Source organism: Pezoporus flaviventris, unplaced genomic scaffold (genome assembly GCF_033815535.1).
Source record: "Pezoporus flaviventris isolate CSIRO_AGI_PZ_B2104156 unplaced genomic scaffold, CSIRO_AGI_Pfla_v1 ptg000057l, whole genome shotgun sequence".
Lineage (NCBI taxonomy): Eukaryota > Metazoa > Chordata > Aves > Psittaciformes > Psittacidae > Pezoporus > Pezoporus flaviventris.
The window spans coordinates 1,709,349-1,823,293 of NW_026892605.1; the positions used below are offsets into that span (position 1 = coordinate 1,709,349).

General features: G+C 39.6%; 2 protein-coding genes across 4 annotated transcripts; one reads left to right on the forward strand and one right to left on the reverse strand.

Moving 5' to 3' along the window:
• The first annotated feature begins 30,951 nt into the window (after nt 1–30,951).
• IL6ST (interleukin 6 cytokine family signal transducer) lies at nt 30,952–68,894 on the forward strand. Of its 3 annotated transcripts, none has more exons than XM_061469381.1 (16): nt 30,952–30,996; nt 38,058–38,138; nt 39,175–39,486; nt 41,258–41,390; nt 42,635–42,795; nt 43,138–43,289; nt 45,073–45,232; nt 50,575–50,657; nt 51,830–52,049; nt 53,113–53,289; nt 53,955–54,056; nt 54,632–54,778; nt 55,708–55,848; nt 60,700–60,796; nt 62,141–62,222; nt 63,068–68,894. In XM_061469381.1, the coding sequence occupies exons 2-16, from the start codon at nt 38,072–38,074 to the stop codon at nt 63,791–63,793; spliced, it is 2,760 nt and encodes a 919-aa protein (XP_061325365.1). In that variant the 5' UTR covers nt 30,952–30,996; nt 38,058–38,071; the 3' UTR covers nt 63,794–68,894. The 3 variants fall into 3 exon arrangements, with proteins under 3 accessions (XP_061325365.1, XP_061325366.1, XP_061325364.1); XM_061469380.1 differs by lacking the exon at nt 30,952–30,996 and adding an exon at nt 31,472–31,600; XM_061469382.1 differs by lacking the exons at nt 30,952–30,996; nt 55,708–55,848; nt 60,700–60,796; nt 62,141–62,222; nt 63,068–68,894 and adding an exon at nt 31,467–31,600 and having other exon boundaries at nt 54,357–54,752.
• A 10,994-nt stretch (nt 68,895–79,888) lies between these two features.
• On the reverse strand, nt 79,889–111,179 carry IL31RA (interleukin 31 receptor A). The gene is made up of 16 exons (XM_061469383.1): nt 111,040–111,179; nt 102,088–102,169; nt 101,065–101,361; nt 99,586–99,706; nt 98,721–98,902; nt 97,954–98,105; nt 95,839–96,004; nt 95,159–95,241; nt 94,072–94,288; nt 92,407–92,589; nt 90,770–90,871; nt 89,288–89,434; nt 86,786–86,926; nt 85,384–85,477; nt 83,746–83,824; nt 79,889–82,930 (listed from the first exon to the last, which is right to left on the reverse strand). Exons 2-16 carry the CDS (start codon nt 102,137–102,139, stop codon nt 82,331–82,333), a joined length of 2,616 nt encoding a protein of 871 aa, XP_061325367.1. The 5' UTR covers nt 102,140–102,169; nt 111,040–111,179; the 3' UTR covers nt 79,889–82,330.
• Nucleotides 111,180–113,945: the final 2,766 nt, after the last annotated feature.

The following is a 113,945-nucleotide window of genomic DNA, read 5'->3' on the forward strand; positions in this document are numbered from 1 at the left end:
TGTGAGATGAAAGCTAGGCTAAGTAAAGACTCTTCTGCAGACAACATCAAAAATATGACACAGATTTTTGTGTCCTTTTGCTAGCAAAAACTAGAGAGAAGATTATTAGAACAAGAAACAGTCATTTTCTAAATGTTACATAGCTGAAAAGATTGTCTATCTCTCTCTGCCTTAAGCACAGCAGATAGAGCAGCTTTTACATGAGGATGGGAATCATTCATTTCTCTCATTCTAAAAGCAACAGTTAGGGTAGCTTCTATAACACAGGAACAACAATAAAGCAATCAAGAGAGCAGCAGCCTCTCTGTACTTTCAGCTAGCTCCTAATTCCCAAGGCAGTGAACCAAGGTCCCAAAGAGCATGGAAAGCTTCACCCTGCTCCCACAGACCTGGCAGTGTCAAGAATGAGTATCCCAGGCTGGATCCAGCCAGCAACTGGGGTGTTCTTCACATACAAACACTGGCCCTACTCACAGCAGTGTCCTGACCTCACATTCTTGCTCTCCACAAGGCACAAATCCCCCAGTGTACTTTGGATTAGGATTTCCAGTTTACTATTTGTCATCCTACATATCAGCCAGGTCCTGAAGCCCTCAGAGTTAAACTTAGGATTCATTGCCTCTTATGATATGAGTTTCAGAAGCAATTCTGCAGTTACAACAATACTACTAAAAAGGAAACAGCAGATAGTTTTATGGGGAACATCAGACTGGGTAGGGGAAATACAGACTCCTGCACTGCTGCTGCACAGTAAGAGAGGAAGAAGAAAGTAGAGATATGCGGAATACTGAGGTGGTATTCTCTGTCTGCTCAGAGGAAGGAAAATAATCTCACTGCTTTCAAATCCCCAGTTCCAAGACTCCTATTTTTAAGCTTTCTACTAATGTTATCTGTGTTTTCTAGTTAAAACATAGTTGTAAGTAAAATCCTAAAAAAAATTTAAAAAAAAAAAAAATTCATAATCACTGGTGTTCTTGCAGTAAATCATACAAATGGTTGGGATTTTAGATCTAGGCTCATGCAAAAATCCTGTGTTTTACAAATAAAATTCAGTTATCACAGTTAATAATCATGGTTTAATTGACTACCAAAGCACAGATACCAAGGTGCCCATTACTGCTTGAACATCAGTTTAAGCCAATAAAAAAATAAATTTAAAAAAAAAAAAGAAAAGAGAAAGTTATTTGGAAAATAGATTTACATTTTGTCTTTGTTAACACAAATGACACATTTGATCCTAAAGTTTTGCAAATATGTGCTTCAGAGCCAAGATTTTCCTCATCCTCCATGCAGCCTTAAAAATATTACTGATTTGGACACAGGCGAAATGATTTGGACATCCAGGCAAATGGCTCCAGCAAGGAAGTTTAAATATAAACATTTTTCTAACGGTTTCATTACAGAAGATGTGTGTTAAAAGCATGTAACAAAGCCAGTGGAAAACAAAAGCAACCAGGGAGTTAGAACAATAACGTAAGCATAAATCAGAAAGAGAACTGAAACTGCTTAGAGAGTAACAGAAAGCAGAAACATCTCCCAAGAAAGGAAGGGCAATGAAAAAAAAAAAAAAAAAGGAAGAGATATTTTAATCTCTAAGCAAAAACATTTAAAAATAAAAGTTAGAAAGAGGATAAAAGTAATTAAACAGTAGCCTAGGAAAAGAATATTTGAGTGACTTTAAACCACACTTTATAAACTTCCACCCTCCAGACACTCCCAAGGCCTAAAAGGTCCCTCAAGGGCTTCCTGAGTAGCCTCAGCAGTCTGGCATCTCTGTTATACTCTGCATGCTGCTGCTCCATCCCCTGCACACACTTTCTATCTCACCACATGATTCCCCCAAGGACACCTGGAAAACAGACTTACAACAATCACACACTGCTCACACAACACCAGAATCATTTTCCAAACAAATATGGGACTTCTAGAGAACTCTGCTGCTCTCATTTCTTCATGTAGCTTTCTAAGCCTGGTCTAAAGTTTGAAGCCATAATGCGGATATTACTTGTTGGGGAAAAAAGAAAAAATCTATTTCTGCAGGTCATTTAACAATATTTTGGGTTGATCAGTGGTTGGTTTTCTTGTTATTTGTCATGATTTGAAGTTTCTTCTTTCCCAACTCAAAAGCAAAGGACTCCACAAAGCACCATCCTCTCTGCACAGGGTCTACCATGGCCTACCATGGTCCACTGCTTGCAAAAGTAAGAGAGTCTAAGAACCATTCCTTCTGCTGAAGTACATAGTCCTTGGGCAATGACTCCCTGACTCCCATATTATTACCTCTGCAGTTTGTAATAGTAACTACTCAAGAGTCACTACTGAGTGGAAAAGGTTCCCTGAATTAGTAGCTCTTCTTGTATCACTAGGTCTTTGGTGGTTAACTCTGCCCTCTGTGAATAATTACTGGTGCTTTTGCTCTATACAGCTTCTGAATGTATAGTAACCAGTCTTAAGGGCTGTGTCTCTCACATCCCAGTGCTGGGTCCAGGCTCCTGTGTTTCAATACATATATTAAAACTAGTCACTATATACATTATTTCAAAGCCATCCAGTCCTGATATCCTCATAGTATACCTTAAACTGAGCACAGTAGGTAAGACCACGTAGAAAGACTTGATATTTGGATGCTGTTTTTTACTCCTTTGAATGAGCATGGGTTTGTGATGGCTATCTGGTCATGTGAATGAAGTTAAACTACCCTACATTTGCCCTACTTAAACGCATTGTTGAAGGTTTATCTGGTACAGAAAGTGTTCTGGAGATAATTTACACAGCTGTAAACTTTAATCCACAAACATATGCCTGTGCTCCAAAGAGGGAAACATGTGAGCCTCTCCGTATGTATTTGGTTTACACACCAAAGTTTCAATGAACTCAAAGCATTCTATAATGTGCCAGAAAACAAATGAACTCATTTATTGTATTTAACCATGCCCAATTCACAGAAATTCAATACGAAATAAAGCAAAGTATTTATTGGGGGGAGGGGTGTTGTTGCTTTTTTGTTGTTTTGGTTTGGTTTTCTTTTTCATGGAAAAGAGAACTAAGTGATTTCCTGAAATTTTGAACATGAATGAACTTTGAATATGACCCACAAATTACACTACATTGCCAAAGTTCTAGTAAATGTCACCTGCTCAGGCCATCACAACTTGAATTGTACTGAAATTAGCATGAAAAGAAAAAAGAAACAAAACCAAAAACAAAACCTACCTTATTTTTTATGAAAATTTGTGAAAAAGTTAATAACCCTTCCTTATTAAAACTACATAATTTCTCACTTCTGCATCCACTCCACCAGTATCCCAGTTATTCTTTTTGGTGTTGCTTGATGAGCAGTGAGAAGGCAGACTTCAGGTTAACTTCAGATGTTTCTCTGGAATTACAAAAGAATTTATGTGGGTTAAGAGAGAATACTCTTCTCGAGCCCTCATTTCTGTAGAAATTCCCTGAACCTGCACCAGAAAAATTTCTGTCCGACACTATGAAATTGGAATAATCAAAGGAGCTGCCAGGAAAAATGAAAATTAAGTCAAAATTAAGAGCCTCTCAGGTATTTGTCATAACAGATGCAGATGAAAGAAAATCACAGCTGGAATGAGAATGGAATCAAGGAAAAATCAGTGTGAAAAAATTCAAGGAAGATTCTGTGGTGTTAACTCCAGTAAGGAACTCTTCATATAGTTAAACTGAAAACCCCAAACTGTTTATTCCCAAGCTTGGGAATAAAATGGAGAATCAAATGAAAAGAAGCTAATGCAATTCACAGTAAATTCTCTTCCTGCAGAGAAAAGCAGGTCTGCAATTAAGGTTTTGAACTCTCCTTTTTAAAAAAAAACCAAAAGAAATTAGTTAGCAAGTTTCCTGAATGAAGGAAGTTGAGGATTTTGATTTAGAGAATATTCAGAAAAGATTCAGAACTATACTAAATTTAAAGCACAAACAATGTTACACTGCTGAGTGTGAGATGGAGATTAAGGATAATCAAAACCTACGGTTCCTTAAAAGATTTCTGACACATATGAGGCATACAACAGCTGTGGTTCTTCAGTTTCAGTGCAGGTTTTAGTGTGCTTCAGGGTAATGGTCTAGTTTTGTGGCCTGTGACTTGCAGAGCCTGTGTGGATCAATCTTCATGATTGACTGTGCCTAAAGCAACCTAAACAGTGTCCCATGTTAGAATCATAGAATCGTTAGGGTTCGAAAGGACCTTAAGATTATCTAGTTCCAACCCCCCTGCCGTGGGCAGGGACACCTCACATTAAACCATATCACCCAAGGCTTCGTCCAACCTGGTCTTGAACACAGCCAGGGATGGAGCATTCACAACCTCCCTGGGCAACCCATTCCAGTGCCTCACCGCCCTAGCAGGAAAGAATTTCCTCCTTAATGTTCTTCCATTTCATCTTCCCAAGAACTTACCCTGCGTAATAGAGCATCCTTACACACAGGTTTTGTTAAAATACTATATTTCCATGCAACATTTCTGTTTCTGTCAGCCTGTGGTTTTTGATGAAAAAAGTATCTTGTGTAAATCTGTTCAAACAGACCAAGTCTCCTTCAGACAAACTATGGATTCTCTGCTTATCAAAAGTAAACCTTTGAATTTATCAAGTCTTATTGATCATCAAACACAAAGTAAATCACTTAGATTTACTGGAACACTGGAATTGTTTTCTTCAGTTGAAGATTAGCTCTGCCAGGCTTTAGAGATCTTTTTAATCGTATTTTAATCACATTTTTCAGATGCAGGTTTGAGTACACACAAGACAAACAAATAATGTAGAAAATTCATTTGTTAAAATGTCATGCTTTTCACTTTCTGTCCACTCTTTCTCTCTTTTTCTTTTTCCTCTAGTTCAGCTGCAGGGTGGTAAGAATTTTAAGTCACTGCCTTTAAATTCCCCAAGGACTGGTGCAGTTATTCTCCCACCAGCCCCAGCCTCCAAATCCCATAAAAGGGGACATTCTGAGAATCATTTGCTCTATTCCATCTTGCCTGGTGTATCAGGAGAGCCTCTGAAACCAAGCTGTGTCCTACCTGCTATCCCAAGCCAGAAGAGATCTAACCCTGCAGAAGACCTTAAGAAATCTCTCACCAAACCAGATGCTGAAAATTAACTCATTACACTAGCCTCAATCAGTTGAAATATATCTAAGAGCTTGCTACAAGATAACCCTATAGTAAAATCTCATTAATTTGCACTGGAGTGTAAATGAACAAAACCCAAGAAAGGGTAGCACATCACAAAAGCTGCACTATGTATTTATATAGGCATTTTCATTGTAGTTTTCATTTATGAAAATTACTAAATCAATATTTAATGTGCTGTAAATCTATTTTGTGAATGGAATCCTCATAACATGCTGTCTTGTTGCAGCAATGTGCTGTTAAGTCTTTCATAGAAAACAGGATCAAAGAGTAAGATTTTCTGCATGACTTAAAAGCTGAAAGTAGGGAATCAAACTGTCGGGGTTCTCTGTAGTTTGTAAATGCAAAGGTGCTGATTCTGAGGCTGTGTGCCACCAAAAACATCTTTTTAACATTATAAGATCAAAATAAAATGCAGTCTTAAAAATAAGGGTGTTTGGCTCTTTGTTTTTCACATATTTTCTACATTGTAAGCTTGTGGGTTTTGAGAATTCAGCAATCTAAATAAGTACAATGAAATGCTAACCCCTTTGGGACAGACAGGGCTGTAGCACGCCCTTCATTGCACTGACAGATTTATGTCTCTTTCACTTGATTCTTCACATTCCTCAGTGACAAAAACGCAATTATGCACTGTTATTTTCATAAAACAAGGATTTCACAGTTCTGAGTTATTCGGCATTATTACATCCCTTTGATCACCGAACTGAAGAAGAAAATCTCTATCTAGACTGCTGTTCATTCAAGAGCCTTGGCAAGTGCTATAAGCCTTTGACTAAACATTTCACAAGACTGTCCTCTCCTAGAGGCCAACAAAGATGCCAACCTCTACTTGCTTCAGAATGCTTACCTAAATCTTGCTCCTACTACTCTGGAGACTTTCCCACTTCTTATTACAGAGGGGCTGTGGGCACTACTTTGGATGGGGGAAAAGGGAGGATCTTCCCGTTTCATAATACATTCTGTATCCCCATTTCTAGTACATCTGTCCTACATTAGGTCTCCAGCAGCAGCTCTTTCAACCAAGATATAACATTTCTGTTTATCTCTAGATAACTTTTTATTAGCTGTACATTTATTTTGCTGTGTCATAGCAAAAGACAAACCTGACATGAAAGAGAAGATAATCATGTATCAGTAGCTGAAGTTTCCAGTTTCCTTGTGGTAATGACTGTAAATAGAAGGATGGCTAGTAGCTGTTACAGACAGCTCCAGAAGGAAAAAAGCAGAGCACAACAACAGCTGCTCTGATGCAACACAGGGAAGAGGGAACTTTTGCACAAAAATGAAAGGATATTTTATTTTTAAACATCTAATCCAAATGTAAGGGTATAAAGCCCAAATTCAACAAGTGATGTAATCCTCTCGCTTTTTGCTGAAATCTGTGAGAGGAAAATGCTCACGTGCTTGGGCCTGACAGCCAACCTAGTCCCTAAGGCTGGACAGAAAAACTATTGCACAAAAGGAGCATTCTCTGCTAGGGAAAAATCAGTTCTGGCATGCTGTGTTTGTACCTGACCAGTCCTTCTCAGTCTAGTCTCACTGAAAAGTCCAGAACCCCTCCTACTGTGTAGCAGACTGGTATTTGTTCTACAGGTTCTACAGGCCCTCAAGCTCTCCAGAGCCCCTGAGCTTCTCTGGAACTTCACTTGCAACCCCCAGATTCTCTAATCTGACTCCAGCCCTTTTATACCTCTCTCTCCCTGCGGCCACACAAGAGGCAAGTGGTTTGTAAGTCAGTTCCTAGAAACATTCAAACTTCAGTGCAAATCTTAAGCCACTATCAGTATAGACCAGATGGTTCTGGTGCAGACTGCAGAGAGAAGAAAGAAAAACTAATTCATACATCTCTGACTGGCAGCAAATAATCTCTATGTTAACCCTAAGTGTCAGCGTAGACATCACGAGAACAAGGTTTATCTCCATAAAGTGAGAGCCCAGAGTATACACTCTGGCAGAGATTAATTTTCTGTAGTAGTTTCACACACTCTTGGAATGGATTCAGTGTATGGAAGGAAGAGAAGACCAAATGGCACAGCAAGAAAGTCCCAGTGAGTTCAAATGTTTGTATCATCTCCGTTGCCACTCTAGCCCTTTTGAGTGGGTTAGAAAACTGAGCTTTCTGCTATCAGCTGGAATGCATCAAATCTGCTGGAATGCATCAAAAGAGGTAGGCCATATGCTGCAACTCCATTTTTTCCTGAGTAGAAGAGGATCCTCATTGCTATGATTGGCTTTGAGAGACAGGATGAATCTCTCATCTCCTGTGTTACCCTGCCAGTCCAGGGATAAGGAAAGTCCTGGGCTGCCTAATAACAATCACGTAAAAGCTGTGGTAGGGCCATTTGTTTGCCAGCTGCAGTTCCATGATGGAGACAAAGATACAGGAGCAGTCTGTGTTGGCTTTCCACAGAAGCTTGAACAAATTTAAAATGTTTCCAGTATTACAGTAAGAGAGAAAGGGAGAGACATTCCCCCATGCCTTTGGCTAGACACTTCCATTCCCAGAAAGGAAGTAATCAGCTTTCTGGTTTTCCTATTCAGCAGTGCTTTGTTAATGCAGCATGGACAGATGAAGCAAAATAATGAAAAATAAAACACCATCAAAGATAACTCTGCCTTTCAAAAGAAATTCCTTCATAAATGCAGATTTTCAGGTGCCGTCATTTGAAGACAGACTCGTTACCACCACCTCCTCTCTATACAATCAGTTTGCATGACAGAAGATATCCACCAGCTGATTTTTTCCTATCATTGCCTTCTTATTCGCTCACCTTTTTCATAGAAGGAATGTTTTTATTTCCCTGGGTCTACAACCCACAAAATAGACTCTATGCTCAAAGGAAAGCATTGAATACAGTACTTAACAGAAATAGTCTTAAATGGTCGGTATTCTGAACTAAGATCCAGGTCACTTTTCTAATGTGTTTCTTCTGTACTGTCAATAAAGAAGTAGTCCACAATTTACCAAATACAGATCTTTTAAAAATTAATGCTCACAGAAAGCAATAAAAATTATTCTCAGAAATGTTCTCACCAAGAACTATTCTTATCTTTTGTATTGGACAGCAAATGTCTACAGTAAATAAACAAATCAAATTAAATTGAAGTCTTTCACCTTCAGAGGAGAGCAGACTGTTGACTGCAGCATACTGTATGAAAGATAACAAATGAACCAATACCTATTTAAGCTACACTGACCTCTTGTTCAGATCTTTCCTGGAAGATAATGGCAGGAGAGACAATAAAAGGCTAACACAGTTGATCAGCAATTGCCAAGAAATGTCTGGTCAGTAGGTCATGACAGAGATTTTTTTTCCTCTGTCTAGTAATTAAATATCTCTGGCATATTCTTCTGTGACACTAGTTGAGTGTTAACTCCTAGAGTGTTGCAGTACCCAGCTGTCTGGGGAGTTTGGCTTGGCACATAAAGCTAAGAAAATATATGTACATAGAGGATACGTTTTCTGACAAAAACACAATATACTTCCTCACTGGAACACACTCTACATTTCATATATCATTCTTATGAAGAGGATTTGAGAATGCTTTTAAAAATGGTGCAGCCTTTATTCCAGTGGACCATTTAATTATACATAGATACTGAATGGAGTGAGTGGTCTACTCTCCCAGTAAACTATGCAGGAGGTTAGCATTATTCATTTAAAACAGAGAAAAATGTAAACATATGTAAAACAAAGGATCATCCAGTATTATGGGGATCTTTCAAAGGCTATTCTATTGATGAGCAGAGTATCTGATGAGCCAGTTAATTTTCTGGTACAAATACCTAAAGAGGAAGCTATATCCTCTAAGATTCAGTCCTAGCAAAGAATTTTTAACACCCCTACCACTGCCAAAGGTGGAGATCTCTGTCTCTTCATCCCAAAGAGACCACCATCAAGGATAAGTCTGCACGACCTATATGCTTTTCCACTGCAGAACATCAGAAGCATCCTAGTTAACACTTAGGAATACAAAAGCACGCATCTTTTAAAACAATTCTAACAGGGTTGTAAGAGCTCATCTCTCACATCAATGCACTAACAAAAGGCTCAGAGCAGCTCTCCCAATGTATCTCTGTAATGATTATCATCACTACAGAAGACACCATAGTCATAGCATTCCCTATAAAAATTACATTAGGAAGATTAGCTTGGTAAGAGGACAAGTGAGGGAAAGGAGCAGGAGAGGAAGATCTCCTGCTTACACACTGTGCCAAAAACTTCAGCTATTAATTTCAGCCTGTCAACTGAGCTGAAAGTAGCTTAGCACATATACTGAAAACTATGAAGGAAGACATTCCCACAGTGCACTTACACGACTGAAAAGAAATGGGACTTTATCTTTCATACACAGAAGTTGAGGGTATCCAAGGTAATCCAAGAAAGGAAAAAATTTACAGTCTAACCAGAAAGTCTAGCCTTTACAGTTGTAAAGACTGCGTTTTCAGTTTCTAAAATCTGCCCATCCTGTCCTGTTTGTGAAGTGACTACTTGTAGTAGATGCTTGGAAATAAGGCAGAGATTTATTACTAAAAACAGCTAAACCAAACTGTTAAATGATGACTTAACCCAGAGGCTTTGGCTGCCATTCTGTTCAGCTCTTAGCATCAAACAGATGTACTTCTCTGATCTGGAGGTCTGGAGCTTCTTAAAGATTCATTCACTCTTCAGCTGTGGATCCACAGAGACAACAAATGTAGGGAAATTATCAAAAAGGGTTGAATGCTTTTGAAAATTCTAATACTTAAAACTCTAAAAATATCTTTGCACTTCGGCCTAGTTGCACTATTACACTGTCTGGTGTTTTTTCCACAGATCACTCTGTTGTGATCTTACGGAGATTTTCCTCCATTGTTGATTTGGGCTTTTTTTCAGTTTGTCCTAGAAACTACAGACTTAAGCCACTTGAAGCTTGTCACTGTCCCTGTGGTACTCCTCTCTCAGCTAGACATTTTTCAAAGATTGATTTTCCTGTAAATAAATTCTCATTGTGGATTCCAAGACGTATCTTTTGAAAGCCACTTCTGATTTGCCATTGCTTAGGTTTCTTCAGGAGACACAAAACATAGCCCACTGAAAGGGTTCATATTGATTAATATGCATGGAAATTTCCACTCAAAGATACATTGACTTGCCAGTAGCACAACCAAGGAGCCTTTGCTGCCATTCTACTTCCTTCTGTTCTGCTGGGTTTTTTAATGGCCAATGAATTTACATTGGGATTTTATTGTTTTCACTCTTACATACCTGCCTAATATACAGTTAACCAAATACTGTATTTATAGGCACTTTAAAGGCTCAGCTCAAGCCCTTCCTATAGTGTTATTGGTGCAGAGTTCATACATACTACTTAGTTTCAGAAAGACAAAAAATCAATGCGTCAGGGTTTTCAGCAATATTGCTCCTTTCTATGGAGCAGTCATGGAGAATTCAGACATCACCTTCTTAACCATGGTAATTGTGGTTCACAACAGCAATAATACTTTCCCAAATTCTTTTGTCATAAAGAAAATTTCATTTTACACCAATACTGTCATATCTATCAACATCAGTTTTCGATGTTATTTTTGTAAACGTAAGGTCAGCACATGCCAAACAAGTGTCAAAACCAGAATTTAAAGCTGTGGCAGGAACCAGGGTAAGCTCTTTATCTAAATAGAAAAAAGCAAGCACCAGTTTTTGCACACTTCTGGTGCTCTCTAGTAAGGTGGTAAACAGGAAAATAGTCTGTTTTCACACAGGTTTTATTGTCCTCTCAGTTTTTATGTGAGGACAGCACCTGGATGCTAAAACCCATGGAGACCTTACAGCAACTGGGTAATATTTTAATACATTCCAGTGAAATTTAGCACTTAACAAAAAGTACTCTCTCCATCAGTGAAACCTTCCCAGTAGACTAGTAAATAATATTATACTGATGTCATGTATGAAGAAACTAAGGTAGAAAAATTAGACACAAAAGTTCCAATAGTGGCTTCTGAGAACCAGGCTGGAGGGTAATCTTACATGTTCAGGATTTAACCCTCAAAACGTGGCTGCTGTTTTCCCTCCTTACAGGAACTTGCCTGTGATTGTTCAGTATTTATGACAACCAGATGGAGAAATGCAGCAAGCAAATTAAGGGCTGAAAAGGAAAGGTTATAAATGGCTCTCCTCAGGGCCCAGTGCAGAGTCAGAGTGTGACAGCAGATCCTGACCACTGGCCTATGCTTAGCTGCAAAGCTCCTGGTGGGCAGTGTCTAGTAGTCACAGCGCTATCAGACAGTCTGAAAAGCAACATTACCCATGGCTATGGACAGTTCACACAGGATGCTGAGGATCTTTGCCAGGAACTGCAACCCCAGAACAGTAGTAAAGGACTTTATCTTCACAAAAATTAAGCAGCAAACTTCTTCATGGCAATTACTTTGTGTGATTACTGTCTGGGCTAGGAAAGGTGTAGAGCTGCATCAGATAAATTATCTGACAGCTGAGATTAGCTCTTCCTTTGTCTCCTTGATCCTCCTTGTCCTCTTGTCTCCTCAATCTCTTCAGCTGATGGAAGAGAACAGACAGATTTTGGAATCACAGTACCACACTGCCACTCAAACAACAGAAAAGAGATTAAACAAGCTAATTATATAAAGAACATGTTCCAACTGCTCTCCCGATAGGTTTGAATTCTAGCTGAACTCATTATATAATACGTACAGCAGGTTTTCTCCAATAGTCACTGAACTAATACTGTTAGCACACAAGAGAGCTGCAGCCATTCTCACAAAGAACAGTTTTGTTTCGCATTCTCTAGATAATCCAAACCAAAATCTGCTGCCCTCTAGTACTGCCCATGGAGGGACACCAAATATGGTACATGAGGTCAGCACAACCTTTCCTGGTCAGCATTGCTTGGTAGGTACCTCAGCACATCATTTTCATCCAAACAAGATGGTGGGTGACCAGGACTTGGCAACACAGACCTACATTTACAGGTTAACCACAGGCGAGTCTCCTGGGGAGGCAGGGAGTTGTCGTGTTCTCTGCCTGTAACAAATGGGAAACTCTTGCAGTATAAACTAAATCACAAGTTTCTTTGTTCTTTTCTTTGACTTGCCTTTAAAATTTAAAAGGCCAGCGATAACAGTGCTTACAACTCTCTTTTGTGAGACAGCTCACTGTCTCTTGTGAGCTGCACCAAAATCACCAGCCCAAACCACAGGCCCCACTGGAAAGCTGTAAGATGAGTTTGGTTCTTACTGACACACTCTGTTTCAGCCAGAAGTCTACTCTGAAAAGTTTCTTGTATTACTGTGTTATCAAGGTACATGCAGCCATGGCAATAAAACCCACATTAGCATAATTCCTTTGTTTACTATTCTAAGCTCCAGAATTCCAGTTTAGTAACCCAAATGTTGGGCTAAGTTCAACAGTTGGGCCAGTTCAAACTAACAAAATTGTTTCAAGTGGTGACTGAAATTATCCCAGTTTAAAACACATATAGAGCCTGTAGACTTCCCTCTCTGTACTAACCTTCACTTGTTTATTGTTTTCTTTGAATATGCCATGACATGAGTAAAGGCTTTATTCATCTCCTGGCCCATCATCTCAAGTCTGACAGAACATCAAGCTAATTCCCACATCAATGTGCTTTTCTGCTTTTCTACAATCTGCAAGAGCGTGACAATTCTGCATTCCACACAACACAGTTTGGGGTTGTTTTTTTTTTCTGTTGGTTGCTATGCATAACCACATGTATTACACTGGCAGTTAAGTTTATTTTTCTATCCCAAACATTCTTCAAGAAAACTTTTTATTCCTTAGCTGCCTGAAGCTGAGAGATGTCAGAGATCTGTGTCAAATGTTCTCTATTTAATAGAGACCTTCAAAGAAATACCACCACAGGTGTGAACTTCTTCAAGTATATCCATCAACAATCTCCAACCCAGAGTTAGTCTGAGAAACCAATTCTCAAGCTATTTTTAAATCTAATTTCATAACAGAAATTGTATCTCACCTCAAGTGAGAATTTTTAGAGAGAAAAACATCCTAGTGAAGTGCCAAAGCCCAACTAGAACTTAATCTGGCTATTGCCATAAAGGACAAAAAAAATGTTTCTATAAATACATTAGCAACAAAAGGAGGGCTGAGAAGAATCCCCATCCTTTATTGGATGCAGGGGGAAACATAGTGACAAAGGATGAAGAAAAGGCTGGGATACTTCATGTCTTCTTTGCTTCAGTCTTTAACAGTAAGACCAGTAGTTCTCCCGTTAGTGCCCAGCCCTCTGAGCTGGAAGACAGATACAGGGAGCACAATGAAGCCCCCATAATCCAAGGGAAATGGCCATCAACCTGCCACACAACTTAGACACACAAGTCCATGGAGCCAGATGGGATCCACTGAAGGGGCACAGTCACAAGTGGTCTTCCCCAGGGCTCAGTACTACAGCTAGTTCTATTTAATGACTTTATCAATGACCTGGCAAGGGAATCAACTGCACCTATAGTGAATTTGCAGATGACACCAAGTGGGGTGGGAGCGTTGATCAGCTGGAGGATAGGGAGGGTCTGCAGAGGCACCTGGACAGGCTGGATCGATGGGTTGAGGCCAGCTGCATGAGGTTCAACGAGGCAAAGTGTCAGTCCTGCATTTGGGTCAGAACAACCCCACAAAGAGCTACAGGTGTGGGGAAGAGTGGCTGCAGAAAAAGGTCCTGGGGGTGTTGCTCAACAACCAGCTGAACATGATCCAGCTTGTGCCCAGGCAGTCAAGAAGGCCAACAGCATCCTGGCCTGTACCAGCACTAGTGTGGCCAGCAGGGCCATCCCCCTGTATTGGGCCCTGGTGAGGCTGCATCTTGAATCCTGTGTTCAGTTCTGGAGCCTTCACTACAAGAGAGACATTGAGGTGCTGGAGCAGGTCCAGAGAAGGGCAATGGAGCTGGTGAAGGGTCTGGAGCACAAGTGTGATGGGGAACAGCTGAAGGACCTGGGGGTGTTTAGTCTGGATAAGAGAAGGCTCAAGGGGGACCTTATCTCTCTCTACAACTACTGCAAGGAGGTTGTAGCAAGGTGGGTGTTGGTATCTTCTCCCAAGTAACAAGCAATAGGACAAGAGGAAATGGCCTCAAGTTGTACCGGGGAGGTTTAGATTGGATATTTAGGAAAATTTCTTCTCTGGAAGGCCTATCAAGCACTGGAGCAGGCTGCCCAGTGAAGTGTCAAGTCACCATTCTTGGAGGTATCTAAAGGACATGTGGATGCGGCACTTAGGGACATGATTTAGTGGTGGACTTGGCAGTGTTAGGTTTATGGTTGGACTCAACGATCTTAAAGGTCTTTTCCAAACTAAAAGATTCTATGATTCTATGACATTTTTTATTTGGCAGCCATCCATATTTCTTCAAGAGTCTGAACTCTGTCTTCTGTTTATGGCAGATCCCTGAAAGTAGCTAGCACTGACCCTCCAGCTGTTGAAATGCTGTCCATATGGTAGGATGAACAGTGTTAGCTACTCAATGCCATCAGCACACAGCAATTTGATGCATTATTGGAGATTATAACAGACCACACTACATAAACTCTCAAACAGCCATGTCATAATACTAAATTACTGTTATTAGTTCTAGTACATCAGGGTATGGTGTACCACCTCAGTATAATGATATGTATCTGTGCAGGCATTATTTTTTGGACTAAAACTGTTGATCTGTCATTTTAAGCTGATTACCCAATCTTCCCGGGCAGGTCTCCCAGAGTGCGTAGTCTTGAGTGTACAGTGAGTAAGATAACATTGAATACTTGGTGATGTGGGATGGTTGGATGGATTTTTGTTTTGTTTTTAATGGTAAAGGAGTGTCAGCTGAATGTTGAAATTCTCAGAAAAAGAAACCATCGATCTCTGATCATCAATTCATTTCTACCATGCACTCTGAAACAAATGTCACTTTATAATTCTTTTATAAAAAAATACAAAGGAATTTATAAAAACGATACATTACCTTCACTTATTTCAGTGGTGTTTTCAATCAATTAGTAATATACATTATTTTTAGGTCAGAACTTGCTTCCTGAAGCTTACACTTGCCACTCCAGTCCTCTGGAAAGAGGAAACTATAGGGCCTAGTTCAGCACAACAGAGCAGCATAGCAGCAAAATGAAAGGATAGATGACAGTGTGTTGAGCTCTGAGTCCCATCTGCCTATACAGAGGCACTCTGGGAAGCTGCTGCCAATGGAGAAGGAAGGAACCGAGGAACAACCACAAAGTGCCATGTTTCCAAGGTGAACATCACAATGTGATCTGAGCTAAATCAATAGCTTCAAGGAGATATATACAGCAGTTGTGAAAGCAACTATTCCCACTGGATCCTAGGTGACTAGCAAATAAATCAAAATAAGGTATTCAAGAGAGATAGCAGCATGGTCTCTGATTTGATTATTTTTCAAGAATATCTGCAGCATCTTGCTTCCTACATACAAAACAGAAACAAACAAAAAACAAAACAAACAAAAAAAAAAAAAAACCAAACCCAAACAAACAAATGCCAGAATACAGCTTCAGTTTCTGCATTCAAAAATGAGAACCTGTTTTCCAGGCAGCACAAGACGAGTTTATTCCTCTTCTTCCTATTGATATCCTAACAGTTGATTCTCCCTTTTCTTGTTAATTCCTGGCCACTTTCTGCTGTGAACATACACTGATTTTCACACCACCTGTTCATACTGGGCAGCATCAACACAGCTGGCTCAGGCACCTCAGAAATGTTTCCTATATATGTGCAAACCGTTTAGCATCATACAGCTGCGCCATATAGTGCCAGAACTGCGCTAACAGTGTTGACTTTCTGGAAATACTTATCCATTTTAAATTAAGACCTTACTGGCACGTACTCTTAATAGCCTATAGCAAGAGTTTAAGAAAGTAACCAATAAATATGCTTATGGGAGAGTGGAATGTCACTGAGCAGCAGGGCACGTGACAGTAAGCTGTACCGAGATTTATAAAAGAGAAACTAACTACTCGGTGTGATTTGTGTGGTTGGCTTTAACAGAGAAAAAAAAAAAGTAAATTCCATTATGCAAAATATTCTTTCACTTTGCAGTCTGGTGATACTGGAAGTACAGCTTGTGGCAGAAACCAGCGTTGCCTCAGATTGCATCAGTCTGCTCCCCAAGCTGCAGGCAAATCTTTTGCTATTCATTCTTGTTCCATTACACTCTAATTGCACTCAAGTTCATCTGTTATACATAAGATGTGACTACTTCTTTAACTGTTTGTAATAGATTTACTTTTATCAGAATAGCACCTGGACATTCCAGTGAAAATATAAATCTTATTGTGCTTCCTACTGTGCAAATACATGACAAGAAATAGACCCTGTAATCACAAAATTTAGAACTGAAGTAAGCAAGCTACACATAGAGTAGCAAGAATAACAGCAGCAGTGAAATTAAACAATTTGGTCAAAGTAATATAGCGAAGATGTCTTGGTTGGTTTCTTGATTCAGCTGTACTGTTAGTAGTTTTCTGAAATTGAAAACAGTTTGCAGTTAATGACTGATAATTGTTCTCATAATATCCAATTGTTCTGATGACTGACATCCATTAATATCAGTCACTATAGTTATCAAAAATGCTTAGCAGGCAATGAGCCTGACAAAGTAGCAGGGAGTGCTCTCTCCTCCAAGATGTTGTTTGGAGACAGGAAGACTATGTTATTAATTTCTGATATCCACAAATCAGACTGAAAATTTGCTGATCGCATGTGGTAAAATTCAGCTCTTTCTCCATAGAACCATGGTAAGAAAATCACAAAAGTCATTAATTTAATCCCCCCTTGTGGCTTTCTCTACATGAGCTCTATAAAACAACATTCAGGAATGAAATAAATGGTCCTTTAAAGGACACTTTGATGAAACCAGTCAGTGTGAAAGGTCTGCTTTCTCTTTCTTACACTTCTGTTGGTTGTTTTCCCTGGAGCACTACTCTCTTGGGGCCTTTTAATTCTCAAATAGACTGAAACCCTTCATATTGTCACTGCAATGCAATAGGGTCTTCCAACTAAGACTAATGCCCTTGCTATTTGATCTTTATAAGCTTGTACTGTCTTATCCTAATTTTATCTGAATGTGGGATTTTTTTTTTGGTGTTTTACAGACATTGCATACGCACTGCCTGTCCTTCCTAGTGATGTACAGTGCACACAGCTTCACCTTTCTCACTGTCAAATGACAGGATGGATCTATTAACACAGATACATACAAGCCTTGCTGATCAAACCCCTTTTAACAGTCATTGTGTACCATAGAAGGGTCCTGCATTTTAGTAGTGCATAAAATAGAAACATCACATAGGCATACTTCCTTTGGCTTCTGCGAAGCATTAGCTATTTTTAAATTAATGATAACAGCCTGTGCTCCTCCAAACATGTCAGCAATGTATACAAACTAAGGAATCCATGTTATTTCAACACACATCTTCATTCTTTTGAATGCTCTTTTACAGAGTGCTCTTTAATCCTCCTGCAGAGCATCTCTGACCCCTTACCTCATTCCCATTACTATTTTTAGCAGCCAGAGATTTAAACGTATTCTCTAAAACAGAAGATTGTGTTTGGTGTAGGATACAAGGCCAGCTGGAAAACACAGCTGCTTGAATTCTTGCATATGCTAGCGTGAAATCATGGTAGAGGCACATTAGGCCAATCAGAATCAAATAAGTGATTTAGCTTCAAATGGTCCAGTCAATTTTATAACATTTGTACAGCCATGGGATGCTATCGGACTGCAAAGCATACATACCAGCAGATAAGATCAGCAGGGCTTTCAGAACTGTTTTTGTCTCATGTCACAAAAGCCTCAAGATATATTTAGTATAAAACCTTGATGTTTTCTTTGTATTATAGAGCATTTTAAGCATTTTTCTAAATATTCGAGATTTTTAAATTTTAATTTTTTTTTGGCTTACTTACATTCATGAGGTGAAAAAAAAAATGGAAATATATGACAGATCCATTTGCAGCAACGCACAGGTAAGTATTTGAATAACAGCATTACAAAAAGAGGAAATACTACAGTCAGCACCCACAAGCTCTGAATGATCTAATGTAGAAAGTGATAATAGAAAGATGAATATCTTTTTCCCAAAATATTTCTCATCTTCTTTAGAACAAACTCCAACTTGCTATTGAACAATATTTCCAATGTAGTTCAAGTGTTTATATATTAAAAAAAAAAGCCCACAAAAAATATATTTTATGTTCCCTGGTGTTTTAAGGGAAAAAAATTTCTCTGTCACAGATTTTGAGGTGTAAGGCCAGCTAAGTGTGTGTGGCAGCTTCTCAGCAACTATTTGAAGTGAACTGTAGACAGAGGTACTTTTATACATGGAAATTCACCCCTCCCTTTTCAAACCAGAAAAACAGGCAAGATGCCAGGAGCTACAGGCTATGAGCATGTTTGTGAAGTGGGAACTCACCTGCCAAATCATGAGCTCCCTGAGGACTGGACGACCTTCCACATCCTCTCTTCCAGAATACACTCTGAAACAGCTTCTGCCTGTGTTGCAGCCTGGAAAGATCAGAAACAGTGACCTATTCCCATGGTCCTTCCCTGGACTTTCCCCACTAATGTTATTTGAGCCTATTCTGTGTCTGGCATAATAATTCTCCATGCACATACAGAGAGGCCTGTTGTGCAGCTATGCTACCCACAGCTTCTCTTACCATAAATTGAAAAGGTTCAGAAACCCCTAAACTACACTGACTTTAGTGTGTTCAGAACTGATGTAAGACCTGATCTGGATGAATCAGCTGATGAAAAAAATGGAAAAATTGTTCCAATAATTATTTAACCACAAAGTTTAGATTAATGTCTTTATTTTATTTCTTACCTGCACTTCCTAGGCTTAGAACAGAATTGCTTCACTGCAAATGTAGTAATCTGGCAGCTAAGAACACCTTGAAATAATCTTACCTAGGTACAATTTGCAAGTGGGCCAAAAAGTGTAGAGTGGAGAGCTGCAGTTTTTCCTCTTTCTGACATTATATTACCAAGGTGAAGTACAACATCACCTTCATCACCCTTAATAGCAAACCAATGTGAACATAACTTCAGCATGGCTTCACTGGTTTCACAACGCTGCTAAGTGCATGTAAAGCTTGTGTTTTCCACCCTTGCAATGGTATTGATTCATATACTTGGAATACAAATCCTGTTTGTTGTAGCAGAGGGAATGGAAGCCAGGTCACTGACACAAAGCACTATCAAAAACATAAGAGTTAGTCTTTATAATTTAAAGCTTCAACAAGCCCCCATAACATGCAAATTTGGCACTCTTCCAAACCAGGAAGAAAACTATAGATAACATTGTTTTAACAATTCTTATTAACTTGAAATTGAGCATTATTTTGCTTTTCCTGTAAGCTGGAGCAGTTGTTTGTTTTCTAAATTGTAATTGTCAGACATGGTTAGCAAGGTTTACATTAATTCAGAGCTTTAAGAAGTAGAGACAATTTAACAGTACTCTGTTAGAGCAGACTGGCTCTCCAGACTATGTTTCTGAATTTATGGCATAGTCAAAGCAACACAAGGTAAGATGATAAACACTGGCACCTAAGAGTTTTCTGGGAACATCAAGAAGTGCAACCATCAAAGAAACCCCTTATGAAACATATTATTCCAGGGGTATATTGTTCCATTATAGCCCCCCCCCCCCCCAATCTACTTTTTTTGGAAATGTGCTGAATGTGAGGAAAACGGAACATTCTTCCCCAGCTGCTGGAAATACTCTAAAGTAAATAAGGATGCTAAGTACTGGGCAGAAATACTGGAAGTAATTTTTAAAAATAACAAAAAAGCAGACGCCAGTGGAGGCCCCTAGTCGTTCTCCTAGGCTTAGCACTGGAAATAAATTATGGTTTGGGAAACTAAATCTACAGATAGCTGCCAGATGGTTAATCATGGTCAGTGGAGAACACAAAGAGCTTTACTTGATGATCAGGCTTAGGAAAATACCAGGCATCCCAAAAAAATGAAAATTTTACAGATTCTGAAAGATCCAGAGTCAGTAAATTTTTACAGTCTGGCTCACAAATTCAAACCCCTCATTTAAATGCGTGTCAGACACCCCTTATATGCTGATTGTTGTCTAGGAAATACAAGCTGCTAGGATAAGCCTTAACATGCTTGTGTCTGAGACAAACGGTGCAGGGTTTGACTATCTACTAGTATAACACCACAAATATGAAACTAAGATGATAAAACTATCAAATCTCATTACTGTGTTACTAGCTGCTGGGCTAGGAAGCATTTCCCATACCAACACTGGACAATACAACATTTGATGCAGCTACTTACAGCCACCTCAGGTCTTTAAATACTTTACTAAAGTAAGAAAATACTATAATTGGCAAGAATTCAAGTAAGTTACCTAGGAAATATAACACATTAATAATAACTAGAGAAGTACGTTTGTTTTTCAAAGGAGAGTGAGTTGTACCCCATTTTACAAATGTAATTAAAAACTGACAGAAAACGCAGAGGTTTTAGTGCAAGAAATAGGGTAGTCTGAAAATTGGTGGGGTTTTAAAGCAATTTATTGCATAAAGAACCTTATTTTAAGCCATTTTTAACATTATTTCTTTAAGTTAAAAGATTTTTTTTTTCTTGCAGAAGCTAAAATTTATACACAGTGTGCTCTGTATCTCTTCAATAATCTTGTTATTTGCCATTTCCTCCTTTCTACCTTGATAATTTGTGGCCCTTTTCAGACAACTTATTTGTTGTTATTATCCCTAGTCCTTTTTTTAGCACTAGGGTTTGACTTGAATAGGAAGTGGATTTGCTGTGTTTCCTTTCCTTTCAAGCTGTGTGTATGTCAGTCAGTCAAGCAGTAAGCATCCTGTTCTTGTTTTCTTGCTTTTCCATTTCACTTCACCATTACATTGTAGCTTCATTTCATAAAGAAATTGACAGTACTGCTGTTTCAAAAATCAAGATATGATTCAAAAATCAACAGTAACTGAAAAGATGCACACTGTAAAAAACATACTGTTAAAAGACTGAAAATGCAGAAGACTTCTGTCACCACGACTTTTATTTACATTTTTAGTAATATCTCACCTGGGTAGCCTATTTTTGGAAACTGAAGTTGAAAACTGACCTTGCAAAAGACAAGGAAACAGGGAAAAAAAAAAAAACAAAAGAAAAAACACAAAACCCCACACTTCAGTGAGATCAGAATCCCCTTCTACTTTTTCTTTACACATTAGCCTTTTCCAAGGAAACTTTGTTTTTCAGCCTCCATTTGTACATGAACAACTTTCACAAAACATTATTTGGGCACTACATATTTGTACACGCAAGGGCTGAAATTCCCTTGCAGAAAACCAGTTCTGTCTGCCAGAGGGATGACATTTTTTGTCTGCATTTTAGATTCATTTGCAAAACATCAGTTCTACAAAACTAGCATGTATATATCAACTCATTTAACACAAATACACTGCATTAACAGTATAAAGAATGTACAGAATAAGAAGGTTGCTGCTGAAGTAAGGATTTCTCTTATCAGATATAGGCTTTATATATCCTAGAACACTTTTTTTCTCCTCAGTTAACTTTAACAACATAAGGGAAAAAAAAAACAATACTACTACCGGATCTTTGAATCACTTCAGTTTTGTATAGCAGTATATTACAAAGTTTCTGAATAGTTCAAGATACTTCCACAATGATCCTGTATGTCTGTAAGTAATTCAAAACGTCTTGCCTATTCTAACTGAAAATCAGTATTTTCTTATTGTTAATTTCTGAGCAGCAACCCATCTTAAGAGAACACTGACAGGTTTACTTGTCTTCCTTCATGAGTCTGTTTCATCCTCCCTAATGTAACTTTCTAAGGGGATACCAACTTCACTTGAAGTATGGGCTATAGCCTCTAAAATCTTTTAACCGGTGTATTAAGTCAAGTTGTAAGTTAAAGACGAAATAAGATAATTCTTAGAACAATTCATATGCACGAGTATTTTCCTGGAAATCATTAAAAATCATAGTACTGATTGCTTAGGATCCACATAAACATGAGGGGTTACTAGAACGTTTCTCATTAAAACCTGCAGAACTTGACAGTGGCTATCCAGTCCAACTGTTAACTGAACTTAACAGAAAATTCCTATTGATTTACATGAAATCAGGATTAGTATACATTCATACTCATGCTTAGCTTTATAACAGTGACCAAAGTTTTAATTCCTCAGAGAACACCCTTACCATGTGGGATCAATAATAAAACACTTATTAGCTCTGTGGGTCTAGAATTTTATCAGTAAGTTTCACTTTGCAGTTTAGGAACTAAATCGGGTAGCACTTAAAATTATTAAAATCTAGCTATGATTCTTCAATGTATTCATACTGGTGAGAACACTGAAAACATAGTGGTCATGTTGACTCTGACTATTTTTTGAGAAAAAAAAATTTAAAAATTTTGTAAGGTTATTAACAACAGAAATCTTTCATTTCATCCATGTTTTGAAAAGGCATTAAAATCCTAAATGATGAGATGAAAAACTACTTCCATTTTTTTACAGTAGCTGTTGAAGTACTGTGTTAGGTTACATTCCTTTTCTTAAGAAAATCGTTAACTACTATACAGGCAAAAAGTTGTTTCTTGAGCTTGCTGGAAAAGTACCTTCTTACAGCACAGAACATTCTCAAAAATTATATAAAAAAAAGTATGTCAGTTACCATTTTAGAGCTATTGGTTTACAGCGTATGAGCCAATAAGCCTGATCTTGATCAGGATCCAGCTTTGGATAATTAACTTCTTCCTGCCTGCAAACTCCCCCTACAGAATCAGCTGGATATAATTTAAGGTTTCACATTATTAAACAATTGCTACATTCACCCCAGACACAGCTGAATTCAGTCATCTGTAAAAGGGACTTCTTACACAGAAATGAGACTGAACTTTCTGTCTTACACCCAGATGTCTTTTGTTGTTTTTTTTTTAAGGCTGTTGACAAAGCATTACTGCTTATAGAGAGCAGCACTGTGTGAACACCAAGAATAGTTTCCTCTCATCCCTCAGATACAAGGGTCAGCAACTTGTCAAGGATTGTATGTCAGATTGTATTTTTGTAAGTCAGTGGTTGAACTTGCTGGAAGGAAGTCAGCAGGAGCCAGGAACTGCTGCTTCCCAAGAGACAAGATCCCATCACCATACAGTCAAAAGCTCATCTGTATATGAGGTACTAGCTTCTGGCTGCCACCAAGTCCTAATTCAGGCAGTGGGGGCAGTAGCTTGTTAATTACATCTTCATTTTCTTCCCTGTCTCTGCCTGCTCCTCTCTGTGCTGTGTCAAGGGTTCCTATAATATATCACAGGCTGTGACACCAATGCACCTTACCAAATTTGCCTCCTGACACTGGGACATTCCCTGGATGACACTAAATAAAGCCAGATACAAAAGTCAGGAGAAAAAATACAGTGGCGTGAGCAAGAAGAAAAAAAAAAAAAGAAAAGAAAAAAAAAACCAACATCAAACCACACTTCTAACGGAAGACAAAGCAGAAAAAGTAGAGCCTGACACCTAAAACACTGCAGGAGAGCAGAGAGACAATGACTACCAAGTCATTCCTGAGAACTCTGTTCCACACATTTATATACCAGCAAAAAAACAAGCTGCTAGACCAGACTAGGAAATCTGAGTGCTGCAACAAAACCAAAAAAGAAATTACAAAAACTGCAAAATTCCATTCTTGGAAGTCAAAGGTTGATTACAAATGTTCATACCAGAATTTCAAGTAACAATGACAATTTCTAAACTGGGGCCTTGGCTCTAGAAGGAATGCTTCACATCTGCGTGTAGGAGATGCTTTCAGGCTATGATTTATATGAATCATCTCTCTGGCTAATCTCTTAAAGCAAGCTTTTTTGCTGTTGGACCTACAGAGGAATTTCAGTACTTAAAACTGGGCTTGACTTTGCTACATCTTATGTGCGACCACTATCATTTTTGTTTGCTAAACTCTAAATGCAAAGCACTTGTTACTGCAGGTGGCAAGACAAGGGGAAAATGAACTCTGTTCAGATTTTTGGCAGAATCTGGTTTGTTACATAGCTGAGTGATTGTATAAGTATGACACACAAATACTCTTATCCATTTAACACACACACACCCCCCCCCCCCATTAGAAGAAATGATTTTGACAGACTGATTCTAGACAAATTGTAAATATAACAGCTCTATTTAAATTAATGTTAAAGGGAGCACAGAAAAGAGGAAAAAATATGACAATAAGGTTGGCAATGGAAGAGGAGAAAAAGAGCACACGTAGATAAAAGAAAGAAAGAACTCCTAATAAGTAGTAAAGAATAATGGCAAAGTAGAGGAAGGAGGAAAGAATATAGATCAGTGAGACCAGAAATGTAAAATGCAAAGTAGATCCTCAAAGCTAGTGAAGCATATGGGGCAAAGATCTTTATATTTTCATACCACATATAAAGTTGCAGTATGAATTATCTAATACAAATCATTATCGCTTCTTTTATCTTCCAGTGAATGCATAAGTTTCCCAGGTACCTAAATATATTGTTCAATCCAGACATAAATTATTTAAGACCTCTAGCTGATGGAAGCTATACCACAGTTTAGTCTCTATTAGCAGTGGGAAATTATTCCCAAAAGCATATATTCTCCTTTGTCCCTTTATTCTGTTGCTTACTTCAGTCTATACGCAACCCTTTTGTGCTAGTTTCATATAGAAATTACTATACTCTTTCTTTCATCTCTTCATTACGCATTCACACACAAATATAACTAGCACGCTGAATTTTGTTACTGTTTTTTCCATTGCTCCTATTCTCAAGTCTTTAATCCTTCATGGTATGAAGTCATTGCACTTCCTCATAAGTACACTCACTTTTGCTGATACGATCAGTAAAATAATCAGAAATGAATATATTTTTCTTTGCATGGCCTTAGCTGCTTTGAATAGCACCAGCCAATTAAAGTATAAGGCAGCCATGAATGAGGGGTTCTCTAATGCAGAACTTGGCTTCAGTTTTACTGATGAGAATGTACTTGCCCATGAGTCCCAGAGCCTTTACTTGTAGCCACCGGCTCCAGCTTTTTACGTTTTTTAACAGCTCAAGCAGAAAAATTCCAGCACAAAGCTGTCAAGATCCCTTTTTAAAAATGTGTCACTTCAAGGCAATTAAATATATATTATTGCTGATAGCTGTCTTCCTGGAAATCAAGTGGTATCTCGCTGTATTGATTTCTGTCCAACAGTAGTTATAGCATGGAAAAATACAAGAAGGATTTGTCAGTAGCTCGCCTGTAGCAGATTTACTCTTTGCAAGCTCCATATACACTGTTTCTTCAATAGGTCTCTACCATCTCATCCTGAGAAGTCACAAGCTGTAGTATCAGAAAGGCAATGTTTCCACCCATAACAATAGCTTGATTCATACACAGCATGCTACAACAGGTCTTCAGGAGCTGGGTGTCACACTGATGTTTTCAGTATGCCTTTTTCTACTGCAGTATCACTTCTGTCAGCCCATATTCAGGCTCAGCTCAGCTGTTCTTCACACATGACCTTATTTTGTCCAAATACTAGATTAGCAGTGAAAGGCAGAGTAACATTTTCTGGCTATTTGTTATTGGCCGTACCGCTCATTAAAGTCTTTCTGGCCAAGTAGGAAAGACAAACCCACTCATTCTGAGGACATCTTTCTCTTCTGTTTGTCTTCTGCTACTCCCAGTTGGCCCTCCTTGTCCACTGTCTTGAGAGTTCTACCTTAAGCATTTATCCAAGGATATTCTATGCTTTGGGCTGTGTATGTAGCATCAGTCCAAAGGCCTTTTAGCTATAGCAGCTGCCAAAAGCATGCTATACTCATGGGCAGCTCATACATGTTGCATAAGTGCTCACATCATGTCCTAACACCTTCAGCTCATCCTAGCTACCAGTCTGAATCTGTGCTTCTTTGCAGTGAACTGTATCACTCAAACTTAAGCATTTTCTATGTTTGATTACTTTCAGCCTTTTCAGAATTTTTATCTTCACTGATATTTTGTATCTGCTTTCTTTAATTTAGAAGTCTCTTCTTTTTCTGGTCTCACTTCTGGCCTTGTTTTTCCAGTGAAGGTCAGACCCCTTTTTTTCTGACTGTCCTGCCCACCACCTTTAGGGGAAAAAAAACCACCATCTAGCAACATGTCAAAACATCCAGCCTAGGTCTAAGATGACAATAGCTGTACAATTTCCACCCCAGAAAAACAAGAAGATTGCTAGGTTCCATACCACTCTGTCAGATGTGCCATTATTTTTCAGGGGGCTAGAACCGATCTTCTTTCTATTGCAGATGCCCTGCTGCAGCTTCATAGGGCTGCCATTCCTATTCCTGAGAATTACAAAGGATGAACTCGCTCAAGTCCTCTCGAACAACCTAAAGCTTCCCTGTCAAGTTGATCACATGGGGAGGAGTCAACTATCCCCATTTCTAATTTCTTCCAACAATGACAAGGCTTTCCTGAACTGCTGAAGCCTAGTTATAGTTCTGCAGACCCTGACTGACTTTTGCAAGAACTTGTCCTGAGTCTCAGATTTTAGCAACCTACTGGGTGTACTGATGCTAAATAAAGATAGCCCTGTTGCCATATGCACCATTCATTGCTTGATTTAACAAGTGCCATCAATTATCAAGTGGACTTGCTTTTGCCTAGGTTGTACATATTTGGTTGATTGCAATAGTGGCTGCTTGCTTTGGTGAACTTTTACCCCTTTATCACAAGGATCACAAATACCTACTTACTCTAGCAAAAAAAAGCAATATTCTCCAATCTCATTCAAAAGGAAGTTATGAATTAACAAGCCTGTTTTTTGCTGCCTCTCATGTTTGTCAAGTTATAAAGCTGGGAAATGCTATAACTTTCACTACATCATTTTCAGCAGTCATATCATCCATTTTTAACTTCCTGCTGCCCCCCAGCCTGCCTCACCCCCTCTTCAGGGGACTTTACCATGACTCCATGACCTACAAGAGTATGGTTTCAACACAGAAGTCTGCTACTGTTCCAGCCAGGCAGGCCAAAGACTACAGGACTAGTCCTCTCCTCTCCTGGGGGGGGGGCAGGGAAGAAAAAGAAAGAAAAGTGAGAGTGAGTCTTCTTACTGTTAGAGAATGTCGTAAGATGGAGACCCATCTTGAGTGTAATGACACTGAACACCCATATTGACAAGTTGAGCACTTCTGTGATACAGGCTGAGATAACATCATCACTTCAGCAAGAGGTTTGGCTGTGCCATGGAACTTCCCGTAGCAACAGTTCTATATAGGGATTCAGCCATCTCATAGAAAGTCTTTGACTCGTCATAGGTCAGAACATTGCCATTAAAGGGTCTCTTCTTGTTCAGCCACTCCATGACTTCGAAAATATTTCCCATAATCCTGTTCTGACAGTGACCCATCTGCAAGAAAACCACATGTATCCAGGACAGAGGAATCTTTCCACAGTCTTGATTTATCTATGGGATGCTCCATGTCCTTATACCAAGACAATTAATACATTCCATAAGGATCTTTTCCTCTCTGTGACACATCTCTTGTAGGACTCAACAGATTTTGCACTGACTGCAGTCTGTCACAACTTGTTACAAAACTGCTGAAATGCTCAATAGAGTACTACAAGTTTGTTCCTAGCCAATCTCTAACAGCATTTCTAAAAATATCTCTTCTCCCACAGTCAAACAGTGCCAATTGCTGAATGTTTTTCAAGTGTTGCTGCCCATCCCTGTATTCCCAGGCTATCCCCTTATTGGGGCTGAAAAAACAGAGGATATGAAGGCATGTTTCACCTCCTTATATCCTGTGGATCATGGGACCTAGGAAATATACAGCCCTGATCTGAGCACAGTGTTGGAACGCAAATTGCAATGTAAATGAGCAGATAGATAATTCATCTCAAGGATTCCCTGACAGTTCCTTCCTTTTATTCTCACTCATATATTTAGTGAATTCAATAGACTAATTTCATATAAGCTTAATTCAATGTGCAGATTAAAACGCTGGTTTGTAAGCACATTTTTAAAATGTGACCAGAATTTTTAATTCCTCAGGGTGTCTGAAACTTTGAATTACTAATGTTTATATTACCTACATATCAGTACTATTCTGCATACACAGTGCAGTACACAGCAGTATAATGTGTATCAACAAGGAAGAACATAATACTGTAAATCACACTAAAGAGTCTCAGAAAATCATCTGTGTGCAGAAAAGGCACTTCACAACATGATTGAAGGGCTTGTTTCTTTACATGGGATCCCAAATGTCCTGATTCTATCAAATGGCAGTCTTAATGCTATTAACTTGTTTTTACCTGCTTGCACCCCAAAATGTCTAATGATGTCATAAGAACACTCAGGTTTTCAGCAACTAAATTGTTACTTTATCAAAGATACTTTGTGCTGATACAGAAGAATTAAGTACAACTGCAAACGAATTGTTTTGTTCTTCTGTTCAACTATGTGGAAATAGTTTTACATTGAGTCTATAAATAGCCTGTGAAATACAAGAGCCCTTGCTTATCTGAAGAGTTACAATACATGTTATATGTAAGCAAGGCCTGAGATGGGATTGGTTTTGAAGAGGGGGGTGTTGTTCTACAAGTTCTGGCACTAAACCAGGAATCGCTTCAGGCTATCGGATTTCGGAATGAGTATGTCACAAGAGGCTTTCTGTTGGCTGGGGGGAGGGAGGAGAGTTGAGCATCTACTCCTGGAATGTCCATTTAACAGCAGAACTCTAATGATCTTACAGGACACAGAAGGTACAGTAAAACAAGAGAGAAAAAAAAACCACACATACACACAGGAAAACAAACCAATGAACCAAAAAAACCTCACCACATTAGTTTTTCAGTACCTCTAGCTGGAGCGTGCTTCCACTTAACAGTTTGTTGCCAAAGAGTGGTATTTTGAGGGCACTGAAGCAGAGGTATCTGTACAGATTGGAAATCTACTAATTATATGTGATTTTCAAACTGTATTCCTAGATAAATATAAGCACAAACACCGCAACCATGCAACCATAATCTGAAGAGAAAGCAAAATAACAAATTCTAATGCTGAAGTACTTTGTTTTTAAATGATAATAATAAAACAACCTGTGAAACTTATTTCCCAGATGTCAGTTGTCCTGATACATTAAGAAGGGTTTGAACACCAAAATCCTGTAAGAGAAGATGGAAAGAACTGGGTATTAAGTCTAGTAAAATGGAACAGACTGGGTCTATTAAGTGTAGAGACTACCAGTGGAAGAAACAGCAGCACTACAAACACCTAAGATGCCAGAAAGAGCACAAGCTGTTAGTAGGGACATGAAGTAATGGATTTAATCTGAAGGTTAGATAAACACCTATCAGAAAGTATTTAAGTACAGTAAATTTTGTCTTGAGGAAAGCAGAGGAACTAAATGACCTCTGAAGTGGTCACTTACATTCTCGGAGTTAGCCTTACATTCTCAGCGGTAGTAACAGCAATATTTTTGTTGGGGATATTAAGCCACCCCAGAAAGTAAACCAAACATAATGAGAGACTGGTACTAAACATGTGAGAAACAGGTTCTTTTCCATTATACTTTTTCAAAGTTCTTAGTCTTTTCTCATTAGCAGCTCATGCTAGCCAGGGTTGGAAACAGGATATCGGACTAGATGCCCTGCTTGTCTAGCCAACCTGCCTGTTCCTCTAAAGATGTAACTAAAAATATAGTATCTCTCATATCCTTTTCAAGCTCAAAGATAACCTAAGAAGTAAATGGGCAAAAGCCTAAAGTATATGGCAGGAAACAACTCTGGCATGCATCAGTGATGTCTGGTACTTTCCTGACTAGAGACAGCCTACTTAGACACTCTTAGCACAGTGCAAGTTTGTGCATGTGCCACTGAAATGCGTTCCTTCTCACTCGTGAACTGGAAAAAAATAATCTGGAATGAAAAGGACATCTTAGAGCACAAGACCGTGTCTCATTTACAAAAGTCACTTTTCAGGGTTATGGAATGAAAAAAAAATGTCCTAGGGCAACCATCGAGGGAACCCAGGGGCTTCCCGGGATCTTGATCACATGAACGATCTATTTAAGGCACATATCCCAGCAACCCAGCCTTCCAAGAGCACCTTTTCTAGGGACCGCTGTCGATAACAGCGCTCTGCTAACACGGCTGCTGTAGATAAGAGCATTCTCCAGCTGCCCGCTCCCACAGGAGCCTTGAGAAACGCTGGGGCGGCTGCAGGATCCTCAGGCCTGCCCGGGAGGAGCGCACCCCGGCCGGCTGAGGGCCCGGAACGGATTTCAGAGGCTTCGCCGGCGGCGGCGCGGGCGGGGGCCGGCTCTCCTCAGCTGGGGGGTTCCGCGGCTGCGACCCCCGGGCAGCGGAGCCCTGCAGCTCCTCTCCCGCTCTGAAACACAGGCTGACGGGAACCCGTGTGGGATGTGCGTGTTCGGCAGGCGCGGGCACCGCCGGCAGAGAGCACGGTGGGGCGGATGGCGCAAGCAGCGGCTCACCCTCACCCTCCTCCCCGCGCAGGCCGCCACCCCCTCTCGCGCCCGTGATCCTGGCACCGGCCGGCGCGTTACGGGAAGCTCCGCCCCCCGCCCCCTTTCGGTAACGTCACGGTACCGTTCGCCAATGGCGGCGCGAACCGTAGAGGGAAGGACGCGGGGGGAGCCAGGGAAGCGTGACCGGGCGTGGGGCCGGGCGTGCGGGACGGCGGCGGGATGGCTCGGCGCGGCGGCGGTGTTATTTAGGGTCAGTCGGCTGGGCAGCGGCGCCGTGAGGCGACGGCAGCGCCAACAGGTGAGGGCCGGGGGGCAGGCGGAAGCGGAAGGCGGCTCACGATTCACGAGGCTTGCGGCCGCTGGCGGTGGGCCCTTTTCTTAACCCCCTTGCCAGCGTCCACGCTGCCTGTGTGCGCACCTCTCCCTGAGGGGCTTCCGCCGGCGCTGGGCGCGCTGGCCCTTTCTTTCCCCTTACTGGCTGTAGCCGGGGTCAGCAGGCCGAGCCGTGCACTGAGGGCGGGGAGGGCGGAGGGGTGGGCGCTTGGCCAGGACTGACTGGGGCGACGACGGCAGCCCTGCGCCGCTCGTTTCCGAGCCGATCCTTCGCCTTCCCCCCCGGTGGCGGGGGTGTCCGGGTACAGCCTTTCTCGTCCTCGCCTGTGCCAGGGCCGGGGTGCCCCGCAGAGGAGTCTCAGCTGCCCTCGGCGGGCACTGACGGCGCTGGAGCTTAAAATGCAACATGGCCTCGCCGAGCGCCCGGGGCCTCCTCGGTGTGGGGCCTGAGGAGCGGTCGAGGCCCCCTTCTTGCCAGTGTGTGTCGTACCAGTTGCTAGGGTTGCCCCATCTGCTGCCCTTCCCCTGTCTCGGTCCAGTTTTACTGACCCGCTGGCGTGGCGCAAAGGGTAAGACTGAAGATTAGCTGGGGTTTTCTCTATTGCAGGGGCTGTTAATGCTGACAGTTTTAATAAATAATTTTAATAAAGGTGCTGCGACCCTTACAGTGTCTTTGGGATTTTCTCGACTCTGATAAGCTTGGCCATATTATCGACAGGCGTTTTCGTGTTGAAAAGCGTTAGATTTTATTGCCATCACCACAGATGGCCTGTTCTTGTTGCTTGTAGACCAGAAGGTAGAAAATCGCTGGCCTTGAAAGAAAGGCACACTTCGGTTTACACGTGGGCCAATTACCGAAGCGATTCCCTGAGGAATTAGGGAGGAGCGGGTACAGGGAGCAGCGTGGGTCGTCTGTTAACTTCCGATGTGCTCCTGAGTTCTAGTCATCCTTGCAGCGGGTCTCTGACGCTCTTCCTAAAGAAAAACGGAGACATTATTTTCATCTTGCAGATGATGAAACTGAGGCACAAAGGAAAGCAGTCTGCCAAGTGTGCTGGCAGCACGGAGGAGAATAAATCCCTCTCAGTTTTCATCCTTGTTTTAGGTTGATTAGGTGATTGCCAGCTGGTGGCTGCTTATTACTTATGAGGCATTTCTGAAGGAGATGCCTCGTAATAGAATTATGTTGGGTTATAGTTAAGTCGTTAGTGACCTGTGCTGTCACTGAGAAGGAGTTGGGAAACAACTGAAGAGTTCGGGTACTTTTGAGAGTTGTGGGTTCTTTTATCCTCTTTTTCCTATAGAACATAAAATTTATACTACTCTTCCTAAATACTGTTACTTGCAGATAAATAATATCTAAAAAGGATTTTGAAAGTATGTAACTTCTAAACTTAAATTTTTAATCTGTATGTTAGTGTATCACGTTAAGACAGTAGGAGAGGATGATGAAAATTGGAGATTTTTTTCCTAAAAGTTAAAGCATTAAAAAGAAATATTTGGGTCTTGTTTACATGTCTAGAAATGTGATCTCTTAAGGAAAGCCTGTACATACAATTGAGGGGTGAGAAGAAGTACATGTGCACATGTGTAAGTGTGTACACAAAATGGAGATACAGTATCTCCAGTGCTGCTTTCCTGGAGGATTAGCACTTGCATAGTTGTATGAAAATAAATAAACTTCTTGGCCAGTTTCTGTAGAATGATTCTTATATTATCCAGAACTACCTAAATTGGAGAACCGGCTTTGGTGCTTGTCAGTCTTGCAGGTTTGACTTTAAGCTGAGAAGACAGGATGGTAAGATACGGTTTTGTGTAAGTTCGTTTGCTTTTTAGACTAAAGCTACTTGCTAGCTGCAAAGAGAAAAATCCAAATTATTTCAGAGAAAGCAATCTGCAATTTTAGAAGGCACCAGAAAGAGGAATGTAATTCTTACAAGCAGATATTCAGTGCTCTGATGAAGTATTTAAATAATTCTAATCTGTGCTGCTTTGTTTGGGTTTTGTTCTTTTTTTTATTCTGAGTGCTATACTGAAACCCTGGATGTAGGGAGAAGTTTCCTTCTAGAGCAAAAGGAATTAGTAACATGGAGTAATCCCTTATCTGTTTCATGAAAGGGACAGAGGTACAATTTGTGTGTAGGCATTTTAAATGTGAAAAAGAATTTCAAAGTATTCTGTGCATATAGTGTTAACATAAGATTTTCAAGTGATTCTTTTAGAAGTGTTAGTGTTTTTTTTTGAGTTTCAGATGTTTTCGAGAAGGAAGTAGGTTTGGAGAAAGGAAGGAAGCTTGCAGATGAAATACTTCTAATTAGAAAGTAGTTACAGACTAAGTAATCAAAATTCCATTAAAATAGTTAGAGCTTTCACTAGTACCTGGCTTGTTATTAAACCTCAAGCAATGCTGCTGCTAGGTGCAGTATCACTTGCTCTTTCTGAGCTATGTGGATTCTTACCACTTGAAGCTGTAAGCTCTTAAATTTTTTGGGGGGGTATTTTTCTGGAAATCCATTTGTCAGCAACCTTTTGGCTTCTGTGACTGATGTGATAATGAGCCTTAATAGACTGAACACCTTCCTGTGGTGGTTATGGTGTGTTCTGTAGTTCCCAACTTGCAAGTTGGGTTTGCTGGCAATAACACGTTATTTTAGCTATTTCTCTTGAACTGAAATTGTCATTTGTAGGTCACTTGGACAGTAATTGCCACCTCTCTGAAACTGAAAGATAGTAACTCATCATATGACATATACCTGTATTAAGTTTGGGGGAGTTTTCATGATTTATGAAATCAGAATAATTTGTAAGGCTTCTCAGTTGCTCAGAATAAGTAGCGATACTTGTTTTATATGAGCGCCTGACATTTCTTCAAAAACTGTTACTCATAGTTTAGCTGTAAAACTCAATGAGCTACTTTGTTCATATAAAGCTTGATTTTAGGGTTGTTACTGGCTTTTTATAGGATGCTTCCTGAAGCAACAGTTTAAGGTTCAGGCATAAAGGCGAACTGGTTTTCTTTCAAAACTTAGCAGGATGTGAAGCTTAATAAAAGCCCCATATGATTTGGAGATTAAATGGGGAGATGTCATGGCATATGAGTTTGTCTGTTGAAGTAATAACAATGTTTTAACAATTTTTTTCCTAAGATAATTTATGTTCTGTGAGTTAAGCTCTGTCATCATCAGCAGTTCTAAATTGACTATGTTGGTTTTACTGTGTAGGATTTTGATGGACTTTGGTCCTTTGCCACTTTGGCAAACTTAACTATGGAAGTAACCTGACAAACTTCTAACATCAGTTTCTGTCTCCCTTTCCTTTCCACTTAGTGTTCCTCAACAACTACATAGTATAGATAAAATGTTGATTTGACTTCTCTTAACAACAAAATAAAAACCAAAAAAACCCGCTCCTTTAGTGTTAGTTCAGCATCTGGTTAAACTTTCAGCTTAGGTTCCTGATACACTACACTAGCCTATAAAACTTGTGGCTGTGCTGCATAACTGCTGAAACTATTGAGTTTTCTGTGGTCCAGACATGCAGCTTAGTCTGATTGAAGTAGTTATGGTTTAGCATTTCTTTTGAGTGATGGTGATGGCACTATGTTTCAAAGTTTTAGTATAGATTTTATGCAGGGTTTCTGCACTCTGCACCTGAGCATCTTTATATGCTCAGATTAGAAAACACTGGTTTCCACAGAACTCTCTTCCTCACTCTAATCTGAAGTATGATTCCTTGTTTTGCTAGTTATAAGCCCCATGTTTTGGGTTTTTTTTTTATGGCTTTCACCTGAGCACAATGGATGGAAGTGCTTAGTGTAGAATTAAATTTCAGTTAGGAATCAGCCATGTAAAAGCCAGAAAGACTAATATTTTAAAAAGCAGCATGCAGTAGAAGTCAATAGCCCCTTCATGGGTTCAGAGTGTGTAGCTTCAAACCTCATTGATCAGGAAGGAGGAAGTAAAATATATCAGAACGGCCTAGAAGCAGATAAATGCTGAACTGTAGCGTGATCTGGACACCATAGTCACAACTGTTTGTTTCCTGTGCTGTATGTAGGTGGGCTTTCCTCTGAACTTGCCATTGCAGGTGATGGATCATTAGTCTTATTTCTCTTGCCTTTCAGGAGCTGAGTGTGGGAGAATAAGTGCTATAAACTGTGGATGGTTTCTTTGCTCCCTCAAAACAGATACTAACTTTCCAAACTGCAGAGTAGTGGAGATTTGGACTTCGTCCTCCTAAAATCTTGTATTCCAGGTCTGGAAGACAGTTGGATATAGAAATAACATTTTAAAAAGGGAAGTCATCTTATTTTGATTTGTTCGCAAAAACATTATACTTCAGGACAAAGTATGTGATAATTCTATCTTCTTATTTCTGTTGAGTCTGTTATTAACTCAGTGTTGACTTTTATGTTCTTTCAGGTGCTTCATAGTATTTTGTATTAACCTGAGCCATACTTACTAGGATTTTAAAACCAGCAGTTCCTGAGTAGTTTTGTGAAAATACAATTTAACCCAAAATAAATCACTACCAGAAAGAAAATGAATACTTTGTAATGATGTAGTATTTACCTTAGCTGATGTGCCATTATTCTAACATGTCATCAGTTGCGATACCAAATGGGAGAGAAATGCTCTAGTGAGCATTCTTTTTAAAAATTCTCGGTTTTGCTTTTTTATATCTGCTTCAGTCTTACCTCTTTCACTGTGGAAGCAGCTTCTGCTGTTCTGCAGCTTTTAGCGGTTAGAAGGGGGGGAGTTGCTGCTTCTTTCCACCTAGCTTGTAGTTGCCTTAGGGCTCTCATGAGTTTCAGATCTTCTGCAGCTTAAATTGTTCAACTAAATATCTGTAACAGAACGTTGCTTAAATAAAATTTAAAAAAAAATAAAAATCTGAAGCTTTATCTTTAATGGAGCACAACAAGCTTTAGGTCGACAAGCAAGCAGTATTTCTGATAAATGTTAGAGTAAGTCAAGACACTAAAATAGATTCCTGTGTGCTAGTTCTATTCAGTGTCTGAAAACCAGAATCCAAAAAGAATACTCTTCTGAGTTTGGGTGTATTCACTGTATGAATCTGTTAAAATTTGCAAAACCACTTGGGTCTTTAAAATGCAGAAAAGCATGAGCGAACAGAAACCTTATTTTTCAGATGTTAGAAGACTTTACATCTATAATAATAAAAAAATCAATTGGTTTAGTTCTCTTACTGTGTGCTTGTAATAAATATCTAAACATGTACTGCACTTGAAACTGCATAATGGTTTTCATATCCAGCCCAGTGAGAGTACTTGAGTGTAACACAGAAAATATGAATAGTCTTTTCATTCTAAACTTCATACAACTACAATTCCAAACAACCTCTAGTGACACATATATTAATGCTTCTTAACATAATTGTCAAGTCTTCTAATCAGCAATATTTCTAGTATTTCTATGTAGAAAATCTTGGTAGGTTTTGAGTGATGAACTCACAAGTACAGATGCAAATATTCTGTTGAGTGATTCTGATTGCTGTTATTTTAGGTGTAACTGAAACACATCTACATTGGTGAATCCTACGAAGACTCTGCTGTAAAAGTTTCAGATTGGCTTTAGTTTGTTTCTAATTCTTATGAATAAAGATTTTCTTTACATTATAATGTTAATCTTGGTTTGTTGGAAAAAGAAAATGTTTGTATGTGCTGATACCTAAGGAATGAGTTTCTAGCTTGTTGCTGATACATCAGTGCTAAAATGTCTAATGTTATTGATCTTTATGAAATGCCTTGTGCCTTTCTGTCATTATTACAAACTAAACTACATGCAATCAAATTAAAAGAGTATTTCCTGTCATAAACTGCAATTTCTTCTCCTGCTGATAATAGTAAATGTAGCATTTAAATTTTCCTTTGTAAGAAACTGCAGAATTCCTAAAAACTTAGTGAGTTGCCTTCTGTAGGGCTAAAGTTCAGAATACCACTTTCCAAAGAAGTTTTGTCAGGTCAATGAAAATAAAACTACAGAAGCAGGGTTACTACAGGCAATATCATCTTAAATCTTAGTAAGCATAGAAATTTATCTTTAGTTTCTAGCTATAAGAATAGTATGAAGTCTGCTTCTAGAAATCAGGTTGTGGACTTTGTCTTGCTTGATCAAGCTGATCTTCCTGTTCCTGTAAAGATGCCCAAGTGTAACTACCAATAATATGACTAGAGAATGGTCACTTGCTTTTAGTAATTGAGGGCTGCTTTATAAAACTGCAAGTTGATAAATACAGAGGATACTTTTGTGGCTTCAAAACAATTGGAGTGGAAGCTACTCTGAATGCTTCAGTTTCTCTGACCTGTTCTGTAGAATTGTCAAAATGGAGAACAAGTGAGCTTTGCTACAATACAGAAGTAAACAACATAAAAAAACTTTCCAATTTCTGAGCAATTGTGAACTCCCTTGTCAGATTTTGAAGGCTTATTTATGCTTTTTCTATAGTAGTCAACACTATATGGTTCTTGATATGGAAGCATTGTACTTCGTAATTCTTGCATGGATTTTAAGTCACTCTTGTGAATGAGATGCATGGTTTTGGGATGAGTTGTTGTGAACCTTAAGCAAAGCATTTATATCAGTGCACTTGAAAGCTACATAAGTATGGTAACCATAATCAAATTTGTACGGTTTTGTTTCAAAACCTGAGCCACAGTGTTATGCTTTCTGTTCTGCATGAACCTCCTGCAGAAGTTCCAGTGAAGTTTGTTCCCATATACAGCACAAAAACCTGAAGCTGATATATTTCTTAAATTTGTAACTGCTTTAAAGAGGCTTTAAACTGTATCAGTTGTCTTAAGTAGACATTGGATTTTGTTACAGCAGTAAGCAAAATGAAAATTGTATGCCCACTGTTTCTCTAGAGTGAGAGTATACTATTTCAGAAAAGGAAATGTGTGTACTTAAGAAATTGTCGTAGACCAAATACAAATCTGAATTTGACAGTGATCTGAAGTGACAAGTAATAGTCTAAATTAACTATATATATTTTTCTCTGTTACAGGAATTCTGTGCAGCATGTTTTCTGGGTGGAGCTGGGTAGCCCACAGCTTATACCTCTTCTTGAACATCTGTTCTCTTGAAGGTAAGGGTTCCCTGACTCAAATGCAAGAGACTTATTTAATTTGATGCTTGAAGCGTATCCTGCTTTTTGTATGGATACTTGTGAGATGAAGACAGAAAGCAAGATGTATTAGGATAGGGAGACTAGTCTTTGCTCTTAATAGTGTTAATGCATGTTAAAGCAATACTTCTGCTTCTGTTCATTAGTCATCTGTGTACAAAGAAAGAAGAATGACTTTGGTTGCTGGAAGGTTGCTTTAGTTCCCCTGATATCACTGGGGCTGTTGTAGCAAACTGAAATTTAATTTCACCTATGCCAAATGGTATCTAAATGAAAGCATGTATTGGTCAAACTGAATGCTGTTAAAGCAATAAGCTACCAGTGAACTGGTGTAGTAGGCTCTATGATCAATTCAGAGCTGTGGGCCACTGCTATTGTATTGAAAATGATCATCCTCAATACGTTTAGTATGGCTGTTGATTCAAGGCAGTATTTCAGTTGTCTGTTTCATCCTTAGAACTTGACACTTTTTATGTGCATCTGTAGCGGTAGTCACAATTCTATTGTGTTGAAGTTCGTTAGTAAAAAGAATACTACAAAATGTGCAGAGTTCACTGTAGTTACCAAATAGGCTTATAGTATGCCCACTGAAGCTTTTGAAATTGACAACTCAAATACTTAACTGCATGCAATTCGTCAAAAACTAGTTCACCACAACAAAGGTGCACACTTACTCCAGTCATGTCCACTATATTACCCTTCTCCTTCAAAACATAGTAAGCATTCAGTCCTTTGCTCTCCTCTCTCTCTAAAGGCCCCTGTTAATAGAGCTTTTCTTGCCTGGTGAAATGCTTTTGCAAAGCCTAGGGAGGACTACACTGGTTTTGCCCTTTAGATCTGCTTGGTGGTCCCCTAATGCATTTCAGGTTTATAGTTGTCAAGTAATTAACTCATTTCCTGCTTAAACACATGTAGTATTTTTAATGTTACACAGGTGTTGTATCAGCAATATTATGGAATGTTCTGTATTTTTTAACAAAGATGCAATTCTTTTTAGTTTCAGGTGGACTTGTACAGTCATGTGGTCACATCATCCCAGAGTCTCCTGTATTGGCCCTTGGTTCCAATTTCACAGCATTATGCATTTTGAATGAGAGTTGTCTGGACTTTGGCAATATCTATGCTAGTCAGATTATCTGGAAAATTAAAAATAGAGTGGTACCTAAAGAACAGTATCGTGAAATAAATAGAACAGTGTCCAGTGTCACATTTAATGATACTTCTGCACTAGCTACTCCTCTGACATGCAACATTTTAGCAGATGGACAGATTGAGCAGAACATTTATGGAATTACAGTTACAGTAGGCTGTAAGTACTGTTTTTCTTGCCTTTTATTCTACTTTAAAAAAAGTTTGAGAAACAGGGAAGAGAATGCAAACAATAGTAAGTGTGCACATCTTGAGACACTTCATTCCCTCAGTTTCTGGATAATTGTATAAAAACATTGTCAAATTACCTGACATCAAATCTCGTAAATGTGCACAGAATAATGACTTCTATTCATTTCTATTCAAAATAGAAAATAATCTGGAGTGTTTGTGTTGAAATAGGAAGAAAACAGAATAATATAAAACAGTAGAAAAAAAAGTCAAAGAAGGAAAATGTACATTACAGAAAGATATGAATTTAACTGAAACAACTCCTAGGAAGTAAACTAACTTTTCGTTCTCGCTTCTGTGTCAGAGTTCAAGGAAATACAAGCAGGTGGTATGTCCTGCTTTCATAATACCACTTTGAAACTAATGTTTTCTTCATTAATGGTCTGAGAAATACTTAGTCTATCTGTATCACAAAACTAGCCTTAGCTGCCCTAAGGTTGGAACATACTCTTTGAATTACCTCAGTACAGAAGAAAATACTTCCAACTTTCCTTGTTCAAGACTGATAGCACTTGCATAGCTCTGAGCATGTGTTCTTTGAGACAAGACTGGGATATTGAGAAAGTAATATGAATACCTTAATATACGATGTAATTAGTTGGTGGACAGTTTATAAAGGAAGTGTTCAGGTGTCCTTGATAACAGAGTATGAATAGCTGATAACTTATTTTTGCCGCCTAGTGTTAGGAAGAGGTATTGCAGTTGTTGCATGGTCTGCAAAAACCTGGGTTGAGTTCACAATTTAAGCTAGTGTGGTTCTAATTTGAGTTACAAAATGCTTTCACAGAAAAAAGCTTTATTTTTCAACTTCTGATGAGTAAATTTCTTACCATGAAAGATCCAACAGGCAAAATATATGGAAAGGTGAGGACAGATTCCTAAGATGATAAACTGAATGACAGTGCAGATAATATTCTACAGTTCTAATTCACCTATGAGTCTTGAGACTCATTTGTATTTAAAGCTATTATATTTAAAGCTATCAATTAAAGAAAAATTCTGTAAACAATGTAACAAGTTTGAGAATAATATAACTACTCAGGAACAAAACCATATATTCATAAGATAACTCTGAAAATAGCATTCTGCTGGAAAGAAAATCAAGTACCTTATACTCTTGTAAGTAAAGTGGTATTCTAAAAGCTAGAAACCAACATTGTATACCATGATTTGTATTTAAGAAGGAAAAAAATAATAGTTCAGCTGCACTTGGAAGAATTTTCTTGCACACCAGTGAAGTGCATTGATGAAGATCCCTTGTCTCTCTTGAACATGTTCACAGCTAAGGCATCCTTCTTCTGTAGCTCAGGTAGGGGAGAACAGACCTATCCAGAATTGCCTTAGAGCTCAGGTTATTGGCAAAGTCAGCATTTGCTAATCCAGCTGTAGAGCTCACTAGCATGTGAATCAAAATAGATTTAGGTGATACCAGGTTTTCTGCCTCAGTGAGAACTCTGTGCTGTTCCATACTATCAAGTGTTTGTTCCTCATATAGCTTGTTGCTTTTGAGAGCAGCTGGTTAAGCTTCTTTGCTTCCGTTGCTGAATATTAGCTAGCACTTTTTGCCCCCTCCTTTAGAAAGAAAACTGACTATAAATACTTGCGATGTTCATAGAAATTGCTCTAATTGGGCACTTGGGTGATTCTTACTGGATTAAAATGTGTATATAGGTTAATGATTTGTAACTTTTTGTCTTCAGTGCCCCCAGAGAAGCCCAAGAACTTAAGTTGCATTGTACATCAGCTGTCAAAAATCACATATCCTATGACTTGTACCTGGAATCCTGGGAGGCATACATTCCTGGACACTCACTTTAGATTGAAGTACAGATGGTAAGTAGCCCTCTGTAGAATTTCTAAAGAATTTTGGAAAATACTTGTATGCTAAACCAAACTTCCTTGAAATTCCTTGGTACTTTGGAAGAGTTCTTAACTTAAATCCAGTTTTCTGAAGCATAGCTGTCTATTCGGGGGGGGGGGGGGGGGGAAGGGAAGAGAAGGGAAGAGCTCATATTTAAACTCACTCTAAGTCAGACTTGAAATTTTGTTTCTATCTCCTATTTTTCTGTTCTTCAAATAAATTATTAGTGTGGTTTGAGTACAATATGTACTCATCAGGTGGCTGGCTCCAAATTTTGTATTCTACATTTTTCTGTAGTGACATTCTGTTGTATTCTAAACAAGTAGACAGTATCCCTGCTTATTGCAGGAGGGATAGACAAGATGACCTTCTGAGATCCCTTCCAACCCAGCCTATTTTGTGATTCTAAGTAAACCTGAGTCTTAAATGACTGGATTTTGTAGAGGTATTATCTACTCTATACTTCTAAGAACTCAGAATGGCGTTTGTCCATGATTAATCCTAACATGAAAGTTTCAGCCAAAGTATTTTTTCCTGTGAAAGCAAAATAAGTATTTTTCAAACTCTTCAGATGGTCTCTTGTAGTTGAAAATGGAGTGGACAGAATTGGTGTTTTGCTGTGGAAACTGGAATGAGTGCCCACAGCTTTCCATCTACCCCATTCCTCTAAAGTGTTTTGGTAACAAGCATAGTAGAAAGATTGGATAAATAGAAAACTTTAATGCTTTGTAAATTTGCTGATGCCCCTAGAACTGTCTGCTGTTAATGTAGCAGAGAACAATGAGCAGAAATGATGTGTAGCTGCAACACTGTACTCCTGAAGGTTATGCAAATAATACTGATTACATCTTTTAATGCATGAATATGCTTCTAGTTCCTAGGTATATTGCTTTTGATTAAATGTATCAGTTCTTGATCTTTATTTCTTTAAGCTAAGTCAGGTTTCTATACAACTTTATAATAACAATAGTGTCCTGTGCTTTTGAAGATATGTGGCTTGGAAGTCAAGAGGTTTTATTCTAGTTTCTGTCCTAATGCAGTCATGGCTTAACAAGCCATTCTAAATCTCTCATCCCACCTGTCTGCTTACAAAAATAATGGCAGAGGGGAAGCATACAAGCTAAAGTGATTGATCGCTCTGATCTACTTAAAAGATTCTCGAAAGGAAACCAAACTTACTGCTTTGTACCTTTTCCTCCCCCCCCCTTTTATCTAGGCTACAAGAGACCTTTCCTGACTGTATACCAAAAGATGTAAACAATTCTTGTACGATTCGTGATGTTCAGTTCTTTGTTAATACGAAGGTCTGGGTAGAAGCAGCAAATGCCCTCGGGAAGGCTGAATCTGATCCTCTTATTCTTGATCCCATTGAGATTGGTAACTATATGCCTATTAATAAAACTTTACTTGTACATAACTTCTGCTTCTGTGTATATTGCTGAATTGCTGTGTTAATGTTCCTTCACTATAAAAATTAACACTGCTGAAATATTGTTGACTAGAACTGCGCTGGACAAAGGAAGGAAGGTGGGAGATCTGACCGCAATTCAGTTAGCAAGTTCTCGTTGAACAGTCTGCTTTAGAAGCTACTATGAAGTAGCAGCTATTTGAATTCGTATAAGACTTTAATGGTAGTACAAGTTGGTACAGCATGGTATACCAACTGCTAGAAGCATTATAAAATACAGCTGTAGAGTTGACTTTTATCTCCTCTTCTAGTTAAACTTCTGCCTCCACACAATTTATCAGTCAACTCAGGAATACTGCCTACTGTTCTGAAGCTTTCTTGGGAGAATCAGATTTCAGACACTGCGATGAAGCTGAAATTCAATATTCGCTATAAGATCATGGGTGACACAAACTGGATGCAGGTAATACCACTAATGTTCCTTGTAACTCTTCTGGTGTAACCCAGCTGTTTGTCAAACTGCAGTTGTTCCCTCACAGCTGCAGTTCAGAGGATTCACTTTATTGTCATTAGGCCTCCCAAGGCAATTTATCTGGTCTGTTCGTGAAGGCTGTTACCTAGGCTGTTTTGGTACAATCTGGAGTACAGTGACCTTGTCTGTTCTTTATGGACTTGTTTGCTATCCTCCCCATCATATTGCAGTATGTTTATTTTGCATTTTTATTCTGTACACTCAACATGAACTTTCATCTTCCTGTATACATGAAGACTTGTGATGCAAACGTCATTTAAAGCTTGGGCAAACACTCTTAAGTGCTGGAATGCTTTTTGAATTTGCTGTACCTGCACTGCCACAGCAACCCCAGGCAACGCTACAGGCTTGGGGAAGAGTGGCTAAAGAAAAAGGACCTGGGGGTGCTGCTTGACAGCTGAATGAACATGATCCAGCTTGTGCCCAGGCAGCCAAGAAGGCCAACAGCAGCCTGGCCTGTGTCAGAAATAGTGTGGCCAGCAGGGCCAGGGCAGTGATCATATTGGGCACCGATGAGGCTGCACCTCGAATCCTGTGTTCAGTTCTGGGCCCCTCACTACAAGAGGGAGATTGAGTGGGTCCAGAGGAGGGCAACGGAGCTGATGAAGGGTCTGGAGAACAAGTCGGATGAGGAATGGCTGAGGGAATTTGGGGGTGTTTAGTCTGGAGAAGAGAAGGCTCAAGGGGGTGAACCTTACAGTTCTGTACAACTACCTGAAGGGAGGTTGTAGCAAGGTGGGTGTTGGTATCTTCTCCCAAGTAACAAGTGATAGGACAAGAGGAAATGGCCTCAAGTTGCTCCAGGGGAGGTTTAGACTGGATATTAGGATAAGTTTCTTATCTGAAAGTGTTGTCAGGCATTGGACCAGGCTGCACAGGGAGGTTGTCCTGTCCTTTTAAACATGTACACAAGACCACTGAAGTATTAACTTTTGAAATGACTGACCTTGCTTAGCTGTGGTAAAATTTGACTGCTTTGATGATTCTTTGCACTCAGGGTTAACCTCTTGAGTGTTCTGCGTGTGTTTAATCTGCAGTCATCCCTTTTGCAGGGTTACTCACTATACAAACCCCTTAACACGTGATGTAGGCACTCAGTGTGCATGTGTACCTGCGTATTGCTGTTATCCACATCACACATCTGTTTCTGTACATATGCAGTAAGAATATTTTCTGGTATTCTGTTGCTGATTAAGATAAAGGAAAGAGCTTATAAAAATAATTTATTAGCAAAAGTATAAACTACTCTAAAACTCTTGCCCATGTCAGTTAAGAAACTTTCCCTATCAATGGAAGCGGTGATCCTGTAGGATCATGTAGGAAGCTTCTAGCACAGGTATTTTCAATTGATATTCCAGCAGATATCCCATCTTGCCTTTCAGGACTTTGCTCAGTTATTACAGATTAGTAAGAAGAGGAATTATATGGGAAGGAAAAAGGGGTAGGCGTAAATTAATCAAAGAAAACAGAATGAGATAGCTGCTTACCTATTTACTGTATGTATTGCATTATACCTGATAAATACACACAACTCTGATCCCTTACCAAACTATGGTTGAGAATTTAAGCTTTTAGAAATAAGAAGGAAGAAAAACTGTTGTTTGTATTGGGCATGTATATGGTGGAGAGCCGTCTTGGATGACAGCTGTAGTAGCACAGAACTTAGCTTTACAACTTTTGATCAGTGCCTCTAAAACCTTTCTTTCATTTACAGGTTCCTCCTGAAGATACAGCTTCAACAAGAACTTCGTTCAGTGTTCAAGGGCTCAGACCCTACACAGAGTATGTCTTTTCAATTCGTTGCATGAAGGAAGATGGAGTGGGCTACTGGAGTGACTGGAGTGAAGAGAAAACTGGGGTCACCACTGAAGATAGTAAGTAGTACATGAAAGTAGGTCACTGACTTTCAAAATGTGCAATTTGGCAATAGTCAGCTGAAATTGTGTATCCTTGCTTGAGCTGTTTGATTATACATGCAATAAGACTTTACCAAGTTACTTTCTGTAGTGACCAACTTGACCTATGCATTCCAAGGAACATGCGAGTAGCTTTCCAGAAAGCTGGTCTAGAGGTGCTCCCTGAAAACGGCTAAAACGGGAAGTAGGGAAGAAAAGACTTCTTTTCACAGAAAGTTATGTTCTCAAAGTCTTTTAGAAGAGATGTATGCTTTATGCTTCATTTCCTTTGTTCTGAAGATTACCCTCTTCAGAAGCTATTCTGCCTGTGTGAAAGCCTTGGGGTATTTTTGGAAGACAGACTGCCTTAGTTTGTGAAAAACTTGGTGTTTAAGAGGCTTATAAATAAGCTATAAGTGAACAAGCATCAAAGTATGAAACAAGATTTTTAGTCATATAGGGTACAAAGACTTCTTTGCAAACTTTGTAAAAACAGTGATACAAAATAATGTTCATATGGGAAGTTTAGCCCATTATGCACCAAAGCATGTAAATAAAACACCCTGGTACACTCTTAACTTTGCCAAGATATTCTGCATTTACCACCCTTTCTTGCTCATCACAGTCACAGCTGCCTCTGCACTGTCTTGTCCTCGCTTGTTTGCAGCGTTCTACAGGTAGTAATAAAGAGTCTCGTCACTGATTTGTTTGTCACAGTGAGAGGCATAAGGACGAGAATGTCGTGTACAAACAGCTGACTTTGAGCATGATTGAGTCTATGTAGAAAATGGTTTTATTTTTAATATTTAATCACAGAAATCACAATCACCTTACAATTGCCTTTCTTGATGGCTTACATAATCATTGGAGTTGTCATCTGGACTTGTAATAAATATCTTGTCTCTGCAGTAGGGGTGAGCACTGAATTGTTGCTATTATGACTTAATGAGGAAAACCTTACTAGCATCAGCTTTTTAGGAGCAATATCTGGATTATGTTTAGTCTTGCACAAAAGGACTTTGCCAGCAGATTATATGCAACTTGAAAGTATAAATAGATTACGGCTCAAGATACACAAAAGATAGCAGACCACTAGATTAAGTTTTAAATTCACAGCCCTGGAAAAAAAAACAAAAAAACTCAAGAGAACCTTAGTTAAGTGTCAGGCTTCAGTGCTTTGTAGAAGAAATCCTCAGCATTGCAAAGTTGCTGCCCGCACCAAATCTGTTCATGCTACAGCCAGCTCATCAACTTCCTTGGCTTTTTAACATCTTGTGGTGCTCCAGTCAGCTGTTACAAAATTATCTGTTGCCACTGATATTGTCTGTTAGTACTGAACTGTATGATCTGCAGGTATGCTGCATCAGCCTGGACTCATTCACATTCCTTCAGGACAGTGGCGCTGGAGACTCTTACTGCACGCTGTATCGTCTAAGATCTGTGTCCACTGCATTACACAGCATGTTTTTTAACTTCATTAATAATTTCCAGTTGCTTATCAACACATACATTGCTTGAAATATACTGTAGCATTAAAGTAGCTATAACTCACTGTTATGAATTTAATATAGATCACAGATCATGGAGTTCATTGCAGTATTTACCCAGTCGAGAATCTCTCCTGCAAGTTTGTTCTTAACTACAGAGAGTGTGTGTTCTGCCACTGAGTTGTGCCAAAACCATTAGTTGAATATGCTTAGCTTTTTCTGTTACTGATTTTTATTTTTTTCTAATTTTGGCCATTTTGTTTTGCAGCACTTTCATGACTTAGCAATTGTTGCATCAACTCTAAACTTATACAAAATAAACTTACACAACAGTAACTGAGCAGTAGTTATTGGAACAATGACATTAAAATCACACCCATGTATTTGTTACAGGATGAAAGATCCTATTCTCAGATAGTGGATTCCTACATTTTCCTGTGACAGAACAAAAATGCATGCAGTGTAGTAACAAACACAGCTTAGACCTATTCATTTGGCCATTATATTTGCTCTCCAAATAAAAGCCCCAGGCTTACCTTTCTGTGATACATTTTCCTTTTATAATTTGCCGGAGTAGCGCACTTAGACTGAACTGGAACTGATTTAATGTCTTCAATAGATGCTTGGGAGGTGCTAACCGGTATGTTATTGAATTTAAACTTCTGTTGGTGTCAGAACACCGAACATATGAGCATTTTGATCTTGCTAAAGGTAAAATGAACTGTTGAGGAAGACCTGTGACATTAGCTGTGATGCATTGCAAATATAAGTAGTCTCTTTTCTAGTAGATGTTCTAATAGAACAGCGTTTTAACAAATTAGCCTTCCAAACAATAGCAGGATAGTCACACTTCTACATTGCTTGCAGTTAGCATTTTTAGCTACTGTACAGTAACTTGATAGTAAAACAGTTTCCTCTCCTGAGTTTGCTTACACACAACTATATAAACATAAATGCCTAGGTACAGTTACAGATTTATAGGATACTGGGATAACTTCAGTTGGAAAGAAGCTCATAAGGCCTGTTGTTGCTTGATCATCCTTCTGCCAAATGTTAGGCTTGGACAAGAGACTTTAGGTTGCAGTTTTGGCAAAAACCTGTACCAAAACTTTATCTAGTTTGTTGGGTTTTTGGTTTGGTCTTTTTTTTTACTGTACAGTTTCCTGTTGCAAAGATTAAATGAAATGGGCACACACCTAACACCACTGTTATTTCCCTCAGTCAAATTATAAAACTGACTTTTAGATGCTCTGCTTTGTTGAAGACTATCAGATCCATATCCCAGATGATTCCACAGCTGCTTGCCTTCTGCTTTCAAAGGATTTGGGTTTTGTCTCCATAGCAAGCTACGTAGATATGGGTGTATTACCACTATTGTATTTGGGAAGGTATATGTCTGCGTTTCCATGTGGTTGTTTCCAGGTGTTAAGTACTGTAACTATTAAGTGAAGTTTCAATAGATTCCTTAACTGCAAAGGTATAAATGTACAGTCAGGATGCTGAAGAGTAATCCATGCATTCCAGCAATTTTGAGATCTTTTGACAATTATTTTACTACCTGATCCTTACCAGAAAACATACACTTTGTATCTCCAAATTGTGTCTGTAACCAAGGGTCTTTATATCCAGCAGAGCAGGTTTGCTTTGTAGCTGTTATAATAATATGCACTCAGATTTCTGTGTTTTCTAGATTCAGTAAATCACCCTCAAAGGGATTTGATTTTAAAAGCTGATTTGGTTTCCTCCTGAATTGTCAGTAGCAGCAGCATTGGGAATCAAAGAATCATAGAATAGTTAGGGTTGGAAAGGACCTTAAGATCATCTAGTTCCAACTCCCCTGCCATGGGCAGGGACACCTCACACTAAATCATGTCACCCAAGGCTTCGTCCAACCTGGTCTTGAACACCGCGAGGGATGGAGCATTCACAGCTTCCTTGGGTAACCAATTCCAGTGCCTCACCACCCTAACAGGAAAGAATTTCCTCCTTATATCCAATCTAAACTTCCCCTGTTGAAGTTTTACCTGTTACCCCTTGTGCTATCACTACAGTCCCTAATGAAGAGTCCCTCCCCAGCATCCCTATAGAGCCCCTTCAGAAGCTGGCAGGTTGCTATGAGGTCTCCACACACCCTTCTCTTCTCCAGGCTGAACAGCCCCAACTTTCTCAGCCCGTCTTCATATGGGAGGTGCTCCAGTCCCCTGATCATCCTCATGGCCCTTCTCTGGACTTGTTCCAACAGTTCCATGTCCTTTTTATGTTGAGGACACCAGAACTGCACACAATACTCCAGCTGAGGTCTCACAAGAGCAGAGTAGATGGGCAGATACCTGCTTTGACCTGCTGGTCATGCTCCTTTTGATGCAGGCCAGGATACAGTTGGTTTTCTGGGCTGTGAGTGCACACTGAAGCCTGCTCATGTTCATTTTCTCATCAACCAACACCCCCAAGTCCTTCTCCACAGGGCTGCTCTGAATCTTTTCTCTGCCCAACCTGTAGCTGTGCCTGGGATTGCTCCGACCCAGGTGTAGGACCTTGCACTTGGCATGGTTAAACTTCATGAGGTTGGCATCAGCCCACCTCACAAGCGTGTCAAGGTCCCTCTGGATGGCATTCCTTCCCTCCACCGTATCAACCGAACCACACAGCTTGGTGGCATCGGCAAACTTGCTGAGGGCGCACTCAATCCCACTGTCCATGTCAGCGACAAAGATGTTGAACAAGACTGGTTCCAACACCAATCCCTGAGGGACGCCACTTGTTACTGGTCTCCATCTGGACATTGAGCCATTGACCACGACTCTCTGTGTGTGGCCATCCAGCCAGTTCTTTATCCTCCGAGTGGTCCATCCATCAAATTGATGTCTCTCCAATTTAGAGACAAGGATGTCATGCGGGACAGTGTCTAATGCTTTGTAAATCTCTTTGTGATACCTGGTTTCAGAGAAAATTAAAAGGTGTGATGATTTTGTCTTATTTTTCTGGAAACTTGGTGGTTATAAGTTACAAAGTCTTCTAATTCTAGAGTTGTGAGGAGCGAAACTACTTTAGCTTGATCCCATTTTCATTTCATTTCTACTGTGGTAGCCTGAAAGATTAGTTTTGTTTCTGGCCCATACTGATCGTACTCTGTATGGAGCCAACAAGTGGACATTCCAGTTCTGATCTTGTTACCCAGCAGGGACTCTATTCTTCCCTTCAGTTATTACAAATACTTCATATCTGTTTAACTTCTGTCAGCCTGATTTCCACACTCCTGGCCCCTTCTATATGCTTTAGCCTTTCCTGCTCACACTCTTCCTATTCTCCATTCTGTAATACCCTATTTATTCTTTAGTGCTTCTTTTTGTGTTGTAAAAAACTACTGCAGTGCTGTTACCATTTTAGCATAATGAGTATAAGAAACCTGGGGAACACTCACAGGAGAAATTTGTCTCTTCGTTAACTTTTCTGCACTTTTCCTTTTTTAGGAGACTTGAGGTCTAGGGAGAGCGTTTGAGCTACAGACCATAGCAGAGTTTGCAGTTTACAGATGTGCAGGGCTGTGGTTCTGGACACAGGCTGCGTGGTGCAGGTTTGCCCTCACTCAGCGCTGTCATCTTAAGCCCATTCTTGCAGTTGCTCAGCATGGTGACTCTCAGTTTGGTATGTTATACTTAAAGCACAGCTGGTGTTTTGCTGATCCCCTCAGGAAATCTTTCCGTGCAGGTGTTCCACTTAATACACCAAGCATTTTCTTTGAGGTATTAAGGATACACTTTTTGAATATGCTTTTGTTAAAAAAGAAAGAGTCTAATGATAGTCAAAGGATGAATTCATTGTTTCTTTCATCAGAACCATCTAAAGGACCACCCATCTGGAGGATCATTGATGTATCTCACTCACCACCTTCCTGGACTGTACATCTGATGTGGAAGGTAAAGCAACATGACAAACTGCAGGAATGGAGTGGTCTTGTGAAAACGTGAGGTTTTAAGTGTCAAAATTTACTTCAGCAAGCTTGGGTAGAAAGCTGGAATAGTATGGGTTTTATCAGCATGAGAAGTGCCCTTGGTATTCTTACTATAATATTTAGTTGTGGAATAATTTAAAAGCACAGCTGTAAAGGCCATCAGTTAACTGATAAATATCTGTGATCCAGAGTATACAGAACCCACTTTCAGATTCCTGACTTGCTGTCCTTGAGCAGTCAGTGGAATTGGAAACTTCCTCTTGAACGAAGTAAGACTTCATGTTATGCCTTCTGCTGTACTCTAAAACTTTTGTAACACTGTCTGGACAGGGATAGTTCACCTGCAAAATCCATTAAGCCTAGGCAGATTCCAGAGGCCCAGCTTATTAAATAGAGCACTGCACATTTGCTGTGTCTAGTTGGCTGATTAATTCAGCTGAGAAAGCAAACGCAGTTATGGTTGGTCCCCATCTAAAGCTTTCTTTTGATACTTGAACTTCATTACATTTGATCAGCTGTCTGTTATTACTAGGTGGCTTGCGTGAAGTTCCACGTATATTGATATGGCATCATTTTCTGATGGAGTTCTTATGCCGCTTGCCACTTCTGACATTATTTTGCTTAAAATTGGAAAACTGGAGCTACTTCAGAGTTTCAGAAATTTTCAGTTATCTGAAGACTAATACTGTTACACAGAAACTGTTATTAACACAAAAGTATTTTTCTACATTAGAAGATGACTACTCAGACTGGTTTGCATTAGAATTTAACACAGCTTAAGATGTAAGATTTCTTTAATGTCGTGTGTGGTAAGGTCACATAAAATGCAGATTTTAGCAATACATGTTCTGCAGTCTTTACTGAATAACTTTTATTAAACTGCAGGGTATTTTACAGGTAAGTTTACCAGTAGTTTTACAGATAAGCCAAGAAAAATAGGATTTAAACCTGAAATCATTTCAGAAGTTAATGCTTTCCAGAAATGAATGCAGGTTATTTGTGCTTTCCTTAAACACACAGCTGTTCAATCCATGTAGCTTGTCTTGCTCTCAGATTTTTAAATTACACATTAAAGACAATAAAGGTTAAGTTGCGTTTGTACAGTGTCATTATAATCAAAGATGTGTTTCTAAACAGGCATTGAAGCCATTTGAAGCCAATGGAGTAATCTTCCAGTATGAAGTGACTGTCAGAGCCAAGTCATCTCTCTCCAGTCCACCAGAGAAATACAGTGTTAATACCACTGACCTTACATTAAAGATACCAAATGGAACTTACGAAGTGACAGTGGTTGCCCATAACAGAGCCGGGGCATCCCCTCCATCGGTTTTACTTATCCCAGCCAGTAATTCAAAAGGTTAGTGCCTAGTAATGTCTCTTTCAAATGCATCTGCATGGCTTCTGATTTAAGAAATCTTCAGTGTTGTAAAATGATACCTTTAATATGGACACATAATTAAAGTATTACTGAATGTATCTACTGTCATATGCCTTATAATTATGCTACCATTTATATACCAGGGAATGTGTGGATTTTTATACTTGCAGCTTCATTTGAAGCTGTGTGTGCCATTTTGCTGTTGGTTTTGATCTCTAGACCTACCACGCACTATATTCCCTGTAGTTTTTCGTAGCATAGCAGGTATTTTTGGTTGTTTTTTTTTTAAATCAACAGGTTGGGGAAGAAAGCATCCTATAGTTCCTGTATATACCATCTCACCATTGTTCTGCTTTCTGATCTCCCCTCAGCCCTTCATTTTCTCTTTCTAGTCTCACTCTCCCACATTTTCAGTATCTTGTCATCTCCTTCCACTGTTTCCCTACTGCTCAAATTTCTTTTTACTCTGTTCCTTTCATCATCTAGTAGTAGTAACTACAGGCTGGTTTCTCCTTACTTCCAGCCTCCTTTTAGGTAATCTGTACACTACCAGGATAGGAAGCAAAGAAACAAGAATATAGGCAGATGATGCTTTTAGCCTAAACACCAAAGGAGGGCCACAGGTTCTAAAACTATTAGGTGAACAAATTCAGGGTGTGTTTCAAGCAGTAGTATTGCAGATAGAAGTATTTTGTAAGATACGTGTATTAGAAGGTAAGTATTAGAATGGGAATTCAGAAGTGTCTCAAAGTTTGATATCTCTCTGAAATAAACCCTGTATTTTGAAAGAAACAGTATTTTTACTGTGCAGTAAGGTAGCCTGCTGTGTTTGAGAGCAGAGAAGCTGAGTAATTTCCAGTTCCTAAATAGCCTTACTCTGCTTGTATTTCAGAAAATAGCTTTTACGTTTACTTAGGTTCTGTCAAATTGTCACCATTACAATAACCCAAAATAATCCACGTTTGACAAAATATCTATCATTATGAGTATATAGTGGAAGAACTGTCAGTACATATAACCTCTCTGTTTTCTTTCATCACAGCTCCTGTGAAGAATGTTAGAACACTGCCTAAAGATGGCAAATTGTGGGTAGGGTGGACTGCTCCTGACAGTTATGTTCTTAAATATGTGATTGAATGGTGTCTGGTGTCTAACAGCTCAGACTGCATCATAGAATGGCAAAATGAACCAGGAAATGTTCAAGGAACATACTTAAAAGGTATTTAGCTTGTAAATCTACAAATGCGTTGTAAAACACTCTCTAAGCCTAGCAAGTATTCTTGAAGTGAGGAAAATTCTTATACTTACTAGAATTTTATTGTGAGACAGGAATCTCGGATTTTGCTGAGGGCTTCTGTTAGTTTATGATGAGTATAGAAGTATCTGTGTGTTTTTGTCAAATACAATTTTATCTGCTCTTTAATGTTGAAATTTTTTATGTAACAGGAAGGGGTTTATCTGCTTTTTTGTTTTAGTCTTCTCATTCTTGGAAATCATTAAAGAAGTGAAAAGGTTGAGTTCCTTCAAAATCAAATTATCTGCTCCCTCTTGCAGTTCAAACAATGAAACTTCATCAGCTTTACAGTTCTTTTCAGATGGTGATCAGTATCTCAACTCAGTAATTTTGTAGTTCAGTGCTGCAGACAGATAAAGGCTTTTTATTTAAAATAAATGGAAAAAAAAACCAACAAAAGAGCACAAACTTCTATGAAGTCTGTTTATTAAATTTAGCATTTCAGTGTGAACTATTATATTAATCCATCAGTTACTATTTTGGAGTTAACAATATAGGCAAAACCCAGAGCCCTATATCTGAAGAAAACAAGAAAGATGGTGAGGAATTCAACTGTCTGAAACTACACGTTTTTTAATATCTTTTTTTAGGTGATATAAAGCCTTTCAAGTGTTACTTGATAACTGTGTACCCTCTATATGCTGATGGTCAGGGAAGCGGACAGTCTGTGAAAGCTTATCTTCGGCAGGATCGTAAGTACAAAACAGTCGTCTTGGAGCATGTAAACTGACTTTATTGACTAAAAATAATGAGACCTTTTCTTTAATATGGGCTACATAATGAAAAGCAGTCCTACATTTGAGGGTCGTCTGTTATAATTGATCTTGTCCCTTTGATTCACGTCCATTGTGCTTATTTACAGTATTTAGGAGTTAAACAGATGTCTGTGGCTGACTCTTTCCCTTTTTCCAACCTTTATCAGATAATTTGGCATGAGTATATTATTGTATTGATATAGTAATATTTATATGCTATTGTATTTTCAAATTCAGGTATCAAGCCAAGACTAATTACCTTCAATTGAAGATTTCATGTGATGTGCTGATATTGTTTTTCACATCTTTTTCTTCCTGGAGGTTTCTCTTCCAAAACATCTTTGGAACAAAACATCTCTCTGTGTTGTCTGAAACTAATGCTTTGCGGTTGTGTTAGTCCAGCCATTCCATTGAAGTTTTTACACAGTATCAATTCAGTATAATAATTAATACACTGTTTCTGTGGATGCAGGGGGTGCACAACAGAAACTAATCTTCATCTCCCATTGCAGGTCCTTCGAAAGGACCAACCATTCAGACAAAAAAAGTAGGAAAAGCTGAAGCTGTTTTGACATGGAACCATCTCACAGTGGATGAACAAAATGGATTTATCAGGAGTTATATCATATTTTACAAAACTATAGATGGAAATGAAACAGGTAACAAAAAGCAGAGAAGTACTTTGTGGCATTGAAGTATTCCATCTGTCTCCTTCCTAATTCATGTTCCTGAAAAAAAGAGATACAGAATCAAGTGTGGCTGAGAGTCAGTTCTGATAACATAAAGCTGATGTCTGAGGCATCTGTGCCAAACAGAAAAGTCCGTATTAAAGGATTCAAAACATTCAGTCTGTGTATAGAAGGGTAGTGAGTTTAGTTGCTGAAAGCTGATTTGCTCCCATCTTTCTGTCAAAATAAAGGATGACATGTTGGTGTAGCAAGGTAAAGCTGGACCATTCAAGATGTAAAGAAGTTGACTGCATTCAAATAGGATAAAGCCTAAAAAAAGGGGGAGGTATTTTTAATCCTCTTCAAGCCCTAGGTCAGTACAATATTACTGATGTAAAACATCTTGTTTGAAGTGCGTTTTTGTTCTCAGTAGTTTGTATGACCAGTAGGCATAAGACAGGGGGTTAGCACTATCAAAATCTTTTAATTTTTAGATTTGCTTAAATTGCAAGGGCCAGTTACTTATGCCTACTCTGCTGCTTGTTAACAGTGGTTTTCTGATTATCAACTGGCTATTTCTAGTTAGCTGTATGTTCTGCTTATTAGAAACCTTTTAAGCTTCAACATTACTACTGGTTTTGTTTTGTAGCTACATTGGGGGGTGGGAAGGGGGAACAAAAAAAAAACCAAATCTGCAAGAAATTAACACATAAAATAACATCAAGAAGGAGACTAAATTCAGACACTTCAACAGAAACAAGTGTATCTCAGCATTTCTTATACAAGCCTGTAGTCTTTCTGTGTTTGTTGTATTTTCCGTACAGCCATTCATTCTGCTAAAGCTAGGACCATGTTACTGTGTTTGTGGAGATCTAATCCATTGTGCAGAAAACTCGTATAATTTTTTTTCCTTTGTTTAGCCGTGACGGTGGATCCTTCCAAGACAGAGTATACCCTTTCTTCTCTAGCCAGTGACACACTGTATACTGTGCGGATGATGGCGTACACAGATGAAGGAGGCAGGAGTGGTCCTGATTTTACATTTACTACACAAAAATTTGGTAAGGAAAAGCGGCACAATTATAGGTAGGAAGTGATGTTGCAACACTATAGCAAGGTTCTGTGCAAGACATGATAGGAGGGGAAGGTGACTTTATTAAAGAAAACATTTCAGTCAAAGTCATACACACTAGCTGTATGATATCCAGGTAGCCTGGATAGGCTACCTAGATAGTACTCGATCACAAAGAGATAGTTTAGTCACTGTTATTCCAGCTGTAGAGAGGACAGTATCCTGGATTTCTCTTTTATGTTGGTAAACACTGTTTTGGGAGTGGTTTATGTATACTTGGGGTTATCCTATTATTTTGTCCCAGCTCTGTGTGAGCCATTAGGATTTACTCTGTACCCTTGTCTTCTGTTCTGGTGTGTGATGGCTCCTACCCTGGTCTTAGAGTCCATAATTTTTGTTATAATCTCAAGGTAGGTTGGCCTTTGGTTATCCTGACATGGGTGTCCTGAGAAGCTGCAGAGACTTACTGGGATCTTGATTTGCTAATCTAGGTACCAGTCAGTACATGCCATTCTTGCAACCCTTCATCAGGTTCCACATTCTCATTCATATCACTATTAAAGTTTGTTCCGGTTCTCTACAGAGACTCATTTTGAAGAGTGACATTTATTGTATGTTCAGCTCTAGAGAGTGCTTCATATTTGTAATAGTAAGAGCAACAATGTTAACTCAGTTAGAATCATAGAATCATAGAATAGTTAGGGTTGGAAAGGACCTTAAGATCATCTAGTTCCAACCCCCCTGCCATGGGCAGGGACACCTCACATTAAACCATATCACCCAAGGCTTCGTCCAACCTGGTCTTGAACACAGCCAGGGATGGAGCATTCACAACCTCCCTGGGCAACCTATTCCAGTGCCTCACCACCCTAACAGGTAAGATTGTCCTCCTTATATCCAATCTAAACTTCCCCTATTTAAGTTTTAATCCATTACCCCTTGTCCTATCACTACAGTCCCTAATGAAGAGTCCCTCTCCAGCATCCCTACAGGCCCCCTTCAGATAACTGGAAGGCTGCTATGAGATCTCCATGCAGCCTTCTCTTCTCCAGGCTGAACAGCCCCAACTTTCTCAGCCTGTCTTCATACAGGAGGTGCTCCAGTCCCCTGATCATCCTCATGGCCCTTCTCTGGACTTGTTCCAACAGTTCCATGTCCTTTTTAAGTTGAGGACACCAGAACTGCACACAATACTCCAGGTGAGGTCTCACAAGAGCAGAGTAGAGGGGCAGGATCACCTCCTTGAACCTGCTGGTCATGCTCCTTTTGATGCAGGCCAGGATACAGTTGGCTTTCTGGGCTGCGAGTGCACACTGCCACCTCATGTTCATTTCCTCATCAACCAACACCCCCAGGTCCTTCTCCGCAGGGCTGCTCTGAATCTCTTCTTTGCCCAGCCTGTAGGTGTGCCTGGGATTGCTCCGACCCAGGTGTAGGACCTTGCACTTGGCATGGTTAAACTTCATGAGGTTGGCATCAGCCCACCTCACAAGCGTGTCAAGGTCCCTCTGGATGGCATTCCTTCCCTCCAGTGTATCAACCAAACCACACAGCTTGGTGGCATCAGTAAACTTGCTGAGGGCGCACTCAATCCCACTGTCCATGTCAGCGACGAAGATATTAAACAAGACCGGTCCCAACACCGATCCCTGAGGGACACCACTCGTTAACTGGTCTCCATCTGGACATTGAGCCATTGACCACAACTCTTTGTGTGCGGCCATCCAGCCAGTTCTTTATCCACCAAGTGTTCCATCCATCAAATTGATGTCTCTCCAATTTAGAGACAAGGATGTAGTGTGGGACAGTGTCAAACGCTTTACACAAGTCCAGGTAGATGATATCAACTGCTTTACACGTGTCCATCAGTTCCGTAGCCCCATGAGAGAAGGCCACCAAATTGGTCAGGCAGGATTTCCCCTTAGTGAAGCCATGCTGGCTGTCACCAAGCACCTTGTTGTTTTTCATGTGCCTTAGCATGCCTTCCAGGAGAATCTGCTCCAAGATTTTGCCAGGCACAGAGGTGAGACTGACTGGTCTGTAATTCCCTGGGTCATCCATTTTCCCCTTCTTGAAAATGGGGGTTATATTTCCCTTTTTCTAGTCATCGGGAACTTCACCTGACTGCCATGATTTCTCAAATATGACAGCCAGTAGCTTAGCAACTTCATTCGCCAGCTCCTTCACGATCCGCAGACGGATCCCATCAGGTCCCATGGACTTGTGCACATTCAGATTTTTAAGATGGTCTTGAACCAGATCCTCTCCTGCAGTGGGCGCAAGGTCTTCATTCTCACAGTCCCTGTGTCTGCCTTCCAATACTTGGGTGGTTTGGTCAGAGCCTTTGCCAATGAAGACCGAGGCAAAGAAGTCATTCAGAACCTCAGCCTTCTCCAAATCCTGTGTAGCCAGTTCTCCCGAGAGCTTCCTGAGGGGGCCTATTTTCTCCCTAGTCTGTTTTTTATTTGCTACATGCCTGTAGAAACCCTTCCTGTTATCCTTAATATCCCTAGCCAAGTTTCATTCTAACGGGGCCTTAGCTTTCCTAACCTGGTCCCTACCTTCTCGGACAACATCCCTGTACTCTCCCCAGGCCGCCTGTCCTCACTTTCACTTTTTGTAAACCTCTTTTTTCATTTGAATTTTCCTCAGCAGCTCCTTATCCACCCAAGGAGGTCTCCTGGCCCTCCTGCTGCACTTCCTTCTAGCTGGGATGCAACACTCCTGAGCTTGTAGCAGGTGATCCTTGAATATCAACCAACAGGCTTGGGTCCCCCTGCCCTCTAGGGCTATATCCCATGGAAACTTACTAAGCAGGTTCCTGAAGAGGCCAAAGTCTGCTCTCCTGAAGTCCAGGGCAGTGAGCTTGCTGCACGCTCTTCTCACTGTCCTGAGGATCTCAGATTCGACCATCTCATGATCTCTGCATCCAAGGCTGCCCTGGAGAGTCACATTTCCAGCGAGCCCTTCCCTGTTGGTGAGCACGAGGTCAAGCATGGCACCTCTCCTTGTCGGCTCCTCTATTACTTGCAGAAGGAAGTTGTCTTCCACACAATCGAGGAACCTCCTGGATTGCTTGTGCCGGGCCGTACCGTCCTTCCAACAGATGTCAGGGTGGTTGAAGTCACCCATGAGAACAAGGGCCTGCGAGCGTGAGGCTTTTCCCATCTGTCTATAGAGTGCTTCATCCACAGGTTCTCCTTGACCAGGCGGTCTGTAACAGATCCCCACAGTAATGTCTCCCATAGCTATATTCCCTTTAACCCTGACCCACAAACTCTCTGTTGACTGCTCACCTGTCCCCAGACAGTTCCATATTCTCCAACCTATCCCTAACATAAAGGGCAACTCCCCCTCCCTGCCTGCTGGGCCTGTCTTTCCTAAAGAGCCTCTGTAACCTTCCATTCCAACACTCCAGTCATAGGAGCCATCCCACCATGTTTCTGTGATGCCTGTTATATCATACCCCTGTAGACATGCACACATCTCTAATTCCTCTTGTTTGTTCCCCATGCTACGGGCATTTGTATAGAGGCATCTGAGCCGAGCTCCAAATGAAGCTGGCTCATTGGCTGGAGCAGCTGGTGTATCTCTACATTGCTCCAAGCATTTATTATAGGCGCTGGCAACTGACTGGGTGTGTTGGGATGGAATGATGCCCCCCTCCCCCAGCACATCTAGTTTAAAGCCTCCTTGACCAGCCTGGCAAGCCTCCTACCAAAACCGCTCTTTCCCTTCTTTATCTCCAGATCAGCTCCACCAGCCCCCACTAGACCTGGCCTGCAAACTTGGGTCCCGTGTTCAAGACGCCCACATCCCTGACTATGACACCTCTCTTTTAACCAGTTATTAACCTGGCCAATCCTCCTAGCTTTTTTTAGGCCCTCCCCTGTACCCTGGAGAATTGATGGAAAGATCACCTGAGCTCCAGAGCCCCTAACCACCTCCCGCAGGGCTCTGTAGTCCTTCTTTATGTTCCCCAGGCTACTACTATCTATATCCCTAGCACCCACATGTATCACCAGGAGTGGGTAATAGTCCTTGGGACTTACTATAGCAGGCAGCCTCTCTGCCACATCCCTGATCCATGCCCCCGGTAGGCAACACACCTCCCTTGAGACAGGGTCTGGCCGGCAGACAAGTGCTTGTGTTCCTTTCAGTGTAGAGTCCCCTACTACTACGACCCGCTGCTTTTTCCTGGCAGCACCAGTAGAGATCTTCTTTAGCAGTGCATCAGCCTGGCTGTTTTCTGGCGCGAGTGTGTTGTGGAAAGCACTTCTTTAGATATGGCAGGTTTTAATGTTCTTTTTCTGTATGGTGTTTTTTTTCCCTAAGCGTTCTGTAACTCAATGTCTGTAACACGGGAAGGAATACATAACAATAGTGCAGCTTATGTGTTTGCAGTTAGAAGATATTTTCCTGTACAGAATAAACTGATGGATGACTAGTGATTTTGCTTACATTACTTACTGGCCCATGGTGATGTTATGGCAGCCATAAGGCCACTGAAACACCTGGACCACAAATGAATTCACATAGATGTTCCTGTCATATCTGCCCAAACTGTAAATTTACTTGGTTCATCAGTATTATAACTTCTAGAGCAACCTGGGGTTTTTTGTTGATGCAAGGCATTAGATTGGTGGGACAGAGCTTTTTGTGTTTTCACTTACAGGCTCTTTTCATATGGTGGGAAGGTTCTTTTGAAGGTGAATCTTAAGACTGAGTGCTGCTGGTGTATTCAGTTTCAGATTCTCCCTGTCCCTTCAGAAATGTATGCTGCTGCTGAGTTCCTTAAATGTCAAAGTGAGCTATAACTGCTTCTCTTCATTTCCTTCAGGGAAAGGAGAGATTGAAGCCATAGTTGTACCTGTGTGTCTAGCTTTCCTGTTGATTGTGCTCCTTGGAGTTCTGTTTTGCTTCAACAAACGGGACTTGTAAGTCTAATGAAATCTTTTTCATACATTTCTGATATTTCTGGGAATAACAGATGGTAATAATTCAACACAAGTAAATATTCTGCAGCTAGATCAGAAAAAGAAGGTAAAACACACAGATATTCACTAATGATAAACATTTTTTCCCTTGGGAAGTTTGCCTTTTCTGATACTAATTTCTTACTGCTAAGGATTAGCACACAACCTAAATGTTCCATGACTCAATCCTGCGTGGAAATTGCTGCTTTTCTTGCTAGAGTTGGTGAGGATTATGTTTAAGTTGTGATCATGACATCTTCTGTGTTTTGTTAGTCATCATGTCAGAGTGGAATGATAGTGCTTAGTTTGTGAAGCACAGATGATCTGTTTGCTGGCTATATTTGAGCTATTTAATTACAGTGTTAGCAAACATTAAGCTTGACAGCCAAAAAAATCAGGCAGGCATCTTACTTAACTACCTTGCATAACCTCAGTCAAACTCTGTGCCTGTTTACTGTCAGCTGGGAAACGTCTTCTTTCCTCCTGCTCCCTCTGCCTACCACAGAGCTCTTGCGTGTGGCTTTAACTGAGTGCTTATTGCTGAAGTCTTTTCTCTGGCAAGGAGTACACATATCCCATGTCCTCAGTCAACTATCTTTTCTTTCTAATCAAAGACAGCATTTTGTGCCCTTTTCTCTCTGACCTCCCTGCTGTTCCTAAAATCTGTTCTTAGTGGATGTCAATTGCAAGGCCCATCTTGCAGTTTTCTTCAGAGTGTCTGTTGTTGCACCTCGTCTAAAGAGTGGGATAGGTGCATCGGTTTCAAAATTAGTTTGTTTGGAAGTGAATTATCTATAGAAACATCTATTTTTACTATATCTATTTTTCCACTACATTCTTAAACTTGAGAGTTGAGTTACAAACGACCAGGAAAGTTTTTCTTCAGATATTCTCACTTTATTTTTAGCTGTGAAGATGGCTTAGATTGACAGCTGTGATATCTGTATCTTAAAGAAGATACTGACATGCGTCAAAGACTTGAAGCAAATAAGTGCTCTGTAGATTCTAGAGTGCTGTAAATTTTAAAATCCCTCACTAACTCATTACTGTCTGTTGGTTTGCCTTGTGTTGGATGGCTACATCAAATGTGTAGAGCAGTTACAAGTGTAGTGCTGTGTTCTGCTAAGTAGTACAGCTTCCTAAGGAGATGTAAAGTAGTCCAGGAAGCATTCCTATTTGGAAATAAATACTCCTGCAAAATTCCTATGTAAAGGAGTAGTGTCCTGGATTATGCAGTACTTGCCACTAACATAGGAATTTGCGAACTGCATGTTGTAATTCTATTCTGGTTTTAATCCTTTACAGAATTAAAAAGCATATCTGGCCTATTGTCCCTGATCCATCCAAAAGTAACATTGCTCAGTGGTCTCCTCAAGTTCCAGCTAAGGTAATACTCATCTTTCTGCATCCCCTAGCTTCCTAGTCCACAAGGTTTCAAATAAACTAACCAGTGGAAGTCTTCTGTCTTCTAGCACATGTGGATTTCAAGGAAAAAAAAACCTGAGTATTAAGTTTTATGACGTTGTGGTATAATATGGTTATAAGACTTTTTTGCATTAAGAGAGTCAGAAATATATGACCCTTAACACAAGTTCACAGTGTATAGCAGGCTTTAACATTGTGAATTGTATTCAGTTTAGTAGTTGGAAGGGTCAAGTCCTGATTACTGTACTCATTCCTGGAAAATCAGGATTAAGTAAATGGAACTCATGATTCCCATTCTTAAAACCCTCAAGTGTGACTTGTTTGCACAGTTAAATCATGAATGAGAGAGAAAGCTTTAAGTTACTCATGCATGACAAGGTGGCAGTAAAATTTATGCCCTGTGGGGGGTGAATGACATAGCAAATTCTGTACAATAAACTGACTAACTTCTGTGAAGAATAGCCATCACGTTGAATGCATTATTAGAAACAAGGTAAGTATGAGTCTCAATATAGAATATTCCTGTGCTGCAGAACACATGGTTCTATGTTTATGGCTCTTAAGAATAATTAAAATTAGAGCAAAGCTTGCACACCAACTGTGCTTTCAGAATAGTTTTGTAAGTAAGGCTTTGTATTGGAAACAAAGCTACATCCTTCATAACAGATAATTTGGAGATACTGCCAAACTTAGTAAGGAAAAACTTAAACTTGAAAAAAATACGGAATAAAAATTTAGGTATTTAATGGTTTTTTTTTATTTTAAACACAACCTTCCTCTTAGGCAACATCCATCTCTCTCTTTCAGCATAACTTTAGTTCCAAAGATCAGATGTATCCAGAAGGTAGCTTCACAGATGTAAGCGTCGTAGAAATAGAAGCTGATGACAAGAAGTCTTTTTCAGAACAAGATCTAAAACCCTTTGACTTACTTAAAAAGGAAAAAAGTACTTCAGAAGGGCACAGCAGTGGTATTGGAGGGTCCTCATGCATGTCTTCTCCTAGGCAAAGTGTCTCTGACAGTGACGAAGGTGAAACTGCACAAAACACTTCAAGCACTGTACAGTATTCAACTGTAGTACTTAACGGTTACAGAGACCAAACACCTGTGCAAGTCTTTTCAAGGTCTGAGTCGACTCAGCCGCTGCTAGATTCAGAAGAGAGATCGGAGGATCACACTGGAGGAGGTGACAGTGCAACACAGAGGCAGCAGTATTTCAAACAAAATGGTGTTCAGGATGAAACCAGCACAGACAGGCCATGCTTTGAAAGAATGAAGCAAATCACTTCTGCTAATGAGGGGGATATTGTTGGATTTGCACAACTGCAGATCTCAGGTCAGAGTTCACAGCTATTGGGCCTTGGGCTGGAAAAGAATACCCAGGAAGCTGCTGTATCAGATGCTTTACAGGCAAGTACTGAAGGACAAAATGTGGTACCTGAAATAGTGGAAGGAAATCTACCACCAGTTGATGAAATGCCAAAAAGTTACCTCCCACAGACTGTGAGACAAGGGGGCTATATGCCACAGTGAGAGAAGAGACTGGCTCTGTTTTAGGCCTTCATTAGTGCCTGTTCACACTTTCTCCTGTGTTTCTGATAAATTAAGCTAGGTATTTTTATCTCAATGAAGATAGAAATACTGAAATTAAGTGAAGAGTAATATGACAAAGTACAATAAGGACTGTTTTTGTGGAAGATTTGCAGTCCAGACCTACTGAAGACTTAACTTTTATGCACTACATAAAATCTTCTGTCTGGATAGCTGAATAAGCCTTTGTGCTACCTTGGGGATTTTGCATCTTATCAGATTTACACATGATTGAAAATGGCAAGTTTCAATTAATCATATCAGCCAATAGACCTTCTAGAAGAAATACTTCAATTTGTGACCATGTACAAGCCTAAAAAGCCAGCTTTAGTTGCTTGGAGCATCTTTGTGCAAAAGTAAGACTGAAGCTTAGTATTCTAATGTCAAAGAATACTTGTCATACGCTTTCAGTACCTTGATTGACTTTCTGAATTTTTACTTGACCCAGTGTCTGTTTCCCATTTACCAGACATGCAAATCATGTCCATCCCCACTTAAAAATTAGAACAGTTAAATAGAACTTGCTATGGTGTGCAAATAGGAAAACACCACAATTGCTTGACTCTGAATGCTACTATAGCAGTTGATATTCTGCCTACATTTAGATATGCATGCAGATGAACTGTATACTGATTTGGCCTAAAAATGTGCCTTGCAACTTGACGCACAGTAATTCAGTCTTGTATTCAGAAGTTTAAAAATCCAGATGAAAACACTAATTAACAGTTACTTGGAGGTTTTCTACCCAAATCACTGTCAGATTATACCATAGCCCTGTTGTCATATAAATTGCCTCTGTTTATTAAGTGCACCTTTGTTGATTATAGCTTGCGAAGCAAGTAACAAGCTGTAAGTTTTTACCATTTTTCTAATTGCTCTCTAGTAGCAGTCATGAGCCACACCACTTACGTGGTTGTTAAAATTCTTTATTCTTATTCTCACTTTTACCCTTTTTCATACAGTTCACATTTTTTTGAAGATGCATTTCTTGGAGACTGTCTCTACTAGGGGTTAAGGAAAAATGAAATTATATTAAAATAAACCCCTTCTCCAATGATAACTAGGAATTTTATGGCACTCTTGCATTTTTTTTTTAACCTTAACTTAGTCTAGTCAGCTTTCTAATCTGACACTAATAAAACCTTAATTGAAAACACTAAATGCTGTGTTGTGAGATTAAAACAAGGATTTTGGTTCTCCTTCACAAAAGAACTATGTATTTAAGACCACTTTTTGTTCCGTGACCTCTTGTGCTGCTGTTCTGCAAAGCAGTTGCTAAAGGCCCTGGAAAGGCTGGTGTCAGTTATCATTTCAACTTGCCTTGTCCTCATCTGCCAGCTTGCGTGGAAGGACAGGTGTACATATAAATGTTCACATATGACTTCTGCTTTTGTAATAAAAATTCAATGCTAAATTCCTGAGATTACCTCTTGAGGTCTGGACTATTTAAAACAGATAAAGGATGCAGAATTTTTAATAGCATTTCAGTTATTCCACATTTCCTGTCTTGCAGTGGTATTTTTTTTTACCTGGGCACTTTTCTAAACTAAAAGGGTGTGTTGCAGCTTACTGTAACTACACCTTTCTTCACACCAGTCCCCTTCCTTTTCTCTCTACTCCACCGCAGCACCTTCAAACTCTCTCCCAGAGAGCAAGGGCATAATGAGAATGGTGCTGTCACAAGACAGCAGAGACCATCTGTGAGGGTTTTTCAGAGACTGAAGGAGCATTCTTTTGTCAAAACACATTCCTCTTTGAAAATAGTAGCAGTTAGTTTACTGGGGGATGGGTTGTCTTCTCTATGCAAAGTTCATAGTGACTATAGAAACCACAAGTAAAAGGGGAAGTCTCTGTTGAACAGTGTATGTGCCTGTTAGAACTGCCCTGCAGCCATATGCATCTAATCCACCTCCTCGTCGCTGAGATATTGTGGGTCACAACCTGGCTGCTTAGTCTGAACATTGCTTCAAAGATACTGATGTCTTCAAAAACACACTGATGGCTTTTTTTTTTTCTTTTTAATTGTGATACAGTGTTATTAACTTTTGATATCATATGTTATATTTGAGGGGTAACTTCAGTTATTCCTGAAATTGCTGGTTTCCTTTCCATTGTATAAAGGGAAGGCATTTTGTTCTCAGTTGCTGTTACATGGGCCATTTCCAACATAAAACAACTAGTGTCAAGAGATTCTCATTTTTAAAGGTGTGTGCTAAAAAGAGTTCCAGCCTGTTACTTCGGGCATCCTTCTTTGTTATTTATGGGCCAGTGGTGATAAACTCACAGAATTATATAGGAGTGTATCCTAGAAAGAATTCTGTCTGTCTGGCAGAGTTATATCTTTAAGGCTTTTGCATTTATCTAGGGGTAAAATGCTAAAGACTAAACAGGAGATGCTGGTGGGTGAATAGCTTGTTGAAGCCACAGTACAGGTTTACACGAATAACAGGTTTACTGCTTGTTTGTAAACTTATGTGCCAAATATTATATCATGCAGTATTCAGGGTTTAATTTGATTTTGTACTTTGGATTGTAACAATCTAATTGTATCAAACAGTTGCATACAGATTTTTAGAGAGTCTGTAATGTAATGATAGCAATCCACTTAAAGTCTCTGAACTTGGCTCTAACACAGTGACTAAAGAAAAAGATTTCTCCCCTCCCAGTAATTAGGGTGCACTTTACAAAATAAAGGCATTATTAAAATGAAATCACACTTCAGTATTGCCATTTCCATGTCCATCTTGATTTCCTGGACTGGAATTTTTCAGGTGGGGGTGAGAGAAGACCTTTTTACTTTGGTGGCAGGGAAAGCAGGCTAGTAGAAATAGTATTTTTCCTGTATTAGCATGCCTGAAGCATCTTTTAAGTGCAGGCTGGCTAACTGCTCCTCAGCTTATAAGACAGTGAATTTATTTATCTCAATAGTTCTGTGGTGGTGTTTCTTTTAGAACAGGAGGTTGTTTCTGGGGTGTGTTGGCTCACTTTCAGGACAGTTAACCTGGGAATATCCCCTTCCAGTGTACTAAAAGTCTTTGGACTGTTTCATATGCCTGACCATAGCAAAGTAAACTGCCTGCTAAGCCTTAACCTGGCAGCGCAAAGCACAGCAGAGCAAAAATTCTTCAGAACTTTGTTAAAGAAAAAAAAAATCAAGTTTATTTCTTTAAAGCTTAATTCAAGATTGTTTGTAACAAGCATGTGCTGATTTATGCTGCAGCAGCCTAGCAAAATGCTTATCACCAGGACTGGAAAAAACCTTTGGCCCTGGAGGAGGAGGCAGTTTGTGTCTGAGGGCTGAGTCCTGTTTCTGGGCACTGGAGAAGCCTCTGGTGGGGTTTACAGCTTCAGCTTTGATTGTAAATGATGAGCAGCTCTGGATGGTTAAAACTTAAATGAGTGTGCCCAGTATGTGGGAATATCCATACTGATTTAACTGAAGTAATTGAACTTGTTTAATTAGTGCCAGGTCTTGAACATCCAAGACCCACATAAATACATGCTGCTATGGTATAGACTTCACAGTGGGATCTGAAACTCCAAAGACTGACAAAGTGTTAGTAGTCAGCACTGTATGAGGACATGCACATTTAAAATTGTAATTTATGCGCATTAAGTGGGACTAAATATACTATCTTATTTTCCCAGAGACATTTGTTTCTTATTTGGATACATTCCTTTAACTATGTTAAGAAGTTCTTCTGACTGATGGATTGTAAATCTTCATTAATCCCTTGTAACCTCTGTTTGCTAGGATGGGTACATGTAGCCATTTTAAATTCCAAGAGTTGCTTTTAATGTTATTTGGAAGCAGTTTATAACAAAAATGTTGAGTCTTTTTTTGCGCAGCCACTTGGGAATTACAGCCAATCACAGAGTCTTCAGCTTGGCTATTGACCCAGAAAACTGAAGTTAAGTGGAAGTGTAAGTGCAAAAGTCTGCAGAAGGGTAAAATTTAGTGTCTTGCATTGAATTCACAAATTTCCATTTCTTTTCCTTAGAATTGAAAGGATCTGCTAAGAAAGAAAAAAAAAAAGAAAAAAAAACTAAAATGCATTTGTGTGTTTAGTTTCACTTGTTGTTTCCTTTGTAATACTTGTGCAATCTGAGCCATTCCTGAAAATGAAAGCAGTGCTGACTTAATGCACAAGGGTGCATTTGTAAAATATAAAATTGACTGAGGGCCAAATGTCAACAACCGCCCACTTCCCCCCACTCTTACTTCTAGTGCAGAGAGAGGGTGGGCAGTGAATGCCTCCCAGAATGTAGCCTTAGTCAGTACTTTTGTCTATTTGCAAAGCCAACTTTGAAGGGGATATTTGCAGCAGAGTCGCAATACTCTGCAGAAGCACACTTCTGTAATAGATGAAAAACACCTATGGCACAACTGTCGACAGATGGCTGGAAAGCTCCATGTCCTCCTACTCAGACTGAAGCGTCTTCTGCACCCCGCACCAGCTGCTCTTCTCCGGCGGCTGCAGGCGAGGTAGATGAGCATTCTCTGCAGTGTTGAAACTAGTAACATCTATTGCTTTTCTTCACATCAAAGCACATTCACTATGGATCCAGTCAACTTACCATGTTTTTTTAACACGCCAGTCTTGTTTACAGTGTCACATTCAGACGGGCACTTTGATACAGCGAGAGGTTGTCTAGGACCCAGCTGCTTTTATTTGTGCTTAAGGAGACTGTCAGGGCTACTGGTAGTAAATATTGCTGTGCCGATATGTGCATCTAGGTGAGTGGAGGCATGGGACAGAGACAGACTGACAGGGAAAGTGCCTTCATGCTGGATTGGATGGCTAGTGAATGTAAACATTAAGTCAGATGTTACTTTGTACTTAAAGTAAGTATGGCTGATTAAGCTACTGGTAATTTGAATGCCAGCTTTAAAGGGCTTGCATACTCCTGCCTGAGGTTAAACTCGTAAACTGCTGCGTAAGCTGTCTCTGCATGGAAATGTGTTTTTAATACCAGTACACTATGTTAATTCTTTTGCAAGCTGCATGTTTATTGTCATATAAAGTCTGCTTTCTACAATTTACGTTATGATCAGTTTTGAGTGTCTTTCTCTGTTACCCAGCTGTGCCTGAATGCTGCATTTGTCTAGGACATAATGTACAAAAAGAGACCAAAACAAAATTTCCTACATCCCTTGTGTGCTGGAGTCAGCGTTGTGTAAGGCTGACATAAGCAGTAACCACAGAAGGCAGAGTCTGGGCACTACCTAAATGTGTCCAAAAATCCCATTCTGAGGAACTCTGTGAGGAGCAGGGCATAATGGTGCCTGCTCCCCTAGACTAATTTCAAGAAAGAAGTGACCTGGCTTCCTCTGCATTGCCCTCAGCCGCACCCCGGTTTGGTTCTTCTGTGTCTAATGGGTGGGGGACCCTCACAGGCCCATCATGAACCCATATCTCAGTACTGAAAAGGCACAGTTGGAGCTTCAAAGCATGGTCACACCTGCAGAAGGTTTCAAGGATGGCACCTGAGGGAAGACAGCTTCTGCTTCCTGGCTGAAGTTCTGATCTGGCCCAGAAAGTGGAGGGAGGGAGATGCGTTAGACCAAGTGTCACCTCCAGCACCAAAAATTGTTCCTGTCCCGGCCACAGAACAGTCATCCGTAGGGCCCAGTTACCACTCTGGTGTTAAATGCAAACGTAACGCTGGACACCTTTTCCAGAATGCTAGTGCGCTGTGCAGTAGTTCGCTTATCACTGTTTCACATACACCCCCTGAAGTTCCTATAGGAACATACGGGTTTTCTATGTCCTCCCCACCCGAGCTCAGCACAGTTGTGCTTCACAATTGCAGGGCAAAGCACATGCAGAAAATGCATCGTTATCGCTGCTCACTGCTGCCTCACTGCTGGCAGAGCGAGATTGTTTCCTGTAGCTGTTACAATAAACAAAGGAAATAAGGCTGGACGGTGACTTACAGGAATGCCCTGCTTTCCACGGGAAACACGTAACTCTGCAGTGTACTCATCAGCACTCCAGAAGCTGCCAGGTTCCTGGGCACAGCCCTCCATCCCAGTTGCTGTGGGCCAGCAGAGCCACTGCAGCAGAGCTGGGTATGTGCCCAGGCATGTGCTAGCCGTGGGGCAGCCAGGGCAGGCGCCGGGCAGCAGCACAGTGCGACAGCTGTGCTGTGACACTGAGGTGGGTCAGGGGCCAGCGGCTGGTGACAGCTCTGCAGGAGCCATCCACCCATGAGCACTCAGCCGGTTTCTGCAGCTGCTGGCACAGCCTCTTATCCTCGGAAAACACTTCAGGGTTGTGCCTGGGACATGCGTTACCTCCAGGATGCCACTGAGCAGCAGACCTGTGCGGCAAACCTAACAGGAACTGTTGAGGGAGCACTCTAGTGCTGGGGCTGTGGGCCGGAGCCGGGGCACCATGTGGGACCCATCACGCTGCAGCTCTACCACTCAGAGACACAGCATGTCCCCATGCCTGTACCTCCAGGTGTGTTAGGGGGAGGTCCTGGGCAGCCCAACCTGGGCCCAGCGCCACGGCACACTCAGACCACCACAGCTGTAGCAGGACATGGCGGCAGTATGAAGCCTTCTTCGGCATCTGGTCAGGCTGACTGCTCCAGCCCCAGCTTCCACCCACGACCAAGTTACTTGTGTATTTTAATGTTTCTTTCATGATGGTTTAGCAAGTCCCTTTGGCTTCTCCCCATCCTCCCTTTGCCACTAAAAGCTCTGATCCTTGTTCTGTGCTTCCACCACCCCTGGTGCTGATGGGACACTGAGTCCAGACCTGTGAGCAGGCTCAGCACCCATGCTACCAGGCAGGTCAGCCTCCCAGTGCTCTCTGGCCCACTTTTCTGCTGGTCAGGGCCACAGAATAGCCCATCCACGCAAAACAGGCCAGATGACTGGCTCCTCTTCCCTGCGGGCTGACTAATAGGCTGTGATTTGCTAATCAGAAGCCTGTTCTCATGCATTGCTACCGCCTGAATCACGGCACTGCACCATCCAGACAAGTAACCACTACTGACCCTCAGCTGTTACCAATATACATTCCCATGCACTTAGGGAACAAACACAGGGCTCTTGAAGACCATTTCTGAAGCAGACACTTGGCAGCAAAACTCCTCCTGCTTGAACAGAAGCAGTTTCTCCCCCTGCTTAGAGGACATTCAGCGCTGGAGAAAGAACATGCGTGGCAACGTGCACCAAAGAACCACAATGACCGTACTACCACATACACTGCCTCTCTCTACCACCACTGCAGGACTTGGTCAAGGATGAGGTGAGGGTGCTATTTTGGTGCTAAAACAGATTTTCCTTGATGGGGTTAACATTCAAAGCAAGCGCGGACTGCCATTTATTATGAATTAAGTGGAGCTTACCCTGTTTTCAGTCAGAGACACGTGAAGAGGCTCCATCCTTCCCTCCCCGTCTTCCTTCAGACAGTTGTCTATAGGAGCACTTGCCAATAGCCCCAGGACAGCGGCAGGTAGGGCACACCTCCTTCAGCAAGTCCCTATTGTGCTCCATTTGCTGCACGTGTTTTTACTCACAAGTTTGCTGAATATCTTCCATCTCTAAGTGAAACTAGTAATACTCTGTGTCTGTGTCAGAAAGCCTTTTCATTCTACTTACTAATATAAATCAATGGCATTTAGATAGATGGATACACATGTGTAAATGAAAGCAAAGTGAATCATTATCTAAGTATGAAAAATAGAGGAACTCATGTCAGCCTTTAAAATTTGCCTGAATGAAATGCAGGCAGAACGTCAGGCTCCTTTAGAGTGCAACATGTAGAGTAATATAAATAAAAACATCAACATGGAAACACCAAAACCAAACAAACACTGACAGAGCACAACCTCCTTTAAAGGCAGAGAAATTGAGGCTATTCACAAAAGCTGGAGTGAATAGAGGTACCTCACACAATGTGCGTTTCTGTCCATAGGGAAACTCAGGTTAGCCAGCCCTATCACTGAATTAAAAAATCAGTCTTTACAAGAGTAAACCTGAGCAGTGGGAGCAGAACAACCACAGGCTGGAGACAGTGCATTCAAGAGCATATCTGAGGACATGGCAACAAAAACCATTCACAAAGCAAGCAGGCTCACACAGGGAGTTTCCCTGGATGCCCCCGCTCCTACCCCGTATTAGATGCAGCATTGCCAGCTTGCTTTCACTGGGAAGTGAGCTACCTCATTCCTACCTTAAACTGAGAGAAGGAACATTGGCCACATCTGCAGACTAGCAGACGTGCTGGTAAACCCAGGGCTTAGGTAATTTCACAGCAACTTGTTTGGTAGTTTTGCATTGAGACACTCACCCAATGGCACAAGGAAATTATATGTCCCTCAGGACATAGGGCTGGGGGAGTGGGAATGCACAGGGAGGGTGAAGAGAGATGGGGACATAGATAGGGTCATGTCTACTGAAGACCAAGCATCTCCTCTCCCTTGCACACCCAGTATATCAGGAGATACAGTGCACAGGTTACATCCAGGATCATCCTTTACTTCATAAGGGCAGTACTTACGGACAGAGACCCAGGCCTGTGTGCCGGAAGAAAGGTGAAAATTAACAGAAACTAAATTCCTGTGTGTCCATTTTCACCCAAAATGATTCAATGCCCCCCTACTCCCTTCCTCTCACACCTCAGACAGCATGAAACTTTGTTAGGCTCATAAACTGCAGATACCCTTCATCAGAAGTGTAAAAGCAATTAAACTCTTCTGAAAATAAAGGCAAAAGCAGAAGAGAGATGCAAAACTTGAGGCCTATACACAAGCCAGCTATGAAACTGCAAAAATCACCGGAGGTGAAAGTAAATGCAGGAAGCATGTTTGAAGGAGCTGGAAGCTCATGAGAGAGAGAAGAAGCAAAGGCAGCAAGCCATGAAAGCAGCTGGATATAAGCGTTTCTGCTAATTATGAAAAAGTTTTACATTGAAAGCAAAGATGCTTTCCCCTGCTCTTTGATTCTTCCCGTGGCCAGAAGCTTTTCAAACACATTTTGTAAATAAAAGCATCTGTAGCTCATAAAATATTTACTCCAGGAAAAATTCCTGCCCCTAAGAGAAGAAAAAAACAAACAGGAAAAGAAAACAAAACCTAAACCCCTCCCAGCTTGGCATGCTGTGCTCATGTGGCAGAGTTAAGGGTAAGAAGAGATTTCTTGCATTCTCTTACATTAGGACACGATTTGCCACAGTACCATTTTAGAAAGCCTTCCAAGCTCCTTTCTTTTTTTTTTTTCTTTTTTTTTTTCAGAATAAAGTAGTTGGTTTAGTTCAGTGATGTTCTAAGTGGGCACCCCTGAGCATTTACCCTGTTGATAATCTTATGCTCATTGTTTCTGACATCCCTGGATACTATAGCATAACCTTTCCATGATTATGAAACATGGAAATTCTTCACCAAATTCCATTAGACATACAGTTGCTCATGTAATGGTGAAAATTCTGGATAAGTTACCCTCAGGTAGGTCAGCACTGCACTCTGAGGACAGCAGTGTCAGACCCAGGAAATATAAATCAGGCTGCTTTTCCAAGAAATAAGTACTCACATCAAAATTTCAGTTTTATTGAGTTAGAATGCCGAAATTTAGATAATATATAAGTTGGCTCAGCAGGCTTTCAGCAGTGATTATGTACTTGTAGATCATCAGTGTAGGGCTTAACAATGCCTAAAACCCAAGACAATCTAAGAAGTTGAGAAAAATGCTTATGGCAGACATACAGACTTGAAAGTGTTGACCTCATTACTGAGTAGGACTAGTCAGTGTTAAAGCAGCACTTTTGAAATATCGAACAGTGCATTACAACATGGTTTCTTTGACTGCTTGAACTGGGAAACACAGTTTAGATGTACCATTCTGTTACTAAGCACCTACTGGGTTGCAGCAACTCTCCCAGCATGCATATCCTGCTGCACATGAGCAGCAGGGGAACCCTCTGCACTCTGTGTGCTCCAAAGCTCACCCGAATAACCAGGATAGCTCAGGGCCCTGGGAACAGACATTATTTGGCTGTAGTTAGTGCAGCTCAGGGCAGCCAGTGTGCTGGAGCACTGATCTCTCAGATAGATACTTGACTGGTCCCCTTTCCATCTGGGGCAGTGTTTTCTACAGATGTGCTGGCTTTTGAGAGCTAAACAAAATACAGGATAGGAGTGGGCAGCGTGAAACAACCACTCCATCTACTTTTCAACTATGCTGTTACAAAAAGAGATAGGAGAACAAATTTACACCATACATACACACATCTGTTTCTGTTCGTGCTTTGATATTCTACTAAAAAAAAAACTTGTTTCACAGAAGAATATTTTAGTCAAACATCTCTTCCAGCTTTTGCATTGTTCATGTTCGTGTTCAGATAGAACAGCAGTTTGAACTAAACAGTGAGGTGGCAATGAAATGATGATTTACCCTTGGAAAAAAAGAGCAAACAAAATAATCATAGAAAAGCCCAGGAAAAGAGCAGGCAAATTAATCCCAGTTCACTAGAATAATTACATTTTTGCCAAATAGTGAAAAAATAATTTCTGGTAAGTAGGAACACTGTGAAGAAAATTGAAAATAAAATGCATTAAAACGTATTTTGCTCAGAGCCTCCCTCCTACAGTTATGAGACTGGAAGCACAACATGTACACAAAAAGGCACAGTTCATCTTTTGTGATGAATATGCCTGATAAACATTATGACTAAGAACAGTTCTTTCTACAAAAAGAATGCTTAATGTTCTTCCATCGGCCTCATTTGCAAATGTCACCCTTTGTATACAGGACAAAACAATTACTTTGGGCATGCTCTGTGTTCTAGCCAGAGGGAGCACATTTTCTGATAAATCACCCTCCTACCAACACGTCGTAAGACCACTGTATATTCTATTTCTGTCTTGCCAGAAGGCAGAAGAGGTTGCCAGTAACAACTACCTCAAACTGCAGTAAAATCAATATGGCAAACATTAACACAGAACAGCAAAACAAAGCTTTCACTATCTTTGCAGTAAATCTGAAACCAGAGCAAGCCATTCAGAACACTATTTCAAACTACTACACATTTCACTTGTTTACAAGCAAGCTGTTTATAATCTCAAATCATTTATGATAGACAAGGGTCTATGTGTTACTTACAAGTGACCTTTGGTAGAGCATCTTACCTGAATATTTCAGAATAGCTGCTGGTAAAATATAAAGCTATTGAATAAATATTCACAAGTTACCTCTTATAATGCTAAGAAGCGTGAATTTGTCATTAAAACCACTGTTTCATGTGATCACTTTCAGAATTGCACTGATTGGTATGTAACTTCTCAAAAGTTATGCTGATGAATCTTCAGTATTTAGTATTTTGACAACAAGATTAACAAAGTTAAAACATTCCAACATAATACCTGAAGCCCATTATAACAGCGCCCTCTCACTCAAATTCATCAAGGGAGAGTTCACAATTACTGAAATAGTGTTTCAGAGTGATTCATCGTCTTTCCTTGTAATATTTCTAATCTCTGACAGCATAAGGCCAAAGGATTTGGAACCATTCAGCTGAAAAAAACTACCTGCTGAAACGTCACTGGCATGACCACATCACATCACGTGCACCACAATTCATATGAAGCTGCAGGCAGCATGATCTCTGGTATTTGTTCTGCCCAGCGTTTCAGTGTCATTTTGAAAGGTGTGAAACATAGCCTGACATTAATACTCTGAGAACTTTGTGTCTGCGGAGATCTGTTTGCATTATCCACAAGACTTGCCTATCACAGCTGCAATCATCGGGCATTTAAAGTTACGATCTTACTATTGATCATACAATCTGTACCATGACAGCACTGGAAGATACACCTACGCCATCAGTGTAGCTCTGGACTTGAGCCTGCCTGTGTTTCAAGCTTCTTGATCATAGAGACTACTTAAGTGCTGGTTTGCACTGAGCTGCAAATGGAAGGAGCTAGCTACCACCTCACATCAGATCTTGGATGAGAAAGCAATGCACACACTGCCACCAGGAGTGTCAGGGTAAAAGCACAGGAAAAATAAATTAGTAAAAACACAAATCAGGATTTCTGGTCAAGGGCCAAGGTTCTTAGGATAGATTCTAAGCATATCATGAAACAGAAGATCCCAGCAGAGAAGCAGCTTGCAATCTTATCTGTGCTGATGAATAAGGCTGAGAAGCAATATAAATTGCATAAACAACTTCCGTCTCTGCAGGTTTTCCTGTACAACTTAGATTAATTATGATATCACACTGTGTCTGGGCCCAGGCACACATGTACACACATGCTCAGATGCACACAAACACTGCAATACGCAGTTTCTCAGAGGAATCAATGTGTTTACAGAGATGATACACATCTACATAACTGCATCGCTTCTGCTGAAGCTACACCAACTTGAAAGTCTACTTTCTGAGGATGCTCTGATTATACAAGCTCTAAAAGAAGCAAACAATGAAGGTAACATTTGATCTATCCTTACCTGTGAATGTCCAATACACTGTAAAAACCATACAGTGGACAGGAACAGCACAATATGCTTCCCATTTTGTACATAAATTTGTTCTCACAACAAGGATGCTTAAGTTTTCTCATGCAGACCAATCTGGTGAAGACAGGCAAATATGCATAACGTGTGGTAACGCTGAACACATCTTCATGTAGGGAGACAACAAAGGGGCTGGGGGGGGAACCAAAGTGCCCATGTAAGCCGTATAAGACTAGCTGGAAAGAAGCTCAGAACAAGCAAGAAATGTAATCTGTTTCCCAGGGCAGACAGGAGCTGAGAACTTAATGAGATCTGAAATTTCATCCACACAACAGAGTGGAGTATGTCTGCAATGCACCCTACAGACTCATAGAATCATTTATGTTTGAAAAGACCCTTAAGATCATCGAGTCCAACCACAAAACTGCCAAGTTTACAGCTAAACCATGTCCCCAAATGCCACATTTACGTGTCTTTTAAATTCCTCCAGGGATGGTGACTCAACAACATCCCTGGGCAGCCTCTTTCAATGCTTGACAAATATTTTGGTGAAGAATTTTTTCCTGTTGTACAACTGATTTCCTCTCATCCTATCATTTGTTACTTGGGAGAAGAGACTGACCCCCACCTCACTACAACCTCCTTGCAGTAGTTGTAGAGAGCAATAATGTCCCCCCTGAGCCTTCTCTTTGCCAGACTGAACACCCTCGGGTCCCTCAGCTGTTCCCCATCACACTTGTGCTCCAGACCCTTCACCAGCTCCATTGCCCTTCTCTGGACCCGCCCCAGCACCTCAATGTCTCTCTTGCAGTGAGGGGCCTAGAACTGAACACAGGATTCGAGATGCAGCCTCACCAGTGCCCAGTACAGGGGGATGATCACTGCCCTGGCCCTGCTGGCCACACTATTGCTGATACAGGCCAGGATGCTGTTGGCCTCTTGTCTGCCTGGGCACAAGCTGGATCATGTTCAGCTCCATCAATCAGCACCCCGAGGTCCTTTTCCAAAGAGCAGCTTTCCAGCCACTCTGCCCCAAGCCTGTAGCACTGCATGGGGTTGTGGCCCAAGTGCAGAACCCAGCACTGAGCTTGTTGAACCTCATGCAATTGGCCTTGCACCATCAATGCCGTGTGTCCAGATCCCTCTGCAGAACCTTCCTACCCTCCCCCAGCAGATCAGTGCTAGTACCCAGCTTTGTGTCATCTGCAAATTCACTGTGAGTTTACTCAATTCCCTCATCCAGGCCACTGATAAACAGAATTGGCTCCAGTACTGAACCCTGGGAAACACCACTTGTGACTGGCTGTCAACTGGATATAATTCCATTCACCAGAACTCTTCAGGCCTGCCCATCAATCCAGGCTTTTTTCCCAGTGAAAGGTACACCTTTTGAAGCCATGAGCAGCTTCTTTGTCCAGGAGAATGCTGGGGGAGATGGTGTCAAAGGCATTAGTGAAGCCTGGGTAGAAAACATCCACAGCCTTTCCCTTATCCTCTAAGCACATTAACTTGTGATAGGAGATCAGGTTGGTCAAGCAGGACCTGCCTTTCCTAACCCCATGCTGACTGAGCCTGATCAGCTGGTTGTGCTGTACTGGTTGTGCCGTGTGATGGCACTCAGGATGATCTGCTCCATAACCTTCCCTGGCACCAGGGCCAGGTTGACAGGCCTGCAGTTCCCCAGATCCTCTTCCGGCCCCTCTTGTAACTGGGAGTCACATTTGTTATCCTCCAGCCAACTGGGACCTCCCTGGTTAGCCAGGACTGCTCATACATGGTGGGAAGTGGCTGGGTGAGCACTTCCCTCAGTCCCTTGTGTGGATCCCATCTGGTTCCATGGACTTGTGTCTAAGTTGTGTGGCAGGTTGATGGCCATCTCCCTTGGATTATGGGGGCTTCATTGTGCTCCCTGTCCCTGTTTTCCAGCTCAGAGGGCTGGGTACCCAGAGAACAACTGGTCTTACTGTTAAAAGCTCAGGCAAAGGAGGCATTAAGTACCTCAGCCTTTTCTTCATCATTTCTCCCTGCTTCTGCCTGCATCCAATAAAGGATGGGGATTTTTCTCAGCCCTCCTTCTGTTGATAATGTACCTGTACAAACATTTTTTATTGTCTTTTTTGGCAACAGCCAGGTTCAGTTCTAGTTGGTCTTTGGCCTTTCCAGTTTTCTCCCTTCATAACCTCATGACATCCTTGTAGTTCTCCTGAGCTGCCTGTTCCTTCTTCCAAAGGTTAACATCTTTTTTTCCCTGACTCCCAGCCAAAGCTCTCTGTTCTGCCAGGCTGGTCTTCCCCATCAGCTTATCTTTCAAGCTCCTGCACCTTGAAGATTTCCTTTTTAAAGAATGTCCAGCCTTCCTGCACTCCTTCACACATCTTGCAATGTTAAATCTCAAAGCAACATACAAACACAAAGCCTGTGCCATCAATGTGAGAAACTGGTAAAAAGGAATTGTAACAGGTGTATTGAAATGACTGCAAAGGTGACATGAGCCCATTTGCTAAGCCGAGTCACACACACACACTCTGCACAGATTAGGTCTCTGCTGCATGCAAACATTTACCTTTGCTACACAAGACACAGACCTGGACTAGCAATACAACTCTTCTGAGTAAGTTCTAGCCAATAACATCTATCTTGAGAAGTTATCAACTATCTCAGAAAGAAAGATCTATTTATGATATATCACCCTTTCAGGAATGGGAGAAGACAACATGTTACCTGCTGTATTAAGACAAACACTAAATAACACCACCTAGGCCAGACCCTTGCCAGTCCATCTGCAGCTGCTGCTCGGCAGCAGCCACATCATCTCTGGAGGAGCATGCACTGGCCAAGAAAGCGCTAACTGGAGGAAGAAAGCTTCCTTCTCTTCACTGCATTAACAATGAATATATCTTTTTCTCCCTATTTGGGCAACTGTAAAGGGCATGAGGAACACAGAAATACCATAGGTTATGTGGTTTGGAAAATCTGACTGTAAGAGGTCACTCTGCTATATCAAAGAATTGTGGGATTCCTGTTCAAAGAATTCAAAATTCTGGGGAGTTAAAGGTAAGTTCAGGTAACAAAGACTGAACATTTAAATTAGCTGAAAATATGAAAAACATGACCTATGAATTCTTTGCAAGGCATAAGCCTTAATGTCAGAAATGAGTAATTGGTGTCATACTCAGAGAATGAAATGACAACTGTGAAGATGCATCAATGTCATCCTGAAAATATCCACAAGCTGATCTCTGTTAGCCTTGCAAAGACCAACACACCTGAGAGATTAATTTTCTGCATTTTAATGAAGGATAGAAATGCAAGGTTTTCAGATCAGTGATGGTAAATGAAATGAAATCTAGGAAGACTACTCTCTGGGAATAACGACACCAAGTGTTCTATTAAAAACAGTATCAGAAATGTTAAAGTATTGTAACATCCAACCTGTCACTGCCAGCTGACATTGTAAAATACCCTATGCCCAAATACCCAATCTATTTGTGGACCCCTCTCAAAATACGATCACTTTTCTAAATGAATATGAAAATCTAAGATGTCTAAATGTTGCATTCAGTATAAACAGATAAAAACTTTTCCATGTATTCTCAGTTTTATTTCCTCATGGTTCACAGCATTAGTTTGAAAGACAAATTGTAAAAGGTCAGAAACAGTACAACTGAACTCAAAACAAACCAAGTCCAAGAAGGTGGCATTCCAAAGTACAGGCAAAAGGCAGTCCTCATTTCCAAGTTAAACCAAGACCATTCATTACATTACTCTTTTTCAGAGAAAATAACAGGCAAGGAAATGAGAAGTGAGGAGAGAAATGCAGAACAGCAAAAGAGAAGGAAATAAAGTGGAATGGAGAAGCAGATTATTACTTGCTCTGCAGTAATAGACTAATAGAAGCTAAGAGGTGTTACAGGGAGATCCTAGTCTCCCTGTAATCATCCAGTAAGAACCTCTCCTTTCAAATGATTCCCTTAAAGGTTGCATTATCTTTTACCTGACTCAATCATGTAACTCAGAGTATGCAGCTTTCATACAGCTGCTATTCAATTCCTACACAGGCCTCAAAATATCTCCATTTTTAAATCTCGTGGTATTAAAACAAATACTAATATTTAAAGGGGGAAACCTGTTGTGACTGAGTTAGTGATTTCTGAACCCTAGGAAATGGCAGTGTAGCTATGAGTGAGAAGTCTGGAAGTGAGTGAAACAGCAGGAGCTTTGACCCAACCAACGCCATGTCCCACACCCTTTTCAGAGCATGATTTATCCAAGTAAGCAAGGGCTTTTAAGAACAAGCTTATATATTTACGAGTTGGCTTATAGCACTGTGGTTGGCAAAGTGATCCAACAGACTTGAGGCATAAGGAGTGGAAATCAGTGTTGCTGTACAAGGTACACTTGCAGTTATTGTTTTCTCATCCTTCCTTGGAAACTAAACAAACAATGATACATGTAAAATCAGCTTCCAAACTATAGATGAAAAGCCTAAATGCAAACTTCACCCTGTCTTTCCCAACACAATGCAAGTAATAGCCAGTTCATTCAGGATAAGGCTCAGCCTCCCCATTCATGCTGGACAACGTGTCTTTCCATTCTCCCACTCTTTTTCCTGTGCAGAAAGGAAAGGCCTTCTATTCCTATTCACATTTGTTTTTCCTTTTTCTATCCCCATGACTCCTGTATCTGTTTCACCCCTAAAGAAGTATTATTATGTGCAAATAAGACTGGTGACATCAAGCCTTTAAATGCTGTGAAAATGAAGTCTTAAAATGGCTATATGTCACACGTGTTATGCTGAACATCCCCTTTTGCCACATTTTACCTAGAGATGACTCTCCATCTCTATTTTTTTAAAAAACCTGTCATTTAACACAGTAAATATTTTTATAAGAATTTTACAGCAATATCCTCTTTCCTGATGAAAAAATAAAAACAATTAGTGTGATGGGAGTTTTCTGCTTAATTGCTGCGGTATAGTGTGGAAACTACAAGAAGGATTATGATTTATCAAAATCATAAAATAAATGACAGACTTACAGCCTTCATGTCAAAATCTCTACTCCTAAATCAAAGGTTATCTGGTGATATTTTGTAGAGGTAGTGTTTCTTCAATACCTCCCAGAAAAATAATTTCCTAAATATAAGCTCAGTGCTTATCCCAGCACAAGATGCTGTATTTAGCTGAATTTTTTCAATTCAAACTATCAAAACCTCAACTGTGAAACAGTTTTAATCTGGGGGAAATTAGGTGAAGGGGCAAAAAGATAACAAGACACCCTGCAGTAAACAGAGTTTTAAAAGGCAGGAAACAACAGGAGAGACAAAAGCAGCACAAAATGTAACACAAGAAAGGGAAGGAAGAAACAAAGCCAGCATAACACTACCTGTTCCAAAATGCACACACGTCAACAGCATATACAGAACAAATATCCTCTCATTAAAGAGGAGAAACTAGGAGCCAAACCACCAATTCAAGAGTTAGGATGCATAAAGGCAATTACCAAAAGCTACCATACAACAAAATATAAAACAATTGAGGGAAATAAGAACAGGAAAATAGTTCTACTCTGTGTAACTTAAGGAAGAATTTAGGTCTGTTCAAGAACTGGCTGTGTTCAAGTCAGTCCACGTCTCCCTAGCAGAGCTCAGCCATGAGAACTGGAAATCAGTCAGCTGCTTGCACTGCCAGATGCTCCCACAGTAAAGATGAGTTTGTTTCAGCAAATTCATATGGGAGAACTAAGAAGAAATAGGAAAAGGCACTTCCTTTGCCTCTCAACTGGCACAGTTATTTGGTAAAAAACAACCAACCAAACAAACAAAACCCTCTCCAAACCAAAAAGTGAACCTTCATGGGTATAAACACAGGGCAAAAAATTACTTAACAGCTGTCCAAGGGAAGTTGTTTTCACCCAAATTAACTGAGACCAGCCAGGTTAGAATACACATACACATGCAAGTAGCAGTGCCCAATTATGTTGTAAGAGGAATTTACAAAGGAAAGTTTCTTCATGCTAATGAGCTGTGTCCAGCCCAAACATGTCCACTGTTATGTAGGCCTGTCCAGCGACATTTTGGTGAAAAGAAGGTAAAACAGTTGACTGACTTTTGGGTTCATTCTTACTGTGTTCTGGCAAGCTGTCAGAACTAAGAAATTCTCTAGTTTTAACAGAATTTTTAAGGTATGGATTGAACAGTGCTTTTTCACTGAAATCTTTCAGCTTTAAAACTTCATGATCATTTTCTTCATTTTTAATTGAGGTCTGTTGAGGAGATCCACATACACCATCTTCCAGCTTTTCTATGCATTGGATTTCTTTCACTGGTATCAAGGCTGAATGCGTTTGACTTCTGATATCTTGATCAGTAATTACATAAGGCATGGATGGTGAAAAACATTTAGCAACTTCATTTTCTTTATTATACAGTATCTTTTTACCTCTGTTAACCATGCCTTTTATATTAGTATCAGTACATGCAGAAACATGGTTTTCAAAATTCATTAGTAGTGATCCTTCCTGGCTGTCTTCAGGAAAACAATGTTCCAAAACGCTTATGTCTTCAAAGTCTATGGTTTTAGCCTCAGTTGTTACTCCCTTCAAAAATGAATTATTCTGTCAGTACAAAGAGATAAATTGGAAAATTATATGGGGAGAGATCATGCATTAGTTTATTTTTTTAATACATAAAATATTGCCATTTGAACTCTGCTCAACTCAATTTTAAAAGTGCATTAATAGAAGACTTCATTTGCATTTCACCTGGGATGCAGTTATATGTGAATAAGTACTAAAAATGACAATGTTATCCTGTCCATTCGTTAAACACTTTCATATTATATTTTTTGTGCTCAGTAAAATAAGGAGTTTCAAATGAAGGCTCAGAAGTAGGCTTGGGCTGTCTTTTCCAATTTAACCATCAATTTTTGAGACAAAAGTTTAAATCCCATTCTCCATAGATTACACTTTCTATGTAACCCTGATCAACTTCATTCAAATAAACATTAAAACTTTATTTAGGAATAAATATCCAACAATAAATAAGACAGAAATATTTGTATTATAATATACCAAATCTTATCATATGACCCTGCATTTTTTGTGGAAAAGGGAGGAGGTACCCTGGGGTGGGAATCTGACTAGGTAGACTCAATAAACTGAGCAAATTTAATTGACTTTATTTAATAAATCATGTCCACTCATCACTTTATAACTTCAAAACACTATTTCCCATTATCATGTAAGAATTAAATGAATTTACTTTATAAAGATGCATCTGTTCTATCAGTTTGAAATTCAGTTAAGAGCACTCCATAGCACTTAAACAGGAAAATGAAACTCAACAGGATTTTTTATTTAGTCATAAAAAGTCAAAGATTGACTTATCTCCACTTGAACCCTTTTGTAATAAATGAAATTGCAATAATTACCATAGATGCATCAAGAGGCCATTCAACTGCAATGCTCTCTGCAGGATTGGGTATATCAGGCCAGCAAGCCTTTTTAAACCTATCATTGAAAAAGGAATTTTAGTCAAATGACAAAAGAAATAGATTACTAAAAATAAAACTAACAAATCTCCAGAAATTCCCGACACTGCTACAATATCAAACTTTTACAAAGGAAGTCCCCCCTGTATTAACACAATCTTTTCTTTTTCACTATAATAGTTTTCCCTCACATTAATTTCTATTTCAAAAGGTATCAGCAAGTAAAACTTTTGGGTCACAGAGACATGACATAAAGATTACTACTACACAAAGGTAATTTTATTATATAGTAGATCAAATACTACCATGCCAAAACAAGGCTGTATACAAAATCTGTTATGACTATATTTCAGTGTAGTTCTTTAGTGAAAAGCCAATTCAAGTAAGCTTTGCTCTAGGATAGTGTCCCTAGCACTACACCATATTAGAGCTACTCTGAGTTCTTAGGTTAACAGCAGATAAATGATGCTGACACTGCAGCTTGTAACTGTCCAACGGACTAGTAAACAGGAAAGAAATTAATCACTCATTGACTCTAGATGTATGTGTAACTGAATGAGAACAAGGCCATAGCTTGACTTTTCATATTGATATGAATATACATATACACAAGAATATTAACACTCGAATACATCTCAAATTGTTCTCCAGAATCAAAACATAGTTTCTTACTACTGTAAAAATTCAGAATACACAACACAGTTGAATATGTAAAACAGCTGGAAGTTATGCTTACTACTTCAGCTATGCTTGTTACCTGATGTTTTGCATGGCCACAATCTTGGTTCCAGTATCTTACAACACCCCAAAATAGTGTAGATTTTCAACTTTCTTATTAAGCTTCATCCAAACAACCATTCACTTTTCATGCTAAAGAAAAGCACAACTTACAACCTTAACTAATCCTGTTATAGCATCCCATGCTCTTAGGAAGCAATTTTAAATTTGGCATGGAACACCTGCAATAGCATACTAAAGGGTTATGAATCAGGTATAGACAGGGATCCATACCAATGGATCAAACATCCAAATGTTTCATTTGAGGTGATGTAATTTCTAGTTTCTTCATGACTTCTTTACGGTTCAGAGTAAGTGTCACAAACTAACAAAAGTAACACCAATGTAGCTAAGTTAAGCAACAGAGGTTATGTGACGTGTTCTAGTGGTGTACTAGGAGATGTACTATGAGGACCTGGAAAACTGTATTTTGGCGTTATTAATTCTTCACTAATTAGTTTGAAGTATGTTCCCCTCACTTGGTTGACCATGGAACTGCAAATGGCATACAGCATTTTCCATAAATTGATATAGGTGGTATGTAAATCTGCTTCTCCTATTTCTTTTTTTTTTTCTGATTTACTGCACTTTCTAAAAGTTTGTATTTACTTTTGGACTACAGAAGTTACAAGATAACCTGTATGCTTAGTTCTTTGTTACTCCAATTGCTTATTTTCTTAATTTGACATCGGTTTGGAACCCAACAAAATCATTTCTATATATATATATATAAAAATTTGCCTTTTACAAGTTAAAATTAACTGATTGCATTCAGTTTTAGAAGGTAGAAAACGTACTCACGCATGTTTTTTCAAAATGTATGTTATCCAAAAGCCTAGCAGAACCAACATGCTTAATCCAACAGGCAGAGCAATGAAAATAACATCTTCCTGATCTTTAGAGGAGAGAAGGAAAAGAAAACCCAACACCACAGATGTTTATAATTTCTTCAAGTATTGCCTTAAGATAGCTAATGTCCAACATCCAAGACACCTAATTACACAGTTCTAAAATGCTATGCTAAAACTAGCCAAAACTATTCAGAATACTGTAAGGTACTCATTGCACAATTTTTAAAAGATGAATATTTTTAATCCAACCTGTCACTGAGCCAGAAAAGCTGCTCATAATGAGACTTGTCAGGATATCTCAGGAACAGATGTATTGAATTTTAAAATTTCCTTCATTTAACAGAATCACAGAATAATTCATATTGGAGGGGATATCTACAGGTCATCTCATCCAACTTTGAAATCAGAATCAGGTTGCTTAGGGTCATACCAAGCCAATCTTTGAAAGTCACCTAGAATTAAGAGCCTACACCCCTCCAGGTACCTGTTGGTTTAGAATCACCTAAAACTGCCATATAGTGCCGCTTTTACCCATCACTACAAAATAAATAGTAAATTCAATGCAGGAAATAGGTTTTGAATACACAAAATACTGCACAGATTTCTAAGCTGGCTTCCAAGAACCTACTAGAGGTAAATACTGACAGCAATAGAGACCAGACCTCAGCATAGTCTACCTTACTTTGCGTTTTACTAGAAAACTAGCAGATGACTTTTCAGACAAAAAATAAATCAGCTTTGAATCCCATAAAAAGTTTAGGGATAATTCATGCACTTTTTTACATTTCAGTTTGGCCACCACCATGAAAATACATGTACTGGAAGCATTCTTCCAGAAGTAGAAGTGAGGAACCATCTGAACCCATGGGCGTCATATCAACCTCCACAGTAAATATGTCTAGAAAACTTAAGAGATTATCTCCCCACGCACAATGGCCACATCCTGTGCATTCATTTACTACTTAAATTTACATAGAAGAAGAAATGCAATGCAATGCCCAGCTATTCTAAATCTAGTCTCTCAGATGGAAATGACTGTTTTTAATCAAACTGTTAGGCACGCCATCACTCAACTGACAGCATGACAGATCCCACAAACATCCATAGTATTCCACAGCTTTACTGAAAACAAGATTTTGGGGGTCTGATTTCTAATCCTGAGGTTTTATTCTGTGAGATGATCAGTGAAACTGAGTTAAATTCAGCTAGTGTTGGTAATTCTTCCTTGTTTCGTTAAACACTAATATAAAAAAAAAATAAAATTAACAAATGCCTAAAACAAAAATATTCTATAATTCTTACTCTCAAACCTGCTTTTAAAATAGTCATAACTAACCAGGAATATTACTTACTGAATTTCAAAGTCTTGAAGGTTTTTGGCTCTCCACTGGTTCCACCAGCTTCATTGCTTGCCATGATATAGACAGTATATTGCGTATCAGCCTGTAAGGACTTCAGTTTGTATTGCAGAACATCAGACTTCACTGTTTCATCTTTTTAGGAGAAGATTTATGTCAATAAACACACAAAATAGTATTATATCAGGGAACTGTACACTTATTTAGCATCTTTTACAGTGATACGAAGTATTTTACACATAACTTGAAATACAAAGCAACCTTATCAGTCCTCTGAGAAAAATTACTAAACTATGTTTATCAATGACACTTAAAAGTTTCAAGAAAAAAAAGTAAATGATATATACTTTTAAAAATAAATACACTTTTTTTTTTCTGATATTAATGACAAGGCAAATTATGGTCTCCTGTAGTTTATCACTGAAAACAGTGCTTTTAGAACTTTATATCCTGGGACCTATGCTCAGAAATTAAGAACTTCTTAAAGTAGTTTCTGCAGCTCATTAAATTTAACCATACTTCTAGGACATGTATTTAGACATTGATCATCCAAAAGGATGCAATTTATCAGCTCTGGGTTATCACCCCAAGAATATCAGAGGAAAGCCAAAATCAACAGGATTTTTTTTTCCAAGTTTCAAACACTTTTCTGAATAGAACTCAACACTTGCAATACTTTCTCCATTACTGGAACTAGTATGATGTGCTTCACTTTCCAATTCTTTTAAGCAGGGTATATGTCATAACATTCTATGTGTACAAACAGTATTAAAAGCATGTTCATATTATGACATCTAAATCACTGAAGTTCTGTTCTTATCAAAAAGATGTGACATCAGAGAAAAACCTCAAAAAACACCAGTACAGTAAGGTTTTGCCATTTAAATTTAAGTGGTTTGGGTTGTTGTTTAAAACTAAATTCCTAAAGAAACTAATCTGAACCCCTAAAGAGGGCAGAAGTCTGCTTTACTAAGCAGAAGTAATACAGATATACATGGCTCCATAACATGACGCTGAATGTTTTAAGGATAACCTTGCACAAAGCAGTCAACATTAAATTACTCAGAAACTAACAATGGCAGGAAAAGTTGATTGCAGAAGACTGAATCTGACAAAAATAATGAGCTTCCTCTTTCTAATTTAAAATTTACCAAGAATACTCTTGCCCTGGCTCCAAACTGGATACCCAGAAGCAACTGAAGACATCAAAAGACTTGCAAGTTTGATATCTTTTTTCAAAAAATATTGTTATGTATCTGCTAACAGTGATGTCTAAAAAAAGGAGGAAAATGGACCATTTCTGAAGTACTGAATGATCCAACAGCATTCTTCATAAAATATACAGGAAGAACAAATTCAGGTCACCAAACACCTCTCATAAAAAATTCTGCTGAGATTTAGGCTAGGGAAATTCTGAATAGATAGGAATATACTGACACCTGGCATGGATGCTATACTTGAGTTCGGAGATTAAGAATATGCTCAAAAAGTTATGCAGCTTCCAGAGCAGAAAAGCAATACCAAGCACACAAAATCAAGCACATTTGAAAAAAATAATCTAAAAACTACGTACAAAGAAACTATTTCTTGGCAGTACATTTTAGCTTCTTGACTATCATTTGCTGGCTTGCTTTTATTATAGAACTGACTGTAAAAAGCATTATTATTGGAAAATTTCCACCATACTTCCAGAAGCTTAGGGCCTGGGAGAGGCATCCTTCCAAGGACATTCATGGAACTTTTAAATTCACTGAACCCTCACGAGGTTCAAATTCATGAATGTGCACAGGATCTACAACTATTCAGTATATTTTAGCTCCATTTTAGCTTCTCTACTACTGTCATTACTTTCTCCATTAGCTTCACAGGTGTGCCATGGTGGATGAGAGAGTTGAAGGTGAAGGGAGACTAGTACTTATGTAAAAGGTAAAAACAGCAAGTATCTGACAAATAATACTCTCCAATTTGGCAAACTCCTGAAAATCTGATTTTTTTTTTTTTTTTTACTGTTAATGGATAACAATTTGCAAAAAGCCTCTCACTTTCCATACTGGTCTGGAAATGGAAGAGGAATGATAATGTTGCCATACACTGACTACATTTATCGCATGGAAATCTATCAGATTTACATCTGAGAAGCAGAAAGGACAATATGGTCAACAGTCATGGCCGTAGTACCATGGGTAGTACAACACTAACAGTAAAAAAGATGGGGGGCCAAGCAGTGCTGTACAAAATAAATTCAGAGCAAAGAAACTGAGGAAGAACACAATATGTGTAGTATTAAAGCAGGGACTATTCACTAGAATATTCATTTCAATTAAACCTAAAAAAAAATAAATTAGCCTTTATGTAAGCCACATTTTAATACCAGTATTTTCAGACATATTTATAACATGCAATAAGAAAGTGTGCTAATAACTATGAAAATAACTATCTTCAGACAGCAGACTGTCATAACCCTGTTGAAAGAATTGGTGCTTAATGTATACTTACTCAATTCTTTTCCATCTTCAGGTTTATAAAATATTGTATAGTTACTGATAAATCCATTTCTTTTATCCTTTGAAATCTCGTTCCATTTTATTGTAACTTCATTTTTGCCTGGAATGCCTGTGTCAGCCACAGGTCCTTCTGATGGCTCTACACAGAAGCATTACAGATTAAAAACACTCAGTAGTAAAATAGCCTAAGTACTACAGTGTTATCCATCTGTGTTATTTCACACATACCAGTAACATTAGCAGCAACCCATGTACAATTAAATGTGTCATCTTAACGATCTGATATAGCCCTTAACTTTTTTCATCTTCTTTAATGTGTGATTTTTTTCTGATAATACTTCTTTTCATCTGTCCTAGCGTTTGCATAGTTCTCAGTGTTACTGCATCTGAATACCTTGAGACCATTAAAAGGCTCTATCCTCACAACATCACAGACTGATCAAGAAGTAAAACATCCTTATGCACTCAGAAGGAACTCAATTGCAAGGTCACTATGCACACAAGATGTCTCTGGCTGAGCTGAGATTCAGCTGAGATGTCCAGCACCCCCAGTTTTTGTCCATTACATTAGACGAAGTCTACTTATACAATACAGCCTCACGCATTGCTTGTAACTTCAAAGCAAGAGTTCTCTGTCCTTCAGTTTTAAAACAAGTACCTTCCTTTCCATTCTCTGACAACCTTTAGTAATGTCACAGGTCCCTATACACAGGAAAGCACTTAAAACATAGTTCTAATCAAGCATGAAATACTCTATTACCTTCTCCTAGTAATTAACGCCTTTTAGGGGTGCCTTGTACTATGTATGCATGCACACTTACACAGACCTATATATGCACATGAACAGAAATTGACATTTTCACCTGAAATCTTAAAATTACCAGTAAACTACATTCTTACTACTGGCTGTATAAATCACTGAATTCACATTAAACTTTTACAAATAAAGAAGCCTTCCGCACACACAATCATTCAGAGTTTCTACCCAAACTGCAAACATCATGGCTTCTTACCAAGTTTTATGTGCAGAACTATAAGTATTTTGGTTTTGTTGTTTTTTTTTAAAGCAAGCTTTTCAAACGATCATTTTATTCCATGAGTAGAACTGCATCATATATTAGGACTGATAAATGCAGCCAAGCATTAAAATCAAGTCTAATTATATACCTAAATAATCTGTAATATTTAAGAGATAGCCAGTTTAAAATGTTTCCAAGTGCTTTGTATACAGTATGTGAACTTTACAACAAATGAGTGGATTGCAAGCAGCATGAGTATCACAAGATACATGTGTTTTACTGAACAATTCAGTAGCTGATCTATGAACAGAAATCAGGAAGCCTGATTCCTGGCTTTTTTTCAGCATCTGTATCTCTCCTTCAGTAAGGCCAGTTCCAAATTACTCAAAGATAATACACCCCGAGAAACAGACCAGAACACACATTTCACAACATTATTAGTTTAAAATACATACTCTTCTGTTGAATGTAAGTTTGTATGGAATATGGAGCTGCTACTTTATTTCCATAGAGAGGATACACTGAGATGTTATAGCATACAAATGGTTTAAAGTTTTCTGTAAACAAAAAGAAGGAATGTTGAAATACAGTTCTCTGTGCAAGATTAACACAATGAACAGAGTAAATTACAGCACAGTTCTAAATACATTGTTACAGACCTCTATTTTCCTTCAACATTTTAGCAAGCACAATGCATATTTATTGCCTAAAGTGCCCATTACTGTCCTTAACAGAATTTTATTTAGTAGTATTCATAAGAGCACTTGGTTTCTGACTCATTTTTCAACTAAAAATTTGAATGAGTAATTATACTCCAGCATTATTCAGCTTCTCTATAGGAAGCAAAGTTATCTTGTAACAGTCTAAGGTTTTGGATGTTTTTTCTTTTCAAATAACCAGTATAAAATGATGCTTCCAGGCGTATTTTTAATTTCACATATATTTAAGTTAACTGCTTTGCAGAGTAAAGTTTTGTCTCATGCATCAAACAGCTAAAAAAGGCACAATGGAGCCCGAGCTCTTAACTCTACGTTGATGTTCCAGTTATGCCAACCGCAGATATGCCTCTAAGCAGCTTGACTCAGAAGTACAATTGTACAAGTGAAATGTCTGCTGTATAATTTTATATGTTTTATATATTTCAAGACATAGTTTGAGCTTCTGGAAATGAAGTTTTGAACTCTGAACAATCCAGCAGCCAAGTAATTGACAGAGTGCAACCCTACTTACAAGAAACTCTCATCAACTCTGAGAGGACACATCTGCAGCATTACACCCCATGGGATGATAGTGTAAAGGATTTCCTAAACTGTTCATCCTCAAGCTCTGCAACTTGTTCAGTGAGAATACAGCTATCAACAGATGCCTGCATTGTATCAATTCGCTGATACTTTTTCAGTCCCTGATACCTATTACAGCCCAGCAGAAGCTATGATGGCCCGCATATCATCCTTAAGATAATTTTACAAAAGAATGCCAGAACTAGGCCTGATTAAGAGTAATCTGAATTTGCCTTGAAATTTCTAATGTGACTTGTGCTTAGGGTAAACAAAGATCTCCTAATAATGCTGAGGAGGAAAGCTGGGGGTTTTATATATTGAGAACAGCCATAAACAGTGTTTACTCCTCACAGTAAATTGCTGAATTGCACACTTCTCAGCATATGACTCAACTAGCCCATCTCAGTTCAATGTGTAATTAACTGCTGTTGAATTTGCTTCAAGCGGATTTTTGTTTGATTTGTTTTACTGTAGCATAAAAACAGTATTTAAATCACTGTTGTCTAAGTCTGTAAGACAAAATTTCATGGGCAAGCTCATCATCATTATAATTAATAAAAAGAGTGTTCCTTTACACTTTAGAAAAGGCAGGGTACTTATTTTCTGAAAACTTTGAAAACACCATCTTGCATACCACATGGAAATTTAAGAAAGTTAAAATTCGCATAAATAATATGCAAAGATTTTAATAAAGCATGTAATAATACTGTTTTTTAAAACGGTTTGTTCTTTCTGGTCTACTTATAAATAAATACACATAAATACATATCTATCTGTGCATTATTACAGCTGCAACTGATAAATGAACATACTTTTGTTAGTTTTCCATTCTGTAGAATTTGATACATATTGCCATGATCTACTGAAAGGATCTGTCTCCAGTTCCTCATACCACTCCACTACATATTCAGTTACTTCTGGTTTGAAGGCTACCCATTTCACAACCAATTCTTCACTTGTCGTAAAGGTCCTCACTGTTTCAATCATCTGAGAAGCTAAAAGTTTAACAGAAAGTGTCATCAATTCTATTGTCATAAAAACTGCAGCAAGAAAAGTACTCACAGCAAGCTGAGATTGCTCCTTTAGAAGAGTATGGGACTTAGTCAAGGTTTTGTTAAAAAAGACATTTTAAAGTTACTTTATACCTGTGTTAACATACAAGTACTCAAAACACTTTAAAATTAAGCATATATGAATTATTACAATGAAAAAGGGGAGGGGAAATTGAAAACATGATACTCAAGGAGATTTACACATACAGAATCAAAGACTAGTATTTCTTTAAGGATCTAAATTTCACAGACTGTAAAGTTTCACAAACCAATTTTACAGGTAATGATGATAAGCAAGTTTTGTTTGAGATTACAAAGGCAATAGCAAAACAGGAAATCAAGTCAGCAACGTCATGAATGACAGTGAAGCAAAACTGCAGAATAGAGGTAATGGAGTCTGAGTGAAAACCCAACCCGGCAAAAAAGACTTGGTGAAGTAGAAGGAAAATAAATGTATGCAAGGAAAAAAAAAGGCATGTCACAGCACGGAAAAATCAGGAAAACACTTATTGTGGAACACATAAGTGTACACAGATGTAGCCAGCCAGCTCCGCAACAAGATGACTTCACATCTACATATCCAGTTTTCTGATTAGAAGTGAAATTTGACTAAGCAGTTCCAGGGAAACACTTGCATTTATTTCATGAACAACTGACACGTGAGCAGTGTAGGAGAGCCTCTCTTTGGGATCATGGGTAGGCAGAAAGATGTTGCAACACAAGGCTCAGAGATATTAGAATTAAACATAAAAGCCAAAGAACACAACTGTTGTGCTAGAGCAAACCAGCTTCCTGACCGTGGCAGTAGGTGGGATGAAGAATTTTGGGAATGCACAGGAAATGAGAATAAACACAGTGTTTCTCTCCCTGCTTCCACTGACATATCTTAGGACTTGTATTAAACGCATCTTTGAATGATGTTAAATGCACTTCTATAATGCCCTGTGGTAACCAATTTTGTGACCTAGTAGAGGGATGAGACAGAATTAAGTGGGACTCTATAAATTCATTTGGAGACCCAAGGCTAAAAAAACAAATCAAAACAAAACAAAAAACCCTCAGAAAGTAATAAAATAGAAATTCTAATAAGATATCAGAAAGTGCTAGTATCTTAACAACTTCATCTCAAAGCAAAAATCCCTAACAATAATCACCTACAACAAAAGCATGATATGCAATAGCAAAATAAGACAACCAGATAATATTGTTCTACTAAAAAGTACCGGACTACACAGCTTTGCAAATACTACATATATACATATTCATATGCATACATATACATGTGCATACATATGTATATATGAGACAAAAGTCCCTAGCACAACTTTGCTTCCACTACAACAGAACTTAAACAGATGTCAGGAAGAATTTTATTATTTTTTTTTGTTAATGAGAAAAAAGTATTAAAACACTGAGAAATCTTACGTCTTTCATCAGTGGATGGAATCCTCAAAACAGCTTCAGGAGAATTTCCAGCAGAGTTATAGACAGTAACAGATATTATATATGCCTCTTCATTTAAAAGTAAAATCATCTTCTCATTGGTAGAGATGTTGGTCATTTTAAGGGTAGCATTGCTTTCTGGAAAATACTGTATTTTGTAGCCTAGAATTCTCCCAGAAGGTGGAAAGCTGTTTAATGGCTATTACAAAAACATTCAGTAGTAAGTATTTCACAGTGTTATTTGTATAATCAAAAGTATATACTGTATTAAAGATCCAATTACAAAATGATTTAGAATATTTAAATATTTAGAAAAGAAAGATACTTTCTTAAGTCCCATTTTCAGGACAATGAGCTGTAACAACTTCATTGAAGGAAAGGTTCAGAAGTCAAATACTGAGATTAGAAACACAAAGAGCCTCTGGTCACTCTACTAAAGTTAACGTAAACACAGCTTTGGTAAGCTGTACTATTTAAGTGCAGTTGCAAGGAATTTCAATCAGATTTCCAGTGATCTGAACAAAATTAAACCCTTCCTTTCTGCACAGAGCACAAAACTCTATTTATCTACTGTTTAATAAAGGAAAAAAAAAAAAAAGTCTTTTCCATTCTGATTCAGTTCAGTGAGGCTTTTTCCCCAACAACAGCAAAACCCCATGGCAGCTACATGTCCTACAACACTAAATACTTCAACACAACATGAAGGGCTTGGGGGTGTTGGTCGATGAGAAACTTCTTCATCAGGGACTGTAGTGATAGGACAAGGGGTAACGGGTTAAAGCTTAAACAGGGGAAGTTTAGACTGGATATAAGGAAGACGTCCTTTAAGGGTGGTGAGGCACAGGAATGTGTTGCTCAAGGAGGTGGTAAATGCTCCATCCCTGGCAGCATTCAAGGCCAGGTTGGACAGAGCCTTGGGTGACACGGTTTAGTGTGAGGTGTCCCTGCCCATAGCAGGGGGATTGGAAATTGATGATCTTAAGGTCCTGTTCAATCCAAACCATTCTATGATTCTAACATTGGTTGCAGGATAGCAATACGATTACCAGTTCACAGAAAGAGTATATACCTTCCACATAAGATGTACAGATCTACTTCCAGCTGGGTGTGAAGACTCAATTACCCTCCACAAATCCACTTTTTCTGAAGGAGCTATTTAAAGACATAAAAATATCTTGACATTTGTTATTATATTTAAAAGATACTGTAACATAGCAGAAACAATAAAAAAGGTTTCAAAACTGCAATCCGAGAGTAACTTAGTAAAAACTTTTCCCTTGGGTAATGTGCCTTTTGCTGTGCCTTAATTCTCTAATTACTACAGCCTCCCTCTTTCAATACGTTTCCTTCTGCTTTCTTTTATTTCTTAAGTTCTATAGGAAAATTTCTAGGTGTGTTTTATAACTGGCAATTTAATTTCTCTACTTATAACTCTTTTTCTCAGACATACCTGCTACACTGCATTTCTGTTACTATCCTACCTAGCAATGTTCAGTCTCCATTTACACTTCATTCCTCTCATCTTCAACGACTATTCACTCATTTTCTTCGTCATGTTGTGTGTATCAATTTGTTAATCTCCTCCACAAATTGTTTTTGTCCTTCTGTATTTAAATAAAACGCATGTTCTCTTTAAAAACAGAATTCTATCTTCAACAGACATAATATGCTAAAAATACAGTTTTCCGTTATTAAATCCTAATACCCTGAAGTATAAGCAAAGAAAAGCTTAGGAAATAGTTAGGTTACCTTTCTCTTCTGTGTTTGCTCTTTTCCCTCTACTCCATTCACTCCAGAATATTGACACAGCACTGATACACCGAATGGCAACTGAATATTCTGTGGAGTCCCACAGACCTGTGAGATTACATGATCCTATTTTCGCTGCAGAATTCAGTGGGACAGTGATAAATTCCTGAAGGTACATGAACAGAAGTTATTTGCTATACAATTGCATGCAGATATATGACATAGTTTTAAAAAACAAACCACAAAGGATACAGTTTTCATGTTTCCACCTCACTCCTCTGAAATTCAACATTACTTGTTTCACATTTCGTTTTTCTGTGTACATCCATTCACCCTGTAAAACTCCAGGGTTTGAAAAACTTGAGCCATAACTACGTCTGTACTCACCGACCGATGGCATGAACTGTGTGCAGCTCACACATGATTCTAGAGCAGCTGTGCTGGCACAGGAAGTGCTGGATGATTGCATTTCCCACTGCTGGGAAGCAACTGGGTACTGCTAAGGCCAGGATCACCATACCATCCCGACACAGCTCCAGGAACCAGCAGAAGCATCCCTGGGGAAGCAGTGATCACCTGCAGCTTGTGAGCCAGCTAGGTACTTGTTTCTTGATCTTCTTTTCTGGGCTACAGGGTTTCTAGGTCTTAACCATATAACAGTGTGGCTGTAGCCCACCCCAAAGATTACCAGCATATGATTAAAACAAAAAGACCAATGGAAACACAGAAAATTCTGGTACCAAGAGAAAAAAAAAAAAACAGATGGAGTCTTTAAATGGTGAAGGAAGATAAGAATACCAGAAATATCCCAAGAATATTTTCTTGGAAAAGTGATGACAAGGTAATTTCTTCATTTTAAAAGGAATCCACTCACATCTCAAAACTATGAATCATGCCTGTCTAAGATCCTGCAGAACTAAACTCACTGAATTTTTGTTGTTATTAGTCGCTGCTACTATTTTCTCTCTAGAATGTCTGTGGAAAAATCACAGGTAAGTTCTGAGGAAGAAAACGGATGTAGACTGTATTTGATGGAGAAAAAGTAGACAGGTGTTTTCTTATACAGGTGATGACAAAGATACAATACACAATGTTACTGTAACTTCACAAAAAATATGAATGTTTTCAACATTTGGGAAGGATCCCATATGCATGTAAGTATCAGAAGAACACCAGTGTCCTGACTCCAAAGGGATAAACATCTTGAAAAGGTCTTTTAAATAAGTATTAGTTCAGTTTCTAATATCCCAGGTGGACCTGAGCCTTCCTGCCCATCAGATCATCCTGAATATTATAACCTGGATCAAACAACTACTATGTCATCTCTACATTGAAGACACTTTAATGCCACAAGAACGTGAGAAGGATGCTAATTAAAAACATCTTCAGTATCAGGAACTCTTTTAGAATTCTGAAGACTAGTATTAGTTACCCTCATGATTCCTCTCTCCCAGAATTACACATCTAATGTATAAAATAGTAAGGTCAAGGCAGACATCTCAGCCCTAAAAAACAAGCAACCTGGCCTGTTCTTAGTTTTGGAAGAGGAAACAGTAAGACTGCAAACTGAATCACTTGCATAGTGAAGAGCATTGGAATAGGCTATCTCAAAGAAGCAAATGATTACTGTTTTTTCCTACAGCAGTTACATTTAACCGTAAGAAAGACAAACTCAGAAAAATAACTTCCCTTATTTTCTATCTTGCAAAATAATACTTTAATTCATGTATTATGAATTAAAGTAATTAAAAATTAATGTATTATTGCTGCATGTCAATCTGATTCAACTGTTGTGGTTGGGAGTAAATGCTGTTTTCAACACCAGAATGTGACAGGAAAACAAAATATTTTGGCTGTGTGTGTAATCCTTTAGCATAAGGTAATCCCTCAGTCTTTCACAGAAATATATTCAGAAGTATCATATGTACCAAAACAGACACTGACCAAAAGGAAGAGAGAACAATTCATCCTAAACAACAAAACAATGACCTTGTTAAAATAACAAGGTTTTAATTGTTATTTCCAACTAGTTGTGTCCTTTCTTCTATTTACCCTTTTATAACATTAATTAGTCACAAAGAAGCTAACATTCAGAAGGAAAGTAATGTAGCTTACCAAAGAGTTTGAATATAAGTTTCTGTATTGAACTTGGCAAACTAAATCTTGTGAAGGGATAATCTTCTCAGGCATTTTCCAGGTTACTGTAAGCAACTGCTTTATACCAGTGATTTTTTTAACTGAAAGTATTTCAGGAGGTTCAAATTTCTCTAGAATGGAGAAACAAAAACATTAACAGGGAAAAACACTTCTAAAGAGTTCAGAATTGCTCCATCTATTTGTATTTGATCATTATCGCAGTAACATACATCCTATTAAGACATCAGCTTAATAAAAATATAGTTAGATGGTTCATGGTATGAATACACCACACTATCATTTTAACCACCTCTGAGTAAGACCAAGAAATTGTGGAAAACTGCTGCTGTACCACTAACCAGATCAAAAATTGTACATGGAAAGGCATAAAAAGAAACATAACAAGAGACTCAATTCAACTAAATTCTAAGCATTCAAATTGGGATGAAAAAAATTTGGGAAGGATGAAGCATTTTATTAAACCCTAAATGTAATTTCAGAGACTTCATGCTTTTAGATAAGAATTAAAATTACATAGCACTTCAAAACTGAAACCAATTTAAAACCTAATGAAACCAGAATCATAGTTTCAAAACTAGTATACTGAATTTTTTTTTCATTATTTTCTTCTTTGATTACACAATTTGTTTCAGAGCTCTCTCATCTGTATACTAAAGGCAAAAGAACTGCAGAGGGTGCAGACAGCTCGACATATACTGCTTTATTTAACTTTTTTTTTGGATTACCTATTTTTTCCATAGGTATAGGAACACAACCTGATGAGGCTTCACCCAAAACATTCTCAGCTTTCACCTGAAAACAAAAAGAACTACTATACGGAGTATCTGGATAATAAAATGAACATGACTCCATTTTGCTTTCACAGAAGCCCACTGTACTTGGACGAGTCACACTTCCTTCTGTCATCCTAAAAAAAAGAAAAAAAGAAAAATAAACAACACTGATCTCTACATTCACAGTAGCTTACGAAAAAGTAAGGTCCTAAAAAGTATTTAAAATGTAATGGTAAATGAAAGAATCAAGTATTTATGTTTCTAAAATGAGGTCACAAACCAGCAAGAGACTACAAAATTTGTATTTGTAAACACAAATCCCCAGATGGGAGCAATCTAAAAATGACAACTAATTCTGGATTCTTTCACTGAAACATTACAACTTCGGAGGTCCCTAGGTTAAACCCTACTAGTGTCAAGCAGAATTGACATGGGCTTTAATCTTTTTACCCATCCAAAATGAGGATAGTTAGTTACACAGAAAGTTCCTCAGTAACACTTTCAACAAAAGTGCGTCCATTCGCCATTTATGCCTAGGCTCACTCGGCTTTTGATCTAATCAGTAACGTTACTTCAAGGAAATAAGTGAACATTGATTCTAAAGTAAACATTTGTCTACTGAATACTGGTTTAGACTGCAACTATTTCCAACCAATACCATTCCCAAATTAATTGAATTTACTGAGTAAATATCATGATTCTGAACCTAAATGAGTCTAGGTTTCCAGGGTTTTTTTTCACAGAAATCAGGATGTGAGGGGAAGGGAGCTGGAGGTCTCACCCCAGCAACCCAGTTCCCAACACATCTTATACTTACAATTTTCGGTAAAGAGTATAGTTTGTCCTAAGATTAGTTTCTCTTCCTGAAGTCCAGGTACAGGTAAGTTCAACATCAAAGTAATAAATGCAGGAAATATTTCCTGGTGTGTCTGGTGAAACTACAATGATAAAGATTTAAAATAATAATAATAAAAAAAAATCTAGTAAAAATAAGTGACTTTAGAGTGTAACTGATTTTGTTGGTGAAAAAGCAGATTATGGCACACTTCACAAATAGTCTTGCATAGCATCTCATTTTATAATTTTTTTTACTGCCTTCAGAACTTGTTACAAAATTAAAATCGAAACCATTCTTCCCCTGTGAGACAAGAAGATTCTCTTCATCTACTTCTTAGAAGTACTTAACTAAGTGGGGCTGAAGGTATTTTCACAGTAACTCATTAACTGTCTTATATCTAACCACTACGCACATTGTCCTGAACCTGTAGTTTAAGGCCAGTCCAGTGAGTACAAGGAAAACAAACACAAGCTGAGGAAAAGCCATTCTCTGAGAGGTAAAACTCCTCTTGGTTTCTTCCCAGAATCACTTACCACATACCCTATGAAAACCCCTAGTCTGAGAAGCCTGCACAATCTCAGAGTGCAGAAGACAATTTGCTGCCCAACATATCTGTATGACCTTGAATAGAGTACTAATTCTGGACTCTCTTTATTTTATAAACAAGATAGAACAAAGAAAATAATCCTCCCTGATCTCTATAGTCTGAAGTCATCCATAAAAAATTAACACCTTCAAAGACTCCTTTGTTAAAGGCAGATTCCTTCACTCAATAGAAGAAACTGGAATTGAAAGGAAGAGAACGCCACCCAGTGAAATAAATGGGTTGAAAAAGCCCTCTCTCCAAAACAGTACTTTTCTATCCCACCTAATACAAGACTGAAAAGACCTTTCTTTTATTGTCGAACTTACGGCACACCTAACTTTGCAGACATGTAATACCTTCTGCTGGGTTTTATGCCACAGATCTATTTATCTGCATTTATTGCTTCTTTACTAGAATGGGATCCCCAGATATAAATTAATATAATCTGGACTTAATCTGTTCAATAAACTAGAGAATTCGTATACGTATTTATCCTGTAGCTTTCTCCATCAGAGATGATAATTACAATTGTTTCGGAACAGATGATTAAAGAGGAAATACTTTCCAGAGAAATCTAACATTGGCTAAACCAGACAAAAGACATAGCCAAAGGGGAACACTTGGTACCATCTGAAATCACAGAAAACCTTCACTCACTTCAGCTGGCCAGAAGTCAGGGTCAGAGAGGTTATGGACCACAGTGAGTAAGGAATGCCTGAAATTTCATGCTTTATTTCAGAAAAAAAGGAGATACTTGAACACGTGTCTTACAACACCACAAGCTTAAAAAAAAAAGAAGTAGTTACTTTAAAATTTTTACAGCAAGTTATTTTAAAAAATGTTAAAATTAATTTTTTGGCCTTTCTACTTACAGCCAGATTTAACTTCCGTGTGAACCAAAAGCTGTTCCTTGCCCAAGTACTTAATGAAACATTTCACATGAGCTTTGCTGTAAGTGAAATTATGGATGGTTACACTAGACACAGTCTCGTTCACAATGTTATAGTTTTCCTCAGTGATCAATTCATGATTCAGTTTCCAGATGATATGGCTTGCATTTCTGTGAGGTGTGTAGTGCTTTCCGAGTACACAAAATAGTTTCAGGGTGGATCCTCTTTCAATTTCAGGAGCTGAAGGGAAAATGTCAGCATCTCCGACAGAGTTTTCATCTAAAAGCAAAATCGAAGAAATCACATAACCTAATTTCTTTTAAAATACCAGTGGAAAAAAAAGATAACTTACTTTGTTGTCTACAGATCACTTAATTAGGTTTTTTTCTATATGGGGTTCAAATAAAATGCTCAGTCATTTGAATCAGATATCGCTGTTTGGAAAGTTAGTGCATATTAATTACTATATTACCATAGGCACTATTTAAGAATGACATTTCTATCCCATCTAGATCAGATTGTTCACAACTAGCCACACAAACATGCACTCCAGCAGAAGGAGAGTAATATGAGAGCCAAAGAGAGTGTGGAACTACCTGATCTTCCAACTTCAGCAGTTACCTGTGTCAGCTTAAACTGGCTATGGAACTATCACATAAAAAAACCTGAACAATAGTCACACATTGTTAGGTGACTTTTTAGATCAGGAATGAGATCATTAGTAGTAATTGCATGAATCTCTGTATAGGTAATACTTTTTTTTAATACTTTAAATACAAAAGAGAACAAACACAGGCTATCATGGCCACAATTAACATTCCACAAGCATAAAGACTACCATAAATAAATCTTTCTCTACATACTGTACACTACTAAGCCAATCACCTACCAACTTCTATTTTTAAAATACTTTTTTCTTTTTTTTTCAGAATTCTTTGAAATTTCATGTGGAGAAGGTCAACTTTTGGAAAATTTTCTTATGGCAAGGCAGGTCAAGTAACATACCTGCTATAGAGCTGCAGAGCAGGACGAACATCAAAATCACACAGCTGAACATTTCCTTTTCAGTAACTATGGGCAGGAAATGCTGTCATAAAACAAAAATAATATACTTGAATTAAGGGTGCCCCCTAATACTTTGTTAGCATTTCTATGAGTTAGCAATGCTATTCAGCATTTCTCACATACATTCAAGTCAAGTATTGCTTTGTCTATTACTTTCTTGCATGATGGGAGAAGTTTGATGCAATTCTCCTCAGATCAGCATATACATTTGGTATACAAAGAGAGGCAACTACACCTGAAATCCTTCTGAGGGCAATCCAATCCACCAAAGTAATGTGCCTTCCAAGGACCATGTAAAGAATTGGTAAGAAATACATCTACATCTACTTGAAATCCAGCCTGCCTACCCATCTCCTGAGCAGTCGCTTAGCAGAGTGAACTCTTCAAAAAAGGAAGGCTGTTGCAGAAGAAGGATTGATTCTTATCTCTTGTGCATCACCACCCACTAAAATAATTGTTCAGGAAGCGGGCAACAGGTCCAGTCATCAGCCACCCAAGAGAGGGTGAATGCACATTTTTATCCCAGCTAAGTGTCCCAAGCACTGGACTTCAGGAACACTCTGCAAAGACAAGGGAAGGCACCTCTCTTTGGCTTATTCTTTGAAGCTGAACTGCTGTGCAGCCAAAAAACCCACAAAACTCTGGGGAAGAAGGAAAAACACAAAATAGAATTATTTCTTCTGAAGGAAGAGCTTAATCTAGAGTCCTAGGGTGAAAATGACAGCAGCCAAACATTTCCCCTTGCCCTAAGCACTGCTGTCATCATTCAATCAATCACAGAGTGATTGACGATTGGAAAGGACCTCTGGAGGTCATCTGGTCCAGCCACTCTCTCCATGCACAGCCACCCACAGCCAGTTGCCCAGGAACATGTCCAGATGGCTTTTGAAGATCTCCAAGGATGGGAAGTCCACAAACCCTCTGGTCCACCTGCTCCCATGCTCAGTCACCCTCACAGTGAAAATGTGTTTCCTGATGATTAGACAGAACCTTCTGTGTTTCAGTACATGCCCACTGCCTATTGCTCTGCCACTGGGCGTCAGTAGAAAGAGCCTGGCTGTCACCTCTTTGCACCCTCCCTTCAGCCATTAATGAGATCCCCCTGATCCTTCTCATTCTTGCTGAATGGTCCCAGCTCCCTCAGCCTTTTTGCAATATGACAGATGCTCCAGTCCCTTAATCATCATTGTGGCTGTTCATTGGACTCTCTCTAGTATGTCCCTCTCTTGCACCAGGGAGCCCACATCTGGACACAGTACTCCAACTATGGCCTCACCACTGCTGAGCAGATGGGAACCTCTGTTTACCTGCTGGTTACACTCCTACTGCTGCAGCCCAGGATACCACTAGCTTTCTTTGCCACAAGGGCACATCACTGGCTCATATTCTACCCGCTGTCCACCAGGACTCCCAGGGCAAAGCTGCCCTCCTACAGACTGGTGTTTGAGGTTGTTCCTCCCCAGGTGCTGGGTTTGGTAGTTCTCTTTGATAAGGTTCCTGGCAGCCCATTTCTCCAGCTTGCTGAGGTCCCTCTGGATGGCAGCACAACACTGGGCATACCAGCCACCCCTCCCAGTTCCGTGTCATCAGCAATCTTGCTGAGGGCATGCTCTATCATCCAGATCATTAGTGATGATGATAAACAGGACTGGATCTAGTGCTGACCCCTGGGATACACCACTAGTCATTGGACTCCAACCAGACTGTGTCACTGATAACTGCCCTTCCCGGCCCATTTGTTCAGCCAGTTTTCAACCCACCTCACTCTCTGCTCATCCAGCCCAGCTTGTCTCTAACAATTCCTGTCTGCAAAGTGGCCCAACTCCAACATGAAGGGCAGAATGTATTGCAACCCAGATTACCCCTTTGGCAAGTAATTACAAGATCTGCCTGTGGAAAATACAGGTTCCAGATCCCCTTTAGCAGATGAGGGCCTAGGGTCCAATATTCCTACTTACTGGACAAGTAGCTCTATCATGCTCATAGCAAAAGCAGACATTACTATTGCTGCAGTCTGTTAGGGTCCCTGTTTCACATTAGGATTTCAGATTCACTTGAGGAGCTGCGGGGGTTTCAGTTCTCCATGCAAACCTGTATCTCAGGGGGACTCTAGGGAGGAAGCAAGTGCTATCTCCCTAGAACAGGCACACAAGCAGCTTTCAGACCAAACAAGGTAGGACAGGTTCAGACAATGCTAGGAAGTGGGTATGCACCAGGTCACTGTTTGGGACACAGATCTATAGGTGGGATGTAGGCAGAAGGGGTTTACTCTATGGTGAACTTCACTTTATGGTCCCTTGCACAAAAACTTCCTGGTTTTGCTACCAGATAAAGACTTATGGTAACCTAAAAGAGAAAGCCTTGACAAAAAAAAAATTGTTTTGTGCTCAGTTTCTGCCAGAACTCATCTTAAATATTGCTTTCAGACTCTCTCAGGAACCGTTTGATAAACTTTAAGGTTATGACAGTGCAAAACAGAAGAAAAAAAATCAAAAGGACACATGGGATAAAAAGATAAACGAAAGAGGAGTTTGCCCAGTGACACACTCCTCAAATTCATCTGTGACAAGATGTGTACCACAGCAAGAAAGAAAGCAATTACAAAAGAGAACATATTGCAGCTTTACCTAGGGTAAGTTCTTGTTCTCAATGCCATAAAGACAAATTACACTTTTGATGGCAATAAATACAAAGAACCTTAAGAAATTGTTCCAGTATTCTGCACAAGGTGCAGAACTAAAAACAGATGCAGATTTTAAAATCCTAAACTATTTTAAAATTTCAGAATAAATATAGTCCATAGCAATGCTGATGACATACTAGAAGTTGCGCTCTGTTAAAGCTAGGAGTATATTTTGTAAGCACTAAAGAATGCAATTATTATATTTAAGAAAGATATCAAAGTGAAAAAATCAGTCCCAAAGCAATGGCTGTAAGAAAAGTACTTTCCATTCAAAACCAAAGAGAAGTCGTAATTATGAACCTAAAAAAGGCTTTGCCAGCTTCACAGGAATACACACCAATGGTTTCTATACAGCTGTGGTAAACGCTGAGGTAGCCAGTACTTTATTAGCTGGGAAACTAGTAGTTAAGAAAACCAACACACCTCAAAGATAATTACCAGCAGCAACAAAAGCAAGCAAAATAACCAAGAGCACTACAAATGCTACACTGGCATAAGCACTTCTTTTAAAACTTAAAAAAGTAAATAATCATATTAGTCAACTAAAATGTTTTTACAATAGCTCTATAAATATGGCTTTAATCTCGGAGCATATATTCATTCATGAGAAGACCAAATCTTCTGTGTTGCATGTAAAGATCAGCGTGTATGTAACTGTTTAAAGGAAAGAGCTTAATGTATTTAATATAAATAACAAAGCACTATTCTTTTTTTTCCATAGGCTTAACTGCTATCAACACGTAATAAAAGCTCACTGAGTATTCAGTATTGTAAAGACCTTGTGAAACAAAACCAGTAGTTCAAAACAGAGATTTTCCACTTGTCTGCATCTACCATGGGAATACAAGGCTTACATGTTATGGTCGTGACTAAAGCATTTCCCCTAGTGACTGACTCCTTCCTTAGATTCACTGAACAGAGCTACACACTAACAAAAAACAGTAAAAAGCTGACATAGATTAGATAACAGAATGTCAAGAAACAACTGCTTCCAGTTGTTTCCAGTTTTCCTGTTCATACAGGCAGCAGCATAATTTCAAATATATGCCACTATAAAAGAATTGAGCAAAAAGAGAGAAAAGCAATGTCACCACAGAGCAGCTGTCAATACTGAACATGATTACACTACTGTAAGTGCTAACAGCTTTTCTACTTCATGGACTACGGAAAAAAAAAAAGAAAAAAAAAAAAAACAAAATCAGCTAATGGGTCATTGATTTTTTACAGCCCAGGAAAAAATCAATTTACAAAACATTTCTAATAAAATTGACAGACCATTTCAGTAGACAATCCACTGAAAAAAAAAAGAAAAAGCAACTATGATTTGCCACAGACATGACTTTATCTGGGAGCAGCTGCTCTCCTTCTGGAAATTAAATTATTGTATAGATCTTTTCTGAGGGTTGTCAGAAAAGCAAAGAGACAGCACAAGCAGAACCATGACTCTGGTTAGAGCATAGAAAGGTGCAAAAAATCTGGGAGGGAGATGAAGAACAATCTGCTAAACATTATTAAAAAAGTTAAAAAATTTTTAAAAAGTAAAAAAAAATAAAAAGGAAAAGCCTGTTAAGTTTATCACTTCCCACTGTTTGTCTTTGCTTACAACTTGGCAAATCTCTAGCAGTTTCTGCTGATGTTCTGCATATGCTGGTTCACTATTTTTGAGAGGACATGAAACAGAAGCTGCATTTCAGCCGAAATAGTTCAGCTGTTTCTAAGAATAATGAAAGTACTTTTTTTATCATATTCCTTTGACTAGATCCAACAATCCCACACACTATTTTAGCCAGGAATTGGAACTCAGAAGCACTGGGAAATCATAAAAAACACTGTTTTAATTATGCATGTGCCAAAACCAGCACATGCCGTCGCATTTTCCACCACATCAGAGCATAGCACCAGAAGATCAAGCATGGCAAATCTGGCATGCAAGTTACAAGCCCTTGAAAAATTCTACTTCCACATGCTCACCAGAAACCTTAAACAGCCAAAGATTCCATGCACACTCAGTGAGCAGTCCTCATCCCATAACCATACCTACCTTTTCTCCTTCCTTTTGCTCCTCTAATGTGCATCACACAGTAAGTCACTTCCACTTGCCGAAAGTGGAGAAATACAGGAGAGGATGGGGGGAGAGAGACCTCCATCACGTTTTCTTCCCAGCTGTGAGCTGTTAGTTTAGTTCAGTCCTGATGCTATGTTGCACCTCCTTCCACTTTCTCCAATACCAATTAGCAGCCATTTATCTGACATGCTAGCTGCTATTTACCATGTATCATGACAGTAACACAGCAGGTTACAACCCTGCCCATGTCTGACATGGTTGTCATTATACTGGTAGGAGACTAAATCACTTTTGGGCTCTTTACTTGGGCAATTGCACATGTAAAAGTGTTGAAAGACCATCCCTGAGTGAAAGTCACATCATAAATTCAGAAGTGCTTCACTTATATAAAAGCTAAATTCTAATGTCTAAGCAAATACCATGAACAGAACTGTGGTCTTCAGCTGTTAAAAACAAACAAAAAAAACATTATTTACCAAAGCCAGACTTCTTGCAGGAAGGGGCAATCTCAATGAAGATCTCATTAGATAGATAAAAAGTTGTGTAACATTGTTGGTGAAACAAGGCTTGCTCAATACCAAAACCTCTGATTTTCCATTTTCACTTTGAAATTTAGGTTGTTTGAAAGAGCTATGGTCTAAAAATTTAAATAAGTTAGTGGAAAAAATTACCCAAAGTAACTTTTCTCCATGCTGTATTTAAGATTATTTCTTAATTCTCCCCCATTTAGGGACAGGAACTCTTTTTCCAGTCAGATCCAATTACAAGATTGGTTTTAACTACACAAACACATACTTCTGCATGCTGTGTGGCTGTTACACCAATAATAAAGAACACAGTCCATCTATAAATGGAAAGGCAGTATGCCTTTAGCCTTTATAAAACATAAGCACAGTGAATTTCTAACATCTTTGCTGGAACCTGACAGGGCATCCTTTCCTACTAAGTCTTCTACCAACTGTGAGAGAAGAAAGGCACTGAATAGCCATTGCTGTCTTTTATTTAGGCTTAAGCAGCAATGGCTACTGCTCTGCCACGCCAGCTACCACACAGAGAGACAGGCCTTACCCTATATGACATCAGCCAATGCTGAACGGCTGGAGCCCTAGCCTGCACTCTGTCCCACTGGGACACCTGACCACGAAGTTATAGACAGATGCAACTGGAAAAGCCATAACAATCAGTTTTCAGAACTCCAAGATTCAAATTAAACAGTGCTTACACAGATCTTTGAGGGAAAAGGCATATAGTGAGACATGTAGGGATAGGACCAGGGGGCATGGCTTTAAACTGAAAAAGGGTAGATTTAGATTAGATATCAGGAAGTTCTTCCCTGTGAGGGTGCTGAGCCGCTGGCCCAGGTTTCTCAAAGAAGCTGTGGCTGTTCCATCCCTGGCAGTGTTCAAGAATAAGTTGGATGGGGCTTGCAGCAACCTGGTCTAGTTGGACGTGTCCCTGCCCATGGAAGGCAGCTGGAACCAGATGATCTTTAAAGTCCCTTGCAACCCAAACCATTCTGTGATTCAATGAAAGAGAACATACCAGGCTAATGATTCAAATATGAACTTCAGTCTCATTCCCAGACACCAGGGTGTAGAAATATCAGCTTCCAGGATTGGTCAGGGTTCCATCAAGAGTGAGTCCCAATGAGCAACAGAAGAGAAAAAAGAGATTTCTCTACATAGGTCAGAAAAGAGAATGATGTGTAAACTTACTGGAGGAAGCAACAGGTGTGAGGAAGAGCTCAAGGCTTTTCCCAGCTCTCAAATCCCTATAAATCACACACTGACAAATTCATCCATGGGAAAAATGACAGCCACTGTAGCGAAAGATCTGAGCACACCGGTTTCATAATCCTTAGTTATGAAGTCCTAACCAAGTCTAACTAACCAAGTCCTTAACCCAGCTAAAAATACTCAGCTGAACATTATACCAGGATGAATAAAATTGAGATTTTAACATATAAATAGGATTTGATCCAAACATTTTCTTTTTAAAAATAAACCCTATTTAAATGTGAAATTATGACAGCCCAACTTAAAACATAATACTATCATAAATCTACTAAAATTACTTAAATCAAATACATATTTATTAAGAAAACAGAAACCACTAAGCTTAGGGACACATCTGAAGGAGCAGCATGGAGCAGAGCCTCTCAAAATGCTGTGCCAACTTTTGACCACAGAACCTTGTTCTAAAAATGCAATAGTGGGAAAAAAATGAAAGAAATAAAGGCTGTATTCATCAAGTTCAATGACTTGTTAATACAAAAGCTGCAAATCAACTCAAAACTGAAAAGGCAGGAAAGTCGTTTTCCTCTTTCAGTCTCCAAATACAAAAAAAAAAAAAAAATAGCCACAAAAGGATAAGATAATTTTGTTCTAAAATCCTGAAGGACAGTGATCAGGAAAGGTCAGTTCAGTTAATAACCTCTTGTAACAGTTATTTTGTTTAGCATACCCTGGAGTTACAGAAGCAAAACATTTCTTGATAAACCTTTTGTTTTGTTATAGAACAATATTCATAGTTAATACTTAGTAGCATATGAATATTAAATGCACTTTAATAGAAAATGCTGTACATAGGAATTTAAGTACAATTTTTGCCTAAATGCAACCTGATACCAATACAGAAAAATAATCTTTATCTAGTAGATAGAATTCACTATTCTCTAAATGAGCATAACAAATAAGCCTCTAAATATATTTTAAGAATTAAAATGCTCACCTAGATGCAAAAGCTGCAAAATAAGTATTTGTTTGCTAATTAATGTATTAGACCTCACAATTAAAAAAAAAAAAATAGGGGAAAGGCTTGAAGTTACAAACACAAACCAAGATTTAATTTTTATATATTGGTCACTCTTCTCATTTTAACTACATGACTATATCTGATTTGATAATGCTCACTGAAAGAAAGGCTAGGCTATCAATACCACTAGAAACAAATGCTGGTGATACTACCAGAAAGAACTGCAGTTCTCATAGCGGCACTGTCATTCCTTGCTCTGCTTTCACTGAGAAAGAACAGCCAAGCTGGGGCTTCGAGCCTTCCTCTCAGGATCAGCATTTGAGAGAATACAAAGTCTATTTTGGCTACAAGAGTCTACTCTGGGAGATGATTTTGTGTCAGACTGTCGTGGTCTACCAGACTTGGTATTTTTAACCTGAAGTTTGTGCAGAATACACACCTGTCAGAAATCCAAAAGAAGATTTTTTGTGCTACTTTAGAGCAGTATTTCACCTTGTCCAGCCTTGCCTCTTAAACTAAGACCAGTTCCAGATGTTCCAGGGCAAAACATATATCCACTTAAACAACATTACCAAACCGTGTTTCACAAGAAAGCAAACAAAAGCTTGCCTGGCTGAAACTGTTCAGGGAATCAGTTATAGCCCCAAAACACAGAATGTAATTGTAATCCCTGTCTTTACACTTAACTGCTGCACGTGTTACAAGAACTCAGACAGGAATGCAGGTAAACCTGTGCTCCCAACAGGCACAAGAAGGAAAGAGCATAACCTCCCTCTCGTACTTTATCACTCAGAAAAGATGACTGTGATCCTGCAGCTTATCTGTACCCATAACAGGCCATTCTGAAAAGAGAGATTTAACCATATATTCCAGAAAACATTATAAATTCAGACTCCTTACAGACTCAGCCAACAGGGCTTTTTGCATTTATAATGCTACTACCTCATTTGCTCTTGTTTTTATGAGTTAATCTGCAACATAAACAACTCCTACACAGCATTTCAGCTTACATCTCCACCATTAGAAGCTTACTTACACTCCCACTATCAAATATTTTTCTCCATATTAATCTCATCCTTTATAAACATAAAGGTTATATATTAAGTCCTTTTATAGAAGTTGGATTTACATTTCTTTTATTTTTTTATATTCTCTCTCTTTTGAAGGGTCTCCTGTATTTCACACCCCTCTTGAAGTGCAGACACAATATCTGAGTAGTCGGAGCTAGACCTACAAAGTGAGCTACACACTCCATTGCATTAATGCAGTGAATGTGCAACATGACAGGGAAGCCTCTGCAGACCTAACCTTCACCTATTCCTCACCACCTTTCACGGCTGGATGCTAAACACCTGGTTACAGGAATGTAAGATCACTACCAGACACTTACCTCCTATCCTATTACTCTAAACAGAACATTAGCCCCTTTTATTCAGCAGCAGAGGACACAATCATCTAAAATGGTCTTTATGTTTCTACTTTCCAAGAGTTTGTTGTCTCGATGAGCATCCTCTGTATTCTCTGATTCCAAATATATCTATCTTGGTATTGACCTGCAGAAGAGAAATGCCGTATCACCCTGCTAATTCAGATCATCTCATAAAGGTTATACATCCTGTTTTTCTTTTGCTTATGGCCTATACTGTAAACTTTATGAGCAATAATTTTACATCTTAGTCAAAACTGCTAGCTGGCACAGCCTTGTGAAACCAGGCTCCATGGAACCTACTAAAACCAGCTGTGTTTTGATATCTCCCAGTAGAGTATTTTTTAGTTGAAAATGTTCCCTACAAGTACCAAATAATGCAAAAAATTACCAGACTTACCTGATTATTATAGAAAAATCGAGATTTTTAACACTCAGTACTGCAACCTCTATGATAGAAACCTAAAGTGCTTTTTTGTCCCTGTTTTATCCCTTCTGAGACCTGTCTTGTTACCGATTAGCCTCTATCTAATAGAAAAATCTGAACTGACCATTCTAATCTTCTGCCCAATACATGGAGCTTTGTTAAAGGATAAAAACATTCTCTTGCCCAGTGTCTTAATCCACAGAGAGAGGCTAGAATCTGGATTTCAACTATTCTAGACAATCACCTTCAAAAGACCAGTAACACAGTCCACTACAGCTAAGAAGTTCCTTGCAGCTTCCTCAATTTAAGCATGAGCACAGGTAGGTGATACTCGTGACAGATGTGTACAGAAGGATAACACAAAACCGTATTTTTCCAGGAGGCACAAAAGCGGGATTGGGGCAGTGTATTTAAATCTGATATGTCACTTTGAGAAAATGTGAGTGAAATCAAACAACTTCAGCAGCCAGCAGTTAGGAAAGAGCTTTTCCTGCCTTCAATGACTGCATGTATTGCAAAACTTTTAAGAACTAAGCCTTAGCGCTGCACACACAAAGAAAATCACCGCCAGCATTTGTATCACATTTTTCCCCGAAAAGAGACAATTGCAAACAGATAAAATAGGAAGTTTCAATTCTGTCTCATGGACTTGAAAGAAAGAAACTGAAAGGAGTCGCTTGGTCCGCAGTCACAGAAGCACGCACTGCCTCAAGCGTGGGACGAACATCTGAAGGGATGTGAAGGCAAGGATCATCACCGCTGGAAGCATCCACTCCACTAATCCTCCGTGCAAGAACATCACTTTCCCATGCTCAGTATTCTCAAAAACGCGCAGAGGGACCTCTGCTAATAAACAAACACACAAACACAGGAACGAACCTTCCACTTACGGCAGCAGCAGAGCGATGCCTCAGGACCTCCGCCTCCCCGCCACCGACACAACCAGAAGGAACTCACCGGCCAAGTAACCCTTTTTACTGTAGTGCGGAGGACACAAACCCCCGCCCCGGCGCCAAGGCCCGCGGTGTCAGCCTCCCCCCGGCTCCCCCCGCCCCGCTCGCCCTGCCCGCCCTGCCCTGCTCCCGAAGGCGGCCCCCGGGCGGGGCTGGAGGGGAGCACGGCCCCTCCCGCCCCGCGCAGCCACCGCTGAGGGACCCGCGGGGACCGAGGGGGGGACGCGTCACCCGCGCCGCTCTCCGCCGCGCTCGGGCCCTTCCCGCCGCGGCCACCTCACCTGCCAGCCGGGGCGGCGGGCGGGGCGGTGACAGCCGCCGGGGCCGGACGACGCCAGGGTGCCTGCCGGAGCGTCGCGGAGTGGGCTGGGATGGAAAAGACCTTAAAGGTCACCCAGTCCCAACCCCCTGCCATTGGCAGGGACACCTTGCACTAGAGCAGGCTGTTCAAAGCCTCATCCAGCCTGGCCTTGAGCACTGCCAGGGATGGGGCAGTCACAGCTTCTCTGGGCACCCTGTGCCAGCGCCTCAGCACCCTCGCAGGGAAGAACTTCCGCCTAGCACCTAACCTAAATGTCCCTCTTTCCATTTAAAGCCATTCTGGGGGGGACATTGGCACAAACTTCACAGTACTTTCACATGGCACTGAGTGCCGGCTACCTAACTACAGAGCAACACTGCAGATTACTCTATTGGCAGATGAGCCAATACAACATGCCATTAAATTGCATGAACATGCACCATGAAGCAAGTGTATTGGGCAGCAGCTGTCACCAAGGAGCACTCACACGTGTGCACTTCATGTATTATTTAGGGCATCAGCACTGAGGGAAACAAATGGACTTATGATCCCTTTCAAAGCTAACAAATGTATTCAATGATTGACTTAAGAGAACAATGAGCTATCAACATAAAAAGGAACAAAAGGAATGAGAGTTAAAAGGAATGTTGCAATTAAGAGAGATATTGAGGTGCTAGTACATGGAAATCCAAGGTTTCCAGTAACACGCCTTTTACTGAGCACTGACCATTCTTTCTAAGCAGACACTCCTCAAGAACAGATCCTGCATTTTAATATCTTAATCAGTATAGATGTCACCCAGATGCCTTGGCCCCAGTTCAGGAAGAGATCCATAAGACACAATGAATGTGTTCATCCTACAGTACTGTCACAGGCAAGAAGACAAGCTGCAGATCTTGATACACAGGTTTATTTTAGAACCAGTGATAGCTGAGCTGTCACCCTGACCAGCGATCCACCCCCCGTTAGGCACACCAGCCCAGCACATCAAGGAGATGGCCTCTGAGAATAGCATTGCTGGCTCCCTGCTCCACAGCTGTTCACCACCACCAGACCAGGCACCCAGGCTCCCCAGTGTCTGGCTCCATGTAACTCTCTCGTTTCCAGGATCCCCCCACCCTTCCACCATCTTTTCTCCGTGCAGAATGTTCACCTTCTTTCCACTCCCCAAGCTCCTGCTTTCCCATGT

What these genes read in the sequence shown, in the direction of transcription:
- IL6ST (XM_061469381.1), top strand. Translation starts at nt 38,072, where the DNA reads ATGTTTTCTGGGTGGAGCTGGGTAGCCCACAGCTTATACCTCTTCTTG. An exon ending in TCTTGATCCCATTGAGATTG is followed by an intron (nt 42,796 to 43,137) that starts GTAACTATATGC and finishes CTCCTCTTCTAG; the next exon opens with TTAAACTTCTGCCTCCACAC. An exon ending in CTCCTCAAGTTCCAGCTAAG is followed by an intron (nt 62,223 to 63,067) that starts GTAATACTCATC and finishes TCTCTCTTTCAG; the next exon opens with CATAACTTTAGTTCCAAAGA.
- IL31RA (XM_061469383.1), bottom strand. Translation starts at nt 102,139, where the DNA reads ATGTTCAGCTGTGTGATTTTGATGTTCGTCCTGCTCTGCAGCTCTATA. An exon ending in CTGTACATCTTATGTGGAAG is followed by an intron (nt 94,289 to 95,158) that starts GTATATACTCTT and finishes TTTTTGTAATAG; the next exon opens with CCATTAAACAGCTTTCCACC. An exon ending in TGAAGATGGAAAAGAATTGA is followed by an intron (nt 86,927 to 89,287) that starts GTAAGTATACAT and finishes TCTCCTAAAAAG; the next exon opens with ATGAAACAGTGAAGTCTGAT.